Genomic DNA, 105,815 nt, shown 5'->3' on the forward strand with positions numbered 1-105,815 from the left:
AAAAAACAATGCTCCAGCGAGACAAAATGATCCCAGTAAGTGGACTCACTTTAAAGTGACACCACATGTCTCCAGGGCACCCTCGACACCCCCGCTTTCCCAGCGAGTGGGGGGAAGTCACTGCTTGTCACTCTCCGGAGACCGTGACACCTAGTTCACAGGGGAAACTGCACCAGCCGCCCGTGTCCCCACAGGCACCTGTTAGGATGCAAGGGACACTGTGCTCCAGCCCAACGCTGGGCCTCCCTTCGGTCACTGGGTCTCACACTCTTTTTGCCTTCTCAAGGATTTCACTTGCACTCACGCTTCTCTTTTCTCGAGAAATGGTCAGTTTCTCCCCGTTCCGTGCATCACTGCTGTGCTGTATAAATATGCTTTCCTATCATCATCTTTTTTAAAAAAAGCTCCTGATGCCATCCATGCCCCCTCCTACTCTTGCAGCGAAATTCTTCACACGTTGCCCCCATCGGCGGCCCCCCACTTCCTCAACTCACACCCGCTCCACACACCCACTCCCACCGGGCTCCCGCCACCACCCTCCACCCTTGGAACCCATTTCTGTTGGCATCACGACTGAAGTCTTTTTTTAACTACAAGTCATCTTTTAAACCCATCATTTCTGAAAGTCACAAAAACAAAGGCCTTAAAATGATATGGAGGCTGAAAACTCAGAATCCCGACTGGGAAATCTAGGTGTAAGGTCACCAGTCTCTGGATAGAGGGGGTGGCTCGAGGAAGACTGCTCATTGTCACTTTCAGCAGGCACGGGCTGGACCAACAATGATAAGTTTCTATCGTGAGGAATGTAATCTGTCGGTCAGTTTGCAAATTTGGGGGCACAACAAATTTGTGAACGAATTCAATGCACTGTAATGTTAAAACTTCAGGATAATTTCTCTTTCATACCCTCAAACCAGTGTCTACTCTGCTGTATGTTAGCATGTTCGGTAATCCGATCAAGTATTTCTTGAGCACCTACTGCATGCTAGGCACTACAGCAGGCACTGGGTGTAGGGAGGTAAACAAAATGGGCACGGTCTCTGTTACAGGGTTTGTAATCTAACTTAGGCAATAAAATAAGCACCCAATTAGGACATAAGTGCTAACTGTGGCAAGTGGCATGAGGGGGAGGGGTAGAGACTCCTAAAATAACAGTGGGCTTTAGGAAGTGAGAAAGAGAATTAAGCCTGTGAAACGTCAGGGAAAGGCATTCCTGGCAAACAGTGCATCCCAAAGCCCTGGGGTAGAAAGAATTCGGTTCTTCCAAGAAAAGGAAAGAAAGCCAGTCTGCCAGGGGGAAGCCTTGAGAGGACTGCTGAAGACTGCAGGGGCAGAGTCTTGGAGAACATGCTAACAAGGCTGAAAGTTGCCCCAACGGCAACCACCACTGACTCAATTTTTCAGACGTAAGAGCTAATCCTCATCACTCACTTCCTCCACTTCTTGGCAGCATTTGACGTGACTGACGGCTCCCCTGACTGGGTTGCCATTAAACCCGTCACCTGGGTCTCCTCCTGCCTCCGGGGCTACTCTTTCCAAGTCTCCTCTGACGGCTCCTCCTGCAGCAGGGGGGAAAATGGGCTCTATACCCCCTACGACCCCATGACAACGGTCTTCGCCCCTTCCATGTCCACTCTGCTACTCGGAGATCTTGGCGTTACAGCCTAAGAACAAACCACATCGTATTTACATACACTTATCCTTCACACCTCTTCCCGCAGCAGTGGGCGGGACACAGCGGTGGAAGGGAAAAAGGTAAGGAACACGTTATCAACGTTAGTAGATTTTGCAGCATCATTTAACACATTTACAGTCGCGGATACCAATTTATAGTACATAGCTGGGCTCCTAAAGACCCAGCTCTAATACCTGAAAGTGGAAAACATACAAATTAAAACAATAATGGTCACTGTGCAACAGGAATGAGGAATACAGGAGTGAATCAAAACACTTCCTGGGGCGTCTGGGTGGCTCAGTCGGTTAAGTGTCCGACCCTTGATTTCCTCTCAGGTCACGAGCTCGCAATTCGTGGGTTCGAGCCCCACGTCAGGCTCCGTGCTGACAGTGCGGAGCCTGCTTGAGAGGCTCTCTCTCTCTCTCTCTCTCAAAATAAATTAAAACAAAAAAACACAAAGACTTCCTGAAGTTTCCAATCTGGTTGGGAGGATACGACAACACTGGAAGTTGGAAGGGCAGGATGCGTGAATTACAAACCTGTCTCCTTGCTTTCACACTTAAAACATCCACCAAGTCAATAAACACTGTATCATTTAGTCATGATGCAGGATGCATTTATCATCACTACACCCAGTGTCTCAGGGTGCTGTGTGCTCAGTCGGACTGCACACACCAGAGCAAAGGTGACATTTATGAGTCCTAATGGCCTGTTAACCAACCTGGCTGGCCCATACAGACCCACCTCAGCATCTACCACTCAGCTGACCATGAGCTTAAGGTTAAAATGTGGCCTTACAGGATCCAGTTCTACATGCTCCAGTGCACAGACTCAGGGTACAATTAGGCCCACCATCATTTAAACACACCTACGTAACTGGGCACATGTTGCATGTAAAATTCGCATCAGGGTCATTTGTAAGGGAAAAAATACAGTTTTCAATGCACCTAATGGAGTTGTTTTTTTTTTTAATGTTTATTATTGAGAGACAGAGACAGAGAGAGTGTGAGCATGGGAGGGGCAGAGAGAGGGGAGACACAGAATCTGAAGCAGGCTCTAGGCTCTGACCTGTCAGCACAGAGCTTGACGCAGGGCTCGAACTCACAAACCGTGAGATCGTGACCTGAGCGGAAGTGGGACGCTTTACGGACTGAGCCACCCAGGCGCCCCAGGGAACAGCTTTTAATTGAAAAATGATAAGCACTGATCACTAAAAAATAGCCTCCACACAATATAAAGGTTCTCAGCTTTAGTGGGCATAAAATTAGGTGGCATAAATTTGCATATTTAATCAACGGCCCAGGCAATTTTGATGTGGTGATACCTGCTTCATGGAAAATCCTGTTCTAGTGAGCTCAGAAAGTGAAAAACATCGATTACCCACATATTAACAATTCATTTTCATAGAACTAACCCTTGAACAATTGAGAATTTCTGAACTGATAATTCCTAAGAGTTCAAACACTATTTCCTGCTTTAACATAATCCTTACTCTCATGCTGTAAGGTTTTTGTGACCTTGACTTAGTGTAATTCTAAGTACCATCTCTCTGCTCAGCGAGAACTAAAAGTGATATGTTGGACAAATGTATATTCTAATAGGTGCAATCGGTCTATAATAATTGCCACAACTTCAACGGGTGCCAAAGAAACTGATCTGTCCAGAGAATTCACGCAACCCATGATTTCAATAACAGCATTCTCCAGAAGTATTTAGCACGTGTTTGCTTGCTTGATTTCCATAACAATGGGAAGCAGTTAGATTAACTGAGGTATCTGTATCTAAGAGAGATTCCCTAGTTGATGGTGTCATAAACCCAAGGTTTATGGTGTCATATAACCCAAGGTTATACTAGAACCTAAGAGTTTTCTTCACATTTAAATTCAAATGCTTTGAATAAAGATAAAATCTTTTAGCATTCTGATAAGTGTAAAATTTTTGTTTTGGAAAAAAAAATCAAGAATGAAAAAAAATAAAACCACAAAGCCAGAGAATTAGAAAAAAAAAAAAAAAAAAAAACAACACACTACAAAGCCAGAGAATTAGAGGAAAACTATTGTCACAGTCCCATTAAGTCAGGCACCAAGAAAAAAGAAGAAGAAGAAGAAGAACAAGAACAAGAAGAACAAGAAGAAGAAGAAGAACAAGAACAAGAAGAAGAACAAGAAAAAGAAAAAACAAAGGCTGTTTAAATTTCTAAAAAATCAACACATTTTATCCTGGAAAAGAGAAGCGGGAATTACAATAAGTGCTAATCTTCATCAGGTGTCTCATGTACCAACCACAACGCTCTACAAACACCCATTTAACCCTCAAACCTTTAGACAGGCACTCGCTTATGCCCACTATATGAGGGTCAGGGCCCAGAGCTCCACACACAGCCTGCATCTGGAAAAGTCCACTGCCCAAGGTCCTCCACAGCCCACTTTGCTGGTTACTCACTAAATTCAAAACTCAAATTTAGCATCTGCTATTAAATAAACTGGAAATAAAATGATAGTCTACAATAGTCAAATTCTTCCTAAACATTAAAAGCAAAGTGTCCAATGGTGTGGAAATCATAGCTTATATCTAAACTTAAACAGATTATCTGCATTCTACTTATTAAAACTTAAAAAGGAATTCAGGTATCAGTTCAAAACTTTCTACACTTTGATATCATACAAATCCAGTTCCTAAATATTTATCACATACATTAAAAGAATTAATGAATTAATGAAAGAATTAATGAAAAAACAATTCTCCGAAGATTAAGGATGATTCACATCAATTTAACTTGACGTTATGGGATAGCTTATACATCAACAGTACTGATTCTTGGCTCAGGATGAAGGCAGAGTCTGGGAGTCTTGGTTTCGATTTATCCCTAGGCTGGAACTGCAGGAAGCAAATGTGCACATATCCAAAAATCTTTATAAATTTCACACTGAAGTCACACGGGGGCAGATTACTGTCTAATAAAGAACTGGTTGCTCATTGTGAAACTGTAACTCATTCTAACAAGCTGTAATGTCATCTGACAGATTACCTTTCTTGCTTACAAAAGTTAATTCAAGACACTCTACATTACGCCATGAAACTGACCAACCACCAATCAGCATTTACGTAAATTATGTATTAATCATGTTCAAGGCCTGCTACGTGCAAGGCTGCATGCTAACAGTTGGTCTCCTGAAGATCACAGCTCTGAGTTCCAAGCTCACGCACACAATAGTGGCTTCTCTTCAGTTTTCCCTTTAAACCAACACAGACCAGACCAACTGAGGTACCTGGAGTATCTAAAGCATGATGTACCTACAATCCAAGTGTAACAGGTACTATTTAAAGAAACAGACAAATGACACAAAATCCTACAGTTACCCACTCCTCTGATTATAGTATATTTTCCTACCCAAAGATATTTAAAGCTTTAAAAAGTGATTCTTTTCATTTATTGGTGAACTGATACTACAATTCATATATAAACTAGAAATTCTTTGAAAGCCACATGACAATACCACTCAACTTTAGGAATGAGCATCAGGAAATTAACAGTTCATCTGCACCAACGTGAAGTTAGGTTTAGCTGATCCACATTTCTAGCATTCCCAAGGCGTTACACAGAAAGCCACTGTGTGTCCTTGACCAATTCTAAACAGAGGAAAAAGACACATCTAAATGCTGCCAATTCAAAGAATTCAGAGCTTAAATATGGCAACAAAACGAGAAGATAATCACGTCGGTGCCAAACAGTGTTTTTGCTATTTAGATCGTAAAGGGAGCATCCATCTTTTGGCTTGTTTAGCATTACAATAAAGCAGTGTAATTTACTTTGAAAACATAATTTTGAAAGTATTCTGGAGACCTGGAATAAACTAGAAAGAAGAAGATGGAAAAAACAGGAATAAATGTAACCTACATTTTGATTATTTAAATTTAATTTCTTCTTGATATAGGAATGATTTCTAGTACCTATCTTTTAACAGAAAAGACTGAAATTCTCTTCCCATTCAATTTATCTTTACTTTAAATATGAATTCTGCACACAGTATTAAAAAGAAATCTCAGCAAGAAGAAAGTCTATCATAGTGACTACACCACTAAGAGAAGATGAAGCAGAGTAAGGAAAAATATAATCTATGGTTTATTTCTTTGTTACACAAAGAAAATTAAGAGTGGTCCAAAACATCTTAGTCCATCTCCCATGTCCTTCCTGACATAATGAGAACGTACAAAATAATGGCAAGCTAGATTAGGGGTCCAGCTCAGGGTCAAGTTTTTCCACCTTGATGACGATCTCTGGAGCTAAAGCAGCACTGGCTGGCTGGTTCTCTGCCTCCGACTCTGAAAGCACTTCCTCCTTTATCTTCACAGGCTTATTACTGGCCTCCTCCTCTTCATCTGAAGACTCATCAAGCTCCCATTCATCATCTATGTCCATTTCAAATACTCTTACATGACGGAGATTTGAGCTCAACTGGAGAAGAAAAGGTTCAAGAGTTTTTAAATTAATGGCTTAACTAATACGTGATATATAAGAAATCAGAAATCTGAAGAATGGTCTTATACGAAAGTTATTTTTCATTGATTTACAACAAAATCACTAAACTCAGCCTCATTTGCTGCAAAAGGATCTCTACCTATAACAGTGACAATGTCATGATAATTAAAAGCCAGGGGTTCCTGGCTAGCTTGGGTAGAAGAGCATGCGATTCTTGGTCTCGGGGACATAAGTGTAAGCCCCACTTTGGGTGTAGCGATTACTTAAAAAATAAATAAATAAATAACATCTACAATTGTTATTACTCAGTAAGACTTCTCAGAACAAGAAAGGTACACAGCTAAGACCACAACATGCTCATAATCAATAAAAGCAATACATCACAAAATGTTTACACTTTCTGAAAGGACCGCATAGATCCAAAGTCACTTCTTCCTGTTACTGAGTCCGTAAACAATCTGTAAATACTTACCACACAGGATACTTTGCGAAAACCATTCCCAGCAACGTACTGCGCTTTCATACTTTCCAGTAATCTCCAATGCTTCTCAAAATGCATGGTACGTGTGGGAATAGCACTACGCTGTTCATCTAGCCTGGGAAGGGGAAAGAAACCAACCCAGGAATGAAAAGGGGATCTTCTCCCTGGTTTACAAGGGGTAGTAACAGGATCCACCATGGGTTTCATTTCTACCAATACTCCCATTTCCAATAGAATTCTATCAGCCACTATCTAAAAAGCTATGATACTATCTTCTAGGAAAATTCTGCCATTCCAAGTAGCCAGAATGTCATCTTACTACGGTTTTTGATCCCTTTTCAAGGAAAGCAAATGGACACATTTTTAAATTAGAGGAGGGATCTACTCACTTAAATCTAAGAAAACTAAAACCATCTCTGGAATTGGTTGTGTACCCTCCATGTGGCTACCGAGGTCCTAATTCTGGTAGGAAAGCACTAAGAGCAAATCTAAAATAATTAATTCTACTATCACCTGAGATTAATGCTATGCTTGAAAACAGAACTAACAGAAATCCTATTCTCCACTCCAGGTAATTCCCCACCTTATGTTAGCAAATGCTTCTTGATTTATTAGTAAAGCAAAAGGGTAGAAGAGCTGCCGAAGTCCGTGTTTTCTTAAATAAAATCTAGTACTTCTGCTCAGCTGACTTTACCACTATTCCTAGTAACCACTGTCTACCATACCTAAGGTACTAAAATGTGCGATACACATTAAAAAACATTTAACTGTCATGACAGAGAGATACTCTTACTAAGGAGGTGGTTACCTTGTCGAGTAATCCCCAGTGAATTGATATTCTGCAGAATCCTCACTGTTATACACTGAAGACAACGGCAACTGGACCAAGAGTCTGTCTCTTCCTTCGCGCCCCACTGTGTCTTTAAGAACTACCGTTACGGTTTCGTCATCATAAAACTGTGCATCTAAACAACTGTAGGTGCTACAAGTAAAGTACATTCTTTTATGTCAGAGATGATCCGGACTACTGAGAAAATACTGTATACATAACATGCTACTGGTACAACACAAAAACATTAATGAAACAAAAACCAAGTGACATTCTATTTAATTACATTTAAAATATATCATTAGTTTGCACTAAAGTCAGTTATCTATTGTACCGAGTATTCACAAATACAACTAGGCCCTAAAAACAGGTCATCATGAAAAAAGGAAAGTCTGTGAGGGTGAGGTCGGTTCACAGTTCCAAAAAACTCTTGATATCAAGAGTTAGGCCTTAAGCCTGTGGAAACTCCATGAATGGCACCTCGCTGGTATACTGAGTAAACTGGGCTAACTAGACTGAAAAGTAAAAATAAGACTCACACAGGAAAAGTCACAACAACTTCAAAGACGTCATCATTAAAAACTCCTTTTATGTAAGGAAAAGAGAATGAGAAAAAGACTGGCCTATGATTAGTGTTCATTCCACACACTCAGGGGTGATTTGGGTAACATTACCCTTTTATATCCTAAGGACCTCCCAGAATAGTGAGAACGACACCACCTCACATTACTGTTGGTTGTAACAAGAACTCCAGCCATATACCCCTTGGAACGACCACCCTTTCTTAACAGCCAGGGGAGCACAGAAGTATTAATTACAGGAAACCACAGCTGTATAAATTCCTGTAGGGCAGGAAGGTTCCATTCAATTGTTAAGTCAAATCAAAGCATAACACACATAAGCAATCCTGTCCCCTACGCTGCAAGTTACAAAGGCCTCCTAAGGACGGTATCAACACTGTAACTGAGTCTAACCGTATTTCTAAAATTGCATTTATTAAGCACACACACATATCATACATATATATATACAATCTCATCCAAACAAGATTCAAGATTTACCTTCTTCTCACTTTTTCAGTTGTGGCGTAGGTGAAGCTCCCAAATGTAACAGCAATCAGTCCATTAGTTACAGATCTTGAAGAAAGGAGGGAAAAAAAAAAAAAAAAGACTATGGAAAAACTCGGATAGCCAATAATCTAAATGCTTGAAAGAACAGGATTGTCAGCGTTAGTATATTTACCTGAACAGCAAGCCCCAGACCAAAATACCATTATGTTCAGTCTTCAACACTGACAACTAATTTAAACGCCTAAATAGACAAACCTACGTCAAAACGACAACTTGGTTTAAAATCTTAGTCACTAAAGTAGCTAGATACCTTAAAAAATTAAGGGCACTTCAAACAACCAAATTATTTCTCTCTGGCCTCATCTTGGCCTCAAAAAACTTCCTTCAAATTCAGATTAAAAACCATCTGAGGGGCGCACGGGTGGCTCAATTGATTAAGTGTCCGACTCTTGGTTTCGGCTCAGGTCATGATCTCGTGGTTTTGTGAGTTCGAGGGCTCTGTGCTCATAGTATGGAGCCTGCTTGGGAGTCTGTCTCCCACTCTTTGCCCCTCCCCGACTCGTGCTGTCTCTATCTCTCTCAAAACAAATTTTAAAAAAAGCTATTTGAGATACTAATGGTATTCTGTATATGATTTATTTTTTTTAGAATTTTCATTTCAGATTCTCAAGAGAAGTCTCTACAGGCAAGGCCTCTTGTTTAATGAAAGGCAAACTTAGCCTGAGGTAAAAATCCTTTCAATAAGGAACCAAAAACACAGTTTTGAACTGCTACACATTCATGAGATACAATCCTGAGTGCTCTGCTGTTGTATTTTTCTTAACCCTAAAGAAATCCTACATGTCATAGCTATACCTGTATAATCAGAAGGGTTCACATAGCTTCCTGATTTGGCATTATCATCTTAATGATGTGAAAACTAAGACTAAGGACAGTTCGGTGACAAGCCTAAAGTCAGAAGGTGGCTTAACTAAACCCCAAAATGTAGGGAAGGGACGCTGTACATTTTACTATTAAAAATAATAGGGGCACCTGGGTGGCTCAATTAAGCGTTCGACCTCGGCTCAGGTCATCATCTCGCAGTCCATGAGTTCGAGTCCCACATTGGACTCTGTGCTGACAGCTCACAGACTGGAGCCTGCTTCAGATTCTGTATCTCACTCTCTCTCTGCCCCTCCCCCACTCAGTTTCTCTCTCTCAAAAATGAATAAACATTAAAAAATTTTTTTAAAAATACAATCTTATCTAATTCAAACTTTAGATTAATACTTACTGGGAAATATCAGTATGTCTCCTTAAGATGCACATTTTATAAAGTGAATCTTCTAAAATTGTAAAAAGAAGATAATGTAGATTTGAGGTTTTATTATTCCACCTAAGGAAAAAAAATCAATATCAAAACATGATATTTAGCTATCATTGCAGAGAACAAAACTGCATTGTTCACATGAGATGGGGAAAAACACACTTACAGAAAAGGAAATTTGAACAATCTGCGTGTACAGTCCTCACTAAAACAAAAGAAGAAAAGGTAAGAAAAAATTAAATTGGCTGCTGAATTTTACCATCCAAAAAGGAAACAGAATTACCTTCTAGCATCCCTATATAATGGAATACAGATTGCTTGATTCATCGATTTTCCAATTACATCCTAAATAAAAACAGATTTAAAAACACAATTAAAACATGTACATACACACACACACAGATACTCTACACAAAGTACCTGACCATCGCTGTTCAAATCTAGTAAAAAACCATCTAGATCACGAAGCTTTCTCACAGGAAACTTCAATGACAGTCGTTAACAGTAAGGAAAAGAGAGAGATGAAATTCTGGGCTGAAAAGGATGTTGGAGAGAAGTGCACGGCAGGCTAAGAACCCCCACCCCAGCCCAGCGTCTCAGAACACCCATCCTCCCTCCTGCAGGAGTCAGCTGGAGACACAAAAGCCCCATAACTAAGACTGTTTATAAGAAGTTTGGTCTGGGGGCGCCTGGGCAGCTCGGTTGGTTAAGCTCCAACTTCCTCTTAGGTCATGATCTCAGTGCTCGTGAGTTCAAGCCCCGCGTCGGGCTCTGTGCTGACAGCTTGGAGCCTGCAGCCTGCTTCGGATTCTGTGACTCCCTCTCTCTCTCTCTCTGCCCCTCCCCTGCTCATGCTCTGTCTCTCTCTGTCTCTCAAAAAATAAATAAACGTTAAAAAAGAAAAAGGAAGGAAGGAAGGAAGGAAGGAAGGAAGGAAGGAAGGAAGGAAGTCAGTCTGTTCTGGGAACAAATAATAATGATGCCAACCCTTTCAGTAACCCTGTATTTGTTACTTTTAATTTATGTAAGGAACTAACAATAAAAGGAAACGTTAGGGTAAACCATATGAAACTGCCATTTTTGTTAGCCAGAAGTTGACTATCAGCATTTTCACGTGGCTCACCTTAATAACCATGATCGTTTGCATAAGTGAGCCACATATTGTAGATATTCTCACTCCTACTCAAAGACATGCATTTCTTTCAAACTTACGGCTGGTTTTTGCAAGCATAGGTCAATAATGTTCTCCATCCGCCTTTTCACAAAATGCAATGATTTTCGAGGATAATATGGAAACAGCAAAGGACTTTCTGGTTTCAAACAAAAAGAGAAAGAAAAACAAAAACAAAAACACAAAGCTATAGCAAACCAAATGATTAGGAGAAAATAATCTCGTCAGAGCCAGCCCGCGCAGCTTATGGGGCAGTGGAAATCTCCCTGGCCCTTTCATTATCCTTCACACCCACCTCACTGGAAACGAGTATGGCCTTCTGCCTTTCATCATCGCCTGCTGCCACCCCTGAGTACCCCCCTAAAAACCACCGCACTTAACTACAATCCAAGTCCTAGCAGCTTGGTATTCTTTATTCTGTTTTCCCTACCAAAATCAAATAGTATGCTTCCACTGGGTATAAGGAGGGGATCATTTGGGAACCAAAAGACATATAATAAAGTTTGTTCTTCTCTACTCTTTGCCACAATGGGGTGACAATAGTCCAGCACGGTTCCAGAAGACCATAATACTTAAAAACAGAAACAGGAGACGAGAAACTAGTGCTGTGTAAATAAGCTCTTTACTTTTCAAAAGGCCACTTTACCAGGAGACAGTCCTGTATGATTCAGCGTTTATGGATACCAATTACGCTCCAGTCCTTTGTATCTGTTCTTCCTACTGCTCACAGCAGCTGTGCAAAGTAAGCATCTCACTCTCCAACTTACAGACTAAAAAATGAGGCACAGAAGATCTGGGCAATTGCCCAGTGTGGAAATGACTAACAACCTAGACCTGTAAATCAAACCCTCTGCCTCCCAGGCCTGCACTCTTCTACTGAGTTCTGCAGGCTTCTCCCTCACCTGCAGCATCTCCTGTCCCAGCTATGCTGGACAAAGTGAGCTTTAATCAGGTCAACATTATAAGCTCCCCACAGGTAACAGATGCTGTGGGAGCAGAGAAAGACATTTGGTCTTTGCCCCTGGTTCCTGGCACAGAGCTCTAAAACCCTCAGAATTTCCTGAGTGATAAGGGTGATAGGAACATCTTTTGTTGTAATGAGATGACTGTGGGTAGATCCCTAGGATAGCTTCAGGATGAGGACTGGTCACCAGAAAGACCAAGCTCTGATGAGAAGTCTGGACTTTTCAGCTCCATCCCCCAAATTCCAGGGCGGGGAGACAAGCTGCAGAAAGACCAAGCTCTGATGAGAAGTCTGGACTTTTCAGCTCCATCCCCCAACTTCCAGGGCAGGGAGAGAAGCTGGAGTGGAATTCAATCACTAACAACCAATGATTTAATCAAGCATGCCTGCGTAATGAAATCCCCATACAAAACCCAACCAGTGGGCTTCAGAGGGCTTCCCGGTGTTGGGAGGGTGGCATGCCCAGAGCAGGCAGGGAAGTTCCGAGCCCCTCCCCCATACCCTGCCCTACGCATCTCTTCCACTTGGCTGTTCCGAGTTGTATCTTTACAGTAAACCAGTAAATCTAAGTAAAGTGCTTGAGTTTCATGAGCCATTTTAGCAAATTATCAACCTGAAGGTGGTGGTAGAGGGGGAGCAACAGAAATGTGGGCAACCTGGGGAACTGATGACATCAGGCACCCAGTTGACCTGAGAACTGGTCTCAGGAGAGAAACAGCTCCCATTTTGTCAGGTTTTGTTTTTTTGTTTTTTTAAGTTTATTTATTTTTGTGAGAGACAGCAAGAGAGACAGGGAAGGGCAGAGAGAGAGGGAGATAGAGAATCCCAAGCAGGTTCCCCACTGTCAGCGCAGAGCCCAACACGGGGCTCGATCCCACGAACAGGTGAGATCAGGCCCTGCGCCAAAATCAAGAACCAGATGCTTAACCGACTGAGCCATCCAGGCGCCCCAGTGTCAGAAGTGTTTTGAGTAAAAACAGCTCAGATGCGAGCACACTGGCCGCTTATGAGCCATGTGCCGGCACAAACTGCTTTATCTACATTTAGTTAATCTTCACGACAGATTTTGAGGGAGGCACTACTATCATCCTCATTTTACTGATGGGAAAACTGGGGTACAAAGAGGTTGGACAATTGGCCCTCAGCCACATTCCTAAGAAGTCGTAGAGCAGATTCCAACACAACACTGACTCTCATGGACCCTGAGAAAGCACCTGTATCGAGTACTTAGCACATGACTTTTGCAAAGTGCTAGAAAGAAGTTTCATTAAAGTTTTAATAGTTCCATAATAATAGTGGGTATTTCTTCACACTAGACTAAGAAACTGGAGAATTAACGAGGTTGTCCCAAATCACATACCAGCAAACCTCGAGCATTTAGGAGATGGAGTCAGTAATACTGAAGTGCATCTTGGTTAAACATGAGGCCTGTAGCTAAGATTAGGCCTTCCTGTTCAGTCACAGATGTCAAGACAAAAAGGGTAGGGCCCATTTTTAGCCCATCAGAGTTCCCAGAACCAGCATTAGCCCACTCTAGTGACAGGGCCCAGATGCCACCCCGGCTAGCACATTGCCATCAGCGCTCCTCAGGCTGGGGGGGCCACCTGATTAAACACAGCAAAGAGATGAGTTGGCCGTACCTTTATTCTCCCTCCATTCGATAACTAACTGACATCAATGTATCTCAAGCAATACAAAATATGTCCTGCTCTGAAAAAGAATCTGGGCTTCTGGAGTTAAAACAAAAGAGCAATAAGCAGAGTTCTGGGCCTCAAAGAATTCTCTCCTTCCCCCATCCATCCTCATTCATTCATTCATTGATTCAGATAAACAGCAACCAGACACAAGTGGCAGAGATTACTCCTGAGTCGAGTTAAAAACTTAGGTTTTGAAGTCAGCAGAACCCTGGCTCCACTGCACGGTAGCTTGTGTGATCTCGGGCCTTCTCTGACCTTCAGTCTCCTCGACAGTAAATGGGGATAACAGGTACCTACCCCCTAGGTTCTGTGAGGATTAAAGGAGGAAATACACATATGTGGCTATCAGCCTAGAGATCTAAGAAACTGATAGACTGTGATCAGATTACTCTTAGAGAAAGCAAAAAAAATACTGCTTCAAATACTGTCATGTAAAATAGTGAAGTTCTGACATTTAATGGTTGCTATTTTGTTTTCATCCCTAATAATGCTGGATAGTTTTACTATATCAACATCTTAAGATCCTAGAGAATGAAAGGCACACGTACACTAAGAACCTACAACCTCAGAAGAACAGTTAAGCATCATTATGCTTTCAGAAATTAACAAATTGGAATCAGAAAAAGACTGCTCTCACTAGCAGGCTCTATAATTTTCTTCCCAATATCCTAGTTTCTATATGGTACAAAACAGATAATATAAAGAATACCTGAGAATAAATAATCTTACTACATCACAGTTAATATCAGGGTGTTTTCTATCATGGGAACGTCATACTGTTTGCTATTCTGCTGTTTCTCTAATCAACTACAACAGACACAAAAGATCTAAAGAACTGAGATACATATTCAACAACTGTTCAGCAACACTCATAGCTAATACACTGGTCTCAAATTAAGTATAAACATGGCCAAATTCTACTAGGTTCACTAAATACCTTTAAGGTGGTTGCTATTTTGAAGAAAATCATACCACTGGTTTCCTTCTGTGTTAGGAGGTGACACAAGATCATCATCTTCATCTTTCAAGTACTAGAAACACAGAATTAAAATTTTAAATGTCGAAAACCAAAGAAGCAGGCTTCAAAAACTTTATACAGTTAACATTATTTTTTTTTAATGTTTGTTTATTTTTGAAAGAGAGACAGAGTGTGAGCTGGGGAGGGGCAGAGAGAGAGGGAGACACAGAATCTGAAGGAGGCTCCAGGCTCTGAGCTGTCAGCACAGAGCCCGACACGGGGCTCAAACCCATGAGCTGTGAGATCATGACCTGAGCAGAAGTCAGATGCTTAACACACTGAGCCACCCAGGCACGCCTTAACATCATTCTATTTAGTAAGTGGTTCCATCACATTGGTATTATTCCAAGTGAAGTGACCAAAATCTGCTAAATGCCAAGACGCTAAACAAACTACAAACTACTGAAAGATTAGAACACTATAGATTCAGGGACCGTAAACTGAATTTAAATTTTGTGTTCCATTTTCATGAAGTACATTTAAATCATCTATATGTGTGTGTGCACGTTTACATTACAAATTAATTTTAGAAGTATCACCTGTCAATCTACTCTAGGGCAGTACTTCACAGGGAAGGATGGTGGACAGACCCCTGGAAGTCCCAAAGATGCCTTAAGGGTCAGTGAGGCTGATACTATTTTTATAGTAGCAAAATGTTATTTGCCCTTTCAACTGTGTTGACATTGCACGGATGGTCAAAAGCACAGGTGGGGAAAACTGCTGTTGCCAGGAGTCATGGTGGTGGCCTTGAACCACACGAGTGGTCACTGTATTCCTTTTTGCCACATACTGACGGTTCCCATTAGTATTTAATGAAGCTATTAAAATTATTGATTTAGTTAGATCTCAACCCTTGAGTACAGATCTTTTTAATATTCTGTGTGACAGAATTGGGAAGTATACATAAAGCACTTTCACTGATACCAAAGTACAATGGTTACCACAAGGGAAAGCATTTAAGAAATTGTCTTGGCTGTGAGTGAAGCCAGGCACTTTGTTGCTGTTAATGGGATTCCTTTCTTCCTTGAAAGAATGACTGGCAGATAGGCTATGATGATTCATACATGGGTATTTGGTGGATACTTTCTTGAAAATAAAGTAAGCCTGTCACTGTAAGCAGAATAACTGGCAGTATTTATTGCCAATGATAACATTTAAATATTCATGCAAAAATTAGAATTTTGGAAAATCTGTATCTGCCACCGTGTGCTTGACAGCCGTAGCACTTGAAGATCATCTGATGAAACTGGTGCTGATATTCATAAAACCTGACTTTTAGATACTGCGTGGAGAAAGGCGTCAGCATTTGGAAGATCTGCACAATTCAGCGAACCAGTGTTTTCCAAATGACCGACACATGATATTATAAAATCATGCACTAGTGAACGATCCACTCAAAGCACAAGACAGATGAATGGATTTTAATGTATCAGAGTAGGAAAAGTTCACTGATGCAATTTTAGATTCCACATTAAAGCTAACCTTTAAGACACTATCTCTTAGCAAGACTTGGTTGAATATCAAAAAACATCCATAATTATCTAGAAAAGCTATTACAATACTCCTCCCTTTCTAACACCTATGTGAGGCCAGATTTTCTTTACGTACATTAACCAAAAAAACTCATCACAACACACTAAAGAAACAGCTATGAGAACCTGCCTTCTATTACACCAGACACCAAAGAGACTTGCAAATCTACAAAACAATGCCACTCTTCACTAAACTGTTTTGTAAAATATATTTTTCATTAAAAGTATTTATATTAATACGTAATGGTAAGTGGAATTACTGTTACTTTTAAGTAATTTTGTATTCTGTTTAATTCCTAATACCTAATAATATCTACCATTGATAAACATAACCCATATTAGCAAAATCTCTTTGGGGTCTTCTATTAAGAATGTAAAAGAGTTATAAGATCAAAAAGTTTATAAAAACTGCTACTCTTCGGTTACTTTACCATCAGAACAGGGCTGCTATCCAAGTTGGCATTGTATTATTTTCTAGAAACTCTGGATAACAAAGACTAACACTGCTAAAATTTTAACATTAGTTTTTAATAATTTTTTTAAAAAGTAATAACTAAGTTCAATCAAAAGCCCGTACCTGACCAACTTTTTCAACGTTAAAGTATTTTCCTTTTCGATTATAAAGGTCTGGAGCCTAGAAAGAATAAGCATAATTTAACTCTTACATCAACTCACAAAAGAAAAAGAAAAAATTCTTTTTAAAAAAAATTATTAATGTTTATTTATTTTTAAACAAATAGAGACAGAGCGCAAACAAGGAAGGGGCAGAGAGAGAGAGGGAGACACAGAATCCGAAGCAGGCTCCGGGCTCTGAGCTGTCAGCACAGAGCCCGATATGGGGCTCAAAATCACGAACTACAAGACCATGACCTGAGCCAAAGTTGGACACTTAACCAACTGAGCCACTCAAGCACCCCAAAAATATTCTTAAACTTACCCAAAACCCTTATTTTTTAAGAGAGCTATTAGAGGCAGCTATTCTTTTCTTTTACGGATTGTACAACACACAAACAAAAGTTGAATTTACAGGCTCTAAGATGAGTACTGCCATTAATTAGTGCAATAGTTTATAAACAGCACAACTGCTAAGAATGTCAATTAAATTGGATTAAATGTTAATTACTTCTATCACCCAGGTTTATTGCAATTATTTAAAAAAAAAACATTATACAAATACCAACTTCCTACCTCATTGAAATGTTCAGTAAGAAATTCAGCAACAAACGTAATATCTTTTTGAGTCATCTATCAAAACAAAAAAGGAACAAAAAGAAAAACAAATTAAGATAAAGCTTCCCAATATCTTGTATCATGTAATGTAATATCTACTAAAAGCTATGGTATGAAGAGGCAAAGTTCCTTCAAAGAAATATCAATATAAATCCAAAAGATTATGTAACTGTGAGAATATGAAATCTTGAAGCTCTGACAAACAAGTCATTAAACATTTAAATCCATTTTCCAATCAGCTAACCCAACAGCTACAGAATTCTTACGGCCTAAAGTTCTTTATTATTTTAGAAATAAAATACTAATTTATTTAGTAATTTACTTAGTATTTACTGTTTAGTGATTTATTATTGTGCTAAGACTGGTGTGCAGGGTGCCTGCTTTGGGAGAGGAGACTGTGACCCAGATAAGCAACCTCAACCTGAGCTAAGAGCTGATGCCTCGGGGTCGGCCTCTACTTCTTACAGTGACCCTGCCTCCATTTCAGCCCTCAAAAATTAACACGCTGAGGTCCCCCCAACAGTCAACACACTTTATCTCCTCAAATAAAGGTAAGAGCAACATCAGAGAAACAGCTAACGTGGACCTCCCTGGTTTGCAAGGCCAGTCACCCACAGCGTAAAAGATCTACTTCTTGTCAGAGTCTAAGAATGGCGATCCTGCATTCATCCAGTCCACTGAGGCTCATTTTAATGTTCTCCTCCATTTTTTCAGGCCCCAAATGACCTAAATCTACTTGCATGAGAGCTTGGACAGAGGTGAGAATGAGTGAACTGCAGAAATCAGGTGGGAATTTGGCCCTGGTCTGAAAGATTTTACTTAAATTCCATTGCCACCTGTCTCAATCCTTATAAAGAGAAACTACTGTTTACCAGACATCAACATAGGTAGTAATATCTAAAGTACTAGATTTCCCAGGAAAATAAAAAGGCATTCAAGACCTAATGAAGTGAAAGAATACAAGCACCCTACATAATACAAATTATAAAATTTTATATAAATATGAGAACTATAAAATTAGACAGCCACAGTTAAAGGCATTTTGAGAGATGAAAAAACAAACTTCTTAAAAAAAAAAAAAAAAAAGGCTTACTAAGATATATTTAGCATCTATAGCCTTACATCTTGTAAACTAGTAACCGTGTAAGAATACCAAGGTGACCAGCAAAGCTGAGCTCAACCAGAGCCACATTAACACACTGGAAAACGTACTACCACGAACTACCTTATTCAGCTCCGGAAGCACGTGGTCTTCTGTCATTCTCAACATCGCTGAAAACAGAAGTTAAAAAACTGTCTTTAAAGGAAAACTACAGACATAACTATAGATACATTTCAAAGACAAAATGTGTTTCACTGGACTAAATCCTCAGTATTCAACAAGGAAAATCACCAAGGAAAACTTACTTTTCTTCTAAAAACTAATGCGTGAAGAATTTAAACTTGATTTGTATTTTCAGGTTCAAAATGGCTGGTCTCATGATCCTGAACTATTATTTTTTATTTTCTCCTTCAACTCAACCCGTTGCCACTCCAGACAGGCCAGTCTGACTGCTGCCTTGTGTGAAGACTGTGCAGGGAATCCTCTTCTAACATATGATATTTCTTCTCATAAAATCTGCAAGCACTTCTTGCCTCCAAAAGCCTTAGAATACCCAACAAACATGTTTCTTTCCCTTGGGTTTTCTGTTACACAAAAACATTTGCACTAAGATTTACATGCATATACGTACATTTACGTATATTTATATACTTTCTTTAATTAATCTGTGGTTGATTCATATTGTCCTTTCAGAGGGCTGTGTTTTTTTATTTTGTCCACCTAAGTCAAGGAGTATGCCGCATGTGCTTTTACAGAGTGTTTGAATATCCCTCTTAATTGCTTTTGGTCAGGAATAAGCATGCTGGATGTGATTCTGCAAATACATATTATTTTAGAAACTGTTCTTAATTACTTCAAACTTCTAAATATCTAAAAAACAAGACATAATCTAGTTCCATTCACTCATTCATTTACTCACCCAAAAATTACTATGGGTGCTAGGAAGATATCAGTATAAAAGAGGTTCCTGCCTTCATGGAGGTTACATTTTACAAAAGAGCAAACCAAGGATGCACAGCATCCTAACCAGTGGCAGAGCCGAGATTATAATATAAGCAGGTCTCTGGGGCTCCTGGGTGGCTCAGTCGGTTGGGCATCCGACTTTGGCTTAGGTCACAATCTCACGGTTTGTGAGTTTGAGACCCACATCGGACTCTGTGCTGACAGCTCAGAGCCCAGAACCTGCTTCAGATTCTGTGTCTCCCTCTCTCTCTGCCCCTACCCCACTTGTGCTGTCTCTCTCTCAAAAAAGAAACATTAAAAAAATTAATTAAAAAAAAAAAAATCAGGTCTCTAGTTCTCCAGTCCAGTGTGCCTTCTACAATGCCCTGTTCTAATGGGAAGGACTAAGCAGTAATTCATTTTTCCTCTAATCAGGCTTCTTATGAGAATTAGGACATGCAGTAGGAACATAAACTGCCTAAAGTACCCCAACAATTATGAGTAAAACCCAACCTCATCTGTAAAAGAAAGTCATTTCTAAGATCCCATTCAGTTTTAACATTGTAACTCATTCTAATTAACATCTCTGATATTAAACAGGCTGGCCTGATAAACACTATGGCTCCCCATTCTGGCTAGCGTTGGTACAGCTTTGAGGAAAAAAAGAATTTTACATGCCAACATCTGTAGATCACATTCTTTTTTTCATAAATGCAATTATATTAGGCCGACAAATACAAGTCTGTTTATAAGATATCTGAATTGAAGAGTCAGGCATTTGTTCAAAAGATGTGAGCACATTACAGATAATTTACTTTCTATTTTATTTACCCTTTAGAGTTTTAACAAACTCAGATAAATCCCATTTATAACTAAATTTTGCCTATGTTGGAAGGGAATGTATGCTGGATTATTTCAAAGATATTAAGAGGGGTCACAAAAATAGTACAAATGGACCTACATAAAATACACTGTAGAGTAAGCATTAAAACACTTAATGTCAAGTCAATAAATACCGGTTAACTACCTGCAAATGAAAAGAGATACTGTGGAGATACAAAGAAAGGCTACCAATGGTCTGCATTCTATTTAGCTAGGGCATTAGCGTCCGATAGGAAGGATAGTGGAAATTTTCTAGTTAGGTGCTGTTCAACATGATAAGCACTAACAATGTATGACTACTGAGTACTTCAAATGTGGATAGCATGACTACAGAACTTGAACATATAATTTATATAATTCCAAGTAATTTAAAGAGCCACAGGGGGCTATTGGCTATGATAATGGACAGCACAGATCTAGAAACAAGATCAGGAATAAAACAGGAAACAAGCTACTCAAGGACAGAGGCTAGTCTTTGTTTTTTCCCCCCTTTCTTTAAAAAAAAATCTAACTCCAAACAGTGCCTAGTACATAGTAGAGATCCACATATGTTATTTTAACCTAAGCAGACATTACAAGATTAGAAAAAAAAAAAAAAAAAGATTAATCATCAGTGAGTGAGAAACCATCAAAGCTATAAGTTACATCTGCGGGGAGCTGGGGCCGGGTGGGTGTGCAGAGGAAATAAGACTGGCCATGTGCTGAAAGCTGGTGAACCAGTGAAGGGTAGAAGACGGTTCATTTATACCATTCTCTCTTACAGTTACTGGAAATTTTACTAGAGTAACTTAAATATTCTAAATTGATACTCCCACAATTTTTAAAGAAGCATTAAAGTAATGTTTCATTCAATTAACTTACCCACATAAAGCCAGCGGAAAAAAGCTTTGAAGTTTTTCATACTACTATCTATAACTCTGAAAAGAAAAAATTTAAAAAATCAGAAATAAAATTATTATACAGGGTTCATGTACCACTGTTCAATTGTTGTGGGATACAATAACCCTTACCATTCTATTTTATCCTATCTGGAGGACATCCAAACCTTTAGAAAAGATATTATAAATCAAGCATATACCTAAAAATAAAGCTTCAGGAGAGCAAATCCTGGTTCTTTTCAAAAATAAGGCAAATAGCTCAGATTCTGACTGGTTATAACAGCCTTGCCACAAACTGTGTAATAGTCTTTCCCAGCATTCAGTCAAGTATGAAATCCTTTTCCAACTTTGCAAATAAAAGAAGTCAGAAAAAAACCACTTTCAGCATTATTCTCAGTTAAAAAAAATACTCACTGGTCAGTATGAAGAAAAAACATCAACGCCAACAGAAAAAACATTATTACCTATTTGTACTATGTCACTACCTCCGGTATCAGTGGACATTATTTCTGGAAGTTGGAAGCATTTTTGATGCTTACAGTAACTGATCTCCAAAAACTGAATTTCCTTGAGCTTTACACAAATGCACCCCTCAAATTCCAATGTTATAGGTGGAAGCCATCTTTGTCTTGATCAAAAGGCTTCTAAATAAGGACATGGGTATCACTTCTAAAAAATCTCTGTAAGTTCACATCTACAAACAAGATAACTACTCTAAGTAATATGCATTATTCACTCCCAAGTCTCAAAGTCCCTTCCAAGCAAGAAGTTCCATAATACTACTGAGATGTGGGTCAGCATCATTAACCTATCTCTATACAGTAAAACAGACTGCCACGTTTATGGGACCAAGCAATGTAATCAAAACGCTCCTGTGGCAAAAATGAAAAAAGAAAGAAAAGTTCCTTTCTGCCTTTCCCAATCAATACTCTGACCCCTACTGCAGGCAATCCCTGCTGTTACAGGGTAACATCAAAGTTCTCACTGCCTCAATTTCCCCACCTATCACCTAAAATAATGATGCTACTTCGTCCAAGGGATCAAGAAGCAAAATGAACTACCTTTTGTTCATATTGAAAAGTGATCACAGAAAGCTTGGTATTTCATATTTACTCTCCGTAAATATGGTTAGCCAAAAAATAATCAACACACAGGAAAAGCAAAGTCATTTCTCCTCTCGTTTTGTATTCTTAGCACAAGTGTCTACAACCTCTACCTTCTAAAACCCTGTTAACATGGTAATGGATCGGTGGGGAGGCGTGCGTTATAAACTCACGAAAACAAAGAGGACGGCAGAAAAGAAATCAATTTCAGAAGTGTCAGAAAGGGCACATGACTGATGAGGCTCAGCAGAGGCGGCTGCATTTTAGAGAATCCATGGAGAGGACCCCGGAGAGGAGCAATCCACCCCGCAGAGTCCCAGGGACTCTCAGACCCTGGACATGTCAGGTCCACAACAAACGAATGGGGTTCTTCCAAGAACCCGAATAAGCCAGGAAGAGTGGAGGTGGCTCTGTGCGAGCGCTGGCGGCCACAGCCAGCTTTGCGCTCCGCACTCAGGCCGGCTTTCTGTTGCCCCTGCGTACAGACCTTCCACGCGCTTTAAACTGCCTCATGAATCAAGAGGAGGAAATTGAGCATCAGGTATTTGAAGAAAGCTCGCAACCAGAGACCAAGACAAACCCAGGAAGTGGAAATCCTTCAGGGGAACAGCACACTTCTAAAAATATCTAATTAAGGTCCACAGGGATGTGAAAAGATGTCATCTACAAAACAAGAGCACGGCTTTGAAAATGATTAAAGAACTAAGAAAACACTTTTGGATGGAAAAACTAGGACTGCCATGATGAAGCATTCAATGCAATGGTTCAGGTAACAGTCACGTCCTCCACCACACCTCGACTATTTATTCCACAGTTCACAGCCTACACTGTCACCGGCAACTGGAACCCTCTAAATCTCAATGTGAAGCATGCCACTCACCAACAGCCACCTATCTTCCCAGTGACCTCTCTCCAGTACCCCAACCTCCGTCTCACGAAGACCACTGCCTACTGGTTCCACCACCTCTCATCCTGCCTCCCACCCACACCAGCTCCCCGCTTCCTCCTAAACCAGCTTATATTCAAGGTTCATTTTAATCATGCTCTGGTTTTAATTCTCTCACTCCCCTGTCGCTTCCCCTCAGTCACCAGGCCTACCAAATCTGACCGCTCACCTGCTCCGTGCCCCAGCACTGTCAGCTGACCCCAGCCAGAGAAACCCTGCAGCCGTGGGGACGGCTGTCACTTCCACACTCATTCATAAGCACTAACCCAGGGCCCTCGGCACCACCAGCAGCCGCCTGTTTAGTCGCCTGTTCACCCTCCCGCTAGACAACCGTGTCACAGCTTTTCCTTTATTCCTAAACCACCTCCCCACCCTTACCTTCAGCTGCCGACAAAACATTCCTATTTCATTAAGACAATCAGGACAACGGGAAGCGAATGTCCCCAAGCCCCACGTGCTCATGTACTAGCATCTGGGTCCCTTCCCACAGCCTTCTCTCCTATAATTGTGGATAAGCTCTTGTTCCGGCCCACTCCCCCATGCACCACATGGCCATCCCCTCCCACACTCCTGCCCCAGCGATCCTCTCCTCAATCTGCCAGCATCACTTGTTCCCCTTTGAGGAGAACATGGCATCATGTATAAATACGCTCTAACTTATCCCATCGTAAGAAGACAGACCCGACAGCGGCTCCCAACTACTGGCCATTCCTTTACAGCCAAACCCCTCGAGAGACATTTGCTGTTTTCTTTGCATCTGCTCTCATTCTGTATCTGCAGAGGGGCTCGGAGGGAGGCTGAAGGGAGAGTAAAATGCCACTCTAATGTTATTAGCTTGTTTAATTATCTTTAAACTGTAAAGATACAGTTTTGATAAAAACTTAGAAACTCACTTTAAGAAAATCATGACAATTTGCTGGGTTCTTACTTCTAAAAAAAAGAGTAAAGTGTTCTCAGGTCAATGACGCCAGGTAACCCCTCATACTTACTGAAGAAGTTCATTTGCCTTGAGTATGAAAGAACCCACCGCAGTAATAGCATCTAAAAATAAATAAATAATTACATGTCATTTGTCAAACGAGGAAAGCGTGTTTAATGTATTCTATGGAACAATTAAGTTACCTTCGATTCCTGCAGCATCCAGTCCAAGAGGTTCGTATTTTTGCTTCCATGAAGCCATTCCTTTCAGTTCACTCAAATGGTACAATAAAGACTCGGAGCCACTATCAAAATGGAGCAGAAATAAATTACTGTCACTACCATCATCAAGGTGGCAGACACCGGCTACCTTGCCTAAACATTTCTAAACTTCCAGAAATAAAAACTGAAAGCAACCTTAATTTTCTTTCTATGAGAAGTAATTATTTCTCAAAATTTTCTCTAAGATGGTAGCAGAATCATTTGGTCATCGTGACTGAGATGAATATATGACCACAAGGTTAAATTCTGTAAGATCAAATTATGTTCCATAGTCAGCCCTGGCACTTTTAAGACAGTCATGTGGCCATCTTATTCACCCAAAAGCCATCAGTGTAACATTCAACAAATATTGTTTAAGCTCCGACTTCAGGTCAGGCACTGTGCTACGTGCTAGGGACATAATAGTGAACAAAACCTCATGGCACTGACAGTCTAAGGGGGAGGACAGTGATGGCCACACAGTGAGGCAGGGTATCATTCCAACTACCATAAATGCCTTGGAGGAAATGCATACGATGCAGGTGTAATGAAATAACCTAATTTGGGGAATTGGGAAAGACTTCTCGGAAAAAGTGGTATTTGAGCTGAGACCTAAAGAGTCTGAGTGAGAACTGGGTGGGAGCATCCCAGAAGGCAAGACAGATGCAGAGAAGCCCTGGGTAGGAAGAAAAAATGTCAAGTCTGAGAAGGTCACCAGTGTGCATGAAGCAGAGAGGCAGGCGTGTTAAAGGCCACGCAAAGGTTTAGGTCCTAAGAGCCACAAGAAAGCACTGGAGGTTTTTAAGTAAGAGTGACATGATCAGAACTGCTGTGGGGAATAGATTTGAGGGGCACGAATGTCCTTGTGGACCGGACACCAGGCCAGAGGGCACTGCAGTGATCCAAGGGACAGGCGACGTAGAAAGGGCTAAGCACTCAGCATAAAGGAATTTATCAAAATTTAAGTGAAACACTGAACATTCATATGCAAACTGCTTCACCAAGGGAGCTGGGGATAGAAACAGAACAAGACTTAAAGGTCAGAGACACAGTCTAATTGTGACACTTAGTAACTTCAGGCCAGCCATACGACCATTCTGGATTTCAGTTTCTTTTTGTGTAAAAAGGAGGACAATAATTATCAATACCTTGTCAGGGTGTTAAATGTACAAAATAAACAGTATGCTTGGTAAACTCTAAAATGAGAAACATATTTAACTTCACTGCTCAAAAAAGGGTACATCCCTTTTTCAAAATATACCTCCTGGTTGTCTGGCTGAGAAAAGCCCAGACAGAGAACCTAGACTGGTAAAAAGATGTCTGAAAATGATTTGCAGCATTACCATTACTGATTGTTTAAAAATCTTGGGCATTCCGAGATTCCCCTCAAGTGCCAATGCAACAATTTTAGCTAGAAAAGGCTCAAAATGAGAATGCCAGATGATGAAGGAACACCGACACCACATACATATAGATGCAACACCAAAGATTCAACACCACTTTCATACCTCTGTAAGTGACTTATAACCAATTTTTGTATACTGGAATATGATGACTCTATAGACTGGCCAAGCTTTTTTAAGCCCTAATTAAAAGAAAAAAATATATTTAGCATATAAGATATTGCATGCTGCTCTAAAAAAAATTAAGCACGTGAAGATAGCCATTTACATAAAAAGATACTTTATCTGCACCTTTACTGTTAACTGGTTCATTAAGAGGGTCTGAAGTTCAGCACTACAATGAAAAGAAAAGTATTTTTAGTCTTCTCCATTCAAAATGTGAATGCATCACTTAAAACTTTTAAATTTCAAAGCAAAAACATTTTTAAACAAAATAAACAAAAAGAAATAGTCCAACAAAAATTAAGACTTTGTTATACTAACAAAAGGACAGAAAACATGAAACAATAAAGTCCAGAAACAGACTGAACTACATTTAACAGGTACTGAATGCTAAAACAGCATTTCAACAAACCCCTAAGGACAAAGTGTGATACTCAATAAATTACGCTGGGCAATTATCTAAACCTTAAGAGAAAAAGAAGTCAGTCTTCCACAGCATATAACCAAATAAATCACATCTGAAACATGAGAATAGAATATAACATAAACCATAAAAACACTCTAGAAGAAAATACAGATCAATCTTTGAATACTCTTAAGATGGAAACGGCCTTTTTAAGAATAACATGAAGGCAGATACTGCAAAGGAAAAGACTGATCTGACCATATAAAATTCAATGTTTTTATACATTTATAAATATATATATTACAGACACAGAAAATGATTACATTTACATAAAAAAATACATAGAAAAGTCTAGAAAGATATATACTATTTTTTACTCTCGTGCACCAGAATTTTCTACTTTTTTTTTTTTTTTTACAATGAATATGAATTACTTTTGAAATAAAAAACTACTGTAAAAAAAGAAGAAAAAGGGCAACTAGTGTGAGTTTACTACCTTGCTTTCCCCCACAACAGCAAGTGCATGAATTCATCTTGCACTGAAGTGGTTGTGCTCTTCTCCTAGACAAAACGGATAAAATAATGACGCGTGTTTTGAAAATGATAAGCATATGTGTGATTCAAAATTAAAATTACAGGAGCAGGACTCCCTTCCTTTTCCTTAACCTTCCTTCAAATCCATATTTAAACTGATTACGTGAATTATCAGTTAACGGAAAATGGCCGGTCGGCTCTTCCAACACCCCTGGCCTCACTCTCCACTCCACAACCTGTCCCCACCTACGCTGTACCAGTGGGAGGAAAGCCTGTCCTCTCGGGAAATAGCATGAGGTCAGACCGAGCCATCTGTGAGAAATCCTGACCTTAGCCTTTTCCAAATCGGACCAGTTCTCCCCTGGCATCTCATAAAGCAAAGGAGGACATCATGCACTCTTTTACTCCTTCCAGGGAAAACGTCACCAACAGTACCTGAACGAACTTGGTGAGACGAGAATCCATCTGCATCAGTATTTCTTCCCACGCTTCACACATACATGTTAGTGACAAATTTATATACTATTATCAGGAAGAAAAAAAATAATAAAACAGTAAAAAAAATATGTACGTAAATCAACGTGCTAATATATGCTTTTTATTCTCAACTATCTTAAAGCAATCCAGAATTTACTTTCAATCATTTTTAACTCAGCCTGAGAAAGAGAAGACCACAGCTAATGCTTGATAATCACTTAACCATCAAACATTCTGAAATTAAATTTTTATCTGGTAAAACAGACATCCTCCAGCTTTTTATGTATGTTTCATGTACACTAACCGTCAAAATGCTGGTTTAGTCAGCTATTCAATTTTCAAACAGAATCCTTAAAAAGACACTGATCTCCAGAAATCTTTCACATCAAGTAAGTCAGTGACTGCGTCAGACTGAAAAAGGAAGGACCCAACTGTTTGTAGCTCCTCTATAGAGGGTCCATTTCTAGACATCTGGGCTGGCCTCGTGTCTTGCTATGACCAACAAACAGAACTGACACTGAGTCCAAGGCCTCAAATGGTTTCACACATGTCCACTTGCACTCGACATCCCTGCTGAGGCCACCATGTCACAAACAAGCCTGGGCGAGCCGTCTGGAGATGACAAATGTGGAGCCATCATGAGTAAGGGACACTGAGACCAGCCAGCTGACCACTGACACATGACCAGGCCCTGCTGAGATGAGCTATACCTGGCCCAGAACAACAGAACCTTTTGCTGAGCCCAGCCCAAATTGCTGGGCTACACTGACCTACAGTACCACAAGCTAATATGGGGTAGGTTTATTATGCATAAAAAGCAAACTGGTATGAGAGCTGTTTTCCATAATGCTTTATTTGCAATAAAAATTAAAATTCAAAAATGTTATTTCACTCACAGGAATATTTTCAAAAGATTTAAACTACTTTTTTCTTTCCTTCTGGAGAAAAAGAGATGGGTGGGAATAGATTTTCAATTAAATCCCTTTTCCTTGCTTTAAGGGATATTTATTATTAGATTATCAAATAGACATGTTTACACCACAGATAGTTAGCTTTACAGAATAAAATCTGTGTTTTATTTATAGACTGTTAAAAACTTAGAGTAAATATTCACATAAAACAAGACAGAAATAAATACCTGTAAAAGAGCTGAAATATGAGTAAACTTTCTAGCCATCCGCGTTACTTCAGGTAAGAAAGAATACAATAGATTGGTTTCAAGCTGTAAAATCAAAATAAAGTGAGTTATAATTACACACTTCTTTTAAAGATTAAAAAAAAAAAGTCCCTCCCAGCTCAAAAAAAAAAAAAAAAAAACCCAACAGTTTAAAAGGGGAGTCGGGGTCTAAATTATCAGAAAGACGATGACCGAATTCTGCTCCATTGGAGCCTAACAGAACCGAACCTTAGGATTTTCTATTCTGCCATGGTTAGCTGGGCACAGCTCACCCTCTCTAGGTTAGCAATCCCCTCTCCATAGCTAAATAAAGATTACACACTATTTCCTAACACTATTATGAGGAATTTAAAAAATGATTACAAATACATATAAAAAGTTTTTTAAAAACTGTATGTTCCTGATAAACACGTATTAAATATCTATTGCAATGGTACAAGAATTATCGATCAATAAAGCTGTTGTTTAAAAGAATATCCATTACAAACTTCAAAGAAATAATCAATCATTTTAGTATAGCACCAAATGCAATCCTAGAAGTCCTATTTCCACAGAACTTTAAGAGGAAGAGCAAATGTGAACAACTATTCCAGGGAATCAGGAAGTCCAGGGTCCCCCCAAGCTCTGACAGAACGATGAATACCGGAAAGCCTCCTATACAGCGCATTCTGCATCATTTTGTTCTACTTTTGTTTGGGAATTCATGCATCCTGAGGCTAAGTGGCTGGGTTATCTGGTATAAAAATCTAGGGAAGGGACATCTGGCTGGCTGAGTTGGTGGAACGTGCGACTCTTGATCTTGGGATTGTGAGCTCGAGACTCACGCTGGGTGTAGAGATTACTTAAAAATAAAACCTTTAGGGGCGCCTGGGTGGCGCAGTCGGTTAAGCGTCCGACTTCAGCCAGGTCACGATCTCGCGGTCTGTGAGTTCGAGCCCCGCGTCAGGCTCTGGGCTGATGGCTCAGAGCCTGGAGCCTGCTTCCCATTCTGTGTCTCCCTCTCTCTCTGCCCCTCCCCCGTTCATGCTCTGTCTCTCTCTGTCCCAAAAATAAATAAACGTTGAAAAAAAAAAAAAAATTAAAAAAAAAAATAAAATAAATAAAAAAAAAAATAAAACCTTTAAAAAAAAGAAAAAGAAAAAGAAAAAGAAAATCTAGGGAAGATTTTCTTAAAGGCAAGGGCACAGTCTAAATACTCCATAGAAGTCGACACAGTTTCCACAATCTACAATACAAACAGCATACAGCACAGAAAGTTTTTGCCAGCGTTAAATGATCATCGTCCACAAGAGGAAATGTGTCGGTTAAGAGCACCGACTCTGGAGCCAGACTGCCCAGGGTCACTTCCTAAATGTAGGACAACACCGAGCAAGTGCTGCAGTTTCTCCGCGTGCCCGTTTACTTATCTATAAAATGGGGATAATAACAGAACCTACCTATTAAGTGGCTGTGAGGATTCAAAAGGACTACAATGAATCACTCAGTACTTGGCACATATTAAACACTTAATAAATATTAGCTATTATTATTATTAGGACCCGAGTCCTAAGAACACACTTGGTACATAGATAAACTGGTTTAGCAGCCAATTAACATGGTCATTAATAAACCATCAAAACACTGTTTCCATGAAAACTATCCTGGGCCATGGTAATAACAGTGTTCACTAGAATAAGATTCTAAATATGAGATTTAGAAGCTCCAAGCTGTTGTCATTTTTTTGCTTTGTTTTAATAACCATTAGAATCCAAAGAAGAGGATAATAAAAACCTATCAAAACCCTACAAATCTGTATTTACTCTCTGCTGTGACCAAGTTTCAATACTCACCTGGAAGTATGAAACCTCTGAGGCACCACCTGCAGAAACCTCTGTGACCACGGATAACGATTTCAAATCACTAGATAAACATAATGCAAGACAAGTACCGACGATCTGTAAAATAGTCAAATACCCTGCTCTGTTTAGTATTATTGCTAGGCTGCATCTGCTTACAATACAGGAAACAAAAATTCACAGAGCTCTGAAAGCAGAAACACACATGCGTGGCTCCTCCCACGCCTGTGGGACACGAAGGTATGTGTCTGCCTCGTCCACAAGGAGACACACACGCACACACCCCTCCATCAAGGTCCCAAATCAAGTGCTGGAGAGCCAACGATATTTCCTATCCCTCTCAGGAATGGCAAGAAGAGGACAGAAAAGCTAACAGAGAAGACCGAGACTTAACAACCACGGCAGACCCGGTACGAAGGGAAGATGGCTTCTGTGATGTTCCTCACACCCCGATCACAAACTGTAGCTCCCACCCGGACTACAGGCTACAAAAACATTCAATCATCATCAAGTGTGTCCCACACATCTTTTCGTTATCAAAAATTTGACTAATTCCACTAACAGTCCCTGTTCTTCATAGATACCATAGGACTACTATTTTATCTTAGTAAGACAATTATTCTCCTAACATTTAACAATGAAGAACTCCAATAACTGAAACGGAGGGAAAAAAAGGCTAGTGCCTCATTCTTTTTCCATGAATCAGTTGGCTGGTGTATTCTAGGCGGTATATTCTGAGAAATGGTATCGAAAAATTTAAAGGAAAACTTACCCCCGTGACTCGAGCAATTTTGAACATTCCGTACGCATAAAGCTCAATAAATCCAGAGCTTCCTCCAAGGACAAGAATATTCAGCCTAATTAAAAGTAATGCAACAAGCTGAGGACAACAGAGAAGATCGAGTTCTTAAACTGAGACAGAAATTGTCCTTGCTCTCAAATAATCTGCAAGCTGAGGCTCCCCTACAGGAAAGCTGAAACACCAAATTCTCCAATACTTCATATTCAATCATAGTAGACATACTCCTTTTTTCAAAGGAAGATAAATTTGCTCTAGCCTAAAAAGCATCAGTTTACAGTAAAATAAGGATACAGTATTTTCACAACCACTGCATTATATACTCTCAATCACAACACAATCCTTTCTAACACAAAGTGCCATCGGCTGTATCATGGCTCTGATGCTACATGTATATTAAAGGGGCTTTAATAATTTGGAATATTTAAACTTAAATTTTAGAAACTCCAGTAACTTCTACTTCCTTTACTTATTAAAATAAATCAAGGTACAGTATAGCATTATTAAACTTGACACAATCCAAGACCACACAAAAACAAGTAAATGATACTCATGCCTGTATACTGTTCTGAGGTTTGTCAGCAATGAAATACCATGACAAGTAAAGGAACTGCCCTTGAAACCCTAAATTCTGCCTCAAGTAGCAACTTAAAGACATGAGACTTAAGATCTTTGCAAGATTTACCTGACGTCTCCCAAAAGCTTAATAATTTCATCAGAATTTTCTTCACTAAAATATAAAAATAAATTAGGTTACCTTTCAACTACATCTTTCAACTAATAAAAGATTATCTTAATTGAAAACAAAAAGGCAGAGCTTACCTAAATATTTTTGAGGTGTTGCTATAACTAGAGAAAAACAGAGACTGGTGTAAAAACAACAGAAATGTATTTTTTAAAACACATGAGAAAAGTATCACAGTATTAAAAGTAAAGAGAAATCTGCGATGAAATTAAACTCTGATACTTACTTTTTTGGCAGTGTAGGTAATTTAGGTAAGAGAAGATTTGATTCATCTTCAGCATTATAAAAGGATGTCAGAACACTGAAAAGAAAAGCAGAGGCATTACAAAAATATCAAAGATTTTACCTGTCTTTCCATTAAAAAATAGTATTTTTAAAAGAAATACTCAGTTTTATATATTATACATTATGAAGTAAACAGATGCACACATATTTTAGTATTGTAAAACAGTCATTATGGCAATCGCAAACAGGAAACAGAAAAATAGGAAATTCCTCACTTACAAGGGGCTTTATTTCTGCCAAAAAAAACAAAAAACAAAAAAACCCAGCCACTTTATACTTAGAGGAACAAATATTCCTCAACAATTTTCTCTAGGTATTCAGTTTTAGATACTAAGAATTTATGATATTTATGAACATATGAGTACCAAGAATAATTTTAGAGAACACCGCAGTTACCATATCATTTAACTGTGGGTTCAACAGCTTATATACATTTGGGGAACTGACAACCTGGCAGGTATATGAGATAATACTACGTATTCTGAAATACAGTACAACCTTGGATTGAGGGTAACTTGTTCTGCAAGTGTTCAGCAAGAGGAGCAAATAGTTCTAATAAGTTTTAACTTGATAAACAAGAGAAGTCTTGCAATACAAGCTGCACCTGACACCAAATGTCACATGATCATAACTGAGCCAATGGTTCTTGAAATGTGCTTTGATATACGAGTGCTTTGGATTACAAGCATGTTTCTGGACCTTGCAAACCAAGGGTTTAGTGTTAAGTCTTATTTATCCCCTCTTCTGAATTCTACCTCCATATTAAGGTTAGTAATAAATGAGTGAAAAGGTGAAAAAGTGGTGACTTGGCAAACCTTTTTTCCACTTTCATACAAACTAGGTGCCCTTTGAGACCCTGGAATCTCCATATTATATTTCTTTTTTTTTTTTTTTTTATTTTTTTTTTGAATGTTTATTTTTTTTTGGGACAGAGAGAGACATAGCATGAACGGGGGAGGGGCAGAGAGAGGGGGAGACACAGAATCGGAAACAGGCTCCAGGCTCTGAGCCATCAGCCCAGAGCCCGACGCGGGGCTCGAACTCACGGACCGCGAGATCGTGACCTGGCTGAAGTCGGACACTTAACCGACTGCGCCACCCAGGCGCCCCTCCATATTATATTTCTAAATTATTAGTATAAAGTATGTTAGGGATACACTTTGCAGGTACCTAGAATGTCACAGAAATGACACGGCATACTCTGCTCCTCTAAGCATCTATATATTCACGTGACCATTTGCTTACCCTGATGATGATGGGTAGCACATATCTAAATTTGCTATATTCACTGTTTTATCTATAGTGAATTTCAAACACCACGTTACATCCTTGTTATCCAATTCTTCACAGACCCGCCCTTAGTTAATCTGATATTAACTTAAAACCTAATTAGAAAGGAAAAGCTACTGAAAACAAAATTACCATATTTCCTAAACAAAAAAAGAAAAAACCTTTATTTTCAGTATTAGCTAAACCCACCTATCCTTTACACCATCTTTACTGCAAGCCTGGTGTATTATTTGATTGTAGACTAAGGCAAAAAGTTATTTTCATGAAGCAAGGAAACTATAAGGACCATGGATACAGAGAGAACTCATTTAGCATCAGAACAGAGTGCTCAATTTAGCACTTTTTGTACTCAGGATATCTACTAAGATGCAAAAAAAACAAAGCTCTGCCAAAAATAGATGGTGAAAAGAAAAAGAACCTCAATTTGTAATTAGTAATTTTAATATCTATTACTTGAAAGTATAAATCACTGATATAAACTCCTAAAAATAAAAAAGCAAAGAAAAATCTTAGCCATTCAGGCACTATTGGTCCAGTAAAGAAAACACACATTTTTAGAAGAAAAAAAATCTAACAAAGCATTAAAAAAATGTCATCTTGATAAACTTAAAACCCAAAGTTAAATGCAACGTGTCCATGGTCAACACTCAGAGAGTCTTAAGTCTCCATGTTAAAAAACGGAAGCTGCACGACTGCCCTGCTGTAACTATCGGGGTTCTCTGTTTAGGACTCCACCTGCTTTCTGCAGTCACTTCCATCCAATGCATACAAGAAACTGGAGCCTCCACGGAAAAAGAGTGCAAGCTTTCAGGTTTTTCTACATCACACAGAACAATTTTCTTGGTGTCAGCAAGAGCAAAGGCCAAAACTGAAACAAGAAGAAACAATCAGGATAAATTATAGCAACGTTCCAGAAAACTAAAGGGCTATTTCACTTCTTGTCCGGTTTTACTATTTCAAATGCATCATAATCATAGAAATTATTTAACCTAAAAATCCTTCCTCTAAATAATATTTTAAAAACTGAAAGATATCTTTGCACATAGTTTTGCTGTTATCTAAGCTTATTTGCAAATGCTCAAACGTTCATGAGCGACTTACTACTTTCTCGTGTGCTGCACTTAACATCTTACACCTCAAAGCCTCTGGACCGGAACCCTGTTACCAAGCGGAAGATACAGGTCTCAACAGATAAACAACAGCATATCACCAAGATTTGCTTGTCTTGGAAGTAATTCCATCTGCTTGGTTCTTAGAAGGTTTTATATTTCTTTTGTTTCTAACCCTTAATGAGAAACAAGGCCATCAAATACTGAGGTGAGTTCTTCCTTTCACTGTGGCTGAATTATATTGTACAGTTTCTCCACATAAGTCATTGATATCTTCATAACAAACCAAATTTAGGAATTTCTAAGTAGACGGCTTTGAGTTTCATTGTATACCAACACATGCAATTTTGCTGGATGTGAGGCAATCCAGGTCTCCTCTTCAAAACAAATTAAAGCAATCTTGAAATAATCACTACCTAACAAAACTTTATTTCACTGTCCAAAAACACAAAGCTTATTTTTTAATGATTAAGAAATCATCTATCTATATGCGTATGTGTGTGTGTGTGTGTGTGTGTGTGTGTGTGTATACATACACAGTGTAATCAACATACACTGACTTTCATGATTTATATTTGAGACTCTGGTGTTTTTGGATGAATAGTACAAGATCTCATGATGTTATTTATAAAAACCCTCTAATTCTACACATTTTTTTTTTTTTTAAATAAAAGATAAAACAAGAGCTGAATAAATGGAGTACAGCCAGAAACAGCTGAGGCTTTCAGGGTGTTTTTGCATACTCATTTATATTTACAAGAAAAAAAAGTGAGCGATGTGGAATACATATCATTTTACAAAACAATTCAGCTTTTCTTCTTAAAGCACCAATGGTAACAGATGAACTTTAAGCTGTACAATTTACAGCATCTTACTGTATGGACTGTATGTGCACAACAGCTCAAATAACTACTGTCATTGTAAAACAACAGGGAAGGAGAGAGTTTACTTGTCAAAGCCATAACAAGCTACAAAATAAAGGGCACCAGGAGAAAGGTCATACAGAAATGGAAGGAATGGGGTCAGAGCTGAGAGTCCTTCGGGTGAGGCAAGCATTTGTGAAGACAGAATATTTATGAGCCACACATTTAATGTTAACATACAATTTTGGGAGAAAAGGCCACAGTGGCACTGAATGGACTAGTGAATGGAAGATGAGCTTGGGCCATCAGTGCAGGACAAAACAGCATAAAGAATAAAACCTAAGTATTTTGCATATTCCATCAGATTTCACTTTAGGAGTTATCTTTGCCAAGAAGTCAGATTTCTCTTTAGAGAGATCTCTGCCAAGAAACAACATAGTAAAATTAATCTCAGTTCTATGAAAACACTTTAAAGCATTCCAAAAAACAAAGTTTCCAAACTGACATTAAGTATACAATAAAAATATAATAAGCACAATAAATTCTTTCTGGAAATAAGATTCCTTTACAAAATTCTTCTTGTGAATAGTAATGTATTTTTAAATAATCCAGTTATTACGTTTGCCATCTGGTCTCCAAGCCAGGCAGGTCACTTCCTTTCCTGTATTTTCATTTGGTGGAAAACTCCAAACTCGATGAAAACTTGCAAGTCGATGAAGTAATACCTAAGACAAAGCAGATACAATGGCAAAAAATAAAAACTCCATTTCCAAAGATGAAATAAACCTAGATCCCTGCTATAACATCTTTAAAAATAATCTCAAGTAGGGGTGCCTGGGTGGCTCAGTCAGTTAAGCATCCGACTTCGGCTCAGGTCATGATCTCGTGGTTCCTGGAGCTTTCTGCCATCAGCGCAGATCCCACTTTGGATCCTCTGTCTCCCTCTCTCTCTGCCTCTCCCCCATGAACATGGGCACGCACATACACACACACTCTCTCTCTCAAAAATAAACAGTTTAAAAAAACAATCTCAAGCATAATATTTACTATCAGAAGAAATTAGAATTTAGAAAGGTCTAAATGAACTTAAGGTATACTCAAAAAGATGGGTGAAACAAGATCTAATTTGATCCTGTACTCTACACATTTTCCTATCTTCTAGGTCAACAGGAGACTTATCTTTTAGTAAGGAATGAGGTTGTCCAAGAAGATGATGACAAAAAAATAACATAAACAGCACTAGAAAGGTAGCTGTAATATGGTCAAATAACACTAAACTTGGAATCAGACACCTCGGTATTGAACTTCAGCTGTGTCACTTAATGGTCACAGAGCTTGGACAGGTCACTTATTCTAAATTTCCACTTCCACTTGGGTAAATTCCCACCATGGAGGGTCAAGATGGTGCCTACTAAGTCAAAACTAAGGCTGTCCCTGCTCTATCCTCTATCCAACCATTGAAAAGAAGGAAGAAAAGGCCTCAAAACTGCACATGCTCCCGAAGACCCTTCCACACCGTCTCAGTTCCCCACACCACAGCTTCCCCTCTTCCTGCCCTGTCTCATAGCGCCCTTCACTCTCAGTACAGGGCCCCCCACAGGGAAGCCAAGCCTCCCAAGGAATCCTTCATCCACTAAGCTCAGTGCTTTTTGGAGCCCATCTCTGCCATTCCCCACTTCTGAAACGCTTCCTCTGTGCCCTCTGGAATTCACGGTCAGGTACCCTTAAGGTGTCATCTTCATTCTCTTCTCTGAAACATGTTCCTCACCCAAGGACACCTTTTCCCTGCAGGATTCTCAGATGACAGCCATTTTGTACCCCATGTTCCCCATCCTACCCGGCCAGGAGATGAAGTAGGTTTCCTCCTTGATGCCCAATGCCATTTCTGGATGACTTTTCTTCTCTAAAATCCTCTAACTGTGAATCAGACCCAGTCACATCATGCTACCTACTATCCCTCTTAACTACAGTCATCTATAGACCCCGAGGCCATTCTCCTCATTCCTGGAAGATCTGGACTCCTCCCTGCCTCATTCATGCTCCCCAACGCTATTCATCATCTTTCCTGGAGATTTCAAGAGCTATGGTGTCCTGGCTTTTCCGTTCTCAACTGCCTTTCTTCTAACGATGGCGTCTTCAACTCACCTCCGTAACTCCCAGGGTCATGCCCTTAACCTTGTCATCATTTCAGCTACAAGTGCCGCCATAATGTTCCAAACCTCCCACTTTCCATCGTGCCTCTATCCTTCCAGCTCATCCCTACTAATAACCAACTGCAATTCTTCCACCAGGTAGGAACCATGTCATACAACCCACTGATTCCACTTACTCACTGTCGCTCACTCACACATGCTACTTCCATACTTAATCACGTTAGAATCCAAGGTTCATCATTACAATCGCTCCTCTTCCGTGTAACTTTAACTCTCTTGCATCTCTCTTGCTAGGTCACACTTGCAAAACAACCCTGGTTAAACCCAACCATGCCTGCGCCCACACAGTCCAACAGAACAGCAGAGACACAACCATGCTCACTAGGTTCCCTCTCAAACTACAAGACCACCAACCCCCCGTGGCTCTTAATACTGACCAGCAATCTTACTACACTTCCGTAGTCCACTTGCCTTGTCAGCCTTTCATACCCCTTTCTCCCCAAACTTCCAATATTTTCTTCTCCATCCTACACAGCGCTCTTTCTTCTTCACTGAGAACATGGAAACAAGTGCCCACTATTACACCCACACACCTAGTCGCACTCAGGCCCCATTCTCGCCCGTCCCTCCTACACTAGGAGCTGTGTGGCTGTACTGTCTGCAATCCTCTCTAGACCATGAGGATTTCTGAGGGGCAGTGGCAAAGGAGAGAGACCAGAAGATTTCATGGAGGGACTTGAGAGAGGAGACATGCGTACCCGGTGAGAAGTCATTAGGAGTCATTATAGTGGTGCAGCTTTGCCGGCTGCTAAGTGTTCCTTACCACCTAGTTTCCAAGCTTGTCTGCACACAACACAACTCCCACCTGGCCAGGCAACCATCAGGAAACGTGCCAAAAAGCCAGAGGAGGAAAGATGCACAGCTGAAGGTTTCCTTACACAATGGCTGCCAGGTAATTAAAAACTCTCGGGAGAAAGGCAGACACAGCGGATTTAGACTTGATGAAGCTACAAACAAGAAATGCCCACTGAGGACACTCAGGGACCTTTCACTCTCTTGCTAAATTTAAAGGTATTTTTACCAGGAGGTAGCTATCCGACCCACAGTACAGAGCTTGGACAACAGATTCTAGATTTTGAAACACGTCCTCTGTGGCGGCTACATGCACGCACATTTGCAGCTACAGGATGGCAGTAACTCTTCTTTCTTCTGTTACTAAACCCTAAGCAAATTTAGGGTAAGGTCTGTGGCTTTACTACTATGTCTGGTTCATGAATGATGCCTTATGGGGTTTTAAAAAGCCCATTTAACAAATAAATGACTCAAGGGCACTTGGGAATGCAGCACTGTGCGAAAACTGTTGTTTTTGCCATGGAATACGGAAAATGGGCCCATCAATGATCCTTCCCTTATAGGGGCCCTTACACTTTCACTTAAGGTTCACAGCTGCTTGGAAAGGGCGTGGTACACAGGCGGCCCGGCAAGTCCACCGAACGGGAAACTGAGGCTGGGGCAGTCTGCAACGCGCTTGCTGTCAGGTCGGGCTCACTCACCTCGCCCGCCGTGTTGGCCAAAGCGATGAGATCCCGCTTGGGTGACCAGACCAGGAAAATGATCTCCTGCGGCAGCTGCTTCTCTCCCACCACCCGGAAGGATGGGAAACAGGTCGGAAAACGCAACATGGGGGCGGCCCCGCAAGGACGCCCCAGTCGGAGGCCGGCAGGGGCCTCCCGCAGCCGCCCCGCCCTCGGGCCTCGCCGGAGAGCTCCGGCCCCGGCGGTACCTGCGAGACCCGCCCCCTCAGCGGCCCACGCGGCCCGGGAGCCCTCTCCCGCCCTCCACCCACCGCGCGCCCGAACCTGCGCACAGCGCCGCCGCCGCCGCGCGCTCCGGGCACTTCCGGCGCCCGGACTTCCTCGCGAGAGGACCAGGAGGCGCGGGCGGAGGGCGCGCGGGCGCGCCCCCGAGGCCGCACGCCTGCTCGTAGGTGAGGCGTGGTCACAAGCGTGTGCGCGCGCCCGCCGGCCCCGGCCCGTTTCCCCGAAATTCGCCCCTCGGCGTCGATGCGCAGGCGTAGGTTTGGGAGTGAGGCCTCAGGGACTGCGGGGGTAAGAAAAGGAGCGCAAACTTTTGGTCCTCATCGGCCGGTGCCTGCATTGACAGCCTGTAAACGGGTTGTTTTCAGTCCCGGTTAGAATCACCTGGAGAGATTTTTTTTTTAACCCCGCCCCGGTAGCACCCCAGACCAATTAAAAGAGAATTGATACGGAATGCGACCCAATATTTATTAAAATTCTAGGTGATCCCAGTTTGCAGCCAAGGTGGGAGGGCCCTGCTCCAAAACCTCTGAGTAGGCGTATATCCCGATTATCCCATTAAGCGTCAACAGTTTATTGGTGGGAGTAGCCCCACCGTAAAAAATGGGGCTGTGGCCTCGGAGCTACCCGAGGATCCACTAGGACGAAGTATCTGGGATCCGCAAACGCACGGGGCATGTGCTCTGCCCTAAAAGGCTTACCGGTCAGCTTGGCCAACTTGTAAGATGTCTCTTTGTGCAGGACAAATTTAAAGGTCAGCATGTTCAAAAAGTTCACGGAAGTTAGGAGTCTGGTTAAGAGAATGGGACCGGATCGTCCTGTGATTCTGGAACTTAAAAATCTCTGGTAGAAAACCCATCTACCTTTCACTTCTTTCCCTTGCTGGAAGGGGAGAGAAGCGATAGAACCTTCCAACTTTAACAAGCCCTATCTTCTTGCCCTCTCTCTGGATATCCCCTGGGAAGTACCAGAGGTAGACTCATTCCTTCAGCAACAAAGATTTGAAGCACTTGTTTTGTGGCACTGTTCTTGACTCCTATCTGATGCTTACCCTGCCCCCTCTCAGAGGTAGGCTTTTTCCCTTGCCTTTGCTGCAGTTTAGCATGACCCCCAAATTCTTCTGGAGGCAACATTTTGAAGGTGAGAATGGACTTACCTTTGGTATCCATGAAGTGCGTTTTCAGGTGTTAACGTTCTGCGGTGGCAGTGATAGATAATCTGGATACTGGGGGCGGGAGGGGGGGGCAGTGTCTATCCACTTAACATTCTTAAAATTGAATGCCCATTTTCTTAAAATTGAAGTTATCCTGATTCTGAACCCTCCTACAGCACATGAAAAGGACTGTCAGTGGAGGAGTCACTGGGTGCTAGCAGACAGAGGAGAGTAGAAGCATTCCCAGAGAACTTCCCAGAAGGTATTACAGCACAGGAAACGGTGTAGGTGTGGGGTTCCAGATGTGGCCAGGAAACAGCAAACGATGTTATGTGGCCATAGCACGTCCCGTGTCCTGGTGGGAGTGGGGGGCGCTGGAAATCAAAGTCGCCACTAACAGTGTTTCCAGCCTTTTTCTCACTGTCCCATAAAGGAGATTTGGGTCTCACCCGCTCCTTTTCTTTGTGTTCCCCGTTCTCTAAGGGAAACCCTGCTTTGGCAAATTGGTTTACTTGTGCTTCTGTGGCACAGCATCAACAGGAAAAGGGAAGAATGCCCAGGTGCTTGTTAAGGAGATAGAAATGCATGGGGGGGGGGGGGGGGGAAGGTGTGTGTGAAGACAATGGAAGAGAAAATAGTCTAAGAAGAATTTCCATGCTCTGTACATCCTCTTCCTAGTGCTCGAGGGGGAAAAACAATGCAAGAACTAGGTGTTTTTGAATGAACATTTTGGTAGCTAGTCTGTTTGACCACTGCAACCCCTTGGGCTAGCTCATGCTGGACATCTTTGCACGTGTTGTAATGGTACAGGGTTGAATTTTGAAGGGCCAGACAGCTGCCAACGGATCGGGAGGGGGGCATATTGTTAACAGCATCACACCGGTTCATTGGTTACTCAAGACCTTAATTCTGGTGCCAGGGGTGATGATGAGTTAGAAGGTAAAGACGGCAGGAAGACTAGGTAGGGGTTGGGGGAGGCACGATTCCAGAGACGTTTCTGAAGTAGGATAGTAAGAACTGATTAGTGATTAGACTGAGGGAATGAAAGTGAGGGATTAGTCAAGACTAAGGTTGGGATATTGAGGCATGCAGACTCAGGGATCGAGAAATGGTCATTGCCGGATTAGGGAGGAGGTAATGAGAAGTTTGAAGGGGAAGCCGGGGGAAGCAGACCGGGGCAAAGGATTGAGTGAGTGAGGACTGTGCTCGGGTGTTGGTCCGGTGTGAAAATCTGTGGTAGCCAACAGGAAGCTGGAACTGCAGGTTTGAGGGGGGGGGGGGGGAGCCCGCGCCCCAGGGCCCGAGCAGATATGTGGGAGTCACTGGATACAGGAACGGAAGACGGAACCATGTGGAATGTGACTAAACTAGGCCATCTGAGTGACTGTTATTTTGAGAGATCTATTTTGAAGTCATAAAATAGGTGAAACACGTAAAATAAGAAATTGACCGAATTTGCTGGAAAGATAAATGTGGAAGATAGGTGTTAGACTCTGTCCTCCATGGCTGCATTTGTTAGGCTACAAAAAACACTGACTCAAAGTGGCACAAGTAATAACTAGAAAGTAGTGCCTCCTGTAAATGACAAGTCCAGAAATAGGGCCAACTTCAAGGCAGGCTAGATCCAGCCACTTGGTGTCCCCAGGGACCAAGCTCAGGGTGTACCTCATCATAAGGCTGGCTCCCCCTGTGGTCACTGGAAAGCCACCCACAGCAACCGGATCTACATGCTTCTGCCTTCAGAGAGAAAACAAAGGGCTCTTTTCAAGACTGAAGTCCCGAGCTGCGCTGTGATTAGACCAACCCCTATCACAAGCGTGTCTGACACCAGTCACAGGTGACGGGTACGGAATATGCCCAATAAAAAGCCTTCCCCAAGAGCTGGAGAGGATGTCAGTCATCTCTCTTCCAAACCCCACGGCAGGCACACAACGGGGAGCGCGGGAAAGACGCCGCCAAAGCCATCAATCAGCACTCTTCAATATGACAACCAATCACAAATACGCAAAGGGTAGTTCTAAGTATGAAAGGCATTTGGCAGAGTGAGTCTACACTGTACCAATTATTCGTGCTGTTTTATTTGTCTCTACGGAAGAAATTCGGAGACCAACCCGTGATTCCCATCTGTAGAAAAAAGTATATATAGGTATGCATAGGAATTTATCCTAAGACAATAGATTTGGCCATTAAGTATGTTTATCATAGGGTTATTTACAATAGTGAAAACATAAACAACTTAGATGTCCAACCATGAGAGACTGATTTTAAAAAATACACTATATCCATACTGAAGAATAAGACTATTGTAAGTAAAAACCGATGTCCAGATGCTGATAAAAAAGAGGATTACAAAATAGTATGTATTCCCAACTCCCATTTTCATGGGGGAAACTTTAGAGTGTCTGTGTAGCTATTTATACAAAAACCTATCTTTGGAATGGTGGTTATCTCTGAGAGGTAGGAATGGAGACGTTTCTTTTCAGTTTCTTTGATTTACCTGGCTTGTGTATTAATTAATTAATTGCAAAGCTAACAGGCAAGCCCTTTGTCTCTTTTTGTCCTCGTGAAGCATATAAAATGTTCAGTCTGATTTCCCTGGTTTCTCCTACTCCTCACCCTTGCACTCACAGGTGAAGAAACTGGGCCCGTCTACTGAGGCTCAGTTTTCTTGGAGCCCACCAGATGTGACGCTTCTAGTCTGCCGTGGTACGAAGCCACTCCATAGTGTGAGAATCTCGTGACTGTCTGGCTAATGGGATAAAACTCCTCTCTCAGAGCTCCAAGATCTGCTTGCTCACTTTGGGTGCTTTTTCCCCTCAGTCTTGTTGAGTTAATACTTACACTGAATCGCCTGAAATCAAATTGTAGAGATCTTATCTTCAGTGTATTGCAATGACCTTCTTAGCTGACCCTCAAGTAATTTAACCCATGTCCTAATGTTCAATTAAAACTGCATCAAATAGGTGAAATTGGATTTTCTTTGCATTTTGTTCAAGCTTTCCTTACCTAGGCAGCTCTAAGCGTATTAGCTTCTGACTCGTGTAGTGCAGTTAGGGTTCTGAGGCACCAAGGAGTAAGTATATTACATGGCACTTCCATTCACTCAATCCGCATTTATGAGCAGCTACCACTTGGTGGGGGAGGAAACGTGTAGCCCGGCCACCCGCCTCCCGGGGTTGTAGGGAGGGTTCGTGAAGTCACATGTGCAGCAGTTGGCTGTCTCTGACATCACTGGGTGCAAGGCACAGCTCCAGAAAGGAGCCAGTGAACACACACCACGGTGTCCACAGGCCATTGCTACCAACAAAGCTTCTAATCTGAACAGAGGAAGTCCAAAAACGTTGATCTAATGCAGGGCATAATTTAAGTACCTTAAAAGAAGGAGAAATGAAAAGACACACACACATGCACATTTTTATTTCACTGGCAAGAGATATACTATTCCACTGGAGACACCAGCAAGGACGTTGTGAAAAGGAGGTAGCACCAGACCAGGATCATTTGTGGGCTATGATTTTATATTTAAAAATTAGTTAAACTTCCCGTAGATGCCTACTATTTTATAGATCACTTTGAAGGAGCCAGACGTCAACTTAAGTGTTTTCCTTAAAATCACCTTCAAAGCTGAATTCTTCTTCTTCTGTCTTTTTTTTTTTTTCTTATTTTTTTGAAAGCTGAATTATTCTACGTGTAAAGCCGTCTAGATAAGGCTGCCAATCTTGCTCAGAGAGCACATCCCAACCCAAAACATACATCTAAACCCTCAGTGTCAGGACAGTCTTCGCACTGACTCTAAATACTTCCCAATATTGTTCAGGTGTGTCTTCCTTGTTTGAGTCCTTATAGGACAGAAGACCAAGCCCTCTCCAGATCTTAGGCAGGCCCACCGTTAGGGACTGAATCATACCTTCTAAATCTAGCCCCCAGTACTTCAGAATGGCACTATATTTGGAGATCGGGCCCTTAAGAAGGAGAGGCCATTAGTGTGGGCCCGAATCCAACCTGACTCATATCCTTAGAAGAAGAGGAAATTTGGACACAAAGGGATACCAGGGACTCACAAGCCTAGAAGAAAGGCTGTGAGAGGACACGGCAAGAAGGTAAGTTCAGGAGAGAGGCATCAGAAATCCAAACTTGCCAACACCTGGACCTTGGACCTCCAGCCTCCAGAACTGTGAGAAAATAAATGACTGTCATTTAAGCCGCCCAGTCTGTGATATTTTGTTATGGCAGCCTTAGCAAAGTAACACACCCACCATCTGAAAACTTCTAGAAAATTCCATGCCTTCATCAAATTTTTTGAGCACCTACAGAAGATGGTATAAAATGGGTAATGACATGAAGAAACCACAATCTTTTGGGGAAATAGAATCTGTACATATAATGGCAGAACAATACATGAAAAGTGCCTCAGGTGTGGCTGCAGAACTCCCAAGTGTTCAGAGAGGAAGGTAGCGGTTGGTAGGGGGACTCCTAGAACACTTCCTGGAGACAGTGGGGCTGGGCCATATGGAGGGATATAGTCCCAACAGAGCAAACGGAATGAGATGAAAACAGTGGGGCAGATTGGAGAAATAAATGAGTCTAAATATCAAACTAAATGTAAGAAAAAAACCTGAAATCCGATCATTCAGGGCCTACAAAGTGACTCTGGCTGTCATTAAATTTTGTAATAGAAGCAAGAAGTGGAATTAAATTTAGCTGTAATAATTTAAGAAAAACATCCTTTTAAAAAGCTCTGTGTCAGATTTAGGAATTTTCCTCTATTAGTGATTTGGGTAGGTATCTTAATGTTCAGATATGCAGATTTCTAATTAGAACAAATGACCTCATCTCCCATCACACTTTACCTCCCAGAGACATTTTACATCCTATTAGTTTATTCCCTGAGAAAAGAAAGAAGCGGTTAGTCCTTAAAATTAGTATTAATTGAGCAGAAGAACAGAATCACCGGATTTCTTATTTTTAACTTCCTAAGAAGTTCAAGTTTTAAAGTACATAATTCCTGACTGTAAGTAATACCCGATCTCCTCAATTCTAAGATGTGCTTTTTTTCACATTTCAATATTTCTGAAACAGGATATACCTAAAATTTAACATGCACAATTAATAAGCTATGGGGTTTCTCCCCCTGAAAAGTTACAATCCCATCAATAGTGCATTTTACAATTGATGGTACCTTAAAACTAAGGAAATGGGGTGATGATAATAACTCCTGGCCAGCAGGACCTGATTCTTGAAGAATCGTGGTCCCTCAGGTGTCTGCGTTTCCAAGGAGATTTCCAGAGATTTTAGCATGGTATCAGGGGCCACCGTGAAAGTCAGGCAATGTTCACGCCCATGGCTGAATCAGAGAAGGGAACACTCCTAATTACTCGGCAAAAGGTTCACATCTCACCCCGTCACCTCTAAATCCACCTCTCTGACCACCATAGCAACCTCCGTGGAAAAAGGGGACAAGGGAAGAGTTTTCTGATGCATGTTAAGTCCAGGGGCTTAGCTCATCTTTTGATGTGGCCGGATATACACCCCCATCAGCTGATCAGGGCCCACGCTGTGCCTTCCACATCACGCATCCAACAAGCCCTACCTTAAAGACCAGAAGGAATTTCCATGCCAGATGGGGTGCAGCTCTTGTACCTTTACTCACAGGGCTCTAGCTAAGCCCAAGCAAGCATGCCTCCAAACCTGCTCTAAAGCAACTATTTGGGAATAGGAGAAAAGTCATTATGTAAATGCAAGCCATTCAAAACTATGGGATCTTAAGGAGATCATGTCAGATACCTAGAGAGAAATAGGGAGAGGAACTGTTTGTTCTCAGAATTCAAACCCAGTCCCTTCACTGCTGATACTGGACCACCAGATGATTACCATTAGGGCTGCAACCCCAGCCATCTGCACTTAACATTTCTCACCAACAGAACGAGAGCCAGACACATGTGCCTCATTTAACATAATCACAGAAAACAGCCTGTGGTATAACTATTATTACATAATGTAGTAATTATATGATAATAATAATGAAGAAACGGGTACGAGTGAATGACCTGGCCAAGGACATATAGTCAGGAAGTGTTCATCAGAACAAGAATGAGAGGTTTTAATCCCCAAACTATGCTGCCTTCTGCTACTACTTTTACAAAGAAATAAAGTTACTGGGGCACCTGGGTGGCTCAGTCAGTTAAGCATCCGACTTCAGCTCAGGTCATGATCTCACGATTCGTGAGTTCAAGCCCCACATCGGGCTCTGCGCTGACACCTCCAACCCTGGAGCCTGCTTTAGAGTCTGTGTCTCCCTCTCTCTCTGTCCCTCCCCCACTCATGCTCTCTCTGTGTCTCTCAAAAATGAATAAACATTAAAAAAAAATTTTTTTTAAAGAAATAAAATTACTGCCTGGTTTAAAAGATACTGAGATGACAGAGCAAGTCATAATTCTAAATGTCTCATTCATTCCACAACAGTTAAGCGGTTCTATACCATCAAAGGACACTGTAAAAAGTACTTGAAAAACCCATATTTAATCATAAAGCCATGATGATACTCTTGCTATCTTTAGACTATCCTCGTGAAAATTCTTCCCATCATCTTCAGTTTTTGTCCCCAAATAATTGCTCATTGTGCCTTTCTTTGCAAGTGGGGTTTAATCCATCATACAGTATTTTGATGTTTGACTTACAACATTCCTGTGTCTAACTTAACACACTCGTCTTCAATATGAACAAGACCTCAAGTCTCCCCTTTCATTCCTCTTCTGACACTTTCTGCAAAAGAATGCTATATGCCCATTGTTCAAAAGAGGCCAGATGATACGACTGGGACAGATTTGGAGAGTGAAAGAAGGCACACAGAGAGGTCTGGCAAACCAGCTAAGGATGGGACAACTCCCCAGGTCTCCAGAGAGGCTGCTGAGGGGCCCAGACACCAACAAATGCCACCTGCCTATTTTCTGGCTTCAAAAGGCACATACCTTTGAAAGCGACAGAATTTAAGTCCAGTGTGGCACTTTCAGAAAATGGCACCAAAGGTTGGACTATAAATCTTTCTTATTCTCAAGTCACTGGACATTTAAGAGCAAAGATATTGATGGGCTCTTTCTCTCCTTTTCTTCTTCCTTGTAACAGATGTGTGATTCATGGATTGCTCTTTAACGGTCTCCATTTTCGTCTTCTTACTTTTCCTCTGCTTCTGCTTTCTGACAGCTCTGAAAAAGAAGGTGCTGAATTATTTTGTAGAATAAGCATGATGTATGTAATTATGCTGGGATTTAATTAACCAGCTGACCAAATAAGAAAACAGGAGGAAAAGAATTTACTGTATCCTAAGCATAAATCCTCAGAACCCTAATCATAATAACAAGGATGTAGTCTGAGGCCTCACTAAACAATATGCTGGAGTAAAGAAATTTCCTTGACAGACGGTTACTACAGATTCAGAACAATCTATTCGAGTAAACACACCACAGAGGTAAATAGTCAAGCCAGGAAAAACCGCTGCTGTGCTGGAGCGTCCGGTGGCCTCTAACCAGCATGTGGCATCCAAGCACTTGGAATGTGGTGAGGGCGAGTTCGATGTGCTCCCTATGTCAAGTGCACACGGGATGTTGAAGAAAGAATGCAAAATATTTTGCCAATGTTTACATTGATTATGTATTGAAATAATACTTGGGATATAGATCCTTTAAATTGTAAAAACAGTAAAGCCAATGAGTTAGGAGGGTTTTTTTGTTTGGTTGGTTTGTTTTTTTGTTTTTTTGTCTGTTTGTTGGTTTTTGCTGTTGTTTTGGTTTTGGTACGTCTGTACTGCTCAACTCAGCACTTCAATCTCCAAATCCTTGCATTACATTTTTCAGGAAAAGGACCGACGCATTCGACAGTTAGCAGAGGTGGAGAAATGAAATCGCACGATGGAAAAACTGACAACACTTAACGGAGGCCCATCTTATAAGCCCTACGGCTAATTTTCTCTTCCTCGGTGGGTGTAAAAGTCTGGACAAGTGCCACACAGGATGTCCATATTTTGTGGTCCCTGTCTTCTCGAAAGACTAGCTTCAAAACAAACGAGATGGAACTCGCCCCCTGAAAACACTAAAGCACACCAGAACAAAACAGATCCTTAGCTTCTGGTACTCTCTGAACTAAGTTACGGACAATCTATAGCTAAGAAAGATTACTTGTCCGTTCATTCTCTCTCTCCACACTTACAGAATCATGCCATTTATCACATTACAAACCAAGGAAAATGCTGGGGCTGCCAGCACCAGCTAACCTGGAAAATCCCCAAGGCTACCCAGCAGTATCGGTCACGAGATGCACTTCTCCTAAACCACAAGTCCGAGGGAAAAGCTTCCTTCTGATCTGCCCAGGACCAAAACCTAGGAAAGAAGCTCCATAAACAATATATAATCCCTCAGTGGAGCAAACTCAAGCCTCGCTTTCTGTCCACACAACATCTCTATTAAGTGATGGAAATGAGTGGGCATAATCTTTGACTCCAAGGATCTGGGAGACTGAGACAAGGCTGAGGTCACCTTTCCTTTTCCTTCCCCCAGCTTCTTTTTAGGGGAAGAAACTGAGGCTATGAAATCGTCCAATGAAGAAGTGGCAGACCAGCCAGATCCTAGAACCTGTGTTCTTAATTACCTTGATACTATGTACTCTGCTATAAATTATTCAGATATGTAAAATGCTACGCATACAGTAAGCACGAAACAAATACGAGCTGTTATTAGTAGTGCCGCATGACTATTATTCAGACTTTTGCTTGACAACTTTCCCTTTTTCCATATTTAGATTTTGCATTATGGATTCGGATAGCCTACCCGTTCAGAAATAAAACAAATGCTACAGTCATACACTGTTTTGTGCATGTTATATAAACCTCCTTTCCCTCCAGTCATTATTTGAAGTAGGCTAATGTTCTGACAAGGGATGATTTAGCAAACTTAATGAAGTCTAATGTCTGGATGGCAAAGTCAGTGAAGCTGTTTGTGCCTGTATACAGAATTTGAATAAATTTTCTTTGGCTTATCCACTTACAAAAAGAACTAAACACGGACCAGACTTCACTAGAATATATAGTAAACAAAAGCAGAAGAATATGTTCACTTGTTAATATGAATAAACAAAACTTTCCGGAGATAAATTTTTCACATGAGTATAAACTGAACTGATTGAGTATAAATCAATTGTTTTGTTTTGCCTTAAAATTCAATTGACCTAGTAGCTGTTCTCTAAATTATAGGTATTTATGTAATGATAAAAACGATTAACCACAAGAGGGAGCTTGCATCATTCCAGTTCAGGAGCAAAGGCAAATTAAACTCAGAAAAAAACAAATTAATATAAGACAGCTATGAAATATCTTTTATGCCATACATGCTAAAATATAAAATATCTATTTTTTTTTAATGTTTATTTATTTTTGAGAGAGAGAGAGAGAGAGAGAGAGAGAGAGCACGAGCAGGGAAAGGGTAGAGAGGACACGACACACAGAATGTGAAGCAGGCTCTAGGCTCCGAGCTGTCAGCACAGAGCCCAACACGGAGCTCCAACACACGAACCACGAGATCGTGACCTGAGCCGAAGTTTGACACTTAACCGACTGAGTCACCCAGGTGCCTCTATTAAAATTATTTTTTACGATTGTAAAGAAAAAATTTTACCTTGTCAATTTCATTATGAAAAATTTTTGAGAGAAATACCTGAAGATAACTGTCAACAGTTCAGGAGTCTATTCTGAGAAAAAAGTAATACTATTTAAGACTTATCAGGTAGGGGTGCCTGGGTGGCTCAGTTGGTTAAGTGTCTGACTCTTGGTTTAGGCTCAGGTCATGATCTCACGGTTCGTGAGTTCGAGCCCCAAATGGGGCTCTGCACTGACCACTTAGAGCCTGCTTGGGGTTTCTCTCTCCCTCTCTCTCTGCCCCTCCCTGGCTCTTTCTCTCACAAAATAAACATTAAAAAAAAAAGACTTGGGGCACCTGGGTGGCTTAGTTGGTTAAGCGTCTGACTTCAGCTCGTGATCTCACGGCTCATGAGTTCAAGACCTGCTCAGGCTCTGTGCTGACAGCTCAGAGCCTGGAGCCTACTTCAGATTCTGCCTCCATCTCTCTCTGCCTCTCCCCTGCTCACAAACCATCTCTCTCTCTCTTTCTCTCTCTCTCTCTCTCTCTCTCAAATATAAATAAACATTAAAAAAATATATTTAAAAGAAAGACTTATCAGGTATACCACATCCTAATGGATTTGCTCCTTGAATTAAACTTGATAAAATCTAGTACTAAAAAATACTAAATGGTTTCCCTCAACGAAAACAATATAATACTACCAAGCAGACTAGCCAGGGCTGTTGAAGAGCCAACAAAGAGCCTACAATATATAACTAAAATGCAAATTCAGTTTCCATGTATCATACAGATCAAAGTCTGAGCATGTTACTAACTCCGTTTGCAACCAGAATTACCCAGTAAATGGTGCAACAATCCCAGACCAATAGTTTATTGTGTTGTACTTTATTCTTTTTAAAGTTTATTTATTTGAGAAAGAGTGTGCGTGCGTGTGTGTGCATGTGTGTGTGCAAGCGGGGAGAGACAAAGAGAGAGGGAGAAAGAGAATCCCAAGCAGGCTCTGTGCTGTCAGCACAGAGCCCAAAATGGGGCTCACCAACCATGAGACCCTGGCCTGAGCCAAAATCAAGAGTCGGACACTTAACTGACTGAGCCACCCAGGCACCCCGAGTTGTACTTTAATTCTCAAAGGTTTCTAAGAAAAACTCTTTTATAAGATTCTTCAATACATTTCTTAATTTAGCAACTTCCATTTCTACCCTGGATTACTTAATGGAAATAATTGTTCAATTAAATTTGATAAAAAGTAATGGAAAAGTAAAACAGTAGGCAGAATTCAAATAGCTGGACCTCAGTGGAAAAAAATAATTGTCACTGTCCAAAAAAATAAACAAATGGACAAAGAATTCTAATACAATTATAAACAGTTACAATAGCATCAGACATTTCTAATACTAAGAAATATTTTTTTTATCACAAGTCATAAGATAGCTCAAAAATTTTATGCTGATCCCAATTCTCATGTAATGTTAAATTTGGCTATCTGGTTTTCATAACAATAAAAGAAGAAGACTCAATAACTATCATTCCTTTTAGTTTTTTTGGTTTTTTTTTAAGTATTATCATTCAAATCAGCCCAGTTGAAACAGCAGTGGTTTTTCTAAATACACTGTGGTCACTGGGATAACTTTGTTCTGAGTTATAACCAACACCAAATATTGGTGGAAGTGAAAATAATCATAGAAAACAAATGGTAAAAATTAAAATTTTACATATTTAAATATTAATACATCTAAATTTTTTTTCCAAGTCTGCAGAATTTAAAGAGATAGCTTCCATTTTCCAAGGTGTTCACTGTGGGATTACAAATCACATTCCATCTGAAATGCCTTCTCCAGCCTTGCCTATCACGTGTCTGCATCCCAGCTGCCCTGACTTAAATATCATGTCGGTCAATAAAGCCTGAACTCTCAGGGGTACCTGGGTGGCTCAGTCGGTTAAGCATCTGACTTCAGCTCAGGTCATAATCTTGCAGTTTGTGAGTTCGAGCCCCACGTCACGCTCTGTGCTGACAGCTCAGAGCCTGTTGCCTGATTCAGATTCTGTGTCTCCCTCTCTCTGCTCCTCGCCTGTGCGTGCATGAGTGCACTCTCTCTCTCTCTCTCTCTCTCTCTCTCTACCGCTCTCTCTTCCCAATCTCTCTCAAAAATAAACATTAAAAAAATATATATAAAAAACAAAGCTTGAAATCTCTCCCCACAAATTATAATTTCACATGAACCACAAAAGATACAAAGTTAATCAGTTTCTACCTTGTATTTTGGTTATTTTCATGTCTTAAATGTTAGGCTTTTTCATTCATCTTCATGTCCTCACACCACTGTCTACACAAAGGTACATAACAGTAAAAATAGCCAACGATTTCACACTTCTGAATCCTCCAGTGCTCACCTTTGTGGACTGCTTTATACGGATCACATGAGGAAAAGCTTTTTCTAGTCAATAAAAGAATTCAACTTACCTGATCACTTTCTTAGATGCAGTGATCTGAGGACAAGTACTACGTTTATGATCTAATTCACCACAAATAAAGCAGCCGTCTTTAGGGGCCCCGCAGGAATGATCTGGAAGAGCACAGTGACCGCAAAGGCTACAGTGGATCCAGGCTATAAAATAAAAATTGAGTTTTGGAAGAAGTTCATTTAATATAATTTTTCATTTGACCAACCTTTATGATAGAGAGGATGAACCGTGATTACTTCAAATTACCGTGACTGGTTTGCATAGTTGGTTATACTTTGGCTACAGAGGCCAAGGTAAAGAGTCGGAATCCCACATAAACCAGCAAACTTCTTTCTGATACATGGCAACAAATGCAGCCCTTCAAGGAGTCATGAGCGGGAGCCACTGACACCATGGGGGTTGGCTGAGGGACACAGAGCCCTACTAAAATAAGCCAAACCAGGGCACCTGGGTGGCTCAGGCGGTTGAGCATGTGACTCTTGACTTCAGCTCAGGTCCTGATCTCATGGTTCATGGGTTTGAGCCCCACATCAGGCTCTACGCTGCCAGTATGGAGCCTACTTGGGATTCTCTCTCTCTCCCTCTCTCTCTGCCGCTTCCCCATTGCACCACCACCACCACCCCCATCCCTCTCAAAGTAAATAAAAATGTTAAAAAAATAAAATAAATTAAATTAATAAAATAAAATAAGCCAAACCAAATGCCACACTGAAATAGGTTACAGTCATATCTCCCTATAAAGGAGAGAGTGTGCATTTTGGTAACTGCAAAAACTACAAAGCAGGTAAAATCAACGCAGGTGTCTATATTAAGTTTTTTTCTCTTATAGAAACAATTAAATAAAAACCCTATCTGGGTGAAGAAAACCGCTGAAATGTTTTCAAACACTAAGTCTAAATACTTACAAGGTTTTACACACTTTTTGCAGAGAAAGCAATGGTTCCACTTCCTGCCATCCTACAAAAATAATTTTTAAATGATGTTTAATGTATCATAAAAATCAAGTTCCACAATTAAAAATTAAAATGCCTTATTAAAATCTGTGTAAATTATTCACTCCTTATTTCTCACTTTCCTGGGCTTCACAATTAAATACTTTGATTTTAATTTATGCATTTCTCCACTCAACTCAAAGGCCGCCTTGATGGGCCCCAATTTCCTTAACTGGAAAACTAGGGGATTTATCTACATGATCTTGAGTTCAAGCAATCCATACTGCACAAAGAAGGACTCAATGAAAATTTCAAGAGAATTAATGATTCATAACTTTGACATGTCTATGTGGTGTAATCCTTAATAAAATTCGCATTTAAGAATTTTAGATAATTTAGAAAGATAGAGATTACAGGGTACTGTCTGGGTAATGTTAAAACCGGGAAATAGAACTACCTAGAAAAATGTATAAGACACTTTCATGTATAAGGCACATGTCCTATTTAATGAGAATTATAAAGAACAGACTGATGAATCCCAACAGGCTGAGAAATGGAATCCTGTCAGCCCCGAGACACCCCCCCTTTCTAATCCAGCAACCCCTCCCTCCCCATTGAGTAACACCTACTCCGGTTCCTGGGATGGTCATTTCCTTGCTTTTGTTTATTTTTTACCACTTACGTGTGCCTCTCTAAATGATAAAGTCCGGTCTTCCTCATTTTGAGCTTTATATGATCTGGGTGTAATTTTTTTCTTTTAAATAAAGAACACAGAGAATTTCTAAACTGATTGAAAATACATGTAATCAGGTGTGCTGCCACAGTTAAAAACAAGTATAACCCGTCATAAAATTATAGAGTTTTGAAAACTGTACTTTACAATAGTTACAAAAATATAGCCTTTCCTTTGGAGAATGATTTGCGTATATTACCCAAACTGAATTTCCTATGTTCTTTCTGACTGGATTTAGCTAAAACAAATGGGCCAACTTAAGTGTCATCCCACCTCTTTAAAACAATAAACAGGAGGTGTGTCCCTACAGTCCTTCCTTATCTGCAAAAACTGGCAGAGTACCTGGGGCACCTGGGTGGCTCAGTCGGTTGAGCGTTTGACTTTGGCTCAGGTCACGATCTCATGGTTCACGAGTTCGAGCCCTGCATCGGGCTCCATGCTAACAGCTCAGAGCCTCGAGCCTTCTATGGATTCTGTGTCTCCCTCTCTCTCTGACCCTCCCCTGCTCACACTCTGTCTCTCTCTCCCTCAAAGTAAATAAACATTAAAAAAAAAAAATTTTTTTTTAATTAAAGAAAAAAACGAATTCATCCATGCACAGCCCTTAGGAAAGGGCATGGCACATAAAAAGTGCACAGTATGTTACTAACACTTCATTAAAATACCGATGGCATCTAATAGTTCAGTACTTTACCTAAAACACTTTAAATTTATCCCCAACACAATTCAGCACTCATCTCATGCCTTATTTAAAATACTCCTAATTTTAGCAGTCATACAGTCCCATAGCAAAGTGAATTCAAATAACCATTAACGATGATGAATGCAAAGGCTGTTGTACTTTATAATTAGACATAAAATACTCTATTAATGTACATTTAGCAAATGATACTATGGTAATACAAATTATAATATTATCAAAATAACCTTAAGCAAATGTAATGGCTAGTAAGCTAAAATAAAACTAATATATTTAAATAAAAATGCATTCTATAGGAACCTATACCTTGGATGTGCAAGAATTACAGTGCTCACAGTGTTGATTCTCTAGGGAAACATATCGTTGACATAAAGGGCAAAATCTAAGGAGGAAAGAAACAGACTTAACTCAGCTGCATGTTCTCATGAAGATTCACAGAGCAGATAAATGGCACTTGTTACAGAGGTTGGGTGTAATCCAAATGCAATTCAATATAAAATACAGACCAAATTTAAAAGTAACAGAAGAACTATATGAGTCAATATGAGAATCATTTTAATGTTAGATATATGGAACTTTATTTTCAGTGACTCATGTATTTCAAGGCCCCACTATGATCTTACCTGTACCCTTCTTCACTAGGAAGGATTATTTTGCTGGGTGGGATATTGGTGAAAATACGCACAGGAGATTGTTTTCGACCTGTCTTTCCATGTTTATAAAGTGCATGATTATCATAATCTACCTAGAAAGTTAAAAAAAAATTGAAAAAGAACATTTACTCAAATGAGTGAACATCTATGAAGATTCTTTACCAAAAAAGAACAACTAGGAGTTAAACCAAAGTATTTAACAAGAAACTTTCTTTTTAATTGTTTTTAACGTTTGTTTACTTTTGAGAGAGACAAAATGAGTGGGGGAAGGGCAGAGAGCAAGGGAGACACAGAATCTGAAGCAGACTCCAGGCTCTGAGCTGGCAGCACAGAGCCCAATGCGGGGCTTGAACTCACGAACCGGTGAGATCATGACCTGAGCCAAAGTTGGATGCTCAACCGCCTAAGCCACCCAGGGGGCTCTTACGAAAAAATTCTTAAAAGCAAAAGTTTACTTATTAATCAACAGCCTCAGAGAGGCCTCTGTGGAAGTGAAATTTCATTACAGAAAAGGCAAACTTTGTTATGCTAAGTTCATATTGCCCAGTATTGAGAGAACAACTGTAATCTTTCACCCAATACAACAGACTTCACAAGAAGGACTACTATGTAATTAAGAAGTTGGCTTTTGGCACTAAAAAAATTCCACCCCTGAAGACGCGTGCCTGTCAGGTGTCAGGTCAGCGAGTCTCAATCCAGCCTTACTTTGGCCCTCCACCATTCACTATGTGACCTCCCACATCCTGGTAGAGCACAGGTTCAGGGACCAGAGAGTGGCTCTGCCACTCACTTGTTATGACCAGAGGCACCTTCACATAATCCTCACCTGGAAAAGGAGGTTACTGATTTCTGCCCCAGGGGTGCTGTGAAGGTTACACGAGATAATGTGTGTAAAATACTGAGTTCAAAGCCTGGCATGTGGTGGAGACATAGAAAGATGGAGATGAAGAGAGAGTCACAACTATAATTGTGACTGTTTCAAACATTTACGTCTCCTCAACACCCTAACTCGGCTTTCAGCCTTGGCAGCTCATCCTGAAAGTAAGCTGAAGCCAACAGGCACGGCTTCTATAGGCTTCTTGCTCCCGCCTCCTTCTCCAACCTCTCTGTTATCCATACGCATTCTCTCTTTGGCTTTAAACCTGCTCTGAATGCACCTGGTCACTAAGTCCATCTTTCTCTAGATCAGTAATTCTCCAGGTGCGATGCCTGGATTGGCAACACCAGCACTGCCCCTGAGATCTTGCTAGAAAAGCACATTCTCCCCAGCCTAAGACCTAAGAAAACAGAAGTTCTGGGGGTCAGGGCCCGCAATCTGCATTCTTTTTTTTTTTTTTTAACAGGAACTATGTATGTATGTATGTGTGTATATATGTATGTATGTATGTATGTATATGTATTTTTGAGAGACAGAGACAGCATGCACATGAGCAAGGAAAGGGCAGAGAGAGAGAGAGAGAGAGAGAGGAGGACAGAGCATCCCAAGCAGGCTCCATGCTGGCAGCAGAGAGCCCGATGTGGGGCTCGAACTCACGAACTACAAATAATGACCTGAGCTTAACCGATGGAGCCACCCAGGCACCCCCACCCGCTGCTCCACAATCTGTATTCTTAACAAGCCTTCCTGGCACACTAAAATTTGAGAACCGTTGTTCTAGATTATCCACAAGAATACCATGAGATTTTTATAAAGTCAATACAGGCAGAGCCCAACTTTCAAATAAGTTAGACTGGGGCGCCTGGGTGGCGCAGTCGGTTAAGCGTCCGACTTCAGCCAGGTCACGATCTCGCGGTCCGTGAGTTCGAGCCCCGCGTCAGGCTCTGGGCTGATGGCTCAGAGCCTGGAGCCTGTTTCCGATTCTGTGTCTCCCTCTCTCTCTGCCCCTCCCCCGTTCATGCTCTGTCTCTCTCTGTCCCAAAAATAAATAAAAAACGTTGAAAAATAAAACTTTAAAAAAATAAATAAATAAGTTAGACTGAATTGTTTGGATTCTAAACAAGAATACACTTAAGAATTTCATAGAAGAACTGGCTTGCAAGCTAGCTATTTAATAAACAAATCACAAAAATATAAGGACTTAATGACAATGGAAAGAGAGGGCCTTTAATGAGAAATTCCTGAGCTCTCTGTATGGCCCTGCTGTGGCTGGCTATCAGACTAACAGATGAACAAGTTCAGGAAGACTCATCAATAAGCTTCAGCAGTGGGGGGAAAATAAGTGGCACATGAGGAGACCCAGCTAAACAAGGGACAGTTGGGGAGGGGGCGGGGACAAACCCTGGGGGTTCTGGTTAACTGTCAGCATGGTAAGTCCACGGTCTAGCGTGACGGTGTGAGAGCTGACACGGGCTCACAGCTGCCCTATGCAGAAGTGTAATATCATAACAAGGAAAGGATGAAGTTAGATTACATTTGAAGACCTGCATTCAGTCACTGCATATGAAGAGAGACGCTGATAAAACAAGTTCATTTCTACCAAAAGTAATGGGAATGAATAGGATTTGTAGTTTAACGTACTGGGGGTGGTGTTTATTCAGAAAAGCGAACACTGGGAAGATCTGATAGCTGTTTTATAACTGAAGGGGTGTCAGTGGAATCGAAATTAGACTTAGCCTTTATTGCTTTGGAGAATAGAAGTAGGACCAATGGTTAGAAGTTAATGGGGAGCATATTTTATCTCAATATGAGAAAATTTTCTAACGATTAGAGCTATTAAATAAATTGAGTTGCCTTGTAAGGCTGCAGGACTTTGCTCACTGAAAGCATTCAAGTGAGGCCGGTGACTCACTTAGTAGAGACGATTATTATGGTGAAAAGTTAGCCTACGTTACACCCCTCATGTTTCTTTCCAACTTTAAAATTCTATGAATATATGTCACCTATTAGAGGCTAAGATACAAAAGTAGGTTTTACTTCAAAATTACCTTAAAATATTACTGTAGTAGTTTTCTTTTAAACCTATTTAAATTCATAATTTCTCCCTAATACACTCCTCTATGTACTCAATAAAAACATGATACCTTATTAAATTCAACAAAGATATTTTGAGCATTTATGAGTATCATAAGAAAGAAAAAACCTTCCCAAGAGAACCTCAGGAAGATCTTCAAATGTTGGAAAAGAGGACCTTAGAAAAATTTCTAAGAAATGGAATATTCCATGCAACACAACGGATGGCAGATAGAAGAGAGGGAAAAAAAAGAACAATCTCTTTATGGCTACCCCAGGAGTTGGAGAATGTATGTGTCAGGAAGGTGGTTGATTGCTTGATTTTGCATAACCTAATTGAGATTATTATTATTTTTAAATGCGGGTTTGTTGTGCTAATTAACTATAAACATATGGTATGTAAAATGCATGCTGCTAGGGTAAATTAATGTACCTCTAACATACATCCATATTTCATAGCTTCATCCACACAAATAAACGTCCTATGGAAGGAAGCGCTGTAAAGCAAACACAATTTTGCAAATTGCATATCACTAGTGGTAGAGCTGATACACCATTTTCCCATCATTATCTCTGACATTTCACTCACAATGATGATGAGAGGCATTTTCAAATAGAAAATTTCTCCCATGGAACTGATTAATGTGATGAAGTACTGTATAGAAATGAGGGAAAGCACAAAATCTCTGCAGTTCTTAACTTTTAATTTTATCTATACGCAAATTTCTTCTGTAACATGAGACTGGAACTGGTTATACAGACACCAAGACGTTCAAGTCAACAGACATTTATTTTGCACCTACTATGTCTTAGGCATCCCTCCAGGAAACAAAGATTAAAAAGACACAGTACTTGTATTTATTTTCCCATTCCCTAAGGACTATAATCTATTTATTTAATTTCAGTGTATCAAAAGGTCTGAAGTGAACTCTTCAGCTCCATCAACCAATTTCCACCAGAGCAATAAGGTCTTTTAGTCATATTCCCCATATCCCATGTACCTCTTATTTAAAATTATAGGGGTGCCGGGGCGCCTGGGTGGCTCAGTCAGTTAAGCGTCTGACTTCAGCTCAGGTCATGATCTCGCGGTCTGTGGGTTCGAGCCCCGCGTCAGGCTCTGTGCTGACAACTCAGAGCCTGGAGCCTGCTTCGATTCTGTGTCTCCCTCTCTCTCTGACCTTCCCCCATTCATGCTCTGTCTCTGTCTCTCTCTCTCAAAAATAAAAAAAAAAAAAAACATAAAAAATAGTTTTAATAAAACATTATATACATACAATATATATTTTAATATATGATATATATACATATTATCCCCCTTGTCACTCCAAACCCTTTACATGTTTGTTTATTACATATCAAGTTTTAAGAATTTCAGTTGCCATCCTGTAAAATTTGCAATCATTTGCCAGAAATTCCTGTGAAAATATCTTCATTTCTGAACATGAAAATAAAAATTTCAAAAAAGTTTAACACAGGATGATTTTTTTAAAGATAGCTTAAAAAAAAAAAGCGAAGTTTGTACTTATAACAATCCAAACAAATGTCCCAGATGAAGTAGAAACAAGAGATCATTGCATGTTCGCAGTGGAAGGGAAGTGAGGTGATCTAGTTCAGATACGGTAAATACAGGACCCGAATGCCACTACTCCCTGACCCTGTCCCTGTGGGAGACATCACTAATCAATCACACACTACTCGCTGCCACTAGGCATGGTATTCTCAACAAATTCTCCAGAAAGTCACTACCAATTTATCAGGCTTACCACTAAAGCACTAAAAGTGAAACTTATCTGCCCTCTCTTTTCTGATTCAATCATTTTATTTTATAGGTAAGGAAACAGAGACCAGGAAAGATAAACTGACTTCTTCCAAGATTAAAGAGCCTCTAAAAGGCAGTATGCTAGGACTCACACTTCTGACTGTGAATCAAAATTTCTTCTCATTATCACATCCTTCCTTTCTAATCTGCCCTTAATAGAACTTTTAGTTTTCTAGGTCTTTGATGATTATTTTATTCTGTAGTCATCAAGTGCTTTATCATTGAAGAGTCTGACTTATATTTTATGAAGATTTGCAGCATTTCTGCATTCTTCTTACCCGAAAAGTATTTCAAAAAAAAGAGATTTAGTGATTTTTTTTTTTTTTTTTTTTTTACTGTATTATGGTTTGGGAGCTTATAATCATCTTGGGCAATGTGAGAAAGAAGGTCTAATCAAGGTCTATGGCAAAAGACCTGTGAAGGAGGACAAGAGACTTTCAAAATTTCATTTGATGCAGGCAGCTAATATACAAGAAAATAAACTACCACAAAGTAAGGTTAAAATAACAAGAGAAAGAAAAGAAAGAAAATAAAAGTGTCAGAAAGGATAATAATAGAAAATCCAGAAAAAAAAATCAAAAGGAAGGAAGGAAGGAAGGAAGGAAGGAAGGAAGGAAGGAAGGAAGGAAGGAAGGAAGGAAGGAAAGAAGGAAGGAAGGAAGGAAGGAAGGAAGGAAGGAAGAAAGGCAGGCCATCAAGGTAAGATACAACAAATCAGGTTTATAAACACAATGGGAGATACGGTGAAAATCAATTTCTCCATCTGAGCATATAAAGGGCAGTGGTGTTCTGATCTTTAGTAGAAATCAGGAAAAACAAAGATTTTTCTTTGTTTCACAGATTGTATTCTAATTTTCCTTTTCAAAGTTTGGCTTTCTCTTTACCAAAAAGACTACTTTTTACCCTGATACATATGGCCTAATTAGAAACTTTTTTCACCAATACAATGAATTGTATAATTATCATTTTTTTAATGTTCAGTTATTTTTGAGAGAGAGCGCGCACGTGTGCAAGGGAGGCATAGAGAGATGGCGCATCCCAAGCAGGCTCCTCACTGTCAGTGCAGAGCCGGACGCAGGGCTCGATGTCATGAAATGTGCGATCATGACCCGAGCCGAAATCAAGAGTCAGACGTTTAACCAACTGAGCCACCGGGCTCCCCTGGATAATTATTTTTTATAAGCTTGGACCTTGGAACGATTTCTCAACAGCGAGACTCCAGTATTCCCACAGGTTCCTTCCTAGTAACACAGGCTGTCAAAACAAACAATGACTGGTTTCTCCACAGTAACTTCTCTCATCCACTCTACTCTTGATCTGCCTTCTTTGGGCTCCTTGCCATTTCAAACTCTTGCCCTTAGTGAAAACTGGAAGGGCGCCTGGGTGGCTCAGTTGGTTAGGCGTCTGACTTCGGCTCAGGTCATGATCTCACAGTTCATGGGTTCAAGTGCTGAATCAAGCCGCTTCAGATCCTCTGTTTCTTCCTCTCTGTGTCCCTCCCCTGCTCACGCCCTCTCTCAAAAATAAACATTAAAAAATAAATAAACATGAATGGACCAGTTTTCTGAGGGACCTTACGTTTTGCAAATTTAATGTTTCAGATACTGTACAAAAAACAAAAAAAAAAACGCCCGAAAGAAGAGTTTTACCCCCACCTTGGGACTGTCTGAATGGTGACAATAAAGTGATGGTCACAACAATGCTGAGACCAATAGCCTTTAATCTACATTTGCTGTGCGTCAGGGACGAGGCTAAGCCTTTTTGTGTGTTATATAATTCTCAAAACCTTATGAGGCAGATAGATTATTACTCTGCTCATTTAATAGGTCACATGGGCTACAGAGAGTTAGATAAAAGGTACAGGCCTAGCTAGTAAGGGGCAGAACCAGGATTAAAACCCAGTTCCTTTTCAACTCTGGAGTTCACACTGGTTTTCAGACAGTTATTTATTCAACGTGCATAAGGCACCCACTATTGTGCCAAACATCGTGCCACATGATTCTTCACTGTCAAAGGCAGCAGGCGCTCCTGCCAACTGAGAAGTTTCCTTGGTTAACATCTTTAGGATATGGCCGCTATCTCTGCTCTGCAAATGTCCACACTAGAGGCACCTCTCAGACAAGAAACAGAAAACTGTGTGTCCTAAAAAGGAAAGTAAACCGGAATCGGGAAGAATTATGACATAGACTTTGCCTAAAGCAGAGCTTGAGAATTCAAAGTTAAAATGGTTTGTGTAGATACGCTTTTGGAAAGGAACCTGGTAATATGGCTCAGAAGCCATAGAAATGTCCATTAAATTCGATAACATAATGTTTGGAATTCTATTTCGGTTTTGGAAATTTATTTTAAGGACGTTGTGTAAAATATGGAAAAAATTATTTGAATAAAAGGTGTTTATGGCAGTGGTATTTATAGTGCCTTAAAGGTGGAAGCAATCTGAGTCCAAAAAAAAAAAAAAAAGAATGATAACAATTGATAACATAACTTGCTAATGAGATAATTTAAAGTGATTAAAAGCATAAAAACTATGGCGCTACACTTACAAATGTACACGTACATAAGACACAGGGGGGAAAACAGAATTCAGATTTGTCTGCTATGATGACAAACACGGAAAATTATGATATTTGCTATTTGGGATAGAATCACAGGTAGGGTCTATCCTCTCATTTTTGGTAACACTGTTTCTGAAAGAAACATAACAACTTTTTTCACATGGTAATTTTCATCACTCTCATGATAAATGTCTTCAAGATTAGAAAGCTCAGATCCAAGCACTAGCTTGTAACAAGTAGGGAAGACATTTTCAGTTCTATGGCTGAAAAGCCTTCATAAAGGTAGTCCGTTGCTCCGCAGCTCAAATAGAAAAATATCACTACAAAAGAGGAAGCAGTGGCCACTTGGTGACCACACATGGTGATGGTGACAATCGGGTTAACTTCAGAACCCAAGGGAATGAATACAGGAAAGTGGACATTAAAGCAGAAGGAGTTGAGGGCAGAGATGGGAGGGCGGGCTGGTCAATTCCACCCTGAAATCAGCACACTCACCCCCACACACAGACCTCAGCATCTCTGCCTCTCTGACATGCTGCTACCTGGGACACGCCTCCCTTCAGAGCTCCTGGCATCCTCTGAGTGACACAGTAAAGTGTACATGACATGCCACCAACCAGAAAAGCGACTTACTTCTCTACAACCTCTGAACAGACAAAAATCCCCGTTCCTAACAATGACTCTGAGGTTCTGTGGCATCTTCTGGTGATGATAAAGGTTAGGTCAGTCGGTCTAAAACCTAGTTACACTGCAGAATCACCCGGAAAGCCTGGGAAAATGTGGTTTCTTCGGGCTTTACTCTCTAATTTTGATTTAGTTGGTTTATTTTGGTACCTAAGAATCTATATTTTTAATCAGCGCCCTAAAATTACAATTAGGAACCTCTGGACTAAGCTACATATGGTACAATTTTAGTGTTTAATACAGCTTATAATATTTTCATATGCTAAACCTGATGGATAGTCTGATCAGAATATTTACTTAAGCATTCCTCGGTCATGCCCGAAAACAGAATATTTACTATACCTGGTAATCCAGCATGCAGAAGCTTGGAAAAAACTGACGAATTCGGGATTCAAAAAAATAGGGGAAAATCCAGAATACAGGTAGTTCTTTGTGACTGCTATCTAATGGATCAAAAAAAAAAAAAAAAGGAAAAGAAAATAAGAAGTTTAAATTAAAAAAAATAAAACAGCTATAATTGAAAAACTTCTGATACTGGGAGAAATTGCAAACATCCAATGCATTTAAATCATACAAAAGAAGAGAATGTTCACTAGACTGCCATTTACAACCTGATCTTTCCCAAGAGCCAGTGGAAATGTTCTTTTAGATCTAAACACAGCTATAAAGGAAATGTAAAAGGAATCCTTACACACATATCACTCTATTCCAGTAAAGGCAAAGATATCACCAGTAAAGTGGGAGATGAAAGGGAGCATCACGTGAGGAGCAAGGTGGCTGTGCTGTGGGGCAGGAAGCACGGGCCAGAAGGCAGAGGCCGGAAGGCAGAACACAGCTCTGCCACAACTCGTTATGTGCTTTTCCGGGGTGAATCAATTCTTTCCCAAATCATGGAAGATTCTTAAAAACAATTTTATCCACATTAACTTTGATGACAGACTGGGGATATGGCTGTTAATTGCAGAGCACCCAGTAGAGGCTGAGCACAATACTAGGTACTTTCTATACATTATCTCCTTACAATAACCCTTAGAGTTAGATGTTAACAACCCCATTTATAGCCAGGGCAACTGAAGCCATAAGATTTAGGTATTTTGTTCAAGTTCATGCGGCCAATAAGTGGCAGAACTGAAATTCAAGACCACTGAGCTCTTTATTGCTTCCCCAATAACGCTGACTTTATCTATTCTGATAAGTGGACTTAAGATCTGAAAATAAGTGGAATACTTAATACTGTAAGTCATGTTTTAGATTTCGTTTGATTCTCTCTCCAAAGCACAAGCACAATTAACGAAGAAGCCTGGCGCTCTTACAGTTTATCAACTTGCAAGCTGGAAGCTAAAAAATGATTGTACCAACTAATTAGATAATTACATAAAATACTTCAAAGGCCTAAGCCACTTTAAAATGAATAATAACCCCCCGCCATTAACGCACCTCTATCTACGTGGGTATCTATCGCTGATAACCACTGTAAGGCCAGCGCACGTCCGATCTTTCTACCCCAATCTTGGCACAGTTTAGAGCTCTGGGCCACAGGCTGGGTGACCTCCAGGAGCTTTGGGCAGGACTTTAGGAACATGGAATGTAAGATCCACGAGGACAGGGAAATGTGCCCATCTCGCATGGTACTCTATTCCCAGCACCCAAACAGTACCCAGTACTCCGTAAATATCTATTAAATAAATGACAACGGTTTACTGCGATTCTTCATAATGTCCCCTTATGCTCACCTGCAAGTCATTTTGAGAACACATGATTAGGAAAATACAAAGTGTATCATGATAATGAAGTGTGCCACATTCTCAAATGAGCCCGTTTTAGAAAAACACAAGAACCCAAGACATGTATATTTTATCAGAGCTCTGATTCACTGAGCTCTGCTAATATTTGACAGGAAGTAGATACACAGATACATGTTTGTTTTGCAGTAAGTAATAAATTACACACCTTGGCTTTGACCTTCTTTCCACATAGCAATTAACTTCTTGAATGTAACAGCCAGAGGTTCAACCAAGCCACCAAAAGGAGGATCTGTCACCATAATGACTCCCTCACCTTTATCTTCCTGTAAAAATGTTCTGCATACTTCAAGGGCAGCCTGGAACAAATAAAAATTCATTTCTAAATGAGGACGAGAGGGAGGCACTTCATCCTATCTGGAGGATGTATTAGGCTCGGTCCTCCTGTTTGTACTGAAACTTCACCCATCCTGCCACCTCAGAGTCCCTCGGTGACATCCAGAAGCCTCTCTCATTCAGCCCCCAGAAGATTTTATCTTTGGGCTCCTTGATAAGTGGGTTTTTTAAATTGCAAATTCAAACACCATCACTATCAGAGGACTACACATTTCAAATGGTTAAATTAAAAAACTAAATTTAGTAACCTAAAAGAGAAAAACTCATTACCCATGAAGACTATCTAAAACGCTAAATTCAATTCCACAAACAGAAGCGGGGACTGAGCTAAACACTGGAGACACAAAGACGAATAAGACAGACTCTTTTCCTATCTGGTTTGTCCACCACCATGAGTTCAGTTTAATAGGAGCTACACGTCACCAGTTTCCATGCATGTGTTCTTGAGCACCGGGTATATGACAAATGTATTCGGACATGCACAGTACGTAAATAAATGAAAGACGACAAATAACAAAGCTTATCAAGGCTGGGAAACCATGCTATTAACGCATTTTCCCAACAGACTAATTGTTTTCAGTCATTGTAAAGTTAACATTAACCACTGTCTAGGATATTTATTATTTTTTGCTTTGGGAGAAGTTAGTAAGAAATATACCTATGATACTAACTCCAGTCTACCGACTTTGTAGTAGTTTTCAAGTACTCATCTATAAAAGCAAATCAACACACTATAAAAATGGCCTAAGACTTTAAAGTTTAATGGCGTTTTAAACTTTAATCAGCCCATATGTACTTTATAATAAAATATATATTGTTCTACTACTAAATCAATTTAGAAGACCCAATTGATGAGAGGAAAAACCACAACATCCTAATCCCCTTTCCCTAGGAGAGTCTTTATTAACTTCCTACTCGAAGTCCTACGGCGATGGATGGTATGTCAGGAAGGTTAATCATTTTTCAAGTAGTGCCTGGCACTTCCTTAACCTGCCTACGTGAACAAGGACTTCAAGTACAGATGATGTTATTGAAAAACCTTCAAATTCCTTAGGCTTAAACGTAGGAAAGGAAAAGGAACAAGTAAGTGAAATCTAAGCTCTTAACCAAATTAAAAAACCAGTAAAGAGTGCATTTGTCTCCAATGGCAGGATGGCCCAAACCAGTCGAGTATGTTTGTTTCCAATGGTGGGACATCCCATCGTGACTTGCTGAGGGTCCTGCTGTGGACCTATGGGAAACGCATGCTTGACACCACCAACGCTGACACAACTTAACTCTTCCCTATACCTTAATCATCACTAAAAAAAGTGCCTGGTACTTTAAATAACTTCCCTCTAGACCTGCTTCAACTTCCTTGACCACTGAAGCATATGACACTTCCCATTACCTGAAAGACTATATGATTTTCTCTGGGAAACAAGGAACACCTGCTTTTTAATCCTGTGGACTGTGAAGTTCTTACCTGCAGAGACAGAGACCTCTATCCCCGAAAGCTCCCTGCACACCTTTACAGGCGCCTGGTAGATGCTTAAATACTCAGTGATGGATTAGTAGATGGTAAATCTCTACTGAAAACCTTTGACTCAGGAAGCAGGCAGAAAAAGGGCAGACGGTAAAATCATCAAGACAATAGTTTTCTGTAGATCAATCTCTACAGTTGCAGTGCTATTTAGAGGCTGCTCCTAAAATATAGAGAGAGGAAAGCCTGAGCTAGACGATTGTTTTCTTCTGGGAAAGATAAAGTGGAGCTCGGTCTTGGCAGCTTATTCCAACCATTATTCTAGAAACTTTTAAGGTATTTCCATAAGCTTTCAATAAAAGTTCAAAAGAATTTCCTACAGAAAGGTGAATCACATGCTACTTTCTTAACATATAAGATACTGTTAGCCAATGGTTAGCGATTTCAATGTAACTTCACTCTTATCTTACCATTATTGTTCAAAATAGAATGCAAATCATGGTATAGTATTAAAAACAAATAAGCAAATGAACAAACCCGACCCACTACTGCGGTATCAAGCAATAGTAACACAGACTCAGTTATTACTTCGCAAACTCTGAACCCAGCCCTGACCACACTCCTGAGCTTGAGGTCCCCCAGTTTCAAGAAGCCATACTCAATACCCCTAAATCAACATTTCACCAGCTCCAGAAACTTGACATTTCCAAATCTCCCTTCCAAACTTCCCTACCCTCTGTTTTGAAGAATGAAATACAAATCCAGGCCGGACCACCATATCCTCTTGGACTTCTCCCCCAGTATACTTACCACCAAGTCTTCTGGTTTCCATCTGTGGAAGCCCACAGAATCCACCTCTCTCTTTTTCCCACTGCCACTGTCCTAGTTGAGAAGCCCATCATCGTCCACTGTCAAGTGAGTTTTCAATACCTCTCTCTCCTTCACACTCATCTAATCAGTTCTCAAATCCTGGAGATGATCGACCACATAACTGCTTTGGGAAACTCTGCAATATGTCTAGTTCTAACTGCTATTTATTTCAATACTTGGTTTTTATGGCTATCATAGCTAAAAAATGTAGAACCCAATGCTGACTGAGTCTCGTGGAAGGAGTGCATCACTGGCTAGACTGAATCAGGAGACTCATTTCTCAATCCCAAACAACAATTTAGAATTTGCTTTCATTTCCTGGATGCTTAGTGTTCTAGTTTTGCTTGGTTTTTGTTCTATCATCAGTTAATATCTAAAAACATAATATATACATATACATGGTTCAGAATTTCTGGAAAATTGATATACATACATATATGGATATGTGCTTCAAGTAGTCTTGATAATTTCAAACAGTGTGGCCAACTTCCTGTCAGGTGTCATTACTTGGTTGGGTATAGTTTTTATATTGTAATAAGACTAACAAAGAGCTCAAACTAGGAGTGCAAGTATCAGCTCTGCTATGTTGTTTATTCATAGTGACGTTACTAACATCATAGTACTGACAGATGCCATCCCCTGCTACACATGGACAGCCTCCCCCACTACCACCATCCCCCACCAGAGCGGTACATTTGCACAACTAATGAACCCACACTGACACACCATTCGTAGATTAGGGTTCACTCCTGACACAGTCTAATTTTTTTTTTATTAATTTTTTTTTTCAACGTATTTTTATTTAATTTTGGGACAGAGAGAGACAGAGCATGAACGGGGGAGGGGCAGAGAGAGAGGGAGACACAGAATCGGAAACAAGCTCCAGGCTCCGAGCCATCAGCCCAGAGCCTGACGCGGGGCTCGAACTCCTAGACCGCGAGATCGTGACCTGGCTGAAGTCGGACGCTTAACCGACTGCGCCACCCAGGCGCCCCATGACACAGTCTAATTTTTAAGAATTAGTTTAATAAAACCATAAACCCCCTTAATATTTATCAGGGAGGCAGACATCAAACAACTTACCACAGGATTATTTAATTATAGTATCAAAGCACAAAGGAGAACTTGACCTTGTCTGGGGGCCAGGGGAGGCTAGAGAAAGTGGCTTGGAAAAGAGCTCTGAAGGATAAGGTGAACTTAACAAGGCAAAATGAGCCCAGAAGGCAGAGGAAACACCGTGGACAAAAGCCCCCGGGGCAGAGAAGCCACTCCGAGATGAAAGTCAGACATCCTGAACACGAACACACACACAGCAGAGCAGGGAACAAAGAGAGCCACTGGAGGGTGGCAGGGGTCAGCTCAGGCTGAGCCACGTGGGCCTTGGTAAGAAAGTGGGTCTTTATCTGCAAAGCAGCAAAAAGTCACAAAAGAACAAGAGTACAATCGCTTCTAGGGGCTCAACACACACTCGGTGGATGAAGAAAACTACACACCAATAAATGGTGAGACAGCCACAGTCTGATCTTGAGGAACTCAAAGAAAATAAGAAAGGAGGTGCTCTCGAATTTGTTCTTCCACAGTAAGAAGGATGACGGTAATAATTCTTACCTTTCCATCAAAGAAGTGATGGTTGAACATGTTATAACGGCAAAAGCTATCTTCCATATAAAACTGTGAATACCTGTAAAATGATTTATTACTGTAGTTATCTGTCCAGTTATGTATACAGTAAATATATACAAACTAAATTTTAAAACTATCAAAGCACACCTTTAATAAAAGCAATTCCATCATTCCTTACTTTTCGAAGTAAAGAGTGCTTTCCCAAAGTCTCAGGGAGTCCATAGCAAGGAATAAATATCAAATTTAAGAATACTCACATATAAGATTCGCATGTTCCTTCAGACCACAGAATTATACAGAAACAATGAGATTACTGACCGATTATTATGCAATTTAAGCTTGAGATGGGTTGGCAATTAAGATACATCTCTCATAGTTAATAATTTGAAGAAAAACACTGAATAAGCATTTCTGCTCGGCAGCTGTTAATTATTTTTTTCTGTGGTTAACAAGGAAAATATCTAATACAAAGCATTTCTTGTGCATTGCGGGTTAGCTCAATAAAATATACTTCTCGATATATAAGAAAAATAAGTATGTGCATTTCATATTTACTGACTTAGTGCCAGGAAAGAGAGAGATTTATTTACTGATTGAACCATTTTATTCTGTTAACATACTACTTTAAAATGCAATCAGTAATGAATGAGAGTACCAGCTTTGGGTATTAACATTTTATAAATTTTTGCTAATTTACTAAAAATTCATAGCATATGATGGTTAAATTTGCATTGATTTGATTTCTTACAAGACTGAGTTTTCTTTATTCCTTAATTGTATTTGTACTGTCTGTCTCTGCATCTTCCCCAGGTCTTGTTAGTTCTTGCTGAATTTTGAGTTTTTTGCATAATATAGAAACTTCTTTGTTATCCCAATAGGATTCTGAACTTCCAAAATTTTTGCCATAAGCAATTCACATGTGAACCACATTGTTTTTCTACAGGATTCATGACCTAGTGAAAAAAAATCAGGGACACATGCTCACTTCTTTCAAGTTGACACATGGTCAACTTTTGACCAAATCGTGATAGTGGCACTTTGCTTCTATTTTTTTTTTTTTAATGTTTATTTATTTTTGAGACAGACAGAGGGGGTGGGGGAAGGGGCAAAGAGAAAGGGTGACAGAGGATCTGAAATGGGCTCTGCGCAGACAGCAGAGAGCCGGATGTAGGGCTCAAACTCACGGACTGCGAGATCATGACCTGAGCTGAAGTCAGACGCTTAACCAACTGAGCCACCCAGGCACTCCTCTTTGCTTCTACTTCTACTTCCGGTTCTCCATTACTGTCCGTAACTGATTCACCACCCATGGCGAGTGCTCAACCCAACGGACAGCCTTGCTTTATCCTATTACACGTGGTTAAAAGCACAGGCTCTAGAGTCAGATGGTCTGGTTTCGAACTCTGGGTCTCTCACTTACTACCTGTGTCACCTTAGTAAGTTATTTAACCTATCCGAGCCTCCGTTTCCTCATCTACAAAACGGAAGAAATAACAGTGTTTGCTTCATAGGACTTGGTAAGTATAAACAATGCACGTAAAGTGCTTAATCCAATGCATCTACATAGCACATAATGAAATGTAAGGCATTGCTGTTTTAATAAATATCTGCTATAAAGATTTATATCTTAATTCCCCTAATATGAGGGAGTTACGTTTATGTCCAACCAAAATCTCTCCTCCTATAATTTAAACCCACTTCTTCTTGTTCTCTGGAGAGAGAACAGCTGTTCATTTTGAGTACAATGGCCCTTAATATCATTTGAGATACTGTTAGTGCATCTGCTGATTTCATAAAACGTAAATTTGCACTGAAGAAATAAAAGGTCTGAATAACTGAAAAGTATTTAAGCTATACACTGTAACCTGATGAACGTTCCAAAAACTGTGGGACAATGTCAGTTACCGTTAATAAACAAATGCCTCCCTATTTAAGCAAATTCCAAATAACCGGTAATATAGGTGTCAGTTATTTTATATACAGGTATATCTCCACACTAGTACAACTGCAGATCAACTATCGTTTGCGGACTTTCTTCTCTCGCATAGCTTGGTAAGGGTGAGCAAAGGAAAATACGACCCCTTTTAAAATATATTTCTACCCCCCTCCACCTTTTTTTTATTGCTTCAAAAAGACACAACAGCCATTTTTTAAAAATTAAAAAAGAAAATTTTATTTACATAAAATTCAGCACAGCACACTTGTCCAAAACATTCTGGGAAGCAGTGGGCAGAGTCAGAGACAGAAAAAAGCCAAAATTTCTGCTCTGAGTTTCCATCAGATACAAACAAGGGAGCGTAATTTTTCATATTCTAAATTATGAAAAATCACTGAACTTACCCTCTTAAAATGAAATTGGCCTCAAAGAATTATTCTCTCTATTGAATAAGGCAAACAAAACCAATCAGAAATGCATGCACTTGAAAACTGCAGAAGGACATTCATTTAATTTGGCCATTCATTCTCTTTAAATGAGAGTCAGTTACCAAGTGTAAAACATGCTCTATACACAGGAAATGTAATCAAGAGCTGAATAAAATTAGTCCATGAAATGAACCTAAGAAATTCATTTTTTTTTATATAACTTTATTTGGATGATAGTTTGCCAAATAGAGTTTCACATCTTTCATGCTAAAATTGGAGCATGTAAAAATCCATCTTAGCAAATGTTAACTTCATATCTTAGACCTCCTGAAGAGAATATTTATAGCATATATAACACTGGGGTTCAGGCAGTTCTCTGAAGCCTTAGACAGACCTTTTGTGGGGCTGCAAGGAACCAAAGTCAAAGGGCCAAAAGTAATGATTCACTGCCACTCTGTATCACACGGGATTCTGTTCCTGCTTTAATTGTGGTCCCTGTGAGAAATCCAAACAGACCCCACATCCCATAATCCCGGAAGTACAGGCAACAGATTCAGTTCATTCTGGCCACTAATGTGTTTCAGTAAAAAAGAGTTCTCCCTCAATACCCAATGTCAACCTTTTACAGGACTGACTCAGCATCAAAGAAGCTAAGCTAAGTAATACAGCACTTTCAGCTTCTGTTTCCATCACACACACCCAGAAATGTATAGATACGAAAAGAAAAAAAAAATCAATATATTTGATAAGTTACCAAATAACTATCCACATCACCTACTCCATCCGGGAGATTTCATACAGGCTCGAGAGAGGTAAAACTCTAAGACACAGCTTAAATGAAGAGTTAAGAGTCCATGTAAATCTTTCAAATTAAAAGTCATTCAGCCAAGGTGAGAAGAGTTCTAGTGAACTGTTGTACAACAATGTGAAGGTATTTACCTTAATACCACTGAACTGTACACTTAAATAAGTAACTTGGTAAATTTTAACCTATGTGCATTTTAGCACAGTTTTGTTGTTTTGGGGGTTTTTTTTGTTTTTGTTTTTTTTTTAAAACTACATCAGGGTACCTGGCTGACTCAGTACCATGGCTGACTCAGACTCCTGATCTTGGGGTTGAGAGTTCAAGCCCCACATTGGGGGTAAAGATTGCTTATAAATAAATAAATAAATAGATAAATAAATAAATAAATAAAATCTAAAAAAAACAAAAAGTAAATTAGGGCACTAGCAATGAATAATACAAAATGAAATTTAAAAAATGATTTAATTTACAGTAGCAACAAAAAGAATAAAATATTTTAAATAAATTTAACAAAAAACATGCAAGACTTATACAGTGAAAAACTACAAAATATTTAAAGAAATTAAAAACAACCTAAATAAATGGAAAGAACTCTATGTTCATGGACTGGAAGACTTCATATTAAGATGGAACCCACACCAGCCAAAACAATCTTGAGAAAGAATACAGTTGGAAAACTCCCACTTTCCATTATCACAATTTACTACAAAGCAACTGTAATCAAGGCAGTGTGAAAGTAGCATAAACATAGATCAAATAAACAGAGTTGAGAGCCCAAAAATAAATGCATACATTTATGGTCCTCTGGTTTTCAATAAGGTACCAAGATAATTCAATGAGAAAAGAATAGTCATTTCATAAATGTTGCTGAGGCAACTGGATATTCACATGCAAAAGAATAAAGTTGGACTCCTACCTCACACCATACATTACAAAAAACTCAAAATAGATCAAAGACCTAAATGTAAGAGTTAAAATCATAAAACTCTTAGAAGAAAACATTGTGTAAAGATTCGTGACCTTGAATTAGGCAATCGCTTCTTAGATATGACACCTAAAACACAAGCAACCAAAGGAGAAAAATTGCACATAATCACTAATAAAAAGACAGCCCACAGAAAGGGAAAAAATACTTACAAATCATATATCTGATGAGGGTCTAGTATCCAGAATATATTAATTACTCTTTCAATTCAACAATAAAAAGACAGCCAATTAAAAATGGGTAAAGGATTGAATAGATATTTCTCCAAAAAGATAAACAAAAAGCCTGTAAGCACATGAAAAAATGTTCAAAATCATCAGCCATCAATAAAATACAAATCAAAGCCACAGTGAGATACCACATTAGAAAGACAGACAATAACAAGAGTTGACAAGAACATGGAGAAACTGGAACACTCACACATGGCTGCTGGGAATGTAAAATGGTAGTCACCTTGGAAAACAGCTTAGCACTTCCTCAAGAAGTTAAATGTAGGGTCTCCACATGACCCAGCAATTCCACTCCTAAGATAAATGCCTGTTATGGGCTGAACTGTAACCCATCAACATTCATCTGTTGAACCCCTCACCCTCAGCACCTTGGAATGTGACTATATTTGGAGACAGAGCTTTTAAAAAGGTGATTAAGCTGCTAGGAATTTACCCAAGAGATACAGGAGTACTGATGTATGGGGGCACTTGTACCCCAATGTTTATAGCAGCACTCTCAACAATAGCCAAATTATGGAAAGAGCCTAAATGTCCATCAACTGATGAATGGATAAAGAAATTGTGGTTTATATACACAATGGAGTACTACATGCCAATGAGAAAGAATGAAATATGGCCCTTTGTAGCAACGTGGATGGAACTGGAGAGTGTTATGCTAAGTGAAATAAGCCATACAGAGAAAGACAGATACCGTATGTTTTCACTCTTATGTGGCTCCTGAGAAACTTAACAGAAACCCATGGGGGAGGGGAAGGAAAAAAAAAAAAAAAAGGTTAGAGTGGGAGAGAGCCAAAGCACAAGAGACTGTTAAAAACTGAGAACAAACTGAGGGTTGATGGGGGGTGGGAGGGAGGGGAGGGTGGGTGATGGGTATTGAAGAGGGCATCTTGGATGAGCACTGGGTGTTGTATGGAAACCAATTTGACAATAAATTTCATATATTAAAAAAATAAATAAAAAAATTAAAAAAATAAAAAGGTGATTACGCTAAAATGAGATCATTAAGGCAGTCCATGATGCAAGATGACCGGTGTCCTTATAAAAGAGGAATGTGGACATACAAAGAGAAACTGGGGCTATGCTAAGTGAAATATAAGTCAGTCAGAGAAAGACAAATACTATATGATTTCATTCATATGTGGAATTTACAAAACAAAGTAGATGAACATATGAGAAGGACAAAAAAAGGAGAGAGAGGGAAGCAAACCATAAGAGACTTTTAACTAAAGATTAGAACAAACTGAGGGTTGCTAGAGAGGAGGGGGGGGGGGGGTTAAATGGGTGATGGGCATTGAGGAGAGCACTTGTGATGAGCACTGAGTACTGTATGTAAGTAATGAATCACTAAATGTTATTCCTGAAGCCAATATCATACTACATGTTAACTTACTAGAATTTACATGAAAATTTGAAAAAAAGAGAGAGAGAGAGAGAGAGACACTAGGGCCATAGACACACAAAGGAAAGACTACGTGAGAACACCGTGAGAAGATGGCTGACTACAACCAAAGGAGAGAGGCCTCAGAAGAAACCAAATCTAATAAAGACAGTCTCTTCAGCAAGTGGTGCTGGGAAAACTGGACAGCAACATGCAAAAGAATGAACCTGGACCACTTTCCTACACCATACACAAAATAAACTCAAAATGGATGAAAGACCTCAATGTAAGACAGAAAGCCATCAAAATCTTTGAGGAGAAAGCAAGCAAAAACCTCTTTGATCTTGGTTGCAGCAACTTACTCAACACATCTCCGGAGGCAAGGGAAACAAAAGCAAAAATGAACTATTGGGACCTCATCAAAATAAAAAGCTTCTGCACAGCAAAGGAAACAATCAGCAAAACTAAAAGGCAACCTACAGAATGGGAGAGGATATTTGCAAATGACATATCAGAAAAAGGGTTAGTATCCAAAATCTAGAAAGAACTTCTCAAACTCAACACCCAAAAAACAAATAATCCAGTGAAGAAATGGGCAAAAGACATGAATAGACACTTCTCCAAAGAAGACATCTAGGTGGCCAACCGACACATGAAAAAATGCTCAACATCACTCATCAACAGGGAAATGCAAATCAAAACCACAATGAGACACCACCTCACACCTGTCAGAATGGCTATTAACAACTCAGGCGACAACAGATGCTGGCGAGGATGCGGAGAAAGAGGATCTCTTTTGCACTGCTGTGGGAATGTAAGCTGGTAAAGCCACGCTGGAAAACAGTATGGAGGTTCCTCAAAAAATTCAAAATAGAACTACCCTATGACCCAGTAATTGCACTACTAGGTATTTATGCAAGGGATACAGGTGTGCTGTTTCGAAGGGGCACGTGCATCCCAATATTTATAGCAGCACTATCAACAATAGCCAAAATATGGAAAAGAGCCCAAATGTCCATTGATGGATGAATGGATAAAAAAGATGTGGTGTATATATATTCAATGGAGTTTTACTCAGCAATCAAAAAGAATGAAATCTTGCCATTTGCAACTACGTGGATGGAACTGGAGGGTATTATGCTAAGCGAAATTAGTCAGAGAAAGACAAATATCATATGACTTCACTCATATGAGTACTTTAAGACACAGAACAGATGAACACAAGGGAAGGGAAGCAAAAATAATATAAAAACAGAGATGGGGACAAGACATAAGAGACTCTTAAATATAGAGAACAAACTGAGGGTTACTGGATGGGTTATGGAAGGGGGGATGGGCTAAATGGGTGAGGGGCATTAAGGAATCCACTCCTGAAATCACTGTTGCACTACATGCTAAATAACTTGGATGTAAATTAAAAAAAATAATAAAATTAAAATTAAAATTAAAATAAAATAAAATAAAATAAAATAAAATAAAATAAATAAAATAAAATAAAATAAAATAAAATAAAATAAAATAAAATAAAATAAAATAAAATAAAATAAAATAAAATAAAATAAAATAAAATAGAAGAAACCAAATCTACTGACACCTTGATCTTGAACTTCTAGCCTCCGGAACTGAGACAATAAATTACTATTGTTTAAGCCATCCAATCTATGGTTACTCTGGTATTGCAGCCCTAGCAAATTAACACAATACCAAAGAGACAATAAAACCTATGTTCACACAAAAACTGTATACAAATGTTCACAGCTGCAATATTCCAAATAGCCAAAGAATGGAAGTAGCACGCATCCATCAACTGATGACTGGATCAAAATTTGGTATCCTGATACATGCTGTAACACGGAGGAGCCTTGAAAATACCAAGCTAAATGAAAGATGCTAGATACTAAGGACCATATGTCGTAGGATCCCATTTTTATGAAATATCCAGAACAGGCAAATCTTCAGAGACAGAAAACAGATTAGTGGTGGCCAAGGGCTGAGGGAAGGAGAGAAAAGAGATCACTTATTGGGACCACGATAATGGAGAGACAGCTCCATCAGAAGTGATGGAAATGGGGCGTCTGGGTGGCTCAGTCAGTTGGGTGTCCAACTCTTGATTTTGGCTCAGGTCATGATCTCACGGTTTGTGGGTTCAAGCCCCACATCGGGCTCCATGCTGACAGAGTGGAGCCTGATTCCCTCTCTCCCTCTCTCTCTACCCCTCCCCTCCTCACATGTGCGTGCTCTCTCCCAAAATAAATAAATAAACTTAAAAAAAAAGTGATGGAAATGTTATTAACGATGAGCATTTAGCACAATTTGAGGCTGAAGTTTAGTGCAACACTGTATCCTAGATCAGTCAGTCTTAACAGTTTGCCTGCTGTATTTGTAGTCACCATTTTCCTCTGGACTGTTTAAGCAAAAAAAGGTAACTAACTCCTTCATCTCCTTTCGCACTTATTTGGAAGTTTTAGTTACAGTGTTTAACTGGCATGGATGGATAAAGTTGGAGTTTTATTTCTAAGAAAACTTCACAAGCTAACTTCCACTTAATCCATTACCTCTATCTTACTGAAATGTATAGTCAAATTAGCTGAAGGAAAGATTTATAGGACTACGTTGCCAAAGCACTTCATGGAAACTAACTTACTGTTTCACGTTGATCTGCATATTTCTGTGTTTTGTCATGACAGTGCTTGCAATGCTATCTGGTGTACTGAGCACACACACAAAAAAATTTCCATTTTAAACAAACGACAACAAAAAAAAAAGGTGATGGAAGTGTTTTGGAATTAGGTGGTGGTGACAGTTGCACAACCTTGTGAATAATACTAAAACCCTGCTTTTCCTACATGAAATATGCCTCAGTTTAAAAAAAGAAAATATGACTGATATATGGTGGGGAAAAAAGATTATGATTCTCTCTTTTCAAAATGTTTATATGCATAAAAAAGACCTAAAAAGCCAAAATCCAGAATGTTTTGGGTGATGGAATTAAAGATCTTGTCTCTTTAAAGAGCTAAAATAGGAGCTCCTGGATGGCTCAGTTGGTTAAGGTCTGACTCTTGATTTCAGCTCAGCTCACGATCTCAGTCATGAGATGCAGCCCTGTGTTGAGCTCCTGGCCGGGAGTGGAACCTGCTTAAGATTCTCTCTCTCTCCCTCTCCTCTTCCCCTGCTCACACACACACTGTCAAAAAAATAAAAATAGAAAGATTTGTTAAAAGTAAACCAGAGATTCTTGGAATTTGAGCAAATCACAATGAATCACTGATTTTTTTCTAGTTTGTGCACAAGACAGTCCACCACAACTGGCTTGGAAAAAGCTTGACTTGAATGAATCAGAACACAAAGAACCATGACTGTACCAAAGAAAGACAACACTGTACCATTTTCATGGAGGTAAAAGTCCCAAAGGCAGGGACATGAGCACTATTGCCTACTGATATACATGATGTTAGATAATTCAGCTGTGGACATGTGATTTTTGTCATCTCTCACGTACCTATGGTAAGAGAGGGTTTCCTTTGGTGAACCCACTCCATGTGGTTGGTCAGGGTTGCCGGGCCACCCTACCTGGCAGGCCACAGAGATGGTTCTGGAACGGGCAGATGGCCCCAGCCCAGCCAGCCCTTCCCCCATTGGGGCTCTCAGGAAAGAGTGCCTCCGGCCACTGCACAGTGAAGCTAAGACTACAGGGGCTCAAAGCTGCTGCTGTCAAAGTGTGTGATGTATACTGTCTGGAGAATAAAGCCAATCCAGAGAAAGACAGAATGAGAGGTGCAGAGAGAAAGACGGAGCCCGAACGACACAGGGCAGCACCCAGGACCTCGCCTGGACTGAGGCCTGCTGTATCACAGGCTCCGGTAACGTGAGCCAACACGTTCTCTTTGACATAAACAGACTTCCAGGGCTCCAATATAAGGTGCCCGACTAATGAGTGCCTTCTTGTAAACACGTGAGGGGCCTGCAAACCGGCTGCCGACGAACCTTCGTGGACCAGGCACGGGGACAGATGGAGAAAGGGAGATGGAAGGATGACAAGAGAGAAACGGGCTACAGAACAAAGGCTCATATACAAGTTCAAAAGCAAAGTTATTTTCAGAGGGTAACTTAACTTTTGGAGCCAGACTAACTGGGTTTGAATCCTGACTTGGCCACTTACAACCACAAGGTCAAGCCTGTTCACCTCTTTGTGCCTCAGCTTTCTCACCTGGCAAATGAGGATGAGGACAGCACCGACCTCACCGGGGAGGTGAATGTGAAGACGGAATGAGTTACAGCAGGGTTTGACACAGGACAGGCACTCAACGCAAGCACCAGTTATTGTGAATACTGTTATCGAAAGAACCCAAAGTTACACTTCTACCTTCAAAATAACATGTTTACAATAACTTAACAATCATTCCTTAGGAAAGGAATGTGGTGTTTTAAAAGAGAATCTGCTCTATCGATACAATGGAATGTTAACAGAGCCTTACAAGGAACAAAGTACCGTGAGGTGCCATGACCCGGATAAGCCTTGACAACATTACACGAAGTGAAAGAAGCCACATACTCAGGCCACACATTGTATGATTCCATTTATGGAAAACATACAGAAGAGACAAATCCACAGAGACAGAAAGCAGATCGCTGACCGCCAGGGCAAGTGAGTAGGTTTCTTTTCAGCGTGACAGAAATGTTCTGGAATTAGATAGTGGTGATTACTGCAAAACATAATGAATACACCCCAAACCACAGGCATATACACCTTAACTTGGTGAGTTTTAAGTGAATTATATCTCAATTTAAGAAAAAGAAATTGAATTTCTCTTTTAAAAGTCTGTATTATCGGGGCGCCTGGGTGGCGCAGTCGGTTGAGCGTCCGACTTCAGCCAGGTCACGATCTCGCGGTCTGTGGGTTCGAGCCCCGCGTCAGGCTCTGGGCTGATGGCTCAGAGCCTGGAGCCTGTTTCCGATTCTGTGTCTCCCTCTCTCTCTGCCCCTCCCCCGTTCATGCTCTGTCTCTCTCTGTCCCAAAAATAAATAAACGTTGAAAAAAAAATTTTTAAAAAAATAAATAAATAAATAAATAAATAAATAAAAGTCTGTATTATCACCTATGGAATTACATCTTGCCAAGCCACGCTCATGTTAAGCAGAAATCGCCAACTGTGCTAGTCCTGTTAATACGGAATGAGAGGTTACAGAAACTGTGGCTTATTTCTGAGAAATGTAGCTGCCTCTATTAGACCACCTAAAGTTGACCTGGAAATCTTAAAAATAGTAATAATAAATGATAAAAGCTGTACTTCTTGTTGTAACTTTTTCACTTTAAAAATCTGTTGGCCTTGTTCTTAGCGAGAGAAAGCACATGAAATTTCACAGATTCTCTCTGACAAATACTGGAATATTAGCCAAACAGACTCTATCAGATTAAATAAAAAGAAACACAGTGCCTGCTCCCTTTGACATAGTCAAGAACAAGTAAAAGATACTAAGAACACAGTGTTTTATAGCATCACCCTGATCTTGGGGAATCCAAGTAATTACAGCAAGTAAGGAAGGGTAGTCCAAGTTTACAGAATCACAGAGACTGTGGATGAACACATGTGCTTCTAAATCACCACCTGAGGGGAGGTATGACCCGTGGTCCTCTGTCAGTCTCATCTCCGCTTGTCCCAACACATCAGACGCCATTTAATTCTGGCCTTCTCCCACAGACTTTGCCTGTTTGTTAATCCTCTGCTTTAACACCTGTCTCTTCCCTAGCTCTCCCTTGACTTCAGGCTATTTCCAGTGAAAGACAACAGGCACATCATCTGGGAAGATCTTTTAAAATAAGTATCTTATCACATTTCCAACATGATGAAACAAAATCCTGAAAGAAGTTCACAATTATCTTTGAAAAATAAGTGTATGAGAAGAAATTTCACTCAGTAAGAATTGATCTCTAAATTATAAGCCCAAGACAATGAGACACATTGGTTGAAAGAATTTAGGAAGCACATCAGCAAGAAGGAATCCACTGCCTTCGTGTTTGAAATACGGAAGATTACAAGTGGAGTTTATATGACTAAAAAGGCGGCTTCTAACCAATTACTACTTCTGAATGTTAAAGGAATGCAACCAGTAACAAACAATAAGAAGAAAACATTAACAAGGAATAAGAGACAACTGGGTGCCCGGGTGGCCCAGTCAGTTAAGCGTCTGATTTTCAGGTCATGATCTCGCAGTTAGTGAGTTCAAGCCCCGGGTCGAGCTCCGTGCTGACAGCTCAGAGCCTGGAGCCTGCTTCAGATTCTGTGTCTCTCTCTCTCTCTCTGCCCCTCCCCTACTCGGGCTCTCTCTCTCTCAAAAATAAATAAACATTAAAGAAGGAAGGAAGGAAGGAAGGAAGGAAGGAAGGAAGGCAGGCGACAATGAATGAGAATAAATACCATACTTTGTAAACCTACCGAAAATCAATATCCAGTAAAAGGCTTTTAATGTTAGACTTCTCGTCACCTGATGCTTTCAACCTGATCAGCTCATGCAACCTAAAACAATTAATGAAAGCAAATTTAATAAGGAATTACAAATGCCATAGATAATAAGCAAATAAACCAAAAAAAAACCCAAAAAACAAAAACAAAAAAACAACACAAAACAAACAAACAAAAACCCACCAATGTTCTCCTGGTATTTCTAATATTTCAATGAAACAACTGAAGTGAATTTGGCAAATACAACTGTTTCAGTTTTCAAGTATTTTTTAAAAGGTAGAACGTATTTGAAAAAGAGAAGTCTAAAATTGTAAACAAGTCAAGAATCAAATCAGAAGGAACCTTCCATCATATAACAGAATTCTATAAAGGTTTCTCTCGAGGAGCACCTGGGTGGCTCAGTCGGTTAAGCGTCCGACTTCAGCTCAGGTCACGATCTCAACAGTTCATGGGTTCAAGCCCTGCGTCAGGCTCTGGGCTGACAGCTCAGAGCCTGGAGCTTGTTTCGGATTCTGCGTCTCCCTCTCTCTGCCCCTCCTCTGCTCATACTCTTTCTCTCTCCCTCCCTCTCTCTCTTTCTCTCAAAAATAAACAAACATAAAAAAAAAAAAGATTTCTCTCAAATGACCTATACAAACTCCTTAGGAGAAGGACCATGCTTTCTACTTCCTTTGTATATTTAAAGCTGCGTACGGGGGCGCCTGGGTGGCGCAGTCGGTTGAGCGTCCGACTTCAGCCAGGTCACGATCTCGCGGTCCGTGAGTTCGAGCCCCGCGTCGGGCTCTGGGCTGATGGCTCAGAGCCTGGAGCCTGTTTCCGATTCTGTGTCTCCCTCTCTCTCTGCCCCTCCCCCGTTCATGCTCTGTCTCTCTCTGTCCCAAAAAAATAAGTAAACGTTAAAAAAAAAAAATTAAAAAAAAAAAAAAATAAATAAAGCTGCGTACAATGTCTCGGAACATAGTACACAGCTGCTTGATAATTCTGTCTCACAGTTTCAACAGTGGGGATAGAAGTTTAAAAAAAAAAAAAAATCATTGGGAGTGGGGAGGGGCTACATGGGTCAGGGGCATTAAGGAATCTACTCCTGAAATCACTGTTGCGCTAGATGCTAGCTAACTTGGATGTAAATCAAAAAATAAGTAAATAAGATCGCGTGACCTACCTTGGTGTGCCAACGCACAGTACTCTCGTGAGCCCAAGGGCAGGAAGCAGGTCTACCAGGAAGTGGCAGGTACGCTCGGCAAACAAGTACTGGGCGTTTGTCTTCTTGTTCTCCAGCGGACGGAGAAGCTGGCTGGGCCTGCAGAGCTGGCCGGCAGAGATGTTGCCCACCACCCAGTGCTCGCGGTGCTTCTCCCAGTCGTCCGGCAACAGCAACTGCTGGCATCTTTGACAAAACCTCCTCTCAGCCAAGGGCAACTCAATAAACTTCAAGTACCTTCAGGACATAACAAAACACAAAGCAATACGTTGGAAGTCTGCTGTTTTAAAGACAGTTTCTCTTTGCTATTTTTAGTATGCAAAAAGTATTATTTTTTTTTTAATTTTTTAAATGTGTATTTATTTCTGAGAGAGAGAGAGAGAGCAGGGGAAGGGCAGGGAGGGAGGGAGGGAGGGAGAGAGAGAGAGAGAGAGAGAATCCCAAGCAGGCTCTGCACTGTCAGCACAAAGCCTGACGTGGGGCTCGAACTCACAAACCGTGAGATCACGACCTGAGCCAAAGTCAGACGCTCAACCATCTGAGCCACCCAGGGCCCCTGCAAAAAGTATTATTACTTCCTGAAGAGTACTGTGTAAAGAGGCAAAGGAAAGAAATATCTGTGGAATGCTGGCTAGAATTTATGTCTGGCTGCATACCCACAAAGTAGAAAAGAATCAGCAGTTTTGCAAGAATTGAGATGCTCCAATTCAGTCACTGAATGAAGATCAATATCCACTTAAAATGTGAATATCATATATTACTCAAACAACATAGTAGTAATGGAGACTACTATTACGCTTAAATTTATTGACAAATCCATGTGTTCCAACGCTGAAGTGTTAAGTAGTCTGGCTTGGTATGACAGTCATTTTAAAATGAGAAATTAAGATCATTCTTCAATTTTTTATGGCATAGTTAGCGGGAAAAATTACCTCCTAAAAGAAAAAAATGTTCCCACAAAGTTCCTCTATTCTTAGCAGTACTGATGGAAGCAGCTCTGCAAAAGCTCATCCCCAAAATAGCAAGACAATACCCAGAGCCTTAAAAAACTGTACCAATAGCCCATTTGGTCTCCTTCAAATCATCCTCCTATCTGATTTCAAAGTCACTGCTTTGATTTTTTTCTTTCATTTTATTAGAGATAATTAAAGAGAGAAAACAATCACTGTATGTTTTAAACACTGCTGTTGGATAGCCACTAGCAGCTATGAAATCAGAGTAGGGACACAAAAGAAAACCAAATAACGCTATTGAGGTCTATGGCGGGTCAGAAATGTCTGAATCTAAGCATGTCGTATAGTCCACTAAAGGGTTCTTATCGTTGGAGCGGAGCCATACGGTTTCAACTGAACTGAACTCCGGGACTGCACTGGAAAAACTGTGAACTTCACACAGAATCAAAGTGGGTTTTAAAACTTTTTATATCTAAGCACAGTTTCACTTCAAAGCACCCACGGCAGTGACAAATCGATGCTCTGAATGGCTACAGCAAGAAATAGGCTTATCGTGCCAGTAATTTAAATGTTTCTATTTCCATGATAACTGTGCTTTTGACAGCTTTATCTATGACTGGAAAGAAAAGGGAAAGCGATATTAGAGGAAACTTTTATAGTAATTCAAAGTAAGACTGTCGGTAGAGGAAAGGGACATGAAATGCCGTAGAAAGAATCAGTACATTCTCCAGCAAGAGCAACACTGAATTCACTACTATTTCCTTTCATTGTTAAATGCGAAGTATTGAAGACTTTTGCGTGCAGCCATGATAGAGTAACGGAAACCAGACTGACCACCTTGGCTCTCAAAAAGTCTTTTAAACGGGGGCGCCTGGGGGGCTCAGTCGGTTGAGCGTCCGACTTCGGCCCAGGTCATGATCTCGCGGTCCGTGAGTTCAAGCCCCGCGTCGGGCTCTGTGCTGACAGCTCGGAGCCTGGAGCCTGTTTCAGATTCTGTGTCTCCCTCTCTCTCTCTGACCCTCCCCCATTCATGCTCTGTCTCTCTCTGTCTCAAAAATAAATAAAAACAGTAAAAAAAAAAAATTTAAAAAAATCTTTTAAACAGACAAAATAACATGAAACTGCGGCTTTAACATAATGGACAACTGGCAGCCAAAATGGGGAATGGTGAGAGAAGGGAAGGGTTGAGGGGGAGGACAGCTGCCAGTTTGCTGCCTGCGCAGAGCTGGCAACAGAGGACAGAAAGCCCAAACAGACCTCAGGGAGTGGATGAGCAGAGCTGGGAGTTCGTGGAGGCCAGGGCGGCTAGAATTCACAGGGCAGAGCACTAGTGAATGCACATGTGGAGCATCCCAGCCAGAAACCAGGACATGGAGAGAGAGGGAGCTCCACGGTTTGCTACGACTCCCCTCGAGTCCGTAGCTGAGTACTGATCGGCACACGCAGGCGAAGGAAGCATCCAGAGCGCAGGAGAGAACCACTGGAAAGGAGCAGGTGGAATAATCGCCAAATACCCAACAGGACACGGGGTCGGTGTCTACCAAGCAGCCCGAGGGAGAAACCTCCTAAAACCCAAGCATCAGGTGCGGTCCTGAGAAGGGTACTGCTTCAGGAGCGGGGAGAAATCAGCCCTACCCCACAGATGCTCTAGTCCTGCCCAAAAGCTTGAAGATAAACCTTCGAAAGCAAGGAACGACAAACCTTTTCTGTACAGGATCAGGTAATAAATATTGAGCTTGGCAGACCATCTGGTTTCTCTGTCACATCTATGCTGTGATTGTAGCACAAAAGGAACTACAAACCCAATGTGTAAATGGACAGGCATGACTAGAGGCGGTCTGCACGCTGGGGTATGCCAAATCCTTCTGGAGAGTACCAAACTATAGCCAAGTAACAACTGTGTTCCAGAACAAAGCTCAAAAATATGTAAAGGAATAAGAAATATCCAGAATACAAGGTAAAATTGATACTTCCAGCACTGAATCAAATACCAACAGGTATGTAAAGAAACAGGAAACCATGACCCACGACGAGGGGGAAAAACAACAAGAGCAACAACAATCAAATCAAACTGACTCAGAAATGACACAGATGATCAGAGAGAAATTAAAGCCATTTACTGTAACTGTATACCATATGTTCAAGTGGTTTAAAAAAAAAAGAAAAAAAGAATGAGCTTGTTAGGTAAAAACATAGAAAATATTAAAAAGACCCAAATTGAACCTTTAAAGTTTTTTTTTTTTTTTTAATTGTCTGAGTGGAAAAATAGCCTAGATGGGAGTAACAGAAATTTAGACGTGACAGAGGAACGATCCATATACATGAAGGCACAGTCTTAGAAATTACCCAAAATGAAACCCCAAGGGACAAAAATACATGAAAATGGGCCCCCAAGTGGGGTTGGGGAGATGGAAACATTTTTGAAAAAATTATGGCTGCAATTTTCCAAAAATTACATCAAAAGACTCAAGAAGCTCAGAGAACTTCAAGCACAAGAAACACGAAGAAAACTACAAGGTGCATCATACATAGTAAAATTACTCAAAAATCAGTGAAAAAGAGAACATCTTAAAACCAGAAGAAAAAAAGACACTGTACAGAGGAACAAAGATTAAGAATGATATCAGATTTCTCACTGGGAACAATGTAAGAAAGAAGACAGTAGAGCAATACCAATTCTACATAAATTCTTCCAGTACCCTGAAGAGGAAGGTACAGTTCCCACTTCATTCATTAGGCCAGGATGACCCCAACACCAAACCAGAAAAAAATAATCGTAAGAAAACTAAAGACCAGTAAACCTCATAAACGCAAAGTCAAAAGTTATTAACGGAATTTTAGCAAATCAAAACCACAGCATATAAACAAGGTAATAGATCATGACCAAGTGTAGGTTAGCCCAGGAATGCAAGGCTGCTTTAATGTTTAATGTTGCAATCAGTGCAACTCACCAAATTAACAATCTTTTACAAAATGATCATCTCATTAAATGCAGGAAAAAAGCACTTGACAAAATCAAACACTAATTCATGAGAAAGATTCACAGAAAACTAGGAACAGAAGGAAACTTCCACAGCCTGCTAAGGGGCATCTGAGAAAAACCTATTGCTAACACCATACTGGTAAAAGACTGAATACATTCCTCCCAAGATTGGGACACAAGCAAAGATGTCTACGCTTACCATTTCTAGTCAACACTCACTAGGGATTCTAGCCACTTTGATAAGACAAGAAAAAGAAATAAAAGGCACAGATCGGAAAGGAAACATAAAAATTTTTTTCACAGACAACATGATTGTATATGTAGAAAGCTCTGAGGAAATATTTTTAAAAGTTGCTAAACCTAGTAAGCTCATCAAGATTACATGATAAAAGATTAATACACAAAATCAATTGTACTGTTTACAGACTGGTTACTTTGCATATGATCAATGTTAAAGTCACACCAAGTGAATAACCAGGCATTATCTATCTTTTGATGTAATTCAAAAGGGAATATGCCCCACTACTTACAAAAGAGTTTTGTCCCCTGAAACTGAACTTGAGTCTGATGATACCTCTACAAGAAATACAGGGATAGAATAAATGTTAAACAACATTGCAGGATGCAAGCAACCAAATCCAGAATGTGAGGAATTCTATGGGACAAATTACTCTGTTTTTTCAACAAACAAGTGATTAAAGATATCCACCAACTACCGTGCATAAACGCTGTTTGGATCCTGTTTGAAGAATCAATTATAAAACAGTATTTATGGCTAAGAGTATTTACAGGCTAATAGAGAAATGTGAATACTAACTGCATGTTACATTAAAGTACTGTTCATAGTTTAGGCATTTTAATAGTATTGTGATTATGGTTTTTTAAAGGCTTTATTTCTTGAGGTGCATATATTTATGGATAAAATATGTAATATCTACACTGGAGGTCACAGAAGATACAGGTGAAATAAAATTAACTACATATTAATGACAAATGAAGCTGGGTGTGGGTGTAGGAGACTCTTTATACTGTTCTCTCTTTTATATATGCCTGAAATGTCCTACAATAAAAGGTTTTAAAAAGTGCTTTAAAGAAAAGGCAAGAATTAAACTCAAAGAAAACAAGCAAAGATGACCCCAGAAAATACTAAACCAAAAATGGACTGTAATCAGCCCTACATCATATGAGATTTGGTTTTTCATTCGTTGACAATGGGAATATATGCTAGGAAATTTCTCAGAACTGAAGAACGAGTTTCCAGTTTGAAAGGATTTACCTAATACCCAGCAAAATAAAATGTAACAGACTCACATCAAGATAGATAGTCATGAAATGTCATACCCCTAGGAATAAAAAGATTCAAAAAAAAGAAAAAATGACAGAGGGATCAAACAGTCACAGATCATTTATGAGATCAGGAATGAACTTCTTGAACTTGAACTTCTCAGCAGCTAAAATGAAGACAAAGTAAATGGAACATTGCCTTCCAAAATCTGGGGGAAAAATATTTCCAACGTAGAATTCCATCATCTGCAAAGGTATCAATCAAGTATCGGCACAGATAAAGGTATTTCCAGAAACACAAGATTTCAAAATTGTTGGATAGTAAAAATCAGGTTGGCCTCAGATTTCTACAGCACCACATTTAACTCTAGATCAGTGTTCCTCACAAAGTGGCCACGAACTGGTGCTGGCAGTGAACTGTTACCAGTTCCCGACGACACAAAGACAGACATCAAGAGTATGTATTTAGAATTTTTATACCAGTTAGAGCACTTTTATGTCTGTTCAAATTAACAATAAAAAACGTGGGCTTGTATTTTGTATGTCTTCTCTTTTCTTCATTTGACTTTCATTTTACTTTAATTTATCTTTACCAGGTTTACAAAAGTATCTGACCCCAATGGGTAGGAAATGAAAACAAGAACATAAAAAAGCCAACAGACAAAAGACCGATCCTTTAACACAGATCATTTAAGAAGTCCTGCTCTGAAGGACATGATGCAATCCTGCAATGTTCCAAGGAAAACATGTAATCTGAATAATTTTATAGTTGGGTCAGTGCCACTCAAGAATAAAGCAGGTGGGCACCTGGGTGGCTCAGTCGGTTAAGTGTCCATCTTCAGCTCAGGTCACAATCTCAACAGTCCATGGGTTCAAGCCCCACGTCGGGCTCTGTGCTGACAGCTCAGAGCCTGGAGCCTCCTTCAGATTCTGTGTCTCCCTCTCTCTCTGCCCCTCTCCTGCGCATGCTCTCTCTCTCTCTCTCTCAAAAATAAATAAACATTAAAAAAAAAAGAAACAAACATAAAAAAGTACCCGAGAAAAACTATCTTAAAAAAAAAAAGAATAAAGGACTTCGTAGAACTCAGGTTATGTAGTCATATAATCTAAGTCCTTGCTGATGAAACTGCAGGACTGCTAGGTGCCAGGTAGAAAGGGAAACCATTCCAGACTGGAGCATTTCTGAAAGCCCTAGGACAGATTTCTCTAAGATCTAAAAGACTGTGCTACATCTGAATGTTCTGAAAGGATTCAGACAACTGGCAGAGGGTTTGCGGTTGGAGCAGTGATAAGCACATAAATAAGCAAATAGCAGCTACAACAGTAAAAAAATCCAAGACTATTCTTAACTCCAAAGAAAACAAAAAGCTTATATGGTTCAGCTTTTCACTTTGGTTTCTTATATGGTTCAGCTATGAGCAGCACTTACACAGTTATGATAATGCAAACACTAAAATATGAATCTAACCCCCAAATTATGATGTAACCATATACAAATGGGGCAGTGAAAAGGTACAGATTCTGAGGTGGGGGGCGGTAGAGGTGAAGGGGAGAGGGCAGGAGAGGAGAGGAAGAAAGGTAAACCCTCCTCTTCCACAGGAAATAGATAATTCCAAAACTTGATAAATCAGGAAGTGGCAATGCAAGCATGTTTTGTATTTCACAGACAGGAAGGCAAATTCTAAAATAATTAGCCAGAATGGCTGACTGTAGTTGCTGCTGGGGAGGAGAAACGTAAGGGTGGAAACAGGAGCGTTGTTCTTTGTGAAACCTCACAGAACTGTTTGATTCCATTGCCACGTAAAGATTTTGGTTTGACTGAAATTTAACTCATACCGTACAACCACTCTTCTAAAGTGTACAATTCAGCAGTTTTTAGAGTGTTCATGAAGTTGGGCGACTATCACCACAATCTAATTCCAGACCACTGTCATCACCTGAAAAAGAAACCTTGAACCCGTCCACAGTCATTCCTCGTTCCCCAACCCCCAGCCCCTGGCAACCATGCCTCTACTTTCCGTCTCAACAGATTTGCCTGTTTGGGGTATTTCATATCAACAGAATCATACAACAGCCACATAGGAATTTTTACTGAAAATTTCCGATGAATGTGAGACTTTTATTTAAAAAGTAAAAACCACGAGAATATGAATGTTAGCCATAGGGGAGGTAAATAAAGCAAGTACACCAAAGGGGCTTCCAGGAAGCACCGAATCCATTTAACCACAGAATAAAAACGGAATCATATGGGCATTATGGTTACAGTATAAAATGTAAATAACGTAAATCCCAACACAAGAGGTCGGAGAAGTCCCAGAGAAAGTGGGAGACAGTGTAAGGACACTGGTGCTCTCATGTGTTAGAGTCAGAGACCAAAAGATATCATTTCAAAGAGAAAAATCGAGGGAAAGAGCAATAAGCAATAGTCAAGGGCATAAAGGGTATTCCTAAAAAGAAATAATCAACCAAAATGGGATAGTTCATTATCTCTCACTTTTAGATGGATGAAGACCATCTAAAGAAAGGATTAAATAGGATATAAAAAGCTAGACAAGCAACCGTAAGAACAAAAAAAACCAGAAGCAGCACACATGAAATGAAACAAAGCAAAGCCAACATACACCACATAGTAAAAGAGAACAAAGAGAAGAAAACCAGGAAGCATCAAGTAATACAGGAAAATCCAAGATCAAGTGTTATCTATTATACCCGCTATGAAAATGAGATAAATCTAGCCACTAAACGAAAGCCAGTCAGACAATCACAAAGCAAAATCCAGCCATCCCCATTTTATCACTTCTAAGATGCGTATTTTTTCACTACGACAGAGACAGGATTTTTAACGCCATCAGCCAGACGGAGGGCATGATGTGGTTGGGATGGTCCCTCCCCACCCCCTCCACGTGCAAAATTGTCCCAGCCCTTCATGGTACCATCTCTTCAACTCGGCCCAATGCACTGCTGGAACTACATGTGTCACTGCCGTCATCTACAATTCGGTCCCCAAACGCAAGGGTATGACACGTGTAGTCAGGAACTAAAACGGAACAACAGGGCAGACGTTGGATATTAGGGAAGTAAATACCCATCCTTGAAAGAATGACGACTACAATCGAGGGCTTTATAGGAACAAAGAGAAGGAAGATCCCCACAGCTAGAGCTGTGTCAGGGTCTGTTACTTAAACCCAGTCCAAAGGACCACCTATCACTCACCAAGTGATGCCCACTGAAGGAGGAAGACGCAAATTCACCAGGAAGAGATGAAAGTTTAAAAACACCATGAATGACCGGTGTACAATTTGCTCATGACACAGGACTCTCTGAAGGCACTGAGGACACTGAGTTTAATTACTTGTAAACAAAGGAAAAGAAGAATACTGTTAAGTGAACCTCCACCTCGAGATCTTTGTGCCCTGTCAAAATTGCTCTTCGGGAAGTTTTACTGCTGGTTTGTTAACCTTTCCCTGACAAAAGATAAACTGAGATCTTGTGCGTTTATCTTTCTATTCAAAATCACATCATAATCATTCAAGTATACTGCTTTAAATTTAATATTCAGACACAAGGCTTTTTACAGGTTTGGTAGGAAGAACATGAGAACATGAAAACTGAAGATTACTCAGCTCTCCCTCCTTATTGGTACTTTCTACACATACTGGGGGTGGGGGGGGGCAGAGGAAATTCATTCTGCTGCATGGCTCAGCATGATTCACAAATTGCAGGCTAGCATTTTGAAATGTCATTTTTATTGATCTCCATTTGATGTTCCATTTGCCTTTCCTGGAGTAGACGAATTACGTTTATGGCATTTCCCTAATAGCAGACCTTGAAAATCTGAGTTTAAATTGAGCTCTGAAAAAAACGTAACCAAATGAAGTTATCAACTAAACAAAACCATATGGATGCACATAAATTATTGCCTATTTTAGCATTAAAATATATCTTCTCTAAGACTTCATAGGTCACAATAAAGGTGTCAGCACACTACATAATAGAATAACATCTCAGGGCATGACAGGCAGTTAGAAACTGTAAGGAAAGTCAAATCTCAGACACAAAATGTAAATCTGTCAACTGAACACATGAAATCAAAAGCATGGCTCAAAGAGTGAGGTTAAAAAAACAAATATCCAATCCTCTTCTGTAGCACCTAGCCATCTGTGCAGGACAGCCAGTTCCGTAATAAAAATCAAGTATAACAAGCCAATTTATATGGCTAGCTACATATTTCTTTTCTAGCAATTTGGAAAAGAAATTACCAATGCGAAGCTATTGTTACTCCACAGTAACAGATAAAAGTTTGCTTTATAGAATAGGAATCACATTTAAATGCATTTTAGTACTTTCAAATGGTGTAGTTATTTCCTAAGACCATTTGGTTTTTTTGTTTTTAATTTTTTTTTCAACGTTTATTTATTTTTGGGACAGAGAGAGACAGAGCATGAATGGGGGAGGGGCAGAGAGAGAGGGAGACACAGAATCGGAAACAGGCTCCAGGCTCTGAGCCATCAGCCCAGAGCCTGACGCGGGGCTCGAACTCACGGACTGCGAGATCGTGACCTGGCTGAAGTCGGAAGCTTAACCGACTGCGCCACCCAGGCGCCCCCCTAAGACCATTTGTAAATGAGTTGTAGAAAGTTCACTTAGAAAACAATTACAACGTCAAGTAACAGTACATCATCCTTTGGGTCATTTACACACAGGAACGAACTGCGAGTTTCCAGCTGAAGACACTCTAAGAGAACAGGTACTTAATAACATAGAATAAGGAACTTAGTAAGCCTTTGATTTTAAAAAGCCAAAATTTTACGTGTTTAGAGGAATGACTGATTTCAAATGTTTTACTCCACAGAAAGCATATAAGAAAGCATGCAGCATCAATCACAGACAGAGCAAGACAGTGAAATCAATGCCAGTGCATTTCAAAAAGCTTCAACTTCTACCCATCCTCCAAAACCTGTTCCAGTCCCATGTCCTTAAACGATACCGATCAGCTAAGGCACAAGGTAGCTGTATCACTGCTGACCTCCCAGAACACTCAGCTTTTTTTCCTATAAATACTGTCTACATTTAACACATTCTTCTTAGCACGATGTTATCTTTGTGTATCTCAACTCCATTACTTGCATTTTAAGTTCTTTATGAGACCTCAACAAAGAATGACTATATGGATGCATGGATGGATGGATGGATGGATGGATGGAAGGAAGGAAGGAAAGAAGAGGAAGGAAGAGGAAGGAAAGAAGCAGCAAACAAGCAAGCTTGGGCAACAAAATCCAAGGTTATAGGTTACAGATGATCTCAGATGTTGAAAATTATTTTATTAAGACATGTTCTCAGGGCGCCTGGGTTGCTCTGTCAGTTAAGCATCTGACTTCGGCTCAGGTCACGATCTCATGGTTCATGGGTTTAAGCCCTGTGTCAGGCTCTCTGCTGACAGCTTGGAGCCTGGAGCCTGCTTTGGATTCTGTGTCTCCTCTCTCTCTGCTCCGCCCCTACTCGGGCTCTGTCTCTCTCTCTCTCAAAAATAAATAAACATTAAAAAAAATAATAAAATTTAAAAAGACATGTTCTAAAGAATCAGCACTAGATTACAAATGACAGTACGACCTCTGAGAAATAACCTTTTGAAAATTCTTTAATTCTTCATATTTTAGCCAATGCTTTGATATTCCAATTAACATGAAATAGGAATTTCAAAAATTATTATCAAAAAGCCATATTCTGGCAGCACAAAGACAGAACAGTGGTTTAGCTCCAGACTGAAATGTTCTTTTTTTTTTTTTCAACGTTTATTTATTTTTGGGACAGAGAGAGACAGAGCATGAACGGGGGAGGGGCAGAGAGAGAGGGAGACACAGAATCAGAAACAGGCTCCAGGCTCCGAGCCATCAGCCCAGAGCCCGACGCGGGGCTCGAACTCCCGGACCGCGAGATCGTGACCTGGCTGAAGTCGGACGCTTAACCGACTGCGCCACCCAGGCGCCCCTGAAATGTTCTTATACAAGGAAACAAGATCACCAAGATGTTCTTATAGTTTAAGCGAATCACCAATATCCTTATGTAATATAAAAAAGATGCTTATCAGGTAGAGTTGAAATGGCAAAGTATAAGAGACTATGTATACATTATGATGACAACCTTGTAAAACAAACTTTAGCACAGGTCAAAAAGGCTGAGAGAAAATACTACAAAATGAACAAAATGAGGGGCTCAAGGGCAGAGATGACAGGTGATATTTTTCTACTTTGTACTCTCTGCGTCTTTGGTATTCTTTGTCATTACGATAGATCTCTATAGAACTCATGTTTTATCTACTTAGATCTCCTTAAATCAAATCAGCACATACATATGTTAATTTGCGTCTGCTTTCATGTTTAAAAATGTTTTCGAATCAGGGGCATAAGTCTGCGTCACTGCTAAGCCATTCCAGTAGTAATGGCTTTAATGAGGTTCCTCATCTGCGCCAGGCCTCAATTTTCTCATCTAAGTAAATAAACTGCCTCAGCAAGATTAAATAATTCTCATGTGAAACACTTAGCCCACTAGCCCGCTCACAGTAATGCTCAATTTACATTAATTTAAAAGGTTTAAATATTTTGTACTGTTGACTGAATTCCCATATAGTAAATGGTCATCACTGATTAAGTACTTTGGTTAGGGGTGATCAAGTTATCCTGTGAAAAGCCTCCTCCCTCAAAGGACTTCAAAATCCAAGAAGCTCAAGAAAGATGTTTTTAATAGAGCCTAGTTCTCCTTTCCACTTAGCCTAGATAAGACCTCAGAATCCTTCTGAACACAGCAGCCCAGGGAGCCAGCACACTTGCTGGGAGAGTAAAAACCTATTTGTCACCAGCAGCCCAGACCAGGGGCTTCGCAAGGAGCTTCTCCCAGCACACAGGAACAAGGCCTGTGACACAGAAGGAAGTGGCCTTTCACAGATCTCCCAAGAATTAAATCCAGGAGTCAACTTCCAGTCACTCAATAAAATATTTCAACAATGTAGATTTTTAAAAATAAATGTCCACAGTTTTAGAAAAGTGTTTTGTTTCTTTTAGTGCTGCAAAATAGAAACATTATGGTAAATCTTCTTAACAGTGGATAGGGTCATGGATTCCTAGCTATATCATCAAAAAGCAAAGAAAACAAAAGCAAAAATTTGATAAATTGGACTTGATCAAATTTAAAAACTCTTGTGCATCAAAGAGCATCATCAAGAAAGTGAAAAGGCTATTTACAGAACAGGAAAAAGTGTGTAAAAATCCTATATCTGATAAGGGTCTGATGTCCCTCAACATATAAAGAATTCCTGCAATTCGACAACAAGAATTACAACCCTATTAAAGATGAACAAGGGACTTGAATAGACATTTCTCCAAAGAAGATATACAAATGGCCAACAAGCACATGAAAAGATAATCAACATCATTACTCACTAGGGACGTAAAATTCAACACCACAATGACCATCACCTCACAAGTACTAAGATAATTAAAACACACACACACACACACACACACACACACACACACACACTAGTAAGTATCGACAAGGATGTGGAGAAACTGGAATCCTTGTACGTTGCTGGTAGGGATGTAAAATGGTGCAGCCACTGTGGGTAAGAGTTTGGTGGTTCACCAAAACACTAAACACAGAAATATCGTATGATCCAATAATCCCACTCCTAGGTATATATAGAAAAGACTTGAAAACAGAGACTCAAGCAGACATTCGTATGCCAATGTTCTCTGTAGCATTAGTCACAACAGCCAAAAGGTGGAAATGGTGTTCACTGATGAATGAATAGATCAACAAAATGTGGTGTGTGTGTGTGTGTGTGTGTGTGTGTGTGTGTGTGTGTGTGATGCAGTATTACTCAGCCATAAAAAGGATGAGGTTCTGACACAAGCCACAACATGAACGAACCCTGAAAACATGCTAAGTGAAATTAACCAGGCACAAAAAAAGCCAAATCAGAAATACATAATTCCACTTACATGGGGTAACTAGAACAGTCAAATTCATAGAGACATAAATTATATGAGAGCTTACCAGGGTTTGGGAAGAACTGGAATGGGAAGTTACTGCTTGATGATAAGAGAGTTTCTGTTTGGGGTGATGAAAAGGTTTTGGAAATATATAACGGTGACAATCGCATAACTGTGACTACAATTAATGCCACTGAACTGTACATTTAAAATTATTAAAATGGCAAATGTTATGTTATATATATTTTACCATAATAAAAACTTTTTAAAAAATGGAAGTAAATTTAAGGACCCAGGAAAAAAACAAAAGAAAAAGAATAAATAAAAATGACACCACATCAGCACCTTTCTGCACACTGTGTTCGGGATAGAGGCGGCTGACATCTTCGGTTATGAGCTTCTCGGGCAGCAAGTCTAGCTTCTGACAACTGGAAAAGAATTAAAAAAACATTTACTAAACTACCAAACTTGCTATCATCCTAGAAAACCCGGTATCACATTCTGACATTAAGAGGCCAATTAGAGCAGCTCAATGTTGTAAACAAGCATCTGTTTCAGGGGAAAACAAAACAAAACACATTAAACTGGTAAGGTTCTAGAGTAGTACGAAGCAATGCCTAACATATTAAAGCCCTGCAGGATTATCTCACAGTGATTTTAACAGACGTGCAGGAGAGTCGTATACAAGACTGTATTCCAATAAACCCAACAAAGCTGGAATTTTTCTAGACAAAATTTTCAGAAACTTCAACTGGAGCTGAGTCCAAGAAGATACCAAGCTGACAACTACATCCCTACGTGCCTTCATCAGTCATATAGTAACTGTATAAAGGATGCTCACTCAAATGTTTAAAAAAAAAAAAAAAGTTTTTCTAAACCACTGCCTGACATGATCACAACCTAGACTCGTTAGGGAGAAATCTATACTAACACCTCTGAATCTTAAAGGGAACTGTCTTTGAGACAGTTATTTACAATATCAGTAATCAGAGTTAAGTTGAGAGTAGGTCTAAACTCCAGTCCCTTGACCCAAAAACCATGTCTTCATCTCTCCAAAGAGATTTATCTCATTTATTGCTCAAACTGCGTTTTTATTGGTTCACACATTCTCAAACAAATTGTCACATACATCAAAAATAAAAACATGTATGTCCACAAAGTTGATATACCTTTTCATCTTCCCATTGAAAAAAATTACAGTCTTTTCTATCTCTACAGGCTGAGCAGGCATAAAACCTCCGTGATTCTTCTTTCCCTTGGTTCACCTTTACAAACAGAAGAGTGGGTCCTAGTTCCAGAAAGGGACAAAACATATCAACAATCGTCATCTACATCAAGTTCTTAGTTTTCACTGCCCTTAAATAAAGCTTGATTTGGTTTTACGCACAATTTGTCATAATTCAACCTACATTCTGTTTAATTACTTTTTTTTTCCGTCACAATGTTTAGACACTGATGACTGAAGAAATGGCTTTTACAAACTAGTCTCTCCAGAAAGAAAATGCCGTAGTCAGTTGCTGTCTACATGATGAATGACCTGGCTCCTGAGACTAAAACATGGCCAGGGTCCAGAGAACTGAGCATTTTGCCACCTCCACCCAGTTATCCTTTCAGTGAAAATTTGGGCTTTTGGAGTTGGGCACATCCTCTCTCCATAAGTTAGAGAAAAACTAGGTCTGGTTTCTAAGCAATAATTCACGCTATTCTTCTCCCTTTCTTTTTACATTTTTATCTTTTATTTTAGAGAGGGAGAGCGCGCGAGCGGGGGAAAAGGACGGAGGGAGAGAGACACAGACACAGACACTCCTCAACAGGTTCCATGCTCAGCGCACGGAGGGAGGGGCGGGGAGGCTCGATCCCACCACGCTGGAATCGAGACCTGAGCGGAAATCAAGAGTCTGTGGCTCAGTCGACTAGCTACGCCCCTCTTTCTCCCTAACTTTTTAAAATAAAGATATCAAAACAACCAATGAAATCCACAAGTACTTGGCAACGGATTTACTCAATAACATGCATCCCCTTTCCTTAGACTGTCTCTTCCCTTGGCGGGGAGGGGGGGAGGGGAATGGAACAGCCACGGAGCCAAAACCGCAACAGTGAGGACTTCCTATGACAGTGTCTTAAATAAGCTGAAAACACTACGTCCCGAAGAAAGGGCGTTTTCTAGGGATCACACATGGTGGTAGAGAGCATAAAAATCTGGGAGCCGTAAGAAGCCCATGGCATCTTCAGGCTAACCCCCGCCCCTTGCGCCCGAAACCTCGGCAGAGCCCAAACGCGCACCCACCGTGAGGGCACACCGGGGCAGGCGTGGCGGGATCAGAAGGAAAAACCACCTCCACTCCCGAGCTCCCCTGAAGACCCGAGTTCCCCTCTTCCTCCACCGCTCCCAGCCACTCCCTGGGGGCCGCCATCTTCCCGCCACCGTCCCGAAAGCCTCCGTGCAAACAAAGGAGTCTGAGAAAGAGTGCCGCCACGCGGCACGGGGAAATCACAGCGCCCCCGCGCGTCTAGGAGGAGCTGAGACCGCCGGGGCTGAGGCTACGCCCTGAAAGGCAGTCTCTTCTGCCCCTGGCTCCCCCCAAAGGGGTCCCTGGCGGGCAGACCAGGGTAAGGGTTTGGGGAAATGGGGGGGGGGGGAATATTTGCACGCAATTTATTGGACCTGTGCAATAAGCTCACCTATTATCTGCTCTACCCTTAGCACCCCAAGCACCATCCTCTCGTAAGAATACAGCCAAAAGATGAGAGGACTCTTTGGAGCAAAGATTTGGTGGGGTTTTAAGACCAAAAGGCAGCATCACCACCACCAGTAGCTGACAATAGAAATAGCTGCAGCAACCGCGTTTGAGGGAAACATCCTCTTCTTTCTTCCCCAAAGTGAGAGTCACGCTGTCATCTTCTACCTCTTGGGCAACTGTTAACAGTTGAACGTTATCGTTGCATATGCATCGACATCTATACATCAGAGAGAGAGAAATAAACCTGTCCCTCTTTGCATACGACATGATTGTCTACATAGAAAATGCCAAGGAATCTGCAAAAATAATTCCAGCTGAAATTGAGGTCAGCAAGGTTGCAAGATAGGAGATTAGGAAACATACAAAACCCATCCTACTTCCATATTCTAGGAATGATCACGTGAACGCCCAAATTAGAAAGGAAATACCACTTACAACTGCTGAGATAAATGAAATACTTAGGTGTAAATCTAACAAACATGTCCAGAACTTGTATGTGGAACACTACAAAATGCTAATGACAAAATCAAAGGTCTAAATAAATGTAGAGACTGTGTCACTAGGTTAAGAGTCAACATAGCAGGGATGTCAGTTCTCCCCAGGTTTAGTGCATGTACACGTTTAACAGCATTTCTATCAAAATCCCAGCCAGACTTTTGCAGGTGAAGACATTATTCTGAAGTTTATAGGAAAAGCAAGGGAACTAAAGTAGCCAAAGGAACTTTGAAAAATAATAAAGAAGGAAGAATCAGTCTATCCAATTTCAAGACATTATAGCATACACACGCACATATGCACGGTTATGGGTGGAAAAGTAAAATTCTCCTTATAGTTCTAAAGAATTGATTTACACACACATATCTAACATCACACGTTTAGTCCTATGGCATATTAATTTAGAAATATTGCTCTTTTTCATGCACATTTCATACAGTGGTTTCACTTGATTCTCTCACCTGCACCTTCAGCATCTGGACTTTGACATAACGATGTCCCCGTTCAAGCTGTCCAGCACTGGTTGCCAGTGCACGTTATCTGCACTTATATGTCATTTGGATAGAAAATTCGAGACCCGGGGTGTCTGTGGCTCAGTCAGTTAGGGTCTGACTCTTGGTTTCAGCTCAGGTCATGATCTCATGGTTTTGTGAATTCAAGCCCCATATCAGGATTCTCTTTCTTTCCCTCTCTCTGTCTCTCTCTGCCCCTCCACAACTTGCGCTGTCTCTGTCTCTCTCAACATAAATAAATAAACTTTAAAAAATTTTTAAAAAACCCTCTAGATCCAAACATGACAATACTTTGAGAAATTTCATCTCAAGACCTAACTACCCATTCTCATTAACACTAACACTTTTATTGAAAAACTTTTCTTCCAGGTACAGATTTGTGATCTTTAAAAGACTTCTTTACAAAATTTGCAGTTGGATTCATGAACTCCTATCACCAAAAATAGTCACTGAATCCGTATTTTTCTAATTCTCCCTTTAACTCCCGACTCTGTGGGGTGACCTCTCTAAGCAGCCTAAGACGGTATGGATTTGCAGCCTTAACGGGTAAGCTTCCCCAAACAGTACAAGTATGACAAAGGTCGACCCAAATAAGGTAAAGTACCCTTTAGTGTGAGAGAATCAGAAGGTTTCAAAATTAAGGCAGTTCCCTCTTTTCCGGGGGATAATTTTGGGAAGGAAAACAAAACAAAACAAAACAAAACAAAACAAAACAAAACAAAACAAAACAAAACAAAACAAAACCCTCACCTTATATTCAGACATATCTGGTAAAAGTCGTGCGTGTTGAATATTTGCTGAGAGGGGCGAGACTCTGACTTCACAACAATAAGCTGGGGATGTTTCTTCTCATCGTCTAATCTGTACAGGAAAATCCCTGGGTGGAAGAAAGCCGAGGGACAGAGAAGGATGCTCAAAAGGAAACCAGTGGCAGAGCTGGAGGTGGGTCTCCTGAGCCCTGAGCGCAGAGCCAGACCCTGGGCTCGCAGAGCATAGTCTCTGACACCAGGCCACTAAGACGGGTCCAGTTCAGTGACTCCTCCAACCGGAGGACACGGGCAAACCGCCCAGCTTCCTGCGGGACCCGGAAGTCTTACTCCTTACTTTGCCAGTAGGATGGAAGCTCTCCAATCTCCAAATCTACCGCAGAGAAAAGGGTTGAAGGCAGAGGAGCGTTTTGTGGTGATGCCTGACCGACTTCCCTGTCTTCCGTACCAGAACCCCAGTTTCCCTCGGCAACCTTCCCCAACTTTAGCTCACGTGATTGGAGTGATTGGAGAGGTAGGAAGAACCACGGGGACTGGCTCGGGTTTGGGCAAATGCCCGGGCGCTTCTGCTAGAACGGTTGGGGAAGCAACTACAGTAGTTCAATGTTGTCGTCTTAGTGGCGTCCGAGATGTTGATTTCTCATGTGCCGCACAGGCTCAGCTTTCCCATCTCGCCTGGGGTGGGTGACTGGCTTGTCTAGGGTCGCGTTGGCCGAGCTAATTCGGCTCTGTTGCATGTGTCTCTCGTGCTCCTCCTGGATCCAGCGGGCCAGTCTGGACATGTCTTTCTCATGGGAACAGCCGGAGCTCAAGAGTTAGGACAAAGGGACAAGCTTCTGGAAGCCTGGGCTTGGGGCTGCCACTGTTACTTCCACCGTAGGCTTTTGGTTCACGCAAGTCGCACGGCCAAGCATTGCGAAGTTACATGGCAAAGGGCAGTGGGTCAGAAGGGGGTGAAGAAGGGGAGCCCGTGACACAATCTGTCACTGAAGCGCTCTTCACTGGAGAAACCAGGTAGCTGTTGGTATTTGTGGTAGTTATGGTTTTTGCAGTTTCCCACCACTTAAGGAGCGCCTGCCTTGGCCCAAAAGTCAATAAGAGGAGAACAGAATTAGGAAATGGGAACGTAGGAGGATACCACATGAGCACCTAGACCCAGCCATGCCTGAAGCTTTCACTTATGTGGGTCATATAAGTTTCTCCTTAAGCCAGTTTGAGATGAGGTTCGTTCTATCAGTCACACCCAAGAATGCCAACTGGGGCTCCTGGGTGGTTCAGTCCGTTAGGCATTCCACTCTTGATTTCGGCTCAGGTCACGATCTCTCAGTTTGTGAGTTTGAGCCTTGCATCAGGCTCTGTGCTGACAACATGGAGCCTGCTTGGGATTCTCTCTCTCTCTCTCTCTCTCTCTCTCTCTCTCTCTCTGCGCCCCTCCCCCACACTCTCTCACTCTCTCAAAATAAACTTCAAAAAGAATGCCAACTAAGGCTCTATGGCTGCAGCCATAATATGGCACGGATGTACCTTCTACTAATATGCTTTGAAGCTCCTTTCTGGTCAAGACCAGCTAACCCCTCTCTCCATTCTCCCTGCCGTCCCCCCCCCCCCCCCGGTCAATATGCCACCCGCGTTTGCCCCTCCAGTGTGAGAGCTGGGAACAAGGTGCAGAAGAGAACGTGCATTTATGTGCGTGAAGGTGACTGTTCCTTCACATAGAAATGAAACCCAGAGATCAATAAATCTACTAAAAGCAAAGTTCCCTGGGTTCCATAGTGTCCCCCAAAGATTGATATCCCCCTGCAACCTCAGAATGTCGATCTCGAAATAGGGTCTTTGCAGGTGGAATCGGTTAAGGATAGAGGAGATATCATGCTGGATTCGGGTGAACCCTACATCCGACGAGAGTGTCCTTTTGGGGAGAGGAGAGGACACAGAGACACACACAGAGAAAGCCACAGGAAGACGCCACGAGCCAGGCAACGCCTGGGGTCACTAGGATCTAGGAAGAGACAAGGAAAGATGCTCCCCTAGAGCCTTGGACGGGAGCCTCACGCTGCTGACACCGCCAGAGCTGTGAGAGGATACATTTCTGTTGTTTGAAGCCTCCTGGTTTGTCGCACTTCGTCACAGCAGCCCTCGCAAACATACGCCTCATCTGGGTTTGACATCCTCCTCCCTGAGAGCCCAGCTCTTTGTTTTATCTTCCAAGTGACCTTGGAGAAGTCACTGTCTGAACTTCGGTTTCCTCACCTGTAAAAATAACCACGTCTACCCTCAAGGACTGGGAGGGTCAGCGTACGTGAGCAAAAAGTCACAGAGCACTTTGTCACCAGCCCAGTGACGTGTACAGGTTAGTCGTCACGTTATTCCCTTATGGCTGCCTTCAAGTAGGTCAGGGGGCCACTCTAAGGAAGAGAACCCGTTTCTTCTGGATTATTCAACATGGCCAGCCCCAGGTGAGATTATAAACAGACAGATTTGGGCTAAGAAAGAACATGGGGTTCCTACACATGGAGCCTGGGGTGCAGATCCTTTTGCAAGTGGTGTTTGGAAGGAGAAACTTGTAAAGAGGTCAGAGGAGCAGGAAAGGGCAGGGGTAGAGCCGAGGCAGACGTGTTTCAGCCAGAGTGGATCCTCAGCCTGATGCACAGGGAGCTCTGCCATGCGACCAGTCCCGAGGCATTGCCTGGTCTCGGGGTGCCCTTTTGTACCCTACCACCGGTCAGTCCTAATCCCAGGCTAAATTGAAATCTTCTGTGGGACTTCACAGAAGGCCCTTCAAGGGACTGACTCCGCTGGGCAATGTATCTCCTTACTCTTCATCCCTCATCCTCCCTTCTGGTGGAAAGCAGATGTAACGGCTGAAGCTCCAGCAGCCATCTTGGGCCTTGAGGTCACTGTGAGACAGAAGGCAAAAAGATAGGAAGAACTGGTCGAAATATACTTCTTTTTTAAAAACTTTATTTAAGTTCAACTTAGTTAACATACAGTGTAGTATTGCTTTCAGGAGTAGAACCCAGTGATGCATCTCTGATATTCGACACCCAGTGCTCATCCCAAGTACCCTCCTTAATGCCCCTCACCCATTGAGCCCCCCCCCCCCTCCAGCAACCCCCAGTTTGTTCTCTGTATTTAAGAGTCTCTTATGGTTTGCCTCCTTCTCTGTTTTCATCTCATTTTTCCTTCGCCTCCCCGATGTTCATGTTTTGTTTCTTAAATTCCACATATGAGTGAAATCATATGATACTTGTCTTTCTCTGACTGACTTATTTCACTTAGCAGAATACACCCTAGTTCCATCCACGACATTGCAAATGGCAAGATTTCATTCTTTTTGATTGCCGAGTAAAACTCCATCGAATATATATACACCACATCTTTTTTATCCATTCATCCGTCAATGGACATTTGGGCTCTTTCCATGCTTTGGCTGTTGTCAATAGTGCTGCTATAAACATCGGGGGGGCACGTGCCCCTTCGAATCAGCATTTTTGTATCCTTTGGATAAATACTTAGTGCAATCACTGAATCACTGGTAGCTCTATTTTGTATTTATTTTTTTGGAGCAACCTCCACACCGATTTCCAGAGTGGCTGTGCCAGTTTGCTTTCCCTCCAACCTAACTACACGTCTTTGATGTGAGAATAAACCCTTGTTTATTTAAGCTACTCGGGTTTCATGTTTTCTCGTTTGTGTAACCCAACTTGACCTTCACATAGGCTTTTTGAATATGGCACTTCAGGTTTCAAAAATGTGATTTGTGGGATGCCCGGGGGGCTCAGTGGGTTAAACGTCCGACTTCGGCTCAGGTCCTGATCTCCGGTTCGTGCGTTTGATCGAGCCCTGTGTGGGGCTCTGTGCTGACAGCTCAGATTCTGTGTCTCCCTCTCTCTCTGCCCCTCCCCCACTTGTGCTCTGTCTCTCTCTCTCAAAAATAAATAAATACTAAAAAAAAAAATTTTTTTTTAAATTTGATTTGTAACTAAAATCATATACACTGTATACTCTCCGGGTTACCATGCTTCTCACTTAAAAAAGGGAAAGATTGAACTTGGATGATAACTTTCAAAACATCCCACAAATGGGCCTGGTGCCTTCAATATGTAAACATTTCATCCATCTACCAATTCGCAGGAATTATTTTTTTTTTAATTTTTTTTTCAATGTTTTTATTTATTTTTGGGACAGAGAGAGACAGAGCATGAACGGGGGAGGGGCAGAGAGAGAGGGAGACACAGAATCGGAAACAGGCTCCAGGCTCCGAGCCATCAGCCCAGAGCCTGACGCGGGGCTCAAACTCACGGACCGCGAGATCGTGACCTGGCTGAAGTCGGATGCTTAACCGACTGCGCCACCCAGGTGCCCCAACAATTCGCAGGAATTATTGTTGTATTCCTTTTGCACAGGAGGCAGTAGGGTCAGGGGTCAGACCTTGCAGGTGGGAGCGAGGAATGTTAGCCCTGGAGTCACATTGTCTGTGTTCTAATCTGGCTCCACTGCCTTTTAATTCAGGCAACCTTAACCTTGCTGTGCCTCAGTATCTCGTTCTGTAACAGAGGGATGGCTAATAAGACTCTTGGGAGGATTAAAGGAAAGAATCCTTGTAGGGCACTCACTGGAGTGCCTGGGATGTAATGAACAATTAGTAAAGCTGTTATTCTAATAGCTCTGGATGAGAGCTGAGGCGGGGTTTGAACTAAGGTCTGTGGGAGCCCAGTGCTCAAGCTCCTCCCGCAGTCTCGGTTTCGGGGGGGGGGGGGGGGGGGG

General features: G+C 40.6%; 2 protein-coding genes and 1 long non-coding RNA gene across 4 annotated transcripts; 1 reads left to right on the top strand and 2 right to left on the bottom strand.

Moving 5' to 3' along the window:
• Nucleotides 1-5,570: 5,570 nt before the first annotated feature.
• Nucleotides 5,571-39,547, bottom strand: ANAPC4 (anaphase promoting complex subunit 4). Of its 2 annotated transcripts, none has more exons than XM_040486692.1 (28): nucleotides 39,277-39,547; nucleotides 36,190-36,295; nucleotides 34,334-34,466; nucleotides 32,250-32,324; nucleotides 32,101-32,127; nucleotides 31,964-32,008; nucleotides 31,252-31,336; nucleotides 30,474-30,578; nucleotides 28,606-28,689; nucleotides 27,426-27,512; nucleotides 26,953-27,017; nucleotides 26,180-26,222; nucleotides 25,994-26,070; nucleotides 24,429-24,529; nucleotides 24,296-24,347; nucleotides 21,241-21,296; nucleotides 18,679-18,725; nucleotides 17,412-17,468; nucleotides 16,801-16,857; nucleotides 14,611-14,704; nucleotides 11,054-11,151; nucleotides 10,125-10,186; nucleotides 10,008-10,046; nucleotides 9,809-9,910; nucleotides 8,527-8,601; nucleotides 7,445-7,618; nucleotides 6,628-6,751; nucleotides 5,571-6,131 (listed from the first exon to the last, which is right to left on the bottom strand). In XM_040486692.1, exons 1-28 carry the CDS (start codon nucleotides 39,403-39,405, stop codon nucleotides 5,907-5,909), a joined length of 2,424 nt encoding a protein of 807 aa, XP_040342626.1. In that variant the 5' UTR covers nucleotides 39,406-39,547; the 3' UTR covers nucleotides 5,571-5,906. The 2 variants fall into 2 exon arrangements, with proteins under 2 accessions (XP_040342626.1, XP_040342617.1); XM_040486683.1 differs by having other exon boundaries at nucleotides 18,676-18,725.
• A 36-nt stretch (nucleotides 39,548-39,583) lies between these two features.
• LOC121037347 (uncharacterized) lies at nucleotides 39,584-43,662 on the top strand. The gene is made up of 2 exons (XR_005793730.1): nucleotides 39,584-39,831; nucleotides 43,324-43,662. It is a non-coding gene; the product is annotated as an uncharacterized LOC121037347 (long non-coding RNA).
• Nucleotides 43,663-47,193: 3,531 nt separating this feature from the next.
• Nucleotides 47,194-98,949, bottom strand: ZCCHC4 (zinc finger CCHC-type containing 4). The gene is made up of 13 exons (XM_040486714.1): nucleotides 98,821-98,949; nucleotides 97,703-97,821; nucleotides 96,879-96,961; nucleotides 83,287-83,562; nucleotides 82,098-82,178; nucleotides 69,887-69,959; nucleotides 65,759-65,909; nucleotides 64,151-64,251; nucleotides 55,771-55,892; nucleotides 55,454-55,529; nucleotides 53,688-53,739; nucleotides 52,781-52,925; nucleotides 47,194-47,895 (listed from the first exon to the last, which is right to left on the bottom strand). The coding sequence occupies exons 1-13, from the start codon at nucleotides 98,945-98,947 to the stop codon at nucleotides 47,760-47,762; spliced, it is 1,542 nt and encodes a 513-aa protein (XP_040342648.1). The 5' UTR covers nucleotides 98,948-98,949; the 3' UTR covers nucleotides 47,194-47,759.
• Between the last annotated feature and the right edge of the window lie 6,866 nt (nucleotides 98,950-105,815).

The sequence above is a fragment of the Herpailurus yagouaroundi genome, unplaced genomic scaffold (genome assembly GCF_014898765.1).
Source record: "Herpailurus yagouaroundi ecotype Mexico unplaced genomic scaffold, PumYag 28, whole genome shotgun sequence".
NCBI classification, from domain to species: Eukaryota; Metazoa; Chordata; class Mammalia; order Carnivora; family Felidae; genus Herpailurus; species Herpailurus yagouaroundi.

Bases quoted from the DNA above. Each gene is read 5' to 3' on its own strand.
- ZCCHC4 (XM_040486714.1), bottom strand. From the start codon at position 98,947: ATGGCGGCCCCCAGGGAGTGGCTGGGAGCGGTGGAGGAAGAGGGGAAC. The intron at 83,563-96,878 runs GTGCTGATGTGG...TATGTCCTGAAG, and splicing joins CGAACACAGTGTGCAGAAAG to GTACTTGAAGTTTATTGAGT. The intron at 65,910-69,886 runs GTAAGAATTATT...TATTTGTTCCAG, and splicing joins ATCACTTCTTTGATGGAAAG to GCTGCCCTTGAAGTATGCAG.
- ANAPC4 (XM_040486683.1), bottom strand. From the start codon at position 39,405: ATGTTGCGTTTTCCGACCTGTTTCCCATCCTTCCGGGTGGTGGGAGAG. The intron at 26,071-26,179 runs GTGCAGATAAAG...TCTTTTAATTAG, and splicing joins TGAACCAGTTAACAGTAAAG to GGCTTAAAAAAGCTTGGCCA. The intron at 10,047-10,124 runs GTAATTCTGTTT...CTTTTGTTTTAG, and splicing joins TTATATAGGGATGCTAGAAG to TGAGGACTGTACACGCAGAT.